The sequence below is a fragment of the Oreochromis niloticus genome, linkage group LG10 (genome assembly GCF_001858045.2).
Source record: "Oreochromis niloticus isolate F11D_XX linkage group LG10, O_niloticus_UMD_NMBU, whole genome shotgun sequence".
Lineage (NCBI taxonomy): Eukaryota > Metazoa > Chordata > Actinopteri > Cichliformes > Cichlidae > Oreochromis > Oreochromis niloticus.
This window is the reverse complement of record NC_031975.2, coordinates 31849287-31964309: the sequence shown is the minus strand read 5'-3', so window position 1 is coordinate 31964309 and position 115023 is coordinate 31849287. Positions and strand designations below refer to the sequence as shown.

At 43.0% G+C, this 115023-nt stretch overlaps 5 protein-coding genes and 1 long non-coding RNA gene across 15 annotated transcripts; 3 read left to right on the top strand and 3 right to left on the bottom strand.

The window, feature by feature from the left end:
* Positions 1-9365: 9365 nt before the first annotated feature.
* taf9 (TAF9 RNA polymerase II, TATA box binding protein (TBP)-associated factor) lies at positions 9366-14433 on the top strand. Its single transcript, XM_003459530.5, has 7 exons — positions 9366-9519; positions 10154-10235; positions 10385-10521; positions 10729-10863; positions 10941-11022; positions 11124-11237; positions 11474-14433. The coding sequence occupies exons 1-7, from the start codon at positions 9484-9486 to the stop codon at positions 11629-11631; spliced, it is 744 nt and encodes a 247-aa protein (XP_003459578.1). The 5' UTR covers positions 9366-9483; the 3' UTR covers positions 11632-14433.
* On the bottom strand, positions 13376-38330 carry LOC100697215 (arrestin red cell). Of its 5 annotated transcripts, XM_019363712.2 has the most exons (18): positions 37918-38330; positions 27006-27036; positions 25497-25557; positions 25313-25357; positions 24261-24358; positions 24076-24174; positions 22918-22977; positions 20482-20549; positions 19954-20089; positions 19798-19882; positions 19640-19712; positions 19283-19420; positions 19108-19191; positions 18421-18444; positions 18107-18183; positions 17953-18007; positions 17307-17437; positions 13376-17270 (listed from the first exon to the last, which is right to left on the bottom strand). In XM_019363712.2, the coding sequence occupies exons 1-17, from the start codon at positions 37938-37940 to the stop codon at positions 17347-17349; spliced, it is 1248 nt and encodes a 415-aa protein (XP_019219257.1). In that variant the 5' UTR covers positions 37941-38330; the 3' UTR covers positions 13376-17270; positions 17307-17346. The 5 variants fall into 5 exon arrangements, with proteins under 5 accessions (XP_019219257.1, XP_003459585.1, XP_005465171.1 ...); XM_003459537.5 differs by having other exon boundaries at positions 13376-17437; positions 37918-38329; XM_005465114.4 differs by having other exon boundaries at positions 13376-17434; positions 37918-38327.
* A 4436-nt stretch (positions 38331-42766) lies between these two features.
* ap4m1 (adaptor related protein complex 4 subunit mu 1) lies at positions 42767-59697 on the bottom strand. Of its 6 annotated transcripts, none has more exons than XM_013267167.3 (16): positions 59215-59543; positions 58450-58511; positions 58162-58247; positions 57626-57732; positions 57389-57485; positions 56857-56967; positions 55531-55608; positions 54941-55003; positions 54647-54713; positions 53464-53517; positions 48383-48489; positions 47927-48018; positions 46981-47025; positions 46291-46341; positions 44671-44788; positions 43084-43275 (listed from the first exon to the last, which is right to left on the bottom strand). In XM_013267167.3, the coding sequence occupies exons 2-16, from the start codon at positions 58505-58507 to the stop codon at positions 43084-43086; spliced, it is 1326 nt and encodes a 441-aa protein (XP_013122621.1). In that variant the 5' UTR covers positions 58508-58511; positions 59215-59543. The 6 variants fall into 6 exon arrangements, with proteins under 6 accessions (XP_005465179.1, XP_025766628.1, XP_013122621.1 ...); XM_005465118.4 differs by having other exon boundaries at positions 58450-58508; XM_005465119.3 differs by lacking the exon at positions 59215-59543 and adding an exon at positions 58717-58855.
* LOC112848033 (uncharacterized) lies at positions 49393-51525 on the top strand. The gene is made up of 2 exons (XR_003221910.1): positions 49393-51230; positions 51303-51525. It is a non-coding gene; the product is annotated as an uncharacterized LOC112848033 (long non-coding RNA).
* A 32-nt stretch (positions 59698-59729) lies between the features above and the next one.
* On the top strand, positions 59730-65566 carry rbmx2 (RNA binding motif protein X-linked 2). Its single transcript, XM_003459538.5, has 6 exons — positions 59730-59879; positions 61100-61215; positions 62266-62317; positions 62406-62535; positions 64426-64609; positions 64697-65566. Exons 1-6 carry the CDS (start codon positions 59875-59877, stop codon positions 65122-65124), a joined length of 915 nt encoding a protein of 304 aa, XP_003459586.1. The 5' UTR covers positions 59730-59874; the 3' UTR covers positions 65125-65566.
* Positions 65567-77819: 12253 nt separating this feature from the next.
* Positions 77820-108233, bottom strand: siah2l (seven in absentia homolog 2 (Drosophila)-like). Its single transcript, XM_003459533.4, is given in 4 exon segments — positions 77820-81255; positions 82951-83130; positions 107157-107493; positions 107495-108233. Coding segments are annotated over 4 exon segments (999 nt in total). The 5' UTR covers positions 107605-108233; the 3' UTR covers positions 77820-80883.
* Between the last annotated feature and the right edge of the window lie 6790 nt (positions 108234-115023).

The window sequence follows — 115023 nt, the reverse complement described above, 5'->3', positions numbered from 1 at the left end:
GCTCTCATTCAGAGTTCGTCTGGTGTCAGATCTGATGTTTGGGGGAAAATGGTATGTTATCATAACTGCAGTTTTCATATTTGAGTCTTTGAAACTTACTGCTGCTCATACTTCCCATCATGCACTTCTTCCTTATTTACTTACTGTTAGCTGCTGTGGGAAAAAGGAAGAAGCTCCTGTCAGAAAGGACAATGCACTGTATTCAGGCCTGAAGTCATAAATATCGAACGTAAAGCAGTCAATAAATTACACGACGACCAAAACGAAGGTCATACAGTCAGGCTCCAGCACGGCTCTTATTTGACTGTTACAGGTACAACCAATTAGGCCACAGGTAGACGCAGCCTGGCATCATCTTCACATGCTCTGTTTGGCTTATCATCTCTGAGTTTCCATTAAAATAATGGTAGCTGCAGCTGTCTGAGCACCTTGCTGTGACTAACCATGTTGATGTTTGGTTTGTATTTTTTTGTTCTCATGAGCAGGAAGTATACAATAATATATGGTTACAGTTTAAACATATTTTTTAATATTTGATATTTCACACTTTTTGAATGTCCGTTATTGTAAAAATATATAGTACTTTGTATCAAGAAGGGGTTTTAAAGTCAACAACAGTTTCCGTGTGGCGAATTAAACATGATGTATCACCAGTGTTGGGAAGGTTACTTTTAAAATGTATTCCATTACAGAATACATGCCCCAAAATGTATTCTGTAACGTATTCCGTTACGTTACTCAATGAGAGTAACGTATTCTGAATACTTTGGATTACTTAATATATTATCATGCTGTTTACAACTACGTGAATGTACTATTGCTGTGATTTATTACTGTTACTGAAGGTCCGCGGCTCCGAACAGTAGTAAAGGGACCTCTGGCTAACACGGTGGGTTCCGTGTCAGGCTGGTAGCCGAAAACTAGCTTTACTTTGTTGTCTGGGTCAACTTTGCTTGCCAGAGACAGAGAGAGGCGTTGAAAGGCTGCTCCAACGGAACTTATTTTTTTCCGGAGGAAAACACGAACACAGTGTACAGTTGAGTCTTAATAGCTTACTTACAGCTGGGCTCGTCAGGCACTCTTCTTGGCTGCAGTGGTTATTATTATATTTACATGCTTCCAGCTCCCGTTTTTGCTCCGTGACAGCTCGGACTTTTCCTTTCTCTCCCTCCCTCGCTCACAGACACATAACGTGTATGGTAGTCCATTCTCCCTGCAGCACGGACTACACTGCCCATGAGGCTACATTCTTTAGAGCTATGCCTGTAGCATTCTGCCTTTTAGCTTAGCACAACAACAACAACAAAAAAGCGCTCTCTCACCCAGGAAACACGCAGAGAGAGAGCGCGTCACCCTGTAACCATGGCAACCGTAACGCTGCCGCCTGGAACAACAGAACGTAGCTGTCAAACAAACCCAAACAGTCCTGACCCGCGATAATATGAAACAGGGAAGTACCGCCGTGTAATCCATTGATTTCAACAAAGTAACTGTATTCTAAATACCACCCTTTTAAACGGTAACTGTAACGGAATACAGTTACTCATATTTTGTATTTTAAATACGTAACGGTGGTACATGTATTCCGTTACTCCCCAACACTGCGTATCACATTACATGTTTTACAGTGTTTCAGACTCTTCAGCAGCGTTGTTGTGTCATATTGTATCCTGTTACATTGTAACAGTGTCACAGATAAAATGGGGTAAAATAAATATGTTAGATAGTATTCAGTGTTAGCATAGTGTGTTACATTGTAACCTGTTGTGTTGTATTAAAATGCTGGATATCCAGTGTTCAATGTAACACATTACAAATGTGTTACATTATATCTTGTATCACATCATAATACGTCTCAAGGCAGTTCTTCCTCCCCACCCTCTCCAAGTGATGCTCATAGGAAATTGATTGTTGGGGTTCTTGCTGATCTTGTATGTGTAATATACAACATGGCTAAATATGAAAGAACTAAATGGCTGTATCTCACATCAGCAGCAAAAGCAAAGATGGACCACAATGAAAAGCACCAACACGTAATGACAATGATGATAATTACTGTAATAGAACCACACACACACACATATTATACGTTAACCCTTTTTTCTGCCATAGTGACTCTCTGAACTCTTTGAGCACCTCTCACCTGCTTTTACCTGCAGTTTATAGATCTTAGTTTAACTGCAGGTTAGTGTGAGTCCCACCCGCCTCACCTTTCCCCCTCATTAACCTTCGTCCCCTTGATAGTGTCGGAGGTTTCAACACGGCTTTGTAGAACCTTGTTCCCGTCCAAGTTCATGTTTGGTAACAGCTGAAGAAACACAGAGTCTTCTTCTTTTTCTCATTCATTTTATTCTGCCTGAAAACTAAAACACATATTTTGACCCACTCGTTAAACATCCAGACAAAAATTTAAAAAAGGAAATAAATATTTTATTCATTTTTAAAGCACAAATGTTAAACACTTCCTCCAGCTTCTCTAATGTCAGGATTCAATGGTTTTCACTGTCTAATCTGTTTGAGGTGTTTGACCATCTGAACAGCAGGAACTGTACCAGTGTCCTTAACTTACACAGGCAAACTCATTAACTGAGACTCATACTGGAAGTTTTCATGTTCTTTCAGGCAAAAATAATCAAATAATTAGTGTTTAGGTTTGATTTTGACTTTTACATTTTTTTCTCTGCACACTTGAGAATGTAAACTTTTTTACTGTCAACAGTTTATCTCATAATTTGTTTGTCATGATTTTGACTTTTTATATCATAATTGAAATTTTGTCAGAATCATTTTTTAGCTCATAATCTTAAAACACTTTGTCATACATCCAGGTTTTTTTTGTTGCTAAGGTTTCATCCAACCAAACCATCACCTGTATTTACCCTGAAACAATTTATATGCTAACACACAGCTCCAATAACAGAAACCAAACATCAGCATCAACACCTGTGAGTTAAATAAGGATGAATTATTTTGATTTCCCTTCTCTAAGAGTTTCAGCTCTCTGTTTCTTCCTCTTTGGCCTCCAGGCTGTTAAACACAGTCAATAGTTAACCAGCAAAAAAAGTAAAAGGAAGTCATGGGCCGTTCGGAGTTCATCGCCCCTTGTATAATTTTATATGACACTCGTGTCCTGATTATATCCCCAATCATCTTAATGTTTTATATGTACGAGGGAGCTGCAATCACAGAGATCATCACATTTCGTTGTTGCTCTGCCTGCAGGTTTCAGTTTTCTGTGAATCATTTCTTCGAGTGTTTGCAGAGCTCATGCTTCCCAGACTTTACTCCTGCACAAACTTTACCCTCACATCAGCAAAAAGAGAAAGACGGACGAGCAAACAGAAAAGCACACATTGAATACCACAGCATCATTCTCAGTTATCTTTTAACAGGCACAAAGTTTGATTCACAGTTTAGATTTTGTGCCTGAAACCAAAGTGCAGTACCTCCGACCGCCACTAGATGCTGGCCAAAGCATACCTCTCTGTGCCATCATTTACAAAATTAGCATCATGTTTTATTCAGTAACATTTGAAACTAGTGCGTGATGCAATAACCTCATCAGGGAGGTGTTTTCTGGGGTCATCGTTCATGTGGTGAGTGGGGTCGTTTTCTCATAGACTTCTATACAATCAGAGTTGGTTTGCCCCCTGCTGGTCATTAGATTGAATGCATGTTTTAGGCATTTCCACACTGGCTTCACTTTCTGGGCCCAGGTGATGTTTGGACCAAATAATATCTTGATACCTTTTGACCCACATATCAGGGTCATGATATCTGCAGTTATGTATGTGGAGCATGTTCATGAGCTTTAAGACACAGCTGGCTCACACCGCATTTACTGGTGCATTAATTTATCCATAACTGCCAACAATAGCTTTCTAACCAGTAACTAAAAGACAATGTAGGTGCAGGAGTCCAGCATTTAGTCCTGACCTCGATCAATGACAAGCCGCCGAAGTGTCGTGGAAATATGGCGACTGAAGTTCAAGAACAAACACGCTCGTTTGCGCCATCAAAGCAGCCCATCCCGCAGCGCGACGACGCCAATTAGTTGATTTATGTGTGTTTTTATATTTGATTAGCTCACTGAGGCCCTCCCTGCATGAGGCTCAATCTGACTTACCCCAGAGGGACAGACACCTGTCGACCTCACTCTGACAGGTGTGTAACTGGGGTCTCTGCTGTCCTTTTAATCAGGTCATATGAGAGCAGGCTGATGAAAGAGGGCTTTAATTTACCCGCGGTGACAGAAACATGAGTCACTGTTTGCTTTGTAATCGTCTCTGCATTTTCTTTAACGGCACTATTAACTCGTGTCCTACTGCACACCCCAGCCTCTGCTCACCTGGGGGAGGTTAAAGGTCATGACCCTGGGATGACCGAGAAGGACTCACACCTCTGCTGCTGCCTGCTGAAAAAGCAAATTCTGCTAAAGCATGCTAACGGCCCGCTCTTCCTGCCCCTCACCCCCCTCCCACACCCACCCCCTCCACCATTGTTTACCCAGACTGCACCTGTGACTGAGTGCGATTTTTAACACCAGGACGAGTCGACAACCAGTGTTGGGAAGGTTACTTTTAAAATGTATTCCATTATAGATTACAGATTACATGCCCCAAAATGTGTTTTGTAACGTATTCCATTACATTACTCAATGAGAGTAACGTATTCTGAATACTTTGGATTACTTAATATATTATCATGCTTTTTAAAACTACATAAATACTATTGCTGTGTGATTTATTACTATTACTGAAGGTAATAGTCAAACCAATACCAACTAGATGTTTAAATCTTAATATAAATGAGTAACAGTAGGTGGACATTAGGTAAGGCTGCACTTTTTGCAGCGATCTCATAGAAAACTATTCCGCGCGTATATAAAACAGGTCCGCGGCTCCGAACCGTAGTAAAGGGACCTCTGGCTGATACGTCGGATTCATGTCGGGCTCGTAGCTGAAAACTAGCTTTACTTTGTTGTCTGGGTCAACTTTGCTAGCGAGAGACAGAGAGAGGCGTTGAAAGGCTGCTCCAACGGAACTTATTGTTTGGGAGGAAAACACGAACACAGTGTACAGTCGAGTCTTAATAGCTTACTTACAACTGGGCGACACTGCCCATCAGGCTACATTCTTTAGGGCGATGCCTGCAACACTCAGCCTGTTGCCTTCATATTAAATAATTGTTTGAACAACAATTTTTAAAAAATATTTCTTCACGTCATTATGCCGGCCACAAGTAGGGGTGACATGGGCCACGAGATTGAGACACAGGTATTAGAGCCTCTTAATGTGTGTTTTGGGTTTCCATCGGCGTGGAATTACCAAAATAAGAGAGGGCATAGCCTAGGGTGACCAACCGTCCTCTTTTCCCCGGACATGTCCACTTTTCACGTTCTGTCCGGGACGTCCGGGGGGATTTTTGAGATTGATAAAAATGTCCGGGTTTTCCTGTAGTCCGACAGAGGACCCATGTGTGTGACGAGGCCAGCAGGTGGATGAGGGAAAGGGGAGGCAGGAGGAGGAGAGACCCGAGGCAGCTGCCGGTCCGAGTGTCAGGTGAACTAAACTTCAGGTAAGAAGTTATGACCTGCAGTCTATCTGGGTCAGATATAAACCAAGTTTAGGTGTAGTTTATTTTCGTTGTGCTGACGTTTTACAGTCAGTTACAATAACTCATACTGCGTACGAGCTAGCATGACAGAGTTTCTATACAGTTGGGTGGGTGCTATGATGTTACTGATATGATATGATATCAGTTTGGATATCTGGTGAGAGGGAAACATGCAGATGAAACCAGGAGATGTCCTTACTGAATCATCAGAGCTGAACAGGTGATGGAGAAACAGGTTTACCTTTTAGGTGACATGAATGAGTTGAAGGGAAGTTATGAACTGTTTCTGAGAGACAAATAACACCAGGATCCTTTTCTACGTAGCTGACAGCTGGTAACTGTGCAGGGGCGTGTCTAGCAAAGTTTTGCCAGGGGGCCAGGTAGGGCATTAACAGGGAAAGGGGGGCACAAAGAAATACTTTTCTTTCTTACTCTCATTTAAAATGTCTCGCTTTTAATAAATAATTATCTGAATCTTGCAACCAAAGTTTCCATCTGATATAAAAGATGTAGAAATCATAAATATACCAACTAGACCGTGTACATCACTGCCACAACAGCATTTGTTTTCATTCAAAGGCTTTATGGCTTTAATACCTGGTGGGCCGGTCTGTAGTCAAAATGCCCTGGTCAATTTTTTGTCCCAGTCCAGCCCTCATACTGACCCAGTACTGGTCATTTTTCTTATGCAGATGAGGCATTATTTCGGTACCATTATTTAATTCCAGAGGTTTTTAAGTTTTTGTTTTTGGTTTTTTTTGCACTTGTTGACTTGTAAAAGCCTATATGACAAATTTTATTTCACAATTCATTAACCGCACAGAGAAGGCATCGATTAAATATGTTAAATATGTTTCTTTAAGCAAGTTCTTCATGACTGAGTTAAGTGTCCTCATTTTTGGAAATCAAAATATGGTCACCCTAGCATAGCCTAACATATGAAACAGGAAAAGACCACCGTGTATTCAACAAAGTAAGTGTATTCTGAATACCACCTTTTTAAATGGTAACTGTAACAGAAAACAGTTACTCATATTTTGTATTTTAAATACGTAACGGTGGTACATGTATTCCGTTACTCCCCAACACTGGCGGTGAGAGCTGGAGGAAGAAGGGAAGCAGGCGACAAACAAACTGCAACAGATGCTAAAAGTCAAAGGAACGCCTGCAGCCTCAGGCTCAAGCAGCAAGGTGTTCTTAATGTTTTGTCCATACTATCATGATTATATTGATTGAACTCACAAAAAATGTTCAGCATTATAATAATATAACTTATATTTCATATATATAACAATGAGAGCAGGTTTGAGGCTTTTTTACACTCAGTGTGGTAACTGTTATGTCACAAATAAAGGTCAAAGGTCACTGTAAAACATGCTCATTACTGGGGGGTTTTCTGTGAGAGCTGTTTTAGTTCTTCGTGGTTCAACACTGTGCTGTAACAGCACTCGGGCAGACGGTGGTGTTTCAGAGATGCTCAGCTGTTCGGCATTTCACACTTAACACAGAGAAAACAGTGAGAAAGCACTTTGAGTACTCAGAGTAAAAGCTCATCGTGTAAGTACACCTCCATTTACCTGTGGAAAGCTGTCACACTGAAGACACCCAGAGACTCATTTATTCGTCAGTGAGATGAAACTAAAATAATGTCTGCAGCAGGATTTCCGCCTCGCTGTGAAGTTTTCTGCAGATATGGGCGCCCTCGTTTACGAGCCTTAGAGACTGTAAAGGTTAATCATTTAAACACACACACACACACACACACTGTCGTGCACACAGAGCAGTGTACAGTCGGCGAGGTGTGGCAGTTCTCATGGCTTTATGGTGAGAATGTGTGTCATAAACGCTGCGGGTAAATACAGGAATGCTGTCAGCGGTGAGCTGATGAATGGTTATTTGAGAAAAGCGTGTTTGATGATGAGCTCAGCGGTGGGAAGAACACAGCATCACTCTGTTTATTAAAATCTGACTCCATATCAAAGCTTTATTTCTCTAATGGCTCCTGGGTGAAGTCCATGACCCAGACCTCTGTGGATGGTGTTGGCGGTGTTTTGGCTCCACGCTGGGACTCTTATCTGCAGAGCTGACGTAGGAGGACAACACCTGCTATGATGAGTCGGATGTTCATCCATCCTCACTGATATCAAGTGATTATCCTCAAATCTATATTTCAGAGTTGTCTTCGATGTGGGAGGCCACAGGTCTACGGTCCTTTAAACCTGTATAATTTGAAATGGCCAGCGGGGGGCGACTCTTCTGGTTATAAATGCTTCAGTAAACACTGTCATGATGCGTTCATGGTCTCCATCACCACCAAACTTCAAGTTATTTTTGTAAACTTTGGTCTCATTGGAGTAAAAAATGGCCGTAAGGATGCACAGAGGTGTGACAGAGGAGGATGCTGGGACAGGGTGAGGTGGAGGCAGATGATTGGCGACCCCAAAAGTGGAGGTCTGGTTACCTTTGATTTCTGCTCCATCAATGGTGTTGGAAATATCCTGGGAAATAATAAAAATTCCTGATTATCATAGATATATATGGGTTATCAGGCATCAGATAAAGTTGTGATTTAATGTTTATCTGTGACTTACTTTTGTGCTCTCTGAGTCGAGTGTTGAAGCTCAATAAATGTTATTTTATTGTACACGTATGTAAACAGAGTCTTACTTCTCGCTCAGCAAACACAGAGTGATGGTGAAATGTGATGAATTCCAAAGTCTCATCAGAACGTTGGTCATGCAGCGGCTCGCTTCATCTTCTTACCGTGAGGCCTTCAGGCTGTAACGTCCACTGCCCTCACGTGTCCGCGTTATTCCTGTCCTCGTGTTTGGATCAAGTCTTTAGGAACACCTGGAAACTGCAGAGACTCCTCTTCAGTCTCAGAGGTGAGAGACAGTGAGCGCTTTTTATCACCTCTCAGAAAACACTTCTTCTTATCTCGTCATCAAGTTTTTCTTCTTTTTTCCTAGTCACTGTGCCACAGTTATTATTATTATTATTATCATTATTATTGTTGTCGTTATTTGTCACTAAAATTAACCTGCAAATGAAAAAGAAGCAGAAGTTTGTGTTTGTGAGATTCAATAAAGAATAGTTTATAGTTTTCAGTTCAGTTTAATTTCATTCAGCAGATTTTTCCTAAAAGAGTGTCATAGAAATATTCAACCATTTAAAAAAAACGTGAGTTTTAATTTACTGAATTTTTGTTTGTTTGTCAAGCAGCCAAAAATAAAATAAAAATGCAGACTGATTGTTTCAGAGGTTCGTCTTGTTTTTATTTCAGTGAATTACATTTGTAGATGTTTTCCACATGTTTGGTTCAGTTCCATAACTTTGGTTTTTAGCTTATTTTTCATGCAGGCTTTAGAGTTCAATATGTCTTCCTGTGGCGCCCCCTGCAGGTACTGTGTAGTTATAAACTCAAAGATACTCAAAAGTTTAAACCATGAATATTTAGAGGTAGAACTTTGTCATATTTAAAAGACATAAAGTAGAAAGAAAACATCAGTTTAAATCAATAATAAACTTATCTCATGATGTAAGCAAAATGATTAAAACGGGAATAAGAGACAAATTAAAATCATTGTACTTTGAAGTTTAAAACGTGTATTAAGTGTTTCTTATTACTTATCTTGTTTTCTTAATTAAATGTGTCTGCCTAATACGAGACATCCGGTTTTAATTGTAAAAAATAAAATAAAATCTTGATTTTTCTGATTTACAAATTTTAGGTTTAATTTGAAAGCTTTTAACTCGGAGCAGTTGCAGTTCCTGTGTTTTATTTCATTTCCGGTTTCGGTCAATGGCTCAGCTGTAAACGGAAACAGTAGAAGAAGAGGAAGCGAAGGCGCAGCGAGGGAAGTTAAAATGTCTGCTCCGAAAACAATCCCGAAAGATGCTCAGGTCAGAAACGAGCTTTTTTTCATTTATTGTACAGTTTGAGTCAACTTTCCTTTTTGCTTTGGTCGATAATCTTTAATGCATCTGCGTTGGTAGTTAGCTAGACTAGCCTGTCTTAGCTAGCGACACTGCAATTCAAAGCAATAGCGGCTAACATGCTAACTTAGCTGCGAGCCTGTCGGCATTTTGGTGCAAATTTGGTTCACATTGGTGAGTTTCTTCTCCCGTTTGTTGTCTGGTGGTGATTTTTGTTGTTGGATTTGCGTTGATTAATTGGTGACCCTGTGCAGTTGTACAATATGATAGCCTGCTTAGCAACGTTGCCGTTCAAAACAATAGCAGCCGCACTTTAGCCTAGCCTAGCCTTTAGCCGCGAACTGTTGGTGCTTCGGTAAAGCCATCAGTCACCCCTATGGTGTGTTTGTAAATACCCTGGTTTGGTGCTGCGAGACAAGACCGGGCACTGTACCTCGCTCCAGCACCACGTTTCCGGGATAATTTCTTTATCCTGCTTCTTTTATCCTGACAGTAAAAATGGTAAAATGGGAGATGCCGTAAAAATCTGTGGAAAAAGTAAAATTGAGAGCATGTCTGAGGTTGTTGCACTGAGATTTTAAGTTATTCGTTTCCTCTGCAGGTGATGATCCAGATTCTGAAGGACATGGGAATCACAGAGTATGAGCCCAGAGTCATCAACCAGATGCTGGAGTTCACCTACAGTAAGTTATTTCTGTTTCAGAGCCGATGGGAACGATGCTCTGATATCCCGACTGAATAATTCTGAGACTCTCGGACAAAGAAAGATTATTCTGAACTGTGAATCATGCTTAGCTGCTCTGAACAACTCAATTGTTGTTTGTGTCCGCAGGATACGTGACCACCATCATCGAAGATGCGAAAACCTACGCCTCACACGCCAACAAGTCCAACGTGGACGCCGACGACATCAGACTGGCCATCCAGTGCCGCATGGATCAGTCGTTCACCTCACCGCCGCCACGAGATGTAAGTCTTCACAGATGGGTGTGACATTCAGCTCTGGATTCGTTCGTCACTGGTCCAGAATGTCAGTTAGGAAAATGGAGACTGCAGATTCTATTCTGAGCGTTAAGACCGTCACTCTGCAGGAAACCAGCTGACTGTGGCGACGGGGCTGATGTGATGGATGTTAAATCTGTGGTAAACGCTGCTTCACCCTCTTTGTGTTTCCAGTTCCTGTTGGAGGTCGCCAGGCAGAAGAACCAGACCCCCCTCCCTCTCATCAAACCCTACACCGGCCCCCGGCTGCCCCCAGACCGCTACTGTCTGACCGCCCCCAACTACAGACTCAAGTCCATACAGAAGAAGGTGAGACACAACCTCTCGTGGTCATCCTCAGCTTTCACATCGTCTTTGTTTGTGGTTAACAACAGTTTCTTTTCCAGGTGTCGTCGTCTGCCGGCAGGATATCGGTGCCTCGCCTCAGTGTCGGCGCCGTCACCAGCAGGCCGACCACGCCTACGCTTGGTGAGTTTCAGCTTTATTATTATTATTATTATGTGATTTATAAATCCAGGTATTGAAGTACGATCTTGGGTGCTGAAAGCGTGGCGTCGTTTCCTCCTCAGGGACGCCGTCTGTGCAGTCGGTCACCACTAAAGTCGGCACTCCAGTGTCTTTGACAGGTCAGAGGTTCACCGTGCAGATCCCGCCGCCCTCTCAGACAACCACCACCAAACCCAGTAAGAACAGACCTGTTTTATTTTTCCGTTTCATGTTTTGATGGAGCAAGAGTCAGACGTATGAATACCTGTGAAAAACACTTTAATGCGGAAGAAATCTTTAAAAATTTCTCCACCAACTCCTGAACACAAGGACAAAAATCTGTCCAGATAAACGGTTTAATGGCCAAACAGAATCATGTTTAAATGAACAGTTTACTTATATAAAAACCTCGATGCTCGCTCTGTCCCCATAGCAACGCCATCCACACCCGCTGTCTCCAACGTCCTCATCAACCCATCTCTGATTGGCTCCAAGAACATCCTCATTACGACCAACATGGTGTCACAGAACTCAGGCGGAGAGTCGCTGAAGAGGAAGCACGAAGACGACGACGACTACGACACTTTATGACGCTGAACGCGACGTCGTCACGCCAATTTTGTACTGACCTTTAAAAAAATAACCTCAGCAGAGACTGTAAGAGGCTCCTGACAGAGTTTGTTTGAGAGGAACACGACACCTGCTCACAGCGGGATTGAAGCTGGACTGTGGATTCAAAGCTGCAGGGGAAAGGAAAAGTGAAGTGATTCTCAATAAAATGAATAAAAGATGTGATCACGTCTGGTTGTTGGAACCCAAAATTTACATTTAGAACAAGAAGACTTTAACTTATAAATCTGAAGGTGTTTCACCTTTGAGTCCTGTAGTGAAAAATGTTAACTTCTGAAAAAAATCCCTAAAACATTTAGGTCAAACGTTTGTGTTTTTTATGAAATCAATGAAAACCAATAATTCCACTAATGTCCAGCAGTTAGTCACTCCTCTTAGATTCACATGTTAGAACTTGACAGCAAAAACAATTATGTTTACAGACGTATACACAAACTGTTTGGTCTGTTTGATAATTTAATCCTCAACAACTGTACATCAAGGTGGTGGTACTTTTTTTTATATATAATACATTTCTTTATATTATGGTGTAAGTACTTTTTAGTAACGGCATCTGGATGTTTTACAGAATCAGTAAGAATGATGGAGGGGTCCTTCACTTTAACACAGACACAGGTATTGTGGTTTAATGAGAATCTGCGTGTTAAAATAGACTGAATACAATTATATAGTTCTGAAAATGGTAGGGGTTACTTTAGTCAGAAAACATGGGTACACATGTTTAAAAAGCCTTTAAAGGCTCAACCTGAACTATTTTACTCCCCCTTGATTTATAAAAATGTAATAAAGAGACCAGAGTGGGGTGTTTGTGTTTTCTTACAGGTGTGGAGTTCCACAGGGCTCTGTCATGGGTCCTCTGCTTTTTGTTCAAACATTGTAGTTGACTTTCATTGTGTTGTTTTAGTTTTTATTGGGTCCTCAATGATGTTTTAAGATGTTGTGTAAGGGGGGAAATAGAGTAATTCAGTTTGGCATGTACTATTCTGCTTTAATGTATTCTGATGAAAAGTATGTTTTATCAGAAAAAATGATCTTCACCCAGTACAAGTCACCTTTAGCATAATTTAGCCTTGGAACAGATACTGAACATTAAAATAACTGAGTTCTGTCCTGTGAGAGATTACGTTCATGCTCTTAAAGGAAAAAAAAACAAAAAAAAAAACTAAACCAGCAGATAAAGTGCAGATTTTCATATGGAAACTTCAGCGCTCTGCTGGATCTTGTTTTTGCTGTCGGGGTATTTTAAATGCACTTATCTGACCAGTAATATTGCTGCTGTGGTAACAGACCAGTTTGGATGTTACTGAGCACGCGCCTTGAGGCGACTGTTGTCTGGTTTAGTTTCCTCCGTCTGAATGTTCACTTAAATGGTCCTCGAGATAAAACCAGTGTTCGGTCTTCATAAACCCATCATCGGTTTTTCTTCACCGTAAAGCCTGATGCTGACCAAGTGTTTTTTGTAGTTCCCATCATCAATACAGAAAAAAAAACATTTTAACCCAAGAATATGTCATAAATTGTTCCAAACACACTTCCAAGAATGTAAATGTAGCCTATTTTGTTGTCTCACCCTCCTTTATTGGTCGAAATCAGACATGTGACTTTACCTAGTTTCTGTTCAGATACAAATGTGATTTTTTTTGCCAACAAATAATTCACAGCTTCATTGTCTGAGATTAAAAAAAACAGAAGCAGAGCCCCGGTGTCTGTTAGTTCTTTTTACCTTTAATAAAAAGAAAACTAAAATAAAAATCTCAACATAAAAAATACATGGCGAAACAATAGACTCTTAAATGATTATGAGAATAATCATGGTCGCAATGATGATACAGTAGAATAATAAGAAGTCACCATAATAATAATAATAATAATAATAATGATCTGAAGCATAATAATCATAGATCTGTTCTGGTGTCCGTTCCACCAGCAGAAATCACTTCCTGTTTTATAGACATTATGGTAAGCATCGCACAGGCCGGGGCGTGGCACTTGTCAAAATATTTTCACACTTAGCAAAGTTACCCCACATATGCACGACAAAATAAGGACAGAATCACAGCTCGTACGATTCACAGCACTGCTTGGAAACAAAATTTCAAACAAAGGAATTCAAATCATGCTCCGAGTCGGCTTCTTCATCGAAGTCTTCTTTTAGGTTCGCAGCTGTAACGTTTGACTGAGTGAAGGAAGGAAGGAGGGAAATTTGGCAGTTTTAAAATTGAACAAAACAGAAAGTTCAAGTCGTGAAACCCCGACAAAAAATTTTAGGGAAAAATAAATGTTAACATTCTTCTTCGTCTTCTGAAATAAAATGTCTGCAGTTCTGCGGGGTTTTCGGCCAATGAAAGTGCAGTGCTCGTGTTCATCTGAAATGTTGATCTGTACGGGGATTTGGGGCCAAAAATCATTAACAAAATAATATTAATAATAACGATAATAAAGCCTAGAATAAAAGCAACAGATTCGGAAAGCTGGCATCTAAACCCTGAAGTCCTTCACATCGTGTCCGAGTTTGGATGGAGGAAAGAAAAGAGATCTCTTAAATGGGTTGATGGTCTTGAGAGGGCGAGGCGGGATGTTGGTTAGGTCGATTTAGAATGGAAACGCTGGTGCTGTTCATTTTGGCTGTCACTTTTCTCATGGCACCTAAAAGCTACTTCCTGTAAGTAAATGTGCTACAAAAACTGTTTAAAACCTTCCAAAATGAGCTAAAGTTTCAAAAGAACGTGAAGAAGAGCAGCATGGCTGCACTTTGGACCACAAGATGAAGCAGAGAGTCAATGTGCAGCTACTTTAAACTGCTCCTTGGTATCCGTCCCACCAGCAGAAATCACTTCCCGTTTTGTAGACATTATGGCAAGCATCACACAGACCGGGTACTCGCCAAAACACCTAAATCCTAACTCTGGACCAGATTTGAAATAGAGGTCCAGCAAAGACTCACAGCACTATCTCGTGGTACTACACAGCACAGCGCTGCCTTTAGTTTCAGTTCATTTCTCTTCAACACGACTGCCTAGTGGTCTTTTTTTGTGTTTGTGCTGATGCTTTGGTTCATTTTGGACTATTTTAAACAACTTCAGCTTCTCAAGTTTATAAATTTCCTTTGGCATCAACCTTCAAAAGAAAAAAAAAAAAAAAAAAAAAAAAAAAAAAAAAGCTTTATCGCTTCATTTTTAGATCATTACGTTTTGTTTCTAAGAAAAAAAAAAAAAAAAAAAAAAAGGCCACATACATAGAATAAAGGTGTGAAAAACATTTAAAAGCGAATCAATACTGCTCATTACCAGCTCTGCAGTTTTATTCTTGGACTCTATGAGAATCTAGCAGAGCAGCTTTGCGTGATTCACAGCTCTAAATAATCCTCATCTTGTACTGAGCTCTCACTTCCACTTTAAGACAACTTTCTTCTGATTGGCTGCCTCTGTTCTGAACATGAGATGGTTTCTGTGTCCTGAGATGACCATATTAGGGACATCTGCTCCGCGTGACATCATACAGATTGAGTAGGAAAAACAAAAAAAACAGAGCATTTGGCTGCAGGATTACGGATCATTCACGTCAACCATGTTTAATATGAACATGAACAGGAAGTCAAATTTGAACAGGTCAACATTAAAGTGAGGAAATCTGTTCACTGTCATCAGCATCTTTCAATGTGTCAAACAAAACAATAGTGGGGTTTAAGTAATCTGTGTTTGATGGTGTAGAAATAACTGTGATACTGCCGAATCCCAGGCAAACCCCCAAATATTTTATCGTCACAGTACAAACTAAACAACAGTAAAGGCCACAGAAATATTTGTTACCAGACTGGAAATAATTCCAGAAAAGAAAACTGTGACAACATTAATTTAAAATGTAGCTTTGCAATCTACACAATAAAATAAAGAAAAGCTCTTAAGGATTAAATTTGAGTCAAAAAGGCATGGATTCGAAATTATAAGAATATGTGGTTGTTTTATTTTATTAAAAAAAGTTTAATATTAATTTTAAAGTTATATTTACTAGAAAATTATTTAATGGTTTATCCCCTGAAACTGAAATGTAAGACCTACATTGAACTTACAGTAACTTAATTAGAGAAAAATAACACCACGCAGTGTTTCTAAACTGAAACATCCCAAGTTTGCCCAAACGTTTTAACCAACAATTTTTCATTTTTAAAAAAGCTGACAGTTCTTGTCAGCCACTAAGGTTCAGAGATCATCGTGTTGGCAACAGTGAAACCCTCAAGGCACAGCACAGCTTCCTGTGATGACTTAACTCTGAGGTGAAGCTTCAAACTAACTTCATCTAAATGCTTGTTCAAAGTGAGTTTGGACCGGTGAGTGAAGACAACAAACCAAACAACAAGCACCAGAGTTTCCCTTCAACGAGCTGACAACGGCGAGTTAAACCGGCCGCACTGAGTCTCAGACCGTTTCTATTTTAACAAGCAACAGGAGAAACAGACTTTAGCATCAGTTTTGTTGACTTTAACTGTAAATCTGGAAGTGAAATAAACAGAAACAGATCAGAGAAAGGTCAAAAACCTATCCAGTGACTCGACGTCCAAATCCAGTCCAAAGTTCAATGGAAAAAAGATTCCAGTGTGACTAAACTCTAGAGTGTTCTTTAGTTCCATAAGAGAAAAATAAAACCACCAAGGATACAAATTAAGAATCGTGACTCTCAGTGATCAGGCCCTCTGTAACATCTCAGATTTATATGCTTTGTTTTTAGCTTCAATTTGTTCGCTGTCACATTGGTGCAATTACACGTCTTCATTCTCTTAACCACCAACAGTATTCAGACAACTGCCAGCTTATTGTTGAGGTTTAACACAGTTTGGATTAAATCCAAACCAAAATAAAGAGTTCAATTAGCTCCACTTAGGGAGAGGGTGAATAAAGTTTTGGTTGTCGTCTTTTCGTGTAATTTCTTAAAAAACAGGATTGCAAAATGATCTCTGGGATTTAAATGAAGTGTCAGCACTGGAATGTTTTTTTTTAATAATTAAAAAAAGCCGACAGAACATGGTGAATGTTTCTGAACATGGACAACAGTTGGAGCAGGAGGAGAGCGGATGCTGGTGAAATCGAACTTCAGTCGCTTGTAAGACTTCTCTGAGTGTGTGTGTGTTTGTGTGCGTCTGTTTCCTCTCGCTGCAGCCACCGCGAGAAAAACTATCTACAGGATTTACTCGAAGAAAAGCGGCGATCACCACCGAACAATTTTTTTTTTTTTTTCAAATATATATTCTGTTTGTACAGGACGGTGATCGTCGGGAAACATTCAAAAACAAAGCGGACGAACGCTGCTGATTCTTTAGCTTCCTGCTTTCTATCTCAAAGCCCCGCCTACGACAAGCAGCAGAGGTTCCTATCCACAGCGCCAACATCTGTTCTGCAGCTGCTTAACATTTAGAATTTCTAGCAAAAAAGAGAAACGAGAGACAACAGATGGAGAAGACGGCAGCAAAAATGGCAGAGGTGGCGTGACGAATGGCTGAAGCAAGAGAGGAAGAACACCACCAAGCCCCTCCGAGGCCTCCGTCCAAATATGCCCTCATCCATCCCCGGGGAATGTGAACATTGTGTGTGTGTGTGTGTGTGTGTGTGTGTGTGTGTGTGTGTGTGTGTGTGTGTGTGTGTTGTGGTTTTGAAGCGAGCATATGAAGGGGTTGGCCAGCTCCTAGCAGTCCTCGTCCTTGTCGTCCACGACACCTTTGAGCCGCAGGCGGGCGAAGTCCTCGAACACGAAGTCATCGTCCTGCGAGATGCTGCTTGAAGGACGAAAAGGAAGAGTTTTATTGTGAAAGGTTCCATACAGCCATGTGTGAATTCAGCACAAACAGCACGTCACATGTGTGAACTGAGCAGCTTTGACGTTTTTCCACCTCACGCCGGGTTTGTGAATCTGCTGCAGCTGTAAACGGCTCCAGATGTTTCTGCTGTCATTTTGGAACTTTCCTGAAACAGACGGCAGCTCCTAACCCTTCAGCATTAATGATGCCTTCAGATTCAAGATCCACTCGTCATGTCCCGTAGCTCTCACAGGAGACGTTGTTCACGTTCATGGATTCATTTTACAGCCGTTTTTGTTTCATTAGGATTTTTAAACTTTCGGGTATTGAACACCGACTGCTGCTCCTCGTAAGGGTCAGTCAGTTCCACGTTATGGCGTGCTGTAGTTCACACATGCTCAGTTTAATCAGTGGCGTTATGTTAATGCTGGTTGTCATGGTTTCTGTTTGTATGTAAGTATGTAAAATAAAACTGAAGAAATCTGGAAACTCACTTTGTGTCAAACTCTATCAAATTGGTGTCGATGGGCGGGTCCGTTTCTGGCACAGCTGAAACACACACACACACACACACGTCACACTGCCGTTTCCATGGAAACTGAGGCTCAGTGCCATGGTGAATCCACATACGAGGATGCAGAGACTCACCTGACTGCGGGCGGGACGCCGGCGGCTCTGGAGGTTTAGGATGCATTAAGATGAAGGGCAGCTCCACCGACACGTCCCTGGAAAACAGGAAGCACGGTGTCATGGCAGCAGGAAACCCCGCCTCCTTTCTTTTTCCACCAACAGGTTAAAAATGTCCCGATAAATCTGCCCGTTAAAGCCCCACAGCTGATAATTAACTCACATCAGAGCAAACTGACTACTGAGTGACAACAACCACCTAGAAACCCATGTTAACATTAAACACCAGGCTGTGGTTCCCCCACATGAACAGCGAGGCTTTCAGTCCCATTTACCTCTCCAATAAGCCTCGCAGCAGCCTGCAGGGAGGGGGGAGGGCACACAGAAGAGGAGGGGGGAGAGGGGGACGGGGGCGGAGCCACACAAAACGCCAAAAAACACAGAGAAGGGAGGTGAAATGAAAAGCAGGAGGCGACAGGTTCACAACAACCTACAGTGGAAGCAAACACAGTGAGGAGCAACGACAGCAACGAGCCAACAGGGCAGAGCAGGAAGCAGGAAGTGGAGGCCGAGCTGCACCTGCGGCTCTTTCTGAATAAAACACTCGAAAAACAAACGAGAAAATAGTCTTCAAACCGACCGTGAAAAAAAACGAAGAGATGCTTAATTTAGCATCACCTCCAGCTGCCCTCACTAATATCACGAGTCATGTGACTTTAACGTCCAATGGTGAGACAGACCGTCTTTAAGCTTCAAACAGCTTCATGTAGTTTTTGTACTTCTTTAAGTCAAATATGATCAGAGACTCGCGTCAGACGTGTGGCGTTTCCATGTGAACGTGGACAAATGTCAGACCGTTACGTAGGAAACGTGCAGGTGCAGCTCGGCCTCAGGCGTTTCACTGAGTGACGTCTGGAAGATTAAAACACCTCCAAACTCCACTGATGACATCTACAGGAAACACTGAGGCGGAGAGGACAGGAAGTGATGTCAGCAGAGTGTGTGTGTGTGTGTTGCTGTACCCTCCACGGGACACCACCAGCTTGACTTTGACTCTATAGGACACCAGGATCCCCAGGACCTCCTTGTTGGTGACGTCCTTCACACTGAAAAACACACAGAGCACTGTGGTCACATGACTATGCAAACACACCTGTGTGTTACACCTGCGTGTGTGTGTGTGTGTGTGTGTTTTACATGGTGGATGAGGCCAGGTTGGTGTCTTCATGTTTGAGCTTCCCGTCCAGAGCGAGTCCTCTCTTCTCTCTGTTCTTGTCCAGTGTCGGGGTCAGAGTGTACACCTTGCAGAAGGTGGAGCTGGACGACACCTGGTCGCTGTGGAGACCAGATGCTGCTGTCAGTCAAATTGTTCAGGTAAACCCCGCCCCTCCACCAATCAGATTAAACAGGTGTGAACATCATCATCATGACCTTTTGTCACTGGTTTTAAAGCAGTTCAGATTGTTTAGCCCAGTTAACTCTAACAATCACATTTTCATCCATTAACATTGGTTTAAACCAGTTTGACCAGCATGCAGGGACAGGGACACTTACTCTGCCTCCAGCTGAGCCACTGGACATTTATACTGGGCAGTGCTGAACAGGCAGATGTCTGCGTACTGACGCACTGCGGGAGACAAACAGAGGAGGTGTTACTTTGATAACATGACGGCGTGCAGAGAAACGCAGAAGAAGAGTTCAGAGCGGCGTACCGGAGATCTTCACCCTCTTGACGGTCTTGGTGGAGTTGTTGGTGACGTGGACGTTGACGCTGATGGGCTCACCGTGATAATACAGCTACACACAGAACACCATTATTAGCATAAAAACAAAGGACTGGTTTCTGGGTATCGGGGCTGTTTGCGCACCTCTTTGTCCAGAGAGGCCTCCAGGTGCAGGGACCTGTCGGACATCAGGAAGCTGCGGGTGGTCTCCACCATCGGCTGAGGACCAGGCTTCTCCGGAGCGTACTGAACCTTCCTGATCACCAGACGCACCGAGTTCCTGCACACAACACACGCTTCAGCACGCTGATTCCTCTAACGTCCACTAGAGGCTGGCTCACAGTATGACACACAGAAGAGCCTCTCTGACCCTCTTGTCCAAAGTAAACAGTGAGTCTGACATTTCACTGCCTCTGGTAGATTACTGTGCTGCAAGTCTACAAAATAAAAGCCCCACACAGAGCACTGCTGGAGTACAGGCTGGCTTTAGACTGAAATTAAAGATAGGAAAAGCTTTAAAATGGACCTTTTATTTCCTGTTCCACTGGTGGATGTTCATGTTTAACACGACCAAAGCTAATCCCCACACTCAGTTTTTTCTACTCTTGGTTTGAACTCCACGCAGCTCCTGAGTGAAGCTCGTAAATCGGCTTCCCGCAGGTCTGAACTCACCTCTTGTGAATCTTCTCTTCCATTGACTTGGCACAGAAAGCTCTGATCTCAAAGTCAACACCACAGGCCTGCAGGGAGAGGAGAGAGGACAGCTCAGCGCCACCGTGTTTATAAAAACGCCTCGCTGTGCTGACACGCTGCGAGCGCAGCCCTGTTTTATCTGTTTTATATACAGACCACTCGCTCGGTTTGGATCTGCGCCGTCTCTCTCTCTGCTGTGAGTGACGCTGGAACAGCTTCAGCTAAAAATCAACGCCGTGTTTATCGGCCTGTCTGAGGCAGTCGTTACGGTAAATCGTACCCTGTCAGCGACGGTCCTCACAGATAACCGACACCATCTGACTCCCCGTTTAAAACCAAACATGTCAACGCTGGAAGGAGCTCCTGAACGTCAGGCTGTTAATCAGGAATAAAATAGGTTTTAGGAGCCAAAATGTGTGAGAAAGAAAAGATCTGCACGTCTTCAGGCCTGAAGGAGACTCTGAGGATCAGAACGCTGCATTTGCAAAAAGAAAAAAAAGCCAGTGATGGGAACTGTTCCCTCACTGACAGGAAACAAGTTGTTTAGTTGACCGAGCGCACACATCCACTGCTACGATGTTGATGACAATGCCTGCCGCTGTTTCAGGGCCTGATCAGTGAAACACTCAGCCGATGCAGAAAATAAACAACAGAAAACCAGGAAGTCTGCAGACGCACGAAAACTCATCGACGCTTCAGAGTCGAACACACAGCTGCAGAACAGAGGAGGGTTTGAATATTCACCTTTGTACAAGCTGAAGTAACCTGAGCGGAGAAGAGCTCAGCCTCACACCTGTCTCACCTTCAGGTTTTTAATCTCACAACAGTAAAAAGCTGCATGATCAGCGGCTCTCGTGCTGCAGGTGGGTCCACCTGTCAGACCATCAACACCAGCAGGACTCGCATCAGCTGCAAAGGTTACTCTGCTGTTATAATAATAAGACACTATTATTATTATTATCATCATTATTATTATTATTGTTATTATTATTGTTCGGGATGTGGATGACTAGCGGACCAATCGCTGTTGTCACTAGTCGTTTAATCTAACTGTTAAAATTTTAATTGATCCCCAGTGCTGGTAAATTATTGTGTCCTAAATGTTATGCAGTCATCTGCCACCAGATGGCGCATAAATCCTTTCATGTTATCCTGATGCTTTTGTGAACTCTTATTAGAATGAGATCACAGATCCCAGCAGCAGAAATTAGCTTTCTGGAGAAGGTGGACAGGCTCTGAGTGGAGCTGCTACTCCTGCACGCTGTCGCCTCCTGGGTCACGCGTTCCCACTGGGCATGTCCTAGTGGGAGGAGGCTCGGCGTAGACCTGAGACACGCCGGCCTGTAACGCCTCGACATCTCCCCGGATAAGCTGGAAGAAGTGGAGAAAGGGAGGTCTGGGCTTTCCCACTTCAGGTAAGCAGAAGAAGAAAAACTGTCTGGACGATTTATGATTTAGATAGATGTCGAACAGCGTGGATCACGTGGAGTTTAACGTGTGATGCTGGTACTCCAGAGTAAACATTCATTAGCAGTTTTAAACGGTTCTCAAATGTAACTTAACATCTGAGTGTTTTAGTTTCAGACTAGTTGGTTAGTCTGATTGTTTTTTTCCTCATTTCGTCAAATAACAAATGAGTCGCCAGGTTTTATAATTCAGTTTAAATTCCATCAAGTCTTTAAAGGAACCTGATCTAATAAACCAGGCTATGGGGTTTAAATCTGACTACTCCAGTTTTAATAGATTTTAAAGACGTTTAACCTCATCTGAACGTGACACGGGCATCCACCCGTCCGCTGACCGGCTGTGGAGGAACCGGATGGGTGCAGCAGTGCAGCAGTTACTGGCTGTGCTGATGTGGCGTACTGGGATGTGCGTGGCTCGCCGTCCGATCCAGAGAGCCCGCTCTGCTCCGACCGTGTGGGTGTGAGCATTGTCCTGCTGAAACAGCTGCAGGGTGGGGCACTGAATGCACCGTGAACAGGGCGGAGACCCTCCGTCAGACTTCCACAGAGAAGAATCACATGATGGTGCTCCAGCTCTGAGATCATTTACTGGACCTGAAAACTTGAACTTTCATTTCTCATCCTTCAGTTTCGGACTGAACTCGTCGTTCATCGTTAAAGCATCGAGTTAACGATCAGGAGCAGGAGGCGGTGCTTTCAGCTGCTCCCTGAACTCTCAGCAGTTGCCACAGTGGATGAATGGCACAGATTTTCCACCGGATGCCCTTCCTGACGTAACCCTCGTGTTTACTATGTGACCCCCTGAGGCCGGCCTGTAAATCCCCTCGGTCAGGCGGATTTGGGCGGACCCAAACAGAGATTTACATTTCAAACTGAGGTGTGATGTTTGGGAACAGATAATTTACGACATCCGTGCTCGGCTGTTTCACAGCTGGGGGGGTTCGGTTACCTTGCCGGTGTCCTCGGGTCCGGGCTGTAGAGTGACTGAACAGGGGAGATTCTGAGGAATCTGGAAAACAAGAAGAACGAGAACGTCTGAATCACAGTTTGTTCCTTCATTGTTTCCACACCACAAACAGACCCGTTTTTATGAAGCTTCCCACAGAGCGCCGACCTTTCAACTCCCAGCAGCCCCTGCTCAGCTCGACTCTCATAAAGAAACTGAGTCTCCCATAAAGCTCAGATATTTTCTCAGAGCCAGACGTGCTTTATCGAGTAAAATAATCTGTGCAGATTAAGACGCCACAGATGACACAGTTTGAGACCTGAAGGACGTCCCCCGTCACACCCCCGCTCCCTCATAAATGCCCTGCTGAGGAAATGTGATAAATTTAACCCTCTTCAACCAAAAAGTTCCAGGAAGGTAAAATTTCCACTGTATGTGGAGGAGGAAGCCAGAGCAAATGAGTGTAATGAGTGACTTCCTGAGTTCCTCAAAAGGTTCTTGATCTTACAGGGAACTGCCCTCCGATGGAAACGCCCTTCAGTGTGTCACTTCTAGTCTAACAGGAAGTCAAAGTCTCATTTCTTCCTCATTTGCATCTCCTTGTTTATTTCAGGAAGCTGGCGATCAGCAAACGTCACGCGACACGTCTGATGCTCGTCCTGATATCGACGCCGGGCTGAAGCAGCCTGAGGAAAGAGCCGACAGACGAGGTCAGCGGGCTATAAATGATCTGCTTTTTTAGGCCACAGCAGACGGCGTTCAGACACTAATGGATGCTGCGTAAACACAGGCTAATGAACTGATGACAAAGATCAATACGCTCATCTTTAAATGTTTACATTGAGGCCCCGAGCTCCTGCCTGGTTAAACAGCTCTGTTCTTCTTCTTCTTACATATTTTATATGTCTTGCACACGTGCGGTGCAGAAAGGTTTGATAGTACATCGTGCAAAACTCCCAACCTACAGCTGCAGTTCCTCTAATGACCAGCAGGGGCTCCAACAGGGAGTCAGTGCCCACAGACTCACATGGAGCATACTTTATTTCAGACACCATATAAAGACGCCGCATCTGAGCTAAAATCAAACCCTGGTGGCGTCTGTGAAGCTTCACCACGAGCTCCACAGACGGAGCCTTTCCCTGAGGAGGAGCAGTGACTCACGGTGAAGTAGAAAGGGTGCGCGTGCTGGCCGAGCTTCTTCAGCAGCCTCTCCTGCAGCCGGCTGTTGGGTTTCCGCTCCTCGGGCACCGGAGGGAAGGCCTGACGCCGAGAGGGAGACGACAGTGAGCACATCCGACCTTTAAAGTACTCAGCTTTCTGCTCAGGTGCAAGCTGATGAAGCTCACCTGGAAGGTGGAGATGTAGAGATCCTTCCGGAAGGATAGACCGAGCACGTCCAGGTCCTCGCGTCCATATCGAAATGCACAGGTCAGCGTGACGAAGACTGTGGGGAGGAAAAAGAGGCTGTTTGCAGTTTATCTAAACGAGTCATTAATGAAAATCTGGTTTAATTCAACAATAAAACATTAAAACTGTTAAAAAATCATCGATACAGGAAAACAGCATCGTTACACCAGTGAAATGAGTCCATGTATCATCAGAACAGGTAAAGTGGACCTTTGCTGCTTTGCATGAGCCACACTTCAAAATAACCCTACAGCTCATACTAAGCATGACACAGGGATGAAGCTCCTCCCACTTTGAGGCATCATGCTTTTGATTGGCTGTCCTTTGCAATTGAACAACAGGACTTCTCCTGTGACATCACGCAGATCCACGGGTGTAAGAGACTGTGATAAACTGGTTGTTTAGAGCTCACAGTGATTATCTGTACACAGCACAAACTGCCACCAGTGGAAGAGCAGATACGACAGGAAACCAGACGCAGGATAAGAGCTGAGCTGCTTTCTGGGTTTTGTTGGCCTGATATTTGTGTAGCAACACTAAAAACAACGTTCAGGCAAACAGTAATTTATCTGTTTTTCCAACTATTGACATACAGTCAGAGGTACAGAAACTGCTTATTATGTAAACAAAGGTAATTTTGTCTATTTTGTATTCAACATTTCTGAAACTGTTGTTTAACAGTAAACAGACAAAAATGAGTGTTTGTGTCCTTAATAAATGAAAGTACTGAGAAATAAACAGGAAGTCATTAATCAAAGGCTTCAGCTCTGAACAGAAAGGTCAGCAGGAAGTTGATGAAACAACAGGAGCACGAGGATTTTACTCTCGTTTATTTACAAACGGTAACAAGTCAAAGACGTTGCACAGTTGGCTTCAGCACATTCTGCCACGCGATTGGCTGATGAGACACTTGCTTTATAGACTTAACGTTTAGATCTTGCAGTAAAGTCTCAGTGTGTTCCTGAACATGTGTGCAGGTGTTCTCGCTTACCTTTCCTGTCCTTCAGGTACTCTGGGTCAACCAGGATCACGCCATCTGTTGGCAGGAAGGAAGACAAACAAAGGGTCACTGGTTTACCTGATCAGGACCTCCGACTCCTGTAAATATAGGACTGCACCGCAGCAGCCGTGCTCGCTAAAAACTCCAGAACAAACACAAACGAGTCCAGACTCACCGACTGGGTCCACGTGGTCCAGGTGGTCCACAAAGTCTCGCTTTCCCAAGTAAACTGTCAACTGCACAGACCAATCACAGGATTAGTTTATTTAATCCAGATGTGACACAGCGTGACCAATCACAACAGCTCAGTGAAAACTGGATAAATCCCACTGGAATAACTTTGACCTCTTCTCTTCCTGATCCCAACACAAAGATCAACAGTTCTGTGCACACGTTTGCAGACGATGGGCTGTTATATGTTTTAATAATTTATTAATAAGCTGGTGGTCGCTGTATTGTTTCCCCAAGCACAACAATGGAAGTGTTTTGGTTTGGAGTATGAAGGCGGTCACTGGCTACAGCATCCGACCTTCCAGAGAGCTGCTGCAGGACGTTAAAGGATCAGGCTGCTGATCCCTCAGCTCGGAGCGCTGTAAAAGCTCCTCACACAGGTGGAGCTTTGAGGACACACTGGAGACCACTTTCAGGAGTGTTTAACATGCATCTCACCAGATTTTTAAACAGGTGATGCGGTTTATATTTTTATTGTTTATTTAACCTGGAAGTTAGCAATCCCTAAGCAAGAAGTCCGGGAGAAGGGACGCTCTCTAATCTAAGTCATAGATTAGTCAAAGAACAGAACCTGCTCCGTTTTGCTTTTGTGTTTTCCTTAATTGTATTAGACCTCTGTGTTCAGCTGGTCTGAGAAAAGATCAAAGACAATTCAGAAGTTTGTAACCATTTAGCCTAAAAAACTGAAAAAAAAAAAAAAACACTAAAATCATTTAAATCAGTTAAAACAAGTGAGAAAATTCATTGAAATTCCAATTTCATTTTTTCTATTTACTGTTGTTTTGCAGTAAATAGGAGCTTCACATTTTCTAAACAATAATAACACTGTTCTGCTCTGGGATATAATTTACAGTCTGTAAAAAGCTAACAGCATGCAGTGTGTGAGCTCATGTTAAACTTCCCCATCCACACTCATTTCAGAGAAGGAAGTTTAAAAAAAAAAAAGAAAAGACAAATGTAACTATATAAAAAGAATACAGGACAATCTGACCGAGTGTTTAACCACACTGAACCAAAACATTCTTACAGGGAGTGAATTTGCTGGCAACAGTAAATGAACGACTGCATAACACTGAATATTAATCTTTATGTCGATTCTCTTCTTAAGAAATATTTAAATTAAAACTGGATTAACTGGCCACACTGGTGATGTCACAGTTTACTATCTGACTTCACTGTGGAGCTGCTCTGCCTGCTTCATCTTCTATCACATAATCAGTAGTTTGAATTATTCCCTTTGGCAGCTCATTTTTCGGATACATACGTCTGTATGTTTGCTTTTAATCCCACTGATTCTATGATTCTTTTTTCACTCTGGTGTTTGAGTGAAATGCTGTGATCTGAAGGGTCGGTATGAACAAAGCATCATGTTTTAGATGGCAGAGGGAGGAGAGTGGTTTCTAATGTTTCCTCACGCAGCGTCAGATGTTGCAGAACAAACTCGTGGACTCACCTTACAGTTGGGGCTCGACTTCTTGAAAACTCTGAGAGGTTTGGGAAGAGGAGACAGAGAGGAGGAAAGAAAGAGAAGGTTAGCTTGTTTTTTCTGGCTGAATCCTGTCGCTAACCGAAGAGCGCTGCGGTCGATTCGAACAGGTTTTCAGACCTGCTGCAGCTCATCGAGAGCGTGTGGGTGAGACAATTCTGTGAAAAATAACCCGAGGAAGTGTGGCAGCTTCCTGCTGTGTCGAAATAAACAGTGGCCTTGTTTGAAACCGATGGTTGGGGGTGGGGGGGAAGTGGTTTCAATGAAAAACAGCGTACATGACCTAGGGTTATTATGGGATGTCACCGCACTGCTTTACCAGGGGAACAGGTGGATGTTAACCAACACGATCACTTAAACTACTCCAGTCTAAGCCCAAGTCTGAGCGATGCCACTGAAACTTCTACAAACTCGCTTTTCATTCGGACCGCAAGCAAAACCTTTCAACCGCCAGAAACACGCCGCAGGATCGCAACAATCATTACAAGAACATCTGGACACACCGACACCAGGACTGAGTCTAGACCTTTCTATATGAGCTGCAGCTCAAATCAATGCATTGCAACAGAGTGAGGCTTTAGCATGGCTGCAGTTTCACTGCCAAAACACAAGGTGGCAGTGGACTGTCTATTTCCCAACTGATATGAAAAAGAGGTGGAAGAGAGAGAGAGAGGGAGAAACATCAAAGAAAAACTAATCTCCCAAAATGTGTCCCAGGCGCAGCTTGGACCCACGATTTTGTAAATATGTCAATAAACCAAAGTAAACATTATCCCCTCTTTGATCAGCGCCGACTCGGATCGCTTACAGTCCAGTAATACTGGGTGTGTCTGGTTGCCGTCACGGCGTTGCTGGGTTTCAAAGATGGTGGTTTTGATTTTCGTGAACGAGATGCTTTCATGACTCATTGAGTGACACTACTGACCAGCCAATCGGTGGCATGCAGTCTGATGACATCACATTTTAGCACCTGCTCAGATCGCTAAAAAAGTAGCTGGTGCTATGACCTAATGGAAAACCCTGAAAAGCGTGGCAAACCGTGGCTTTTTTGACAATAACCTGCAGAGAGAGCACAGATAGACTAAACCTTCAGTTTGTGACCGCGGCGTTCGTTCTGCTCTGCAAACCCAAACCGCAGCAGGACCAAAGTTTAACCTTGGACAATGATGAATGTGCCAAAAGCATCCTGCTCACAGTAATGAAGCTCCACCCATTCTGGTTTCCTCCCACAGTGCAAACCAGAAATGCCACATCCTGCGTGTTATGCTGATGCTTTTCATGCTGCTGAATTTTATCAGTCAGCTGAAAAAGGACGCCGCTGCAGTTCCTTTAATGTCCACTTGAGGCTTAAGGACTGAGTCAGACCCCACAACGTCTTAAAATCTCTAACTTTTAATTTTCTCCATCATAACAACTGCAAGTAGAGCTGGGCGATATAAGATTTTTTCATATCACGATATGTTTTTTTCATTTCAGGCGATAACGATATATATCACGATATAAGCCAAATAACTACATTTGTAAGATTTAAATGTGCCGTTGCTCACAAGTAAAATGTGAAATAATCAGCAGCTTGTTTTAATTAAAATATTTATTTCCCATAATAAGTTCAACAGGGTAGATGTACTTAAGGAACATGAGACTTCAGTTTCAGATAAATAAAGGCAAATATTGCAAACTACACAAAAGGCAGCCGCTAAAGCGTTTAAGTTTCAAAATAGAACAAACAAAACAGACTAAATTGTCAATTCCACTTAGAAACAAAATATTAATTCTAAAAATAAATCTTAGTTTGTTTTACAGAAGAACAGACAAAATTGACTAACTTTTGTCAATATCAAATAAACTGAGAACTAAAAGGAAATTCTCAATCTCTCCTTGTTGTATAGCTTAGCTTTTCAAACACTACTACACTACAGTGCTACTTAATTTGGATTGGCTGTTCTTTTTTTCTTTTCTTTTTTTTTTAAGAGGACAAGAGAGATGAGGCCTATCGCAATAGTTTAATTTTTCTATCAAGAAAAAGTTATTTCGCAATACATATCGTTATCGTTCTATCGCCCAGCTCTAACTGCAAGTAAATGTTTTTAGAACTCATCAGTTTGAACTGCATCAAGTTTGCAAATTAGGGGCGTGGCCTTTGTGGCTGACAGCAGATGGCCATTTGGAGCCTTTTCAGTCCAGTTATGTGATGAAAAACCACCACAGGTGCCAACACACCTTGAAAAGCTGAACTCATTTTAAGGCCTGGAAAACCAAACATGACCACAGTCCAGCAGCTGTGTGAGGAAGCACCGAGGCTCTCAGCATCTGTGTGAAACGGCCACTTCCTCCAGGCCCTCGCCTCCTCAGACATCGTCCTCTGCCGGGACGAGGCGCTGCTGTCCTGCTTCAGCGACGCTTCACAGCAGCTCCTGCTTCCTGTCACAGCCGCTGATGCTTTCCACACTCGGGTTAAATTTAGATCACTTCAAAGCATGAATTAAAACTGATTTACAGGTTTCTGCGGCTCCGGTTTTTGGCACTCGAGGCGTATTTACGGCTGTGGTGTTTTTTAATCTGCAGCTTTGACTCCAAAAAGAACAAAAACACGTCGTAATGAGCTGCAGATATGAACCGCACGCACACACAGCTCAGCTCCACGCCTCTTCAGGCCACGCAGTTCCAGATCTGCTTCCCAATTAGGGCCGATAACAGCAATCATTTTCTTTATTGATTACCCTCAAACACCACAGCAGAGGATGGTCACAGCTTCTCAGAGCCAGAGGCGACTGATGTCAGACTAATAATCCAGAAACTGTTTTATTTAACAGAGTTGAAGAAAAAGCTTAAAATGTTACCATTTATGAATAAATTAGAGGCTGAACAGAGTCACTGTGGTCATTTTGTTCATTCATGCACAGAAAGTTATCCCAGGTCAGAGAGATCAGCTGTTTCTGATTTTATTTTCACTTACTGACATTTTACAAGAGCGAGATTCACTAATTGAGACCGTTTACTAATCGTAGTCTAAACCTGGTGATCAATGCATTTCTTTCTGATATTTACACAAACCTGCTGAAAATGAAGCGACTGCTCAGAACAAAACGGTCCAAGTGACTTTTTAGGCCAGAATCAACTAATTATTCTGACTTCAAATAGGAACCAGGTAGAACCAAGGCAAACAACACGGCTCCACGGTGCAGCGGTTCACACGTCCACCTGTGTCGGCACCTCTGCACATCCAGCCCAAAGAAATATGATTTAATTTTCAGGAACGATGACACGATGAAACCCAAACGCTCCAAAGGAGGAAGAGGGCAGAGACGGCGGGGCGTGACGACTATAATGGACCCGTGTCTCCTGCTCCCATTGGTGAATGTTGGTGGCCACAGTCCTCAATAATGAGGTCAGTGTGTAGAAGTGGTCCCAGGAAAGGACAACAAAGAAAGGCTAAAGTTTGTGTTTGTCCTGTTTAAAGACACGAATGGTTTTTGGACTGCTGACGAGTCTAAATTGTATTTGTCTGCTGCTTCTTATTAATAGTCATTTTGTTCATTGAGGTTTCAGATATGAATACATGAATACATTTTGCTTCTTTTCAGGAGTGTTTCTGCGACTTCACCATCAGAAAACAAACTAAAAGCAGGAGGAGGAACAAGCTGGAGCTAAGTGGGTCACCCTCCACCCCAATTATCTGAGAGCACGTTTTTCAAACTTTGTGCCAATATCAGTTATCAGCACCTTCCAGAGAGGCCCACAGGGCTGCCAGATCACACCACAGTGATGGCAGCAGCCTGCCATCGCCTCTCAAACCATTACAAATCACTGCAGTGTGGCTGGAGCTCATTGACTTATTTTAGCTGCTGCCAATTTCAGCTCCTCAGCTCGCTGCCTTTACCTTTAATTCCACCTTAAACTCAGAGTTTATGTGTCAGCTGGACCACACGTGGAGCTCTGGGACCACGGCACCTTTTAGCGTCATGGCCGCTCATTGCTCGCCCATCAGCTGGTTACTGCCGGGCTGCTGTAGGAATTGGATAACTTGTAAGGCCCTGCATCATTCCTTTCTTCTGATTGGTCAGCTTCTGGAACCCTGTTAAGGAGGAGTTTGGAGTACAGACGGTGGGCTTGTGGTCTGAGTGTGTTATGGACCAGTATTTTAACTCTGAGCTCTGCAGGCAGAGATAAAACTGGGAGGAGTAACTTGCTCGTGTCCTCGCGCTGATGAACGCCGCAGGATGAAGTCGTAAACGTCCCTCTGAGCTGCTAACCTTAACGAACAGCAGGCCTGTTTTGTTCTCGACTCCAACGTTAAATCTGAGGTGATGAAGGGCCCTGCTGTGCAGATATAAACACGTCTGGTCCTGAAATGCTTCCTGGACTGACGAAGTTACAGCGACAGTGTTTGTGTCCCGGCTGAGCAGAAACACTCCTCCATCATGGAGTCAGGCTGTAGTGCTTCAGCTGAGCGTCGCTGCAGTTCCTGCAATTCATTCAGCGATCGCTGCATTTTTATTCTGTGGTCTTTATAATTCAAGCACCTTCATATTATTTTTATTATTTTTGCAGTCAGTGGGTAGAAATGGCTATATTCTGAAAGACATGTTGGTTTCATTTAAAACTGCTGGTTCTTATTGTGGCAGAACGAGGTAAAGGGAACCTCTGTGGCTCGTTTCCATGTTTTTATTCTGGGACTTCAGCGGAGCCGTTTTACATGAGTCACAGTTCAGAAATAATCCTTCCTCTTTACTCTGAGCCTTGTGCAGTCCCTTTAGTTCACCCTCCAACAAGCTTGCATCTGACTGCATAACTTCTGGAAGCCAGCTGAGGGGCAAACAACCCCCTTTATCCTGGCTCCAAACATAAACAGATGCTTTGGACAGTGGGTGGGGCTTCTGTGCTTCTCTGTGACATTATACAGATCCCAGAGTAGGAAAAAAAACTGTGTTTAGCGCGCTGCAGACACCGAGCTCATGTTTAATATGAACAGGAAACAAAAAAGCTCACTGTTAGGTGTGATTAATAAATCGGGAGGATAAGGGGCATTTATGAGTTGGTTAAAATGAATACACTCAGATGTTTCAGCAAAGCTTCAAACCCATCAGTGAGTTAGCGTGGCCCCAAAACTCAAATATTCTCATTTGTATTTGTGTCAGAAACAAAGAGAAGCAGCAGCGGATGATAAGACGACGTGAGGCTGAAGCTGGCGTCGAGGGAAAGAGCTCCCGTAAACACGAGAACGTCGCAGCGAGCGCTTCCACCTGCAGGGGGGAGGTCTGCAGGGACGGCGGCGGCTCAGACAAACAGAGCGCTGACGTGAAGCTTCATGTCTGAACATGAACTGTTGTCATGTGATGACAGGATCGTGTTACCCAGCTGCTGGTGTTCAAAACATTTCAGATGATTTGAAGAGTCTGAGTGCAGATCTTCTCTTCTCAATTGTTTGTAACCAGAGAACACTCGGAGCTTCAGCTGCTGAAACGGGAGAGCGATGGGCTTAGAACGGTTCCATGCACCGCTCTGAGAGCTGGGAGTCTGCAGCCATGAATCCCAAATCTTCATCTGATGATCTCTAACATGGTGCTGCACCGTGCTGGACAAGGCTCAGTATCACCAGAGAGCTCCTGGGATGGGAAAGGACTGCAAACTAACTTGAGCAGCTTTAAAAAGCTCCAAATGACACAAATTCTGTGTTTCATGCTCCATAATTTAGGCGACTGTTTTTTAAAATCACGAGCATGAACTCCCAACATGAACAACCTAACGGGTGACCACAGCCGCTGCAGTACCTGTACGAGCAGGTGGAGGACAGGAAGCAGGTCGGACCGCAACATGAGGAAACCAGGTTTCCTTTCGGTCACAGTTCAGCGAGCGGCGGCGTCTCGTGCAGTGCTGTTTATTAGCCAAACACTCAGCGCAGCAGGACCGTGACGCTCGCTGCGTTTCACAGTCTGACAAAACTTCCTCATGTTTGCCGGACGCCGTCGTCGCTGCACTTCCTCTGCAGCGCCTGCCGCCCACGGACGCTCGTGTTTCAGGGCCATCTGCCTTCACACGCACGCCAGCTTCAGTTACACCTTCCTCTGGATTTACACCCAACAAATGCAGATTAATGGCAGCAGAAATAATCCCAGGAACAAAGGGCACGAGTGGGCTCTTATTGTGGCAGTTCAGCCCGCCCTTCCTGTCAGGCCGATGGCTTCAGCTGAGTCTGTAACGATGAAGCTGCAGATAAGTAGGAGTCAGACTGGTCTGACCACCAGAGCAACGAAACAGGGTGAAAGTTAAATTCTGAACTCTGCAGCTGAGCGAGGAACCAGGAAGTCATTTTGCAAGATTCAAACTAGACGTTCATCTTCAGGCTGTTTTCTTCCTCTTTCAAACTGCTGATTCAGATTAAATGATTAAACTGTGGGTGGTTTCGCAACTGTTTTCATTAGTAATCAGCCAATTAGTCGAATGACTGCTCCTGGAAAAACAAAACTGAGTGCAGAATGAGGGGAGAAAAGTGATGAAAGGGAGGGATTTCTGAGGCGGGTATTAAACTACAGACATGTAACTGAGCTTCAGACACACGAACGCCAACAAAACAAACCGTCTGTGTCATTCTGTGAGAGTCATATGTGACAATTTGATGTTTTTGACAACAAATATTCAACAATAAACTTTGTGTTGAGGGTTATTTTCCTTTAAATGTCCTGATCCAGGATCAGTTACTCCTGTTACTACAGCAGGAAAAAGTACTGCAGGATCTGCTGTTTCCATCCTCTCAGCGTTCAATCACGTCTGCAGCTAACAGTTATTTTATCATCAAATTCATGTTTATGTTATTATAAGAATCATTTTATTGTTTATAAAATGACTCCTTTCCTTTATAATTTGGACACTTTATGGAGACGCTAAAGCCTGAAACAGTCACGGCTTATTTTTCTTCATTACTTCTAAAAAAAAAAAAAAACAACTTATTCTGATTAATCTGAAATTGATCAGCGTGGCTCCAATGTTGGAGCTTTGGGCCACAGGAAGTCCCTCAAAATGAATAAATAAATATTGTAATTATGTCTCCCATTAAATATTTACACCTGGAGAAAGAAGCGGAGCTTTAAAAAGCCATATGGGATGTAAGCATTACAGCTATTCTTCATTTCCTGATATTTCTGATCAGCTTTTGTCGTTGGCAGGTCAAAAATGGAGCTGTTTCTTTCAGCTGTTTGGTCATTTTTAACATTTACCCTGAAAAAACCCGACGTTAGAAACATTTGTGTATTTAGTGGTAGGGCTGTTCGATATAACGATATATATCGGATGACGATATAAAAACGTCTATCATTTCATTTTACGCTATCGTTTGTTTCGTGGTGTCGCAAAATAAACTGTTTACGGCAATATTTTTTTCATTATTTTGATGGTCACTGTAGCGGCTATATTAATTTCCTAAAGTTCTCTCTTTCTCTTATATTTAATATAACCACACTACAGACGGACAAGCGCTTGTTTTTATGCGTTTTCGTTAGCAACAACGACGGTAAAACCACCTCGTGTCCGCTTGTTTATTTTCCACATAAACCTTTCACAATAAAGCTCAAAATCCTGTTGAGACTTTTCAAAATAAACTGAATCATGTGAAAGATGCAGAGTATTTACGGATGAGAAGCAAAAAAGAGCCGTCAGGTGCTAAAAAATAAACCTTAGACTCAAACGTTAGAACAGGCTTTTCCCCGCAGCACGCTGTGTAATAAATACTCAAAGAAAACGGCGGCCGTTACAACCTGTGTCTAAAAATGTATCGTTTCATGCATCAGTTAAAACACTCGACTCCAGGTACGCCACGCCCAGCTGGAAACACTTCACGCAAGTCGAGCTGCCCGACATTCACAGAATTGACAGAAAATGTTACATTTTTGTGATTTATATCGTTATCGGACGATAGATGTCTTAATATCGGGATATGAGATTTTGGTCATATCGCACAGCCCTATTTAGTGGCGCTGTGAACGAACCAACTTTGAGGTCACATGTTAAAGCTTCATGCAGGCCATCGAGTCGGACTCTGCCTTTGAGCAGAGTCTGATGCCCTGAGTAAGAACTCTGCGGCTCGTGTATATTTGCTTTAGTTGATTTTGAAAAGTTAGTTTTATTTAAACTGCGTTTCACTGCAGACAGCGTCTGCTCTCACAGACTGATTTAAGCCTTTAACACCAATTAAAAGCTCGATTTCTGGGCGTATTAACTTCTCCGGCCGATGTACGACATTTCACACCTGGTCTGTGTTTCGTACGTTTGTACAAATTAAAAGCAGGCTGAAGAACAGGAAGTGCATCACTGTTTGTTTCCAGCTAAAAATAACACCACCACTTTTTTTTTCTTTTTTTTTTTTGCAAAAAGAAATGATTTGCCTGCATTTGCATGCAGAGCAAATACACACTGCTACTTTCCCTCTGCACTTTCATCTCGGTCTCTGCAGCATGAAGAGGGTCAGGGCTGGGTCAGCCATTTTTGATAATAATAAAAACAACAACCAGACATGAATAATAATAATTAGAAGTTTGAGCTGTAACAATAATTCCAGATATCTAAACTTCACGCTGACCACAGAAACAGCTGGAGCTTTGAGAGCAGCCAACTTTGTGTTTACACGAAAAATGTGGCAACAAGGGACAAAGTCAGTGTCATTTGTTGATCTGTGGGAGTCGCTGAGAACCACCACCAGACTTCTCTTACAAAACCAGCAACTCTTACATGAAAACAGGGTCGAGTTTATGCAACGCACCATTTCCGATATGACTAAATACATTAAGAACACCAAAGTCATGCAGCAGCAAGAACTAAGCAGCTGAGCGAGCTGTAAACAAGCAGCTCACGTGTTTTGTGACATAAAATTGCTGTTTTGTGAATGAGTCTGGTAAAGCGTAACGGCTTCACGTCCTTGACACAGGTGTTGAAGATGATCTCAATACAACAGCCAATTAAAACGGATTCTTTTAGCCATGCAAAATCTGACACACTGCGGTAAACAACTGGAAGCAAAGCGTGAAATAACAGTTTTCCTGAGCCGTCGCCTCTGAAGGAGAGGCTTTTTTGTCTATAATGTAACACACAGACAAAATATCAGGATGTGATCGGTTCTAGCTGGCTCATCGCTACACCTCACAGCCACACTTACTAATCTACTCATACAAAACTCAAGGAGAAGAGCTTCACGGCTGTCAGTACAAAAGGTGAAAGGTCAAAGAGAGAAAAACTTTCCACTGCTGGCTGGTGTTTTGCAAAGAGTCAAAGTGCCACAGAGCCACTCGACATGCAGCTTCGATGTATAATCTGTTAACAGCGGCTCGAGCGTGAATGTCAGAGAGACCCATTTCTTCAACAGCTATGACGTTGGTCTTTCCTCCTGCCCGTTTCCTCTCCTCCCAGTTTTCCACCTGCTTCCTAACAGGAAGTAACTGGCAGGAAAGTTAAGCTGCAAGTGGAATGGGCTGGGCTGACTCGCAACCCCCCGGTTAGAGGAAAATCCATCAAAAACAGCAGCGATGATCAGCATTTTATAGTGAAAAGCTGCTAACACATGAGGAAACGGATCATTTTTGTGTGCATGAAAGCTGTACATCCAACAAACCTTCACCTCACAGAGGAGAAACATGCAGGATGTGGATGTAAACAGCCTGAAGCAGTCAGCACTTTAACCTCATTTTCAGCAGATGGAGTAAAGGAAAGAGCTGAACCTGACTTTAAAGGCCCTGTATTCCTATCACATTACGACAGGACGGGATCTGATGAGCATAACAGTCATTCCTCATCATTAGTCTTATTTTTGTGTGTTGGATTAATGCAGTTAAGCCCTCTGGGTCTCTTCTGTTAATCGGGATCTGCAGAAGAAGGAATAAAGGAGAAAACATGGGAAGGAAAGCTGATCCACAGCAGTGCTAACCCAATTAACTGAGGGTGTAAACACACAAAAAAGGGAAGGGGGGGCATCCTGAGCTTTAAAGAAACCACAATCACTTTGTGTCGATGTGCTGTGCCTACAAACCGAGTGTATCGGCCCGAAACAGGAACCAGAACTCACAGATGCCCGAAAACGAAAGCTCCATTCTCTTTAAAATACATTTACAGCTAACTGGCATGAACCTGCGGTACCAGAAACCCGAAATAAGCCCGTGATGGAGGCAAGTGAACCTAAATAGCCCACCAATACGCTCCTTCGTACCAAATTCCATTCAAAAACACTTCATTTTAACATTTCGCCCCTGGTTAACGAGAATACACAACACTCTAATATTTTACGTTACATAAAAGCTGACTGTAAACATTGGAACTGAATCGAACAAGAATAAGCTCCATAATTTAAACAAATCTCAAGTTAAAATGCTGTTTTTCAGGTTACATGTCGATACCGCCCACTAACGTTTCAGCGGTATTTTACTGGACAAACACCGTGGGAATTCCTCTTTAAAACACCCAAATGTGGTGTAAAATCACCCGAATATCGTGCCGTTTTTTTTCTTTGTGTTAGAGTAAGCGGTGGGCGTTAACAGTTGATCATTTTTCGTGTGCTTTTCAGTCAGACGGAAACGTTAGCGTAATGTTGAAAATTGACAGATTTCTGAGCGGACGCTGGAACGCCGTCCCGTCCACCACAGCCGCGGATAGCTAACCCCACCCTGCTGTGCTAACTTCGCCTCCTGCGAACGAGGTCATCGCTCTGAGAGTTCTGGACCAGAACCAGAGGGCTCGCTCGCTGGTCCCGGCCCGGGTCTAGCTAATTAAGCGGGTAAATCTCTGATGCTCGGGCTGAGAGCAGAAACTCCTCCGCCTGGGCCACTAGCACGGCTGCTAGCAAAGTGCGTGAGAACCGACGCTAAACCGCAGCTAGCCGTTCATAGCCTAGCCGTCCTACCTGGTGCCCGCCTTGTCCCCCATCTCCTCTGCAGGCGGACGGCAGGAAGATCCCAACAAAATGAGGCCGGACTCGTAGGTGTCTTGACTTTAAAAACGGAGGCTTTTCTTCAGCCTGCTCCCCTCACATCGGCGCACAGAGAACTAGTTAGTATGGTAATTTGATTTAGCGCCGCCTCGGCTCTCCGCTGGCTTCCGCAAAGGCAGCAGCTCCCCCTCCCCTCTGCTTGTTTGTGCGCGCTCTGCTGTCTCTGTGAGGACCCGCTGCGAAATAAAACAGCAGCGAGCTAATCCAGCTGCTTTACAGGCTGACCGAGGGTTTACTGCTGCTTCAAAGTCCATTCATAGTTTGGCATAAATGATTCTTAAACCTGCGGTGCAGCGCAGACTCTGTGCTAACACCGGCCATTCAATGTTAAACAGAGCAGGAGATGATTCACATTAAACAGCCTGACATGTTTAAGGTTCACCGCAATCCAGGGCCGTGTTACCTACAAGGCTTCGGATTTCCCGGACCCTCAGGGGCCCCCAGGAGTCCTCCACATGAAGCAATACAGAAATCAGGGAGTTGCTTATCTTTACTGTAGCTGATGTTTTTTTCCCAATAACACACCAGAAAACACAGTATGACCAAAATTTACAAAACAGACTCCTATTTTTTTTTTTTTTTAAAAGACACAAAACAAGTAGCAGAGCCCAAAAACTCTGAATGACTTATTCCCAAGTCGTCTATTGAGGTCTTGCAGTCACATGATCACCAACCACATGGTTTTAACTTGTCCATCATCTGAGACATGATGTCCTTACAGACTGGTCTGCAACTGTTTGGCCACCACTGCTCAGTCGTGAGAGAAAAGTGTATTCCCCAACTGGTCAGTGATTGCTTTGGTTGCTATCGAGTTGCTGCAATCATCCGTGGTTTGCATGCAACACGCCAATGTGTCTGCAAAGCTGTGAAAAAAAGCAACACAAAGAGAAATGTCGAACATTTACCTTCAAAGTGAAATTTGTGCCTTCTGACACATATCGGCATGGTTCTGAGCCATCGCTTGTACTTTGAAGGCGACCCTTCTCTGGTTTGCACCAGATTATTTCAGGTTTCACCAACCATTCAGGGAATACATACTTTGCCCTAATGTGTATCACCTCAAATATTGCAGACCACTCTGGAGGAATGTAGACTGACATCATGTGACAAGCCTCTATGGGACTGGAGGTCTTTTTATGCAACCACAGTTATTGCCATCTGGTGGCCTTCAGGTAGAACACGGGTTTAAGACACGTGCTTCATTTTTCCAACCTGTTCTGCTGGGCTTCACCTCACCTTATCCAAGTCCCTGACCAATAAACTACACGGTTTCAGGCTTTACGGAGCAGAGCCCACAGACTAAAGCAGTGAAGTCACAGTGACTATGTTCAACCTTCATCCAGAGGCCACGGTCGGAGAAAAGCCTTCAGGGCTGCTCTTGAAGGAAGCCCTTTTTCACCACTGCAAAAAATGCCACTCTGCCACTAGAAAAAATAAAAACATGACATCTGTAAATCACAATTTTGGGCTATTGTCTTCAAATTTGGACTTATTAAAACAACATTTCTTGAGTTACTGAGTGTCAGACTAACCCTAACCCTAGTTTTGAGTTATTAGGTTGAAATTTAAATGAAGTGTTAAAGACGAGCTTCCATAGTTCCTCCATAGATGTTAATGTTCTTCTGAGCTGCTGTTGGAACAGTCTGTGCGCTGTAAAAGTACATGCAGGCTTTTGCCCTATGACGTCACTGCAGGACATTTGCAAGTTAAGCCTGCAGCTTGTGCAGTTAAAGATTAGATGTTGTCACCTCCTTCCAGACTTAACACGCATTTCACAACTTGAAACTATTTTGCAACTAATTTCTGATATTATCAGCTGCAGCATCAGAAGACCGAGCATCAACTGGGATGTTTCATCATTTAAGTTTTTAAACACGAATGCAGTGGTACAATAAAAAAAACAACTTATTTCTTATCACACAGGAATTTGTTCATGTGCCACTTTTAGAACATTTAATCCCAAAATAAATTAAAAAACGGTCTCGATGAAGTCACCTGGTCAGTCACCTGGATGACTTCTTCAGTCTCAGCTGACTGCAGGTTTGTTCAGTCACCTGTGTAACAATCAAAACCACAGCATCACATAACATGAGATATGTTTTATGATCATGCAGACTGCCGTGACCTATTGGAAGGAGACCCGTGGTCAGCACAGACTTAAGAAAGTCACCTGGATGAATGAAAAATAGATTTTGCTGTTTATTCTGTTGAATTTCTTGACATATCAAAAGTATACCCACTGTTAGCTGGATGGCTGCCCAGAGTCCCCCCTGTACAAACCTTAGATAGAATAAGAAGATACCTCAGTAGCAAACATGTTTATACCATATTTCTATTAACCTCATTAACACACTCATATTAGTTAGTTTGATGCTTAAGGCTGCGTACTTTCACTCTAGGCTGAGTCTGTTGGTTTATTGGCTTTGGTGCATTTTAGGAAACTTTCATTCATCAGATAAACTCTCTGCTCTCAGACTAAAGGCGTTGCCACAGCAAGAGGAATGGGAAAACCCCACTCCCTTCTTCTGGGAAAGTATAATAAAATTATAGTTGTTTGAACTAATTGCATTACTTGATAAATTGTGTCCTTAGATACACCAACAAAATTTCCATTTTCCTGAAAGTTCTTATTAATTACCGAGGGGTCCCTGTGGAATAACAGGATGCTGCTCATATCTGGAGGTTTGTTTCCTTTGACACTGAACAGGCGGCGCACTCGAGAGGAGTGGAGTCACAGAGCACGCATCGCCACACACTCACTCAGTTTTCGAGGGCTTCATAACCCACTTAACACTAATTGGGTTGGAATGGCACTCCATGTGGTGGACCCTCCACATGAACACGAGACGGTAGCTTAAAGGTAGCTCTTGTGCTGCCTACATGTGCTAACAACATCTGCTTTCAAAGGTCTGTCCTTCTAGTTTCTGCACAACACAAGGTTTGGATCAGAACGTTCCTCATTGGAGTGTAAGGACTAACACGTTTATTTGAAGCTAGACAAAAACAAAGACACTTTACTCGATTCATCTAGAGCTAACAGTTGGTTCTTTTTGAACAGAAATATTTTATCCTGAATAAGCCCCAAAAGTTGGTTTTCCAACAGTGAAACCAATACAGAAGTGCCTTAAACCTGTATTCTTTTTAATGGCCACCAGGGGGCCAATGAATTCTGGTCCTGTGGACTGTTATCCAACCTAGTGAGCCGGGATGGTACTGCAGGTGTAATAGAAATTCAGTTTTAATTTACTTACAAAGTACAATTACATATTTATATGAATTTATGTGAACTTGAACTGGTACGAGAAGTTTGTGTCCTAGTGACAGATGGGTCACGTTAGCCTTAACATTTTGCATATAAACTGCCAATTCTAATGGGTAGCATTAGCAGTTTATAGCCAACAGACTGATTTTGAATAAAATTGTCATGTTAATGCATCACTCTCTCACGCTTTGATCAGAGTGGAGCTTTGAGATTGGGATTTTCTGGTTTTGCAGCACTCCTGACTTTGGGAATCGCTGCTCTAACTCATCGACTTCTGCAAGGTAAGAATGGTGACCTAAACAGAGGCTTCATCACATGTGCCAAGGTGGTTTCGCCCTTAACCCCCACTGATGGTAATGACCCATGCCAGCGACTGTCAGGATCAACTCCAAACAGGTTAAATACCTGGGACTCTCCAGCTTTTGTTTTAGAACTTTAGAAGCTCCTTGGATGAGACGTGACATGTCTTTACAAACATAAAGAAGTCACGCTGCTGTTTTTTCCCCAAACTTTAGGACGAGCAAAGACAAACAATGTCAGATTAAACCAGTTACATCAGCATAAACAGCAGCTGGAGGAATTGACCAGATTAAACTTTAGTTTGAACTTCAGTAAAAAGAACACAAGAACTAAAAACATCCATCTTCATCCGCTTTATCCGAGGCCGGGTCGCGGGGGCAGCAGCCTAAGCAGAGAAGCCCAGACCTCCCTCTCCCCAGCCACCTCCTCCAGCTTATCCGGGGGAACACCAAGGCGTTCCCAGGCCAGCCGAGAGATATAATCTCTCCAGCGTGTCCTGGGTCTGCCCCGGGGCCTCCTCCCGGTGGGACATGCCCGGAACACCTCACCCAGGAGGCGCCCAGGAGGCATCCTTGTCAGATGCCCGAACCACCTCAACTGGCTCCTTTCGATGTGGAGGAGCAGCGGCTCTACTCTGAGCCCCTCCCGGATGGCCAAACTTCTCACCCTATCTCTAAGGGAGAGGCCAGCCACCCTTCGGAGGAAGCTCATTTCTGCCGCTTGTATCCGCGATCTCGTTCTTTCGGTCACTACCCACAGCTCGTGGCCATAGGTGAGGGTCGGGACGTAGATCGACCGGTAAATTGAGAGCTTCGCTTTTACACTCAGCTCCCTCTTCACCACGACGGACCGGTGCAGCGTCCGCATCACTGCAGCCGCAGCACCAATCCGTCTGTCGATCTCCGGCTCCCTTCTCCCATCACTCGCGAACAAGACCCCGAGATACTTGAACTCCTCCACTTGGGGCAGGAACTCATCCCCGACCCGGAGTGGGCACTCCACCCTTTTCCGGCTGAGAACCATGGCCTCAGATTTGGAGGTGCTGATCCTCATTCCCGCTGCTTCACTAAAAACAGGGATGTTTATAAAGGCCTGAATGGAAATGTAACTGCTGGCTCTTCAGTTCCAGGATGCTTACATCCTCATCATCAGCACCACCATCCATCCATCCTGTGAGGCTGCTCAGAGGAAACAAAGAGCTACACAGTGTCCTAAAGGTCAACTTTAATTTAAACTTCATGTCATGCCTAGAAGGTTAAATGCAAGGAGAACAAAGAGAAGTGGAACTGGTCACTGAGCAGAAATGATTCAACTGAATCGGCACAAAGAAGAAACTTCTCACCAGAGTTTTTCAAGCTTGAACAAAAGCAGGTCCGATTCTGCACAAACCACCAAACACAGAGTCACAAAAGGATGAAACAGCGAGAATCACATTTGCATTGCTGATGTCACGTGTCTCGTCTCCAGTCCTGTGATCGGTCAGTAAGATCATCTTCTCGCTGAGGTAATCCAAATGTTCAGATCCGGATCGTGTAGGAGTCCGAGTGGGTGACATATCGGACCCAGCGCTGCGACGGGCCGGGCTGGACGGGCGACAGGCGCAGGAAGCGGATCTGCAGCCCTGTGGCAGTGATCTTCGGCAGCTCAAAGCTCAGGCCGACCGGACCGACCTCCAACATGGAGGCCGAGCTGAGGCTGGGGACCTCCAGCTGAAAACGGGGGAGGGGGGGGAGACAAAGGTGAGGGGTGGGGGTGCTCGTTAGTTGATAATCTATATGTTCATGTGATAAGTTGTTATCTTTCACTCAAACTACAGGCAGCAGAGGTTTTCGATATCACCTCACACCTGTCAGGAACTTTTGCAAACTGCTCGGTCAATTCATATTTTCCCTAGCGACCGATGGTTGCCGGGCAGTCACTACCAGCCTTTAGGCCTGTGTGAGCGTCCTCCTTTGAAGCCTAGAACGTGTAGTTGGCCTTAAAGGCAAAGTACTTTCATGGTTCAAATCATATTTATCTGAGAGGACTTTATCTCTATGGGGAATTATTCTTCCTCCTCCGCACCCCTCTGCTGTGGTGTGCCCCAGGGGTCCGTGTTAAGTCCTACGGTGTTCTCTGTGTATCTGTTACCCCTGGGACAAATTTTCAGAAATCATAATATTTCCTTCCATTGCTATGCAGATGATATCCAAATCTATTTCCCCCTGAATTTGGATCTCCAGTCCCCTCTATTGCCTTTGCTCATCTGCCTGTGTGATGTTAAAGACTGGCTACTGCACAACTCTCTCACCCTTAATGAAAACAAAACAGAAATGATCATCTTTGACAGACACATCCCCGTGGAACAGCTTCACACTTCGATGTACCTGGGTCTTTTAAATGTGCTATAGAAATGAAAGTGAAAATGAAGTAAAACTAAAAGTTAATATTTATTTAAGTTAATATTTCTGTTTTCTAGGACTTTTTAATCACATTGATGGTAATTTATCAGCGCGTTTTCACGGGACTGTGCAGTCATGCGAAAACACGCCATACTTGTTCAAGCTTCTGCTAATTAGACTGTCATGAACTTTAACCTTTAGCGTGCTGACTGAGAGCTGCAGAGTCTGAGACAAGCTCTTGTTGCATGGTGATTTTTTATATCAGTGATCAAGAAAACAGAGAGGAATTTTCCTTAATCAAAGCACAAATCTACAACCTGAACTGTTTCTGAGGATTAGAGACATCACAGCACCATCCTCCATCTTGATTTCAGTGATCACATGACCATTTTGCCTCTCGTTTGGAGGCAGGTGCCACTGAGGGAGGATGTCCTTTACAAAATCTTTAACAGACCAATCAGCACGCTGTAGCAGATGGCGTGAAGCATGAAGAATAACGTGTAATTCGACCTCCCGATGATTTTTGTCACTCTAAACGTTTACAGCCGTGATGGCGGCCATGTTTGCGCTTCGCTTTTCTGAAGCTTGAGGAAGCGGTTCAGTGTCACCCGTCTCTAATTACATTTATGTGTTTGAAAATTAAATTTTGACCTTCATCAAGAGTTTGTGTATTTGATTGTTAGTATGAACAAATTTCCAGATATTTCAGGCATGTGCGGTCACCTTAAACAGCGCCGAGAGCTGCGTCCCTCCGGCGAAGCGAGCGATCTGCCAGACGACGGCTCTGCTCTGCGGCTTCAGCTCGGCGCTCTGATCCGGGCTGCTCAGCTCCTGCGACAAACTGATCAAACAAACAAACGTGAGCGGCTTCATTCACACCTGACAACCTGCTGCAAACCACACACGACCCCTGCCGGAGGTCAGAGGTCACCTGGCTGCTGTTACAGAGATGATCTCGGCGTGCGGCTTTCAGACATGATTTGATTGGTAATCCTAACGGCAGCTATCAGCTGATGTAACCGTCATTTTCCACAATGCTGCTCCGTCCATAACTGAACTCTGTGGTCGTTAAACTGACCTCAGCTCTTCAGTCATGGTGAGCCAGTGTAACGTCTGCTGCGACGCAACTGACGCCAACAGGAAGGACACAACGTTCATCAATCACTCGCAGCTCTCAGCAGCTGATCAAGCAGCTCAAAGCCGTCTGGAGACATTTGAGGAAACATTAGACTTTAAAGCCTTAAACTTTTGAAACATTTTTCTTAAAACTTTGTGATGAAAACTTCATCGCTGTGAGTTTGTCACATTAATACAAGCTGTACAGAAACCACCTCAGCTCACACTTGCTGCCAAGAAGCTGGAAGATTTAGGCCTGGATGGAGCGAGAAACCACGACCCCTCTGCCCCCCGGCCTGAATGCTGGGCGGACTCTTCTGTGTGGAGCTTCTGTGTATTCTATGGTATTCAATGCAAGTCGGGCTCCACGGTGCTGGGCAGTGAGCACCAGAGGACGTCGAGCCCTAGGGCCACCCTCATGGAGCCTGTTTCTGAGTGTTTGCTCAGATACGTTCACATCAGCGACCTGCTGGGATGTGTCACTCTGGCAGCACTCGCCCAGTTCCTCCTGACACAAAGCAGAAGATGCCCACCCTGCTGATGGGTTAAGGACCTGAGACTGTGCTGGGAGACACAGCAAAGAGCTGGACTACCTGTGCACCCTCCACAGGGTCCAGGTATCACCTCCTGCTAGCAGCAGTGACACTGAGACTAGCCAAATGCCCCTCAGATCAGTATCCCAGAGGTTTTATTGTAATGAATGATTAAAAAGCATCCCTGTAATCTTTCTGATCAGTGGATTACAGGGAGCTGATCATGTGATCAGTGCTGCGGTGTGTTTGAGAGCTTTTAAATAAATTGATGTCTTTATGATTTTACTGGGTTGGACTTCACATGTCGTGAGAACCTAGACCAACACCATCACTGCTGCCTGTACGTCACTGGAGGAGTTTTCACCTGTGACTTTGCAGCAGGACTCGAGGCCCTCCACACATCACTGACTTCGATTTCCATGACTTTCCTTAACAAATAAGAACCGCCCCTCCTACTTTGCTAATGTTGTTTTCCATTTAAAACACTTATGAGAAGAGCCGCGGCCTTCGAAAGCGATTTCCTCACAGACTCGAGGAACTCCCGTCTGGCCTTAAGCTTCCTGTTCGGGCAGGTGTCAGCGACGCGCAGAAGAACAACAACTGAGTCACATTCAAATCGAAGAGCCGGCGCTGCGTTTACATACAGACTGATTTCCATGAGAAGCAGCAGCTGGTTTGAATGGCAGCGCCTCACCTCACAGAGCCTTTGGGGACGGGGATGGTGGCACACACGTTGATGGCAGCGCTGCAAAACAAAACAATGACGTCATCATCATCCTGATCTGTCATTATCACGAGTGCTCTCTGCTGTGCTCTTCACTCGAGTGCTGCACTGACGCCTCAGCTCGATCCTCGCTTTGTTCATCGTTACCTAAAGTCACACCTGTGATGTTTCCTGAGCTCAAACCTGATCAAATGTCGATGTTTTTGGAGGCATCGTTTCAAAGGATCGCTGAGATTTACAGTGATCGTAGAAAGCTTTTTCTGCAAAAGCAGCGATTCACTCAAAGTAACATTATTCTGCTCGTTTCCCTCCTAAGGTCAGAATAAACCTTCTTTGTCTCAAACAGCTGAGAGGAAAGAAAGGAGACTCAGATATCCTCAAACTCTAAAAAGACTGGATCCTACACTTCCCATCATGCCTCTGGATTGTGTGAGCCCCTGCTGACTGCTTCCCCAGATTGAACTGTCCTTTTTAATTTGGTGCGCTGGCCCTTTAAAGCGGCGGCTGGCCAACAGCAGTTCGTGTCGTTTCCAACACGGAGGCCGTGAATCATTCAAACACACCTGCTGCACCTGCAGACGGCCTCAAGCAAACATGTCTGCTGCTTCCATCGCAGCACCTGAAGCGCTTTCTGTGTAAATATGTGGGATGCAAACAGACCTCTTTGGTGGCAGATCGCAGCGAAGCTTCATGTACATCAGCAGCCTGCAGAGAGGAGAAACTCGTTTACACAGAACGTCCCAGAGCTAATAAAACCAGCTAGAACGAAACCATGATGGTACTGAGTAAAGCTGTGAGCTCCTGTGTGATGTTAGTGAACAAGCTCATCTCCCCAAGGTCAAAACTAAAGAAATAAAATAAATAGAGAAGCTGAAACACAAAGACTGCCAGTAAACTGTGGTGTGACAGTCAGCCCTGCACAGCCCTGTTGGGTAAATCTGCTGTCAGCCTGATGCTGGACTGAGTTTTGTGCTCACAGCTCTCACACTGAGGCTGCAGCTGTTACTATAAAGGATGAAGCTGGCGGCTGCAGCTACAGGAATAGAAGGCGAGCTGCACTAAAGCAGCAGGAAACGATGGAAGAAAGCCTGTTAACAGGGCGTAGGCTGAAAACTGCTGGAGCAGCCTGCTTCCTGTTTTCCAGCACATTTTTCCCTTTATGGCCGTTAAATGTCAGTTTGAGTTCAGGGAAGCCTGGAGTGTACAAACAGGTGAAGAATCAGGCAGTTATACCTGAGAGGGGGCGCAAGAGCTCACCCTTTAACAGATCAAACCTCACCTGCCTGCAGGAGGTGAAACACCTGCTCAGACTGTCTGCCCTCTGCTGGCACAACTGTCCAACAACAACCATCACCCTGTTCTCAGAGCGGGACCTGGAACCAGCTGCTGAGTAAGCGATGTGTGCGTCACTCAGCATTCACCTGTTTCATGTTTGCGTTATATTTGTTTAACTTAGCGACTTTATGAAAATCGTTTAAAGAGGCCACGCCACATTTTAACAAGGGAGTCTGAGGAGACAGTGCACCACTGGATCCTCTGCTGGACGTTAGAGGAACTGCAGGTTTCTGAACCTCGTGGTTTGTGTCGATGTGTCTGAAGGTCTTACCTTCCTCCGTTGTCTCTCTCGATGGTCGGGAAGAGTCGGAAAGGAAGCGCAGACGGCAGGTCGTCGCTGAGCTGGTATTGCATTACAGTTTGCTGCAAGAGGAGTAGATGAAGAGGATGAGGAGCAGTCAAGGAGGAGGAAACAAACTGCACACGCTCAGAGTTCAGTCTGATTTGATGATGTGAGCTAAACGTTTCGGTGTTGCTCGTGTGTTACAGAGAGGGCACAGAAACCAGAGCGCGCTGCTGACGTAACCCTGAAACTACAACAGGTGAGCACTCGGGCAGCTCCGCCCTTTAAGCTCCTCTGTGAGCAAGCTCGTTTTCTGCAGGCAGGGCTGTCGCTTCCTGTTAAAAGGGAGTTTTTCCTTCCCACTGTCGCCAAAGTGCTTGCTCATAGGGGGTCATATGATTGTTGGGTTTTTCTCTGTATGTATTACTGTAGGATTAGGATCACCTCTCCCTGGCTGGGACACAGTCGGAGGATCCGATGGCTGTCAAACTCGTCCAGCCGCACCGCCTGGTGGAAGCTGCACTCGTCGACCCGAACAGCGGCTCCATAACCTGAACAGGAACAAACACAGCAGGTCACACCCACCCCCTCATTTTAACCTGCATATCCTCTCGCCTTAGTGATGGTGGAGTCCATCCAGATGTGGATCCAATATCATGACCCACAAAAAAAACTGGGTCATGACGTTGTCTGAAAAACATCATTGACTCATCTGAATCCAGACTTTTCAGAATTCGGGGACTCCCAGAGTAGTCCCGACTTCCTGCTCATATCCGCTCCAACATTTTCGGTCATAACCATAAACTGACGGCAGCCCTAGTCCGGACTCTTTAACCAGCCCTGCTCAGTACGTGCCGACTTTCAAACCTTTAAATCCACCATGAAGCTAATAAGCAAATAAATATCAAAATAAAGACGCACGTCTGTGAAAAGCAACAACACAAACAGCAGCAGGAAATGAAATCTCTGAGGAAATGAAGCTGTGCTGTTTTTAATAACGCAGACAGGATGAAGCACGTTTAACGCTGCTCTGTGTTTATGAGGACGGACATCGTGCACGGCTCAGTTTGTCTTTCTACTCACATTTCACTTTGATTTGATCACTGAACAAAAACACGGCTGCAACGTTTCAGCACGAAAAAACTCTGAATAACCTGTATTACAGTTCGTGTGAATCAGGTCACAAACACGTCACAAATGTGAGTGAAGTTGGCCCCCCCACATTAATTAAATCCAACAAAAGTGGTATCAAACGTTTGTGCTACGTTTGTGCTGGTTTGTCCTGCAAAATTTTTTGTTTGTGCTGCTTTCATTTTAAAAATTTTAATAAAATAACGTCTTGATGCGTGCTTAATCATCCAGGTAAGTAAATCCCAAAAGGTTGATTCTGTTCATCTGGACATTTTCAGTTGGAGAAACGTTTCGTCACTCATCCAAGTGACTTCTTCAGTCTCAGCTGACTGCAGGTTTCCCCAACCTTATAAACAGTACATTTGCATAGTGAAGGAAACTAGCACCACTGAATGAACACTGTGCTGGGGGGTTAGTTCCATGATTGTTAGTATGCAAACTCTTATGACCATTGATCAGTGACAACTAATCAAAGCCTACTGATCAATAGCCATGAGTACCATTCACAGAAAGTGGGGAATGGCTACAATCACAGCATTGTAGGATGGCGAAAGATGTACCCTTGGGCCCCCCTTCTCGATTCAGAGATGGTCAGCATCCTGACAGCCTGATGGACGAAGCTGTCTCTCACTCTGTGTGTTCTGGCCCGGAGGCTCTTCAGTATCCTTCGTGATGGCAGCAAACTGAAGACGCTGCTGAAGGGATGAGTGGAGTCACCTGTAATGGAGAGGACCTTCTGGATGAGGCAGGTGCAGCTGCTCTCACTACCCGTTGTCATTTTTTCCTGCAGAACTCAGTGCAGGAGTCATACCACACAGTGATGCAGCTGGTGAGGATACTCTCAACTGTGCCTCTGTAGAAGGTGCTCATAATGGGGGTAGAATCTCTTGTGCTTCTCAGTTTGCAGAGGAAGCAGAGTCGCTGTTGGTCTTCTCCACATTCAGGGACAGGTTGTTGTTGCTGTACCACTCTGCCAGATGGTTAACTTCACCCCTGTAGTAGATCTCATCGTGGGTCAGCAGAGTGAAGAGAAGGGGGCTCAACACACATCCTTGGGGAGCCCCCGTATTCAGTGTTCTTGGGCTGGAGGTGTTGCTGTCGAGCGTACTATCTGCTGTCTTCCTGTCAAGAAATCTAGCAGCCAGTTATACAGCAAGGTGCTGATCCCCAGCAGATCCAGTTTGTGAATGAGTTGCTGGGGAATGATGATGCTGAAGGCTGAACTGAAGTCTATGAACAGCACTCTGACATATGAGTCTCTAGTGTTCAGATGTGTGAGGGCTGAGTAAGGAGCAGTTGAAATTCCATCATCGGTTGAGTGTTTTGACCGGTATGCGAACTCAAATGGATCCAGGTTGGGGGAAAGCAATAATTTGATTTGATGCATGACTAACCGTTCAAAGCACTTCATAATGATGGAGGTGAGTTTGACAGGACGGTAGTCCTTAAAGCAGGAGGTAGATGACTTCTTGGGCACAGTAATGATGGTGGAGGCTTTGAGGCATGTGGGAACGGCGGCCTGACCCTAGTGATGTGTTAAAGATGTCTGTGAAGACATTTGTGAGTTCCACAGCATAGTCCGTCAGTGCTCGTCCAAGGATGTTATCAGGACCTGGAGCTTTGCGTGTACTGATTTTGGCAAGGGATCTCCACACACTGTCTGGGGATTTGTTCCCCACGGTCTGCAGAGTGGGCTTGTAGTCTGTGATGGTTTGTATTCCTTGCCACTGCCTCCAAGTATCTCTGCTGTCGCTGAAGCTTTGCTGTAGCTGATGCCACGTGACAGGTTTGCCCTTGCTGTTCTTAGGCTCACCTAATTCCCGGCTCTGAAGGCTTGCATTTTTCAACCTTAGGAGCATTTAAACCTGACCTGTGAGCCATGGTTTCTGATTGGCCCGGACAGTGATAGTCCTGGTGTCACGACCTGCAGGATCGGCAAGGTGCTGATCAGAATCTCTCCACTCCTAGCCCTCCTTCTCTTCTCTTTTTCCCTCTCTCTCCCCCTCTCTCCTTCTCTCCCCTGTTTTGCCGGAACTCATGGCGGCTTCACGCCCTCGGTCCACGCCTTCCTGGATTGGGAACACCTGGGCCTCATCAGACCAGCTGGTATATTAGAAGGAGGAGATCAGCTGTTCAACGCTGGATTGTTGTGAAGACTCTAGTCAGTACACGTCTAGCTCAAGTTTCCTGTGCCTCCGTCTCAGAGACTTAACGAGTGTTTCTTTGTTCCTAGATTCCCCGGACCCGTCCCCGTGTTTCCCTGTGTGGAGTGTGGAAGGAGTGACTGGTCGCTAGCGGAGAAGAGGGAGGTTGAACTGAGCGCGTGTGTGATTTCCCCGTTTTCCCTGGAGCCCTGGACCCCTGCCCCTCACGTCTTATATATAGCACTAACCCCGCACTGTCTGTACATACACTTGGTGAAGATCTGTAAATAAACCGTCTCTGTTTAAACGCTACTCAGGAGTCCTGCGAGTGGATCCTCTAAGCAACCCGTGACACCTGGTCTCTGTGACATCATCGATGCTTTTTGGGATGTAGGCAATGACAGTTTCTGTATATTCCTGAAAGTCTGTGGTGTTGTCGTGTGTGGCAGCCTGTGGTGGAAAAGCAGTCTTGCAGTGCCTCTGAGGACCCTTCTGGCCACACCTGTACCTGCTTACGAACTGGTTTGGTGACTTTGACCAGGGGCCTGTGGGAACCAATGGCACACCTAGGTTTCTGCCTGTAGTACTGACCCTTGTGCAAAATAGGTGGAATTAAGACACAGTTCCAAAAGCAAACACAGCTGATCAGTGCTGAGAGTGGTCCTGTTGCTGAGGTTGGGGTGATCCTGTAATCTCTTATGAACTACCTCCAACGCTTCCGTGACTGGGATGCAAGTGAAGACAGATGTAACATCTCTCTCTCACTGTACATGTACTGTTTATAAAATTAGGGAAACATAACCTGCACAAACAAAATAATTTGCAGGACAAACGTTTGACATCAATTTTGTTTGATTTGGGTAATGTGGGGGGGCTGGTTGACCTTTACATTTTCATTAATATCTTTAAAACAGAAGCAGCACAAACAACAATTTTAGCAGCACAAACCAGCACAAACGTAGCACAGTTGATTGACACCCATTTTGTTTGATTTAATTAATGTGGGGGGGCTGGTTGACCTCTGATGACCTCTAGAAATTTTTATTAATATCTTTAAAATGATAGTAGCACAAACGAAAGTTTTTGCAGCACAAACCAGCACAAACGTTTGATACCACATTTGTTGGATTTGAAGAAGGTGGGGGGCAACTTCACTCACATACGTCACAAACACAAATAACTGTATGAAAGTGAGTAACAGAAAACTTCACCTGCAGTCTGATAATCACTGATCACACCACTAAGTGTGATCACCTCTATAAGGTCAGTTTGCTGGTCTGCAGCATTAGACAGTCCTGTCAGGACGTCCCAGCAACTTCACCCCAAGCTCAGAAAAACTGCTCAGGCCTCAGTTAGCATGCTAACAGTCAACGATCATGACAGATGTGTAAGGGCTGTAGGCGAAAGCCTCTTCTCTGTAAAAAGAACACAGCACCATAGATTAGATGAACTCTGTATACCAGAGTATACAGGTGGGACAGATGGCCTAACATGTGAGGCCATCTGTCCCACAGATAAAGCTTGGACCAAACTGGGTCGTCAACAGGACAATGATCCCAAGTACAGCAGCAAATCTCCAACAGAACAGCTGAAAAATAAACCAATCGAGCTGCAATGGTCCAGTCAAAGTGCAGACCTCAGAGAGCTTTGCATGAACGAACAACTTGAAGTGACGCTATCATATGGACAGAAATTCCCTCCACAGTGATGTGAGAGCCTGATAAAGTCACACAGAAAACAGTCACTGCAAATTCATGCTGCTTAAGGAGGTTGTACATGCTGCATCCTGGTATGGACTCAATTCTTACAGAACTGCAAAGAATTGTGAAAAACTTTGTTTTCCAATTTCTTGTCACTTAGAAGTGTGGCCATGTTACTGGTTGTTCTTCCTCTTTTCTCTCAGTATCCAAAGGAGCTCCTCAGGGCTCTGTATTGGCACCACTGCTCTTCTTAATATACAATATCAGTCAAATTCTGTATCTTGTTTCTATGCAGACAACACGGTTATCTATTATTTATCCCCTTCACTGGTACAAACTCACAGATTCCTGCACTCCAGCTTTGTCTGGTTCATTTTTCTTCTTCGAAGGTTAGAATAGTTTTAATGTAAAATCTGTAGGCCAGGCTACAGATCACTCCCTACTGAACACAGATTGTGGACTTCATATGTGCTGCATTTCCTCTGTGATGACAACATAAATTAAATACAATAAACTGATGAAAGTCTGCGATGTGATTGTGTGTTTTTACCTCTGAGCTGCGACTTGCCGATGCTGAACTCTTCGTTCAGTCCGATTCGCATCTCTGTTAAAGAGACAGAACAGATACACCAAACTGAGACGAGAAGATGACATCGCTTCAGATTTAGAGACAAAGAAACAAATCACAAGTATTATTGTATAAAAAGTTATTTTTTATATTGTAATGCACATTTTTGTCATACTGGTACACTCAGTGCTGGATTAGTTTCATGCAGATATGAGGAGAGCCAAACAAGAAAAAAAACCCCAAAACCTCTCTTTGAGGATATTTGGGGGGAAAGAGTCGAACTTCTGAATCGTAGGTTAAGTATGGGGATCTAACAGCAGTCCAACATATGTGACATGTAAAACGTGCCTAAAAGTTGCGTGCTTTAATTTTAGCATCAGATTTCGTGTCGGTCAAAACAACCAAAACCATCAAAGAGTTAAACCTGCAGCAGGAAGATGGTTCCTGACTGGGTCGCTGTTCTCCTGGACGAGAACATGAACCTGAGACTGTTCACGTTCACGCTCAGCTTGTTAAGTTAGCAGTGTTGTTGTTGCTGTCAGGCTGTGATGTTTTTACTGTTGCTGAGTGTGAAGATTAGCTGTGACTGAGGAAACCTGTGCTCAAAGTTCAAAGGTTTATCTTTATTGACTCACTATGAGACGTTTGTTCACATTATAACAATAAACACAACAACAACAACAAAAAGTGCATCAACGCCACTCAGAATAAACGAGACCCAGCCTTTTAAAGGCTCGCCTTTTCTCATTGGACTGGCTGCTGCGTGTTTCACCTGTGACATCATCAACCTTAATGACAGCTGTTGATTGTCTGTGCGTTTCTCTGTGTGACTGGAAGTTGCTGGTACAACTCCACATCTCAGCAAAACTGAAGACTGATCTGATTTTTTTCCTCTCATTTAAACGAGTAAAATCAGTCGCCAGGAAGTGAGACGGCGGCGAGCATCAACTGACTTTAAATCCTCCAACTCAGTGGAGAACATACGAAGCTTCATCTTTTCTTTACTACCGCTGATCCTTGGAAAGTCCACAGCAGTGTTTCAGTGCATCCACTCAGACACATCCATTGTCAGATGTGTCTGAGTTGACGGGACCGGCTGATTGAACACAGACACCACCTGTGTGGTAGCTCGCTGAACCTCTTTTCGGTTAGTTCTGAGTCTCACCTGAGCAGCTCGGCATGTAGCACTTCACTCTGATCTCGCCCTCCACATCTGCCTTCATCAGAACTCCCTGCAGCACAAACCAACGTTCACCACTGTGGGGGAATTCTGCACAGAGTTCTTTGTTTGGGTTGATTCATTTCAGAAATCTTTTGTAATTAAGTGTTTTTTGACACTACCACATTCCTCAGATTATTCAGTCTTATTTGTTGCGAGTCTGAAACTGCACCACAAACACTTTTGTCCATTTTTAAGCTTTTCGGGTGTGACTGTTCCTCTCACACTGATGTTACTCACGTTGGAGCCGATGACGACCGTCATCCTCTCAATCACGTCCACAAATATCTCGCTCTTCCCTCCCTGGAAAACACACGCGCCCACACACACACACACACACACACACACACACACACACACACACACACACAAGTTTTCAGTCCAGCTGGGACCAGACTATTTACTGAAATGTGACAGTCAGTTTCAAATCTCCAAACCTGGTTATAAAACAGAGCGAATGGCTCAAAGTTCCCATAAAAACTGACCTAACTGAACTTTTACTAACTCATATCTCAGTAAACGACGACTGCCTCAACCTCAGCTTTAGGTTTTCTGAATGTTGATTTTTTAAGCTTTGTCTTAAACTAATCAGCTCATCTTCTTGGGAAAATTAAAATTTTTACACCAGAAACAAAAACATGTATATAAATATAGATCGACTTCATTTTTTGAGGTTTGTTTATCTAAAAGATAAAAGCACACTCCAGGGAAACAAGCCCACAGATCATCCACAGATTTGAAACGAGAGCAGCTTGTTTTTCACTCGTCTGTCAGGCTGTCGGCGTCTTCTCGCTCAGGTGTTTCCCTCCCACAGGTGTTTGGGGGTTTACCTGCTCTCTGCTGGACTGGATTGGCCTGGTGGCTGCAGAGCTTGGAGCCACTTTGCTCTGCTGCGTTTCTGCTCCAAACTGCAACGTGAATAAACAAATAAAAACAAGGTAAACAACGCGGTGAATGCAGACTGTCAGCTGACTGCAGAATGAACACTTTCAACTAAAAATAAAATCCATTAAAGCTCCTCGAAGGCTCTGAAGTCTCTGTTCCAGTACAGTTAGCTCTGAAAATCAAAAACATACAGAGAAGTGTTTCAGCTAAAACAGTAAACTTTACACCGGGCCCGTCTGCCTGCTGCTTTGCACCCCACCTCCACCACGAATACCCTCAGTTTCTCCTGGTGTCTGATCATCGCTGTTGTCACTGCTCAGTAAATCTTGTTAATGTGGTGCTCCTGTTCTCAAATAAACTCTCTTTTCTTACTACAAAACAAAGGTGAGGATGATAAATCAAACTTGCCTTCTTGCGGCAGATGAGCACAACCTTACTAACTCACAGAGCTGCTTACAGTCAAACAGACTGAAGACGAGACATAATTAACTTTTACAGCCAAGTTTGACCAGCCAAACATTTCTCCTGGGGATCTTTACTATCGGCACAGCACAGACACGTTCCCTGGATGTTTAACAAAAACCAGACACAGGGGCTGATGGGAAACCAGGAGCGCTCAGAAACAGAAGACGACACGGAGGAGGAGAAAAACTTGTATTGAGCAGCAGAGCTGATAACAGTGGTGCACTGAGGAGGTCAAACCCGTTTTCCCGTAACTTCCAGCCCTGGGTGCACCGACTTAAGGTCACAGATTTAAGGAGGAGCCCAGCGCTGACAGAGTAATCCGTCCTTAAACCCTCAAATTTGGAGGAAGAAAACAAAACAGGCAGTTGTCTCGAGTCATTATGGACTCAAGAAGCCTGACCTTAAAAACATAGCTCAGATTATTTTCTTTGACAGGTTAGACGACTCTAACATCGTCTGCAGCTCATCCAGAGCCTCACTAAGACCAGACAGTGTCTAAAGGCAGATTTACAAAGCACTGAATGGACCTCGGCTCACATATTTGTTTTCTGCTGCCTTAGAAAAAGGCCCAAAGCTTCTGGCTGTGAAGCAAACGTCCTGAACACCTGATTCAGCCGAAACTCCTGTTTTTAATCCTGTTGTTATGACAGTACTTATTTTTCTGGGCCAAATCACCTTGAATGATCTGAAAAAGAAAAATGTGACTGTGATGCCTCCTGAGGACAGATGGCTGCGGTTCCCCTTGAAGTTATTAAATGTCAAGAAAACAAACCAAGAACAGGTGGAGTGAGGTGGAGCTACCGTACCAGGCCGACGTTGCTGAGGTCAAACAGGCTGAACGGCCTGGAGGTGACAGCTTCGGTCTGGATGAAGTTCTTCAGGACGTCAGAGGACATCGTCTGGATGTAACCGTAGTCCTGACAGACAGAAGGAGAGGAGGGTGTTTACATGAGCAGAGGTTCATCAAAAGAAAATGTGACTAAATGCTTGTTTCCCTCTAAGAGAGATGGAACAGGAGGTGCTAAATTTGCACTACAGACGAAGAGGAAAACACGCTGATCCACCCACAGCTCATGTTTTTATTTCTTCACTGTAAACCTGAGAGATAACGAGCTCCACACTGCTTCCACTTCCACACCAACAGGAAAACTTTCATATACGTTTGTCCGATGTGAAAAACGACAGACCTCACTGTCAGATGCTTATATTCACATAGACTTCTTCACAATCAGACCAGAGGAGTTGCCCCCTGGGGGATATCTGAAAGAGTGCAGGTTTGAGGCTAGGTCCATCTTTACGTATATTAAAGGCAAAATAGGTGGCAGCACAGAGACTCACCACGATCTCGTCCAGCAGCTCGTAGATGAGGGCGAAGTTCATCTGCACCGACTTCTCTGATAGGCTGCCGCAGTAATCTTTAACCAGAGCTGCTAACCTGCAACACAGAGCATGCTCAGTCAGCTCAGGTGTGCATAGACAGCAGGAGCTGTAACACCATCAGGTGTAGAGCCTCAAACTGTCTGAGGTCACAGCCATCCTCAAATAAAAGCACTCAGCTTACGGATGACCTCACACCTGTTGAGAAACTCGATGATGGCGAATGGCGAGGAGCCCACCGTGGTCGTGGCGACCCAGTACAGTCCTCCCTGCCTGATGTGGAGGAAGTAAAGATCCTTATGATTCTGCAGGAAAACAAAAGATGTTTAACCAGACATGAGGAGAAAGTAATTGTTAAATCAAACATAATGATTCCTTCTTCTGAAATCTGAGAACAAGCTGCTCATTGTTGGTTTAAATGTTTTTAATTATGAGCTGACTGGACAGAGTCAGGACAGAGTGCAGATGTTGCTGCATTGCAACAGCTTTTGCAGCTGGAAAGCTGACCACGTCACGGAAACATTGGGATCTAAATAAAATGAACCAAAACAGCCACCAGAACGCCGTGTGGGGTCCGAGTCATTCACACGGACCAATAATCTAACTGCTGTGAGGTTAACTGTTCAATCAAACCCTTCAAAAAGTCTGAGCTCCACTTTGTGTGTTTGGATGTTCCTGAGCATTAATCAGCAGGTATGCGTGTCTCAATAAAAAAGAAGCCATAATTTATTTACCATGACGACCGGAGGCTGGTCCTCGGTCAGCGCCGTGACCTTCTCGTAGAAAATACTGACAATGTCGTTACCAGCTTGTCCACGGACTGGTGGGTCAGGTCAAGGTCGATGTTTACACACAAAATAAATAAAGCGCATTTTGAGATTCAGATTTGTCCCCATATAACCGACTGTATGGAGGACTGGCACTGCCAAAATAAATTTACAATTAAAGTTTATTTAATGGGGGACTAATACATCCATTCATACAGCTTTCATTTGTCCTCAGCTGTGGGAACAGAAGGATACAGTCTTTATAAATGAGATGGTCCCCCTTCGAGGACAAGATGAAGACCTGAGAGATCATCCTGCTGAAGACACACAGGAGAAATGAGAAAATAATAATCGTCTTTATTTACTTATATGAATTTATCATGTTGCAAACAAAAAAGGCATAAAGTGACAGAAAGTGGTAACTAAATAAAAACACTGAAAAGTTAAAAAGAAAGAGTTAAAAATCAAGTACAATGAGGAAAAAGTTATTCTGTTTTTTTAGAGGAGACTTAAAGTAAGTACCCGAGGTCCACGATTTGATTTCCTCACGGCTCCTCATGCTCCTCACGGCTCCTCATGCTCCTCACATATATGTATACATATATATTGCTTTTAATTTTTTCTTTTCTCAATTTTTCCCTCGTTGTATATTATTTTCTCTTCTTACTTTTGCAACTTTGTGGTCCAGCTACCCAACTTCGCTGTGCAAGAAACTGCAGAATGACAATAAAAAGTCAAGTCTCATGCAAACACCCAGGTGATAATTGAGGTTACAATAAAATCTTTCGTCCTTAGTCAGATCTAATGATTCTTATGCCGAATATGATTTTAGCACCAAAGTAATCCGAGAAACCCTTAAATGTGATTTTAATGTGTACATGCGCTAGAGGAAGTGGAAAAAATATTTTAAAATGACGGAAACTGTAAGCGACCTCAGTCTAAAGCGATTAGCATGCGCAAATTAGCTTTTCACGCTCATTTTGTAAAGCTTAGGTTAATAACAGTTACTGATTCACTCACCCACAGATGGCCTCCGGGGAAACAGATGTAAAAAATAAATAAATAAATAAAAAAGTAAAACTTCAGGTTTCTTTTAACCCTTTTGTATTCCTAGGAAGCCATGACTGGCAGGGAAAGCTAATTTACTGATCCCAACTGGGAATTCGAGTGAGCTAACCCAGCATATTTTAACTCCTACGAATTCCCATGACAACCATTCATAATTAACGGATGAATGTTGACAAAACAGCAAAAATAAGATGTTAAAAGGTTAAATTAAAAAAAAAATGCGTTTGTAAGCTAGCTCCCGGCTATCCGGGTAGTTGATAGGTTAGTGTTTACAAACCGGGTCATCAGCTCGCAGTTAGCGCACAGCGCCACCAGCAGTGCAGGAGGATAATTTACAAGGAATTCCAGTTAAAATATTTAACTGGAATATTTAATATTTAATATTTAATATTTATATACAGCTACATAATCTTTCTATCAATATACAGTCGTATCTACACTTTCACTAATAACAGTTTAGATTATTTAGCCGTGTAAATGTAGCTTGTCTTAAAGACATCCTAACAGCAGGGGGCAGCACCAGCAGGGGCGGGAATTCAAACGGAAGTTGTTCCTGTCAGTGAGATTAGCCATTTTCAGCACAACGTTAATTTACAAACCGTGTTGTTGGTCATGAAGTAAGTAATTATTTTCTTATTAAACGTTTAATCTAAGTTTTTATTGTTTACTGATCAATGATAACTATTCGGTAATGATTGTAGCCATTCGAAAATGACTATTTGCTAGCCAAAGCGCACGCTTGAAGATCGTTTGAGTACTTCTTTATGTACATTCTCGTCTCCCAGATTCCATACAGAAAACCTGGCATTTGATGTGTATTTTTCACCAGCTTTCCCCATAAAATAATCAGACACACTCTCTGCGGTTATTATAAACATATAAGAGCCTTATTTCAATTCGGCATAGTGTAAAAAAGCATAAAATTAAGCTTGGACGAGAGTTTGACGAGGTGATCATCGCCTCCTGTTTTGGCCATAGGAGTATTTTTCTTTACCGTTGCGGGATGTGTGTTAGCTCACTAAAATAAAAATGAATCAGAGCTTCACAGAGCACAACGTGAAAACACCCGTGTTGCGTTCCTGTATGGTCAGCGTGTTCACGGGGCTTTAAATCAGTCTTAATCTGAATGGAGTTTGGTTTGTAGAAACAGACGTCATTACGCTCCACATATCTTGAAACAGTGGTGTAAAAATCACTTCTGTTTGTACCTTATGTTTAGTTTTAAATGACATTTCTTTTATATTTTACTGTTTATGGCTGATGTCTTTTTATTTTTTTGCCTTGTTATTTTAAGTTCATAGATGATTAAGCTCATGTTTCTTCTCCAAATCCTAAAATTTAGCCTTGCAGAAATAAAAACTTAAACGCTGGGTTGTCAGAGATGAAAGCCTGACTACCATGGGACTCAGAGCCTTTAGTTGTTCTGCCCCGAGACTTTGGATGCACTTCCACTTGCTCTGCGGACCACACACTGTCTCACCTCTTTTAAATCACTACTCAAAACCCATCTGTTCAGAATTGCATACACCTGATCTGTCTTAGGCCATTTTTACATTGCTCAGTTTTTATATTTGCTTTTATGATTGTTTATGTCTAAATTTTATCTACCATGTTTGCTATATATACATCTTTTTTAATGTTTTTTATGGTATTGTTTATGTGCTACTGTAAGGTAACCTTGAGGGTCTGAAAGGCGCCTATAAATAAAATGTATTATTATTATTATTATTAAAGCAGATGACTGTCACACATTAATCACAGATTATGAACCAGGATTCTGAAGAGGAAACACTTTTCTTTCCCAGTGAAACACTTTCTTTTCTCTCTGTGTTTTCAGTCCTCTAACGAAGGTAAAGCTGATAAACGAGCTGAATGAGCGCGAAGCCAGCCTCGGGGTCAACGAGTCTGTTTCCTGGCATAGCGAGTACAAAGACAGCGCCTGGATCTTTGTTGGTGAGACTGCGTGACAAACTGAATAATCAACAGATTAGCAGATAATGAAAATAATCATTAGTTGAAAGCTGAGGAAAAATGTAAACTCAGAGGAAGTAAAGGATTTTCTGTAAAGCTAGATCCTCACATGACTGACTGATTCCCCGTCCTTTGCTTCTTAGCTGACAGGTGGTCACCAGTCTGCCAAGGTCATTGGTCAGTCAGGGATTTCCTGTGCTCCCATTGGTTGTCATTTCTACTTCAAAGTTGCTGTCACTGCAGCACAAACTCTTTGACTCTTCCTGATTGGCTTAAGCTCCACATGTCAAGTATTAGTAAGCTCAAGAGGTTTTTCATCGATTGATATTTCTCATGTTCCAGATAAATGATCGACAGGTATCAAATCGGTCCCTACGGACCAATCAGATCTCTGGAAAATGACTTCACTCAATCTGGAAGATCCATGAGACATCTCGGATCGTGTACTCTGTGTTGAAAATTCCCACTTAAAATGTAATACAATAACCCTCATACCGCCTTAAAATCTGTACTCTGAGTGATTCCAGCAATGGTGAAGCTATTGTTCAGAGATTTAATTGGTCAGGTGATCGTGAGTTCCTACCTGCTGATCTAAAATCTTGAACATCACATGCTCTGGAGCAGGTTAGCTGTGCATCATAAGCATAAGTTACTAAGGTAGTAATACATGAACCACTGTTGTAACACCAAAGTGAAGCTAGTTTAAAAACCACAAATCCTGTTTCATAGTACACACAGAGTGTACAGGGTTTGATGAACTTCTACCCAAAAATAGGATAGAGTTGGCTTTTTGGAAATATTCATTTTACATCAAATAACGTGAATCATTACATTACCTTTACTTCAGCTTTAATAAAGACATTTTTACTGGAAATAGCAGTGTTGTTGTGTGCATCTACTGGATGCACACAACAACACAAAACTAAATGTTTTGTGTTGTTGCAGTGTTAATGTTACTGACATTAGTGATGAAGTAATGAAGGGTTTTTGGAGAATAAATAAACAGCGTTTTGGATGTTTTGTTTCCTGCAGGAGGGTTTCCATACGAGCTGACTGAAGGAGACCTGATCTGTGTCTTCTCTCAGTATGTATCTCATCATTTCTTAACTACACTACTCACAGAGTAGAGGGAGCACCGTGATTCACTTTGCTTTTCTCCTTGAACCTGTCAGGTATGGAGAAATCGTCAACATCAACCTGGTGCGTGACAAGAAGACTGGAAAGTCCAAAGGTTTCTGTTTTATCTGCTATGAGGACCAGAGGAGCACCATCTTGGCTGTGGACAACTTCAATGGCATTAAGGTGACACGACAGACTCTGCTGTCTGCTGCACTGATCTAAATCTCATCTGTCTCATAGATTACAGTTTGTTGCTGTTAACACAAACATCAGTCATGGATGTCCACAGGGTCCTGTGCTTCAAATAATACTGTTTGTGTTATATGGGAAAACACTACATCTGTTTTCATTGATATGCAGATGATACCCAGCAATATTTATCCAGCCACCAGATGACACAAATAAAGTTAAACTACAGTGTAATTATTTAAGAAATCTTGGAGTCATTTTTGACCAGGACATGTCCTTCAATGCACATATTAAACAAATATGTAAGACTGCTTTCTTCCATTTGCGCAACATCTCTAAAATGAGAGATATCCTGTCTCAGAGTGATGCTGAAAAACTAGTTCATGCATTTATTACTTCCAGGCTGGACTACTGTAATTCTTTATTATCAGGATGTCCTAAAAACTCACTGAAAAGCCTTCAGTTAATCCAAAATGCTGCAGCAAGGGTACTGACAGGGACTAGAAAGAGAGAGCAGATTTCTCCTGTTTTGGCTTCACTTCATTGGCTTCCTGTTAAATCCAGAATTCAAAATCCTGCTCCTCACATACAAGGTCTTAAATAATCAGGCCCCATCTTATCTTAATGACCTTGTAGTACCATATCACCCTATTAGAGCACTTCGCTCTCACACTGACTGAACAACTTTAGGTCCTGAAGAAGGTTTTTATAGGGTATCGGGCACGCGGGGCCTTGTTCTGCTTGTGATAAGATGCTTCATCCCTTTTAGTCACTTTACTAAAGTTTTACAGGGAACATCGCTGCAGAGACTCGTGATCCAGGTTTGTTAAGAAATTGGAAAATGTAGGATATAAAGTTGTTTGATCACTGTGGTGTGTCCAAACTGTGATGGGGAACATGTGAACACGAATGTTGTTTCAATGCAAAAAAAATAAAATGACAACATTAGAAAATGATTTTGAGGCCGAAGGAGTCATGGCTCGAAGATGAGCCACGTGACTCGTGTAGATTAAAAGGTGACCTTTCATGTCCTCGAGCTTGTGAGCAGACATCTATCCCACATGGTCACATGACCCAGAATGCACTTTTTTTCAGTTTTTTCCAGAAAATTGTCAGAAAACTAAAACATCCAGAGGGTTCGATGTCCTGTGTTGACAGAAAACCTTTTTTCTGGGAGTGTTTCTACTTTAAATATGATTTTATATTAAAAGAAGCCAAATCATTACACTTCATAACGTCAGACTAGAGAAACAACATTGAACCTGATTTTCCTTCATGGATGTGAGGCAGATGATGGATTTATTTAAATACTTAAACAAAGGCATATTCTATAAGACCAGTGGATGTGTTAGTAAAGGCTAATCTCAACTCTGGCTCAGAGACTGAAAGATGAATTTTAATCCCTGTTTGTTAATGTTGTTGTCAAGTGTAAGTCTGAAAATATTCAACATGTGACGGTAAAGTTAATGTATGTAAACTATCAGCTGACTGTGACGCGGCCACTGCTTCTGGGATTAAGAGCTCGCTGGTAGTTTGATTGTAAATGGTCTGATTCTTATATAGCGCTTTTCTACTCTCCCAGACTACTCAAAGTGCTGCATATAACATTCCTCAACCACCCATTCATACAAGCACTTCTAAAGTCAAGTGCAAACTAAAACACATTCACACTCCGAGGAACGGAGGGCAACTTGGGGTTAGTATCTTGCTCAAGGATATTTGGCATGCAGACTGGGGAAACCAAGGATCGAACCACCAACCTTCCAATCAGTAGCTGATCTGCTCTACCACCTGAGCCACAGCCCCCCAAACTCCTGATTGACTTCAGGAGTTTCAAGATTCCAGTGAGAGTATTGATCTCTGACTGTTGGTTTGTGCTGTCAGATCAAAGGTCGGACGATTCGCGTTGACCACGTCAAAGACTACCGACCCCCCAAAGATGGCGAGGACATCGACGACGTGACCAAGCATCTGAGGGAGGAGGGCTGTGCTCCCAAAGTCGCCGAGTCCTCCCCCTCCTCTGAGGATGACGAGCAGTACGCCGTACCTGTGAAGAAGCCCAAGAAAGGTGAGGTCACATCCTGTCATCTGAAACCCGCCTGACACAAGATGAGGTGGATTTTTATTTATCTTCATTCTGCGCTCTCTGTTTCAGACAAGAAAGAGAAGAAGAAAAAGAAGAAAGAGAAGAAAAAGGAGAGGAAGAGCAAGGCATCTTCTTCATCACCACCTCCTGTTTCAATTAGAGTCAAAGAGGAGAAAGAGGACGCCAGCTATGACAAATACAACCAGAGAGGGCCGCCACCAAAGCCAGGAGGACAGCCCAATGGACAAACAGCGAGACACAACGAGAGACTGAGAGGGGAGGAAGAGGAGGAGAGGAGGAGGAGAGACGCAGACCGGCAGAGAGAGGAAGAAAGGAGGTGGAGTCACGAGAGGGAGAATGACAGAAGCAGAGATAATGATAGAAGAAGAGAGACGGAAAGAGACAGAAGAAGAGCCGATGATAGAAGAAGAGAGACAGATCGGGACAGAGATGACAGGCGAAGGGAGAGAGACAGAGACCACGACAGGAGGAGATAGACAGGACGGACAGAGTGCAGCAGCAGAAGGACAGACACACTGGACAGAGTAAAAACATGGCTAAATACTGGAAGAAAATCACAGCTGAAATCAGCACAAATTAATATATTTTAGTCCAGCTCCATTCTTAGATATTAATTTGGTATTTCTTTTCATTTCAGCTTTTATTTTTATGCATTATTCCAGCATTATTTATGAATAAAAATCCTTCTGTCTCCTGTGTAAGCTGTGGAAACATTCAGACCAGCACTGGTGTCACTGGTGTCCCCCTGTCACTGCTGGGCTCATTGCACCACACTGAGTCCTCCTTAAGTTCAGGTTTTGTTTAAACTTTAAGTGAAAAAATTGAAGTGCACACGTCTGTCTGACAAAACGTCGATGTTTGTTTTACTGGAATGAGTTTTATAATGAATAAATATTTCTAGTTTTTGTCAGGAACTCATTTTAAGCCCATCCTGGTGACATAAGTTTGTTTACATTTGGAAGAAGAGTCACATAAATGAAAATGACTTTATCTGATTTCGTGCTCCGCTCAGAAAAAATAATTATAATGGGAGATTTAAACATTCATGTAAATGCAGAAAACAACATCAACAGTACATTTAATCTGTTTGTAGGTCAGTTAGCTTATTGATATAGCACCAAAGCACCAACCGTCACCTCAAGACACATTTTATTTTAATGTACAGACACTACAGTAATGAGGTCTAGTCTCACTCTGGATCTTGTTCTGGCATTTATGCCATAGAAACTGAACATTTAATAATAATCCCTGAGAGCCCTCTTTTATTTCTTAATAACATTTAAGTTGGATTCCACAGCAGTGGGGAGTATACATCATCACAGTAGACGACTTTCTGAAAGTGCTGTCACCAAGTTTAAGGATTTAATTCCTTGTTGTCGTGTACCACCACAGTCCAGAGCAGCTACCTGAACTCACAGAGGTTGATAATCTCAATAATTTTACATCTTTACTGCAAAGACTCTGGATACTGGATCCTCTGAAAACAAATGCTTCAAATCACAAATACTTGAGTCCCTGGTATAAATCTTGCTCTTTAAAAAAAGGCCTCTGTAAAGTTAAAATATCTTACTATTCATCAGTGATTGATGCAAAGAAGAACGACATTAGGTTTGTTTCCAGCCTAACAAAAAGTTGGAGTGCTGTTGAGCCAAGCATTCCTTTAACATTAACCAGTAATGACTTCATTTACTTCTTCACAGAAAAAATTTTAACCATTAGAGAAAATAGGAAATCCAATACCACTGATATTACACTACTTTCATAACAATCCATCTTTCTGAGTTAACTTCAATAATTAATTCCTCCAAACCATCAACGTGTCTTTTAGACCCCATTCCTACAAAACTGCTCAAAGAAGTCCTGCCATTAATTAATGCTTCAATCTTAAATCTGATCAACCTATCTCTAATAATCGGCTATGTACCACAGGCCTTCAAGCTGGCTGTAGTTAAACCTTTACTTAAAAAGCAACTCTAGACCCAGCTGTCTTAGCTAATTATAGGCCAATCTCCAACCTTCCTTTCATATCAAAAATCCTTGAAAGAGTAGTTGTCAAACAGCTAACAGATCATCTGCAGAGGAATGGCTTATTTGAAGAGTTTCAGTCAGGTTTCAGAGCTCATCACAGCACAGAAACAGCTTTAGTGAAGGTTACAAATGATCTTCTTATGGCCTCTGACAGTGGACTCATCTCTGTGCTTGTCCTGCTAGACCTCAGTGCTGCGTTTGATACTGTTGACCATAATATCCTATTAGAGCGATTAGAACATGCTGTAGGTATTACAGGTACTGCACTGCAGTGGTTTGTATCATATCTATCTAATAGACTCCAATTTGTACATGTAAATGGAGAGTCCTCTTCACACACTAAGGTCAATTATGGTGTTCCACAGGGTTCAGTGCTAGGACCAATTCTATTTACATTATACATGCTTCCCTTAGGCAGCATCATTAGAAGACATAGCATAAATTTTCACTGCTATGCAGATGACACACAGCTCTATCTATCCATGAAGCCAGGTAACACACACCAATTAGTTAAACTGCAGGAATGTCTTAAAGACATAAAGACCTGGATGGCCGCTAACTTTCTGCTTCTTAATTCAGATCAAACTGAGGTTATTGTACTCGGCCCTGAAAATCTTAGAAATATGGTATCTAAGCAGATTCTTACTCTGGATGGCATTACCTTGGCCTCCAGTAACACTGTGAGGAACCTTGGAGTCATTTTTGACCAGGACATGTCCTTCAACGCACATATTAAACAAATATGTAAGACTGCTTTCTTCCATTTGCGCAATATATTGATTTGTAAGTAATGAAATTTGAAATAAGGGGGTAGGAACAGGAAAAGTGTAAACTTCATCCTACTCCATTTCAAGCACACACATTGTGTAGACCAGGGGTTAACTGATGGCACGCACGACCATAGCTGGACTGGCCATCGGGCATAAGGGCATTTGCTTGGTGGCCCGATTATTATTATTTTTTTTTGGTGGTGGATTGGCCAGACACTGGTCGCTGTGTAAAAATAACTCAGTTGTTTGGTGGTAGCTATGGCGGAGCTTCCACAGATTCGTCTGTGAAGGTTCTCAGTCATCCAGGTCATCGTAGTCAAAGGAGTTTGCAAAGAAAGGCGTCTGGACTTCTTTAAGTTGCTTGAAGACGTTTCACCTCTCATCCGAGAAGCTGCTTCAGTTCTAAGGTCAAATGGGCGAGAGTCCCAGATTTAAACCCAGTGGGAGTATCCCCCCAAGGAGGGACAAAGGACCCCCTGGTGATCCTCTAATCACATGCGCCAAGGTGTGAAAGTGAGTGTGGGACCTAATCAGCCAGGGTTTCGGGTGAGCTCATTGTGAAACCTGGCCCCACCCTATCATGTGATTTCCTGAGGTCAGATGGCCCAGGATGTGAGTGGGCATTAAGGCGTCTGGGGAGGGAACTCAAAACTGGATTATAGATGGCAGACAGTTGGTGTCGTAAACCACCGCCTCTGTTCAAAGATGGTCGCTCACAGTGGACATAGATGGCCTCTTTCACTCCTCTTTCAAACCATCTGTCCTCTCTGTCCAATATGTGAACATTGGCATCCTCGAAAGAGTGACCTTTATCCTTAAGATGCAGGTGGACTGCTGAGTCTTGTCCTGTGGAGGTGGCTCTTCTATGTTGTGCCATGCGCTTGTGAAGTGGCTGTTTGGTCTCTCCAATGTAGAGGTCTGGGCATTCCTCGCTGCACTGTACAGCATACACCACGTTGTTCAGTCTGTGTTTTGGAGTTTTGTCTTTCGGGTGAACCAGTTTCTGTCTGAGTGTGTTGCTGGGTCTGAAGTACACTGGGATGTCGTGCTTGGAGAAAACTCTCCTGAGTTTCTCTGATACACCGGCTACATAGGGGATCACAACGTTGTTGCGTCTGTCTTTCTTATCCTCCCTCGCTGGTGTCTGATCTTCTTTTCTGTGCCTCTTTGCTGACTTTATAAACGCCCAGTTAGGATAACCACATGTTTTCAGTGCTTCCTTTACATGTGTGTGTTCCTTCTTTTTCCCTTCAGGCTTAGAGGGAACAAGTTCTGCCCGGTGGTGTAGGGTCCTAATTACACCATTACACCACTCTTTCGAGGATGCCAATGTTCACATATTGGACAGAGAGGACAGATGGTTTGAAAGAGGAGTGAAAGAGGCCATCTATGTCCACTGTGAGCGACCATCTTTGAACAGAGGCGGTGGTTTACGACACCAACTGTCTGCCATCTATAATCCAGTTTTGAGTTCCCTCCCCAGACGCCTTAACGCCCACTCACATCCTGGGCCATCTGACCTCAGGAAATCACATGATAGGGTGGGGCCAGGTTTCACAATGAGCTCACCCGAAACCCTGGCTGATTAGGTCCCACACCCACTTTCACACCTTGGCGCATGTGATTAGAGGATCACCAGGGGGTCCTTTGTCCCTCCTTGGGGGGATACTCCCACTGGGTTTAAATCTGGGACTCTTGGCCATTTGACCTTAGAACTGAAGAAGCTTCTCGGATGAGAGGTGAAACGTCTTCAAGCAACTCAAAGAAGTCCAGACGCTTTTCTTTGCAAACTCCTTTGACTTCCACAGATTCAGTAAAATTAACAAGTGGTGGAGGCCAGCAGGTGGATGAGGGAAGGGGGGGCAGGAGGAAGAGAGACCCGAGGCAGCCGCCGGTCCGAGTGTCAGGTGAACTGAACTTCAGGTAAGAAGTTATGACCTGCAGTCTATCTGGGTCAGATATAAACCAAGTTTAGGTGGAGTTTATTTTCATTGTGCTGACTTTTTACAGTCAGTTACAATAACTCGTACTGCGTACTAGCTAGCATGACGGAGTTTATATACTGCTGGGCGGGTGCTATGAAGTTACTGATAGTGAACTTTATTTTATTCATAAGGTTAGTTAGTAGAGTTGCCAACCGTCCCGTACAAATGGAATCGTCCTGCATTCAGAGAAAATATTACGCGTTTTGTGTTGAGCTGAGAAGGAACACAGTTTGTCCCGTACTTCAGCCAGGATGGAAAAAGACACAAAGCTGGAGTTATTGTGTCTTTGCTGCACAGCTGCTTCTTCTCCTCTCATTCTCTCCCCCCTCCCTCTCCTGTTTCTACTTCAATCATGAAACTGATCAATGATCAGCTGATCAGCTTTTCTCTCTTGTTTATTTATCGCCCACTTTGCACCAGAAAGAGGAAACTGCCGGATGTCGCACTAAACAACAGCAGCACGTTTAAGCTTGATCAGCTGTTGTTAGAATTTATTTAATATTAATTTCTAGTATCAGCTGATGTTTGCTGGAGCCACAGCTGTAAAGCTGCTGGTCATGATGTCGGTTTGGATATGTGGTGAGAGGGAAACATGAAGATGAAACCAGGAGATGTCCTTACTGAATCATCAGAGCTGAACAGGTGATGGAGAAACAGGTTTACCTTTTAGGTGACATGGATGAGTTGAAGTTATGAGCTGTTTCTGAGAGACAAATAACACCAGGATCCTTTTTTTTATGTAGCTGACAGCTGGTAACTGTGCAGGGGCGGGTCTAGCAAAGTGTTGCCAGGGGGCCAGGTAGGGCATTAACAGGGAAAGGGGGGCACAAAGAAATACTTTCTTATTCTCATTTAAAATGTCTGGCTGTTATTAAATAATTATCTGAATCTTACAAGCAAAGTTTTTATCTGACGTAAAATGAATAGAAATCATACATTTACCAACAAGACAGTGTACATCACTGTCACAACAGCGTTTGTTTTCATTCAAAGGCTTTATGGCTTTAATATCTGGGGGGCCGGTCTTTCGTCAAAATGCATCCATAGACTCGAGACACAATGCATTTTTGGGACTTTCAGGTGTATGGACCAATGTTTTATTTTCTGATCAAACCAGAAATCTTTAATGAGCAGCTGGATTTGTCTGGCATTAACTGGCTGAGTTGATACCAGTTAATGCGACATCGAAGCAGCTGGAATCCACAGCTGTGGTGTTCATGGAGCTGCATTGTCACCTGCTGGACATCACTACCTGACAAGTTTAACTGTCTTCAGAACACTGCAGAGGCCTTATTGACAGTATTTGGCTCTACATATCTGTGTGAGCAGATTTTCTCTCACATGAGTGTCCTCAGGTAGCCGTCTGAATGCTGGACACTCGGAGACCAGAGATCACATTAACATGTGTGTCTCTGTATTAACAAACATGCCATATTGGCCCAGTTTATTTTTCTTATCATTGTTGTGAGGAGACCATAAATAGCATTTGTATTTTCTGTTGTACAGTTCATTTGCTGTTATGGATAAAAAGTCTTTTTTTGTTTCAAAATAGCTGATAACTATTCACTGATAGCTGCCAACATCTGCAAACAAATATAATTCTATAAAGTTGTTCTATATAATGTGTAAGTGTTCATGTAGAGCGTTATTAAATTTATTGCTAATGCAATCATATGGCACACTGACTTCTGAGGAAATTTTAAATGGCACTCGCCATCAGAAAGGTTGCCTACGCCTGGTGTAGACATAGAGATATAAACTTGATGTTTTTGTTTGTTTTTTTCTTCTCTTGTTGTTTCAGTTATATTTGCATGTTTGAAATAAAATTCTATCTATCCATCTAATACAGGGGTGTCAAACTCATTTTGGTCTGGGGGCCGCATACAGCTTAATCTGATCTCAAGGGGGCCAGACCAGTAAACTCATTCCAAAATTACATAGAACTAACAGTAAGTCCACTTTTTTTCTTTGTATTAGTGCAAAGAAGAAATAAATTATAAAAATCTTTACATTAAATAAATTGTCCTTTTACACTTTTACTCAGTTTAACATTTATTTAAGTGCATTATACATAAAAATCTGATCACAGTGATTGTACAATGTTTTAAAACATTTAGTCAACAAACAGTTTTGTGGAACTTAAAAACACTGCCCTGCATTTAAAATACATCAAACACATCTAAATTTAGAAATGAATGAATTTAAAATCCATTTTCCACATCTAGGAAGCAATTCTGAACACATAAATTGAGGCCACACACTTGAAATCTTAAGTGGTAGCTGTTTTAAACAGACATTTGATGAAGTAAATTTGGCCCCTTCCTTGTTAATGCATAAAATGTAAACAAAAAAAACCTCACATAGATAACATATGTGGCATGCATAAGACATAATATTTTACTTAACAATAGTCTTCTCTTGTAAATCTGTTTCTGACTACCACTGACTTTCACAGCAATTACTAGAGCAAATATTCACATTTGTTTATTTTATAGTGCAACGTTCAAAGCAGCATTCCATAGAATTTAGTCTTGCTCAGTATTTGCCCCTGAAACTTGGCATCTTTTAGCCTGCACAAGTGCATCAATATCAGGCATCATATCCTGAGTAGCAGCCAGTTTCAGAATCTCATTTAAGTGCTTATGTGTGAGCTTTGAGCGTAGCTTTGTTTTATTAATAGTCATGAGTGAGAAAACTTGCTCACAAAGGTAGGTAGTCCCAAACATGGACAACATTTTTGCAGCCAGTGCTGTCAATTTAGGATAGCGTGGTAGGAGATACTTGTAAAATGTGTCCAAGCCCACAGAGGCAAATTTGTCCTTCAATCACACTGCAAATCAATGATTTCAAGTTGCATGTCAACAGGCACATCAGAAGCTCTGACTGTGAATGGTGAGCGAAAAACTGCGAATTCTGTCTCGAGTTCGCTAAAGACCCGAAATCGTTTCTCAAAGTCCCTCAGCAACCCTGAAATCTTGTCTTTGTACTGTTTCACGTCAGGATTAACACTTGCTGCGCACACATCTCGGAGACGGGGAGAATGAGCAGGGTCTCCGCTTGCTATCTGCGTCTCCCATAACGTGAGCTTTAACTTGAATGCATGTATGCTGTCATAATACTGTGTTACAATTTTTTTGCGTCCCTGCAACATTCTGTTGAGATTATTCAAGTGCTCTGTAATATCAACCATAAATGCAAGGTCCTGCAGCCAAAGTGGGCACTGTAATTCCTTAGCAGGTTTTCCTTTTTTCTCCGTAAATTGTCCGATTTCCCCACGTAGATCAAAGAAGCGCTTCAGCACAGCACCTCTGCTTAACCATCTTACCTCAGTGTGGTATGACAGACCATGGGTAATGTTACAGTCACTGAGAAGGCTGTCAAACTGACGATGATTGAGACCTCTGGCTCGGATGAAATTAACAGTTCGGACAACCACCTCCATGACGTGATCCATTTTTAAGGACTTGCAGCATAATGCCTGCTGATGCAAAATGCAATGAAATGTCCAAAAATCACCCCCTCTATTTGCGGCTTGTACTTTCTCTCTGAACTTGGTCACAACACCTGCTTTTTTCCCGATCATTGACGGCGCACCATCAGTGGCCAGGCTTACGGCGCGGGACCAGTCCACCCCGACCCTGTCCAGTGCTCCAACTACGGAGCGGAAAATGTCCTCAGCTGTTGTGGTGTCGGTCATAGGCACCAACTCGAGAAACTCCTCTGTGACAGTCAAAGTATCATCAACTCCACGAATGAATATGGCCAGTTGAGCGACGTCTGTAATATCAGTACTCTCATCAATTGCAACAGAAAATGCCAGAAATGACTCCACTTTGCGTTTCAGTTGGCTGTCCAAATCTGCCGATTGTTCCGAAATCCTGTCTGCCACGGTATTTCTCGTCAAGCTAATATTGGCAAAAGCTTGTCGCTTCTCAGGACACACAATTTCAGCAGCCTTCAGCATGCAGTTTTTGACGAACCCCCCCTCAGAGTACGGCTTTGATGCTAATGCTACTTGGCTAGCAATTACGTAGCTGGCTTTCACCGCAGCATCACTGACCTCTCGGCTCCGGGTGAAAACAGATTGCTGTTTCCTCAGACCAACCAACATTTCATTTACCTTCTGTTTTCTCAGTTCTCCGTGCAAGCTGTTGTATTTTTCACCATGTTGAGTTTCATAGTGGCGCCGAATATTGCACTCCTTAAGCACCGAAACTTGCCGCATGCACACTAGGCACACGGGTTTCCCATTCACCTCCGTGAACATATAGGAAGAAGTCCATTTTTCTTGAAAAATCCGACACTCTGTGTCCACTTTTCTCTTTTTTGACAAAGACATTTCGCTGATGAGGGTGCCCGTTCCAAGAGAAAAAGCGGGTAAAGCGATTGAACTGACTACAACACAGCGCCCCTAGCGAACAACATAGGAACTGCAGATTTTAAAGAAAATGAAGTTTATTCTTTTTTTTTAATAATGCAAATTTATCCCCGGGCCGGACTAAACCCTCTGGCGGGCCGGTTCCGGCCCGCGGGCCGTACGTTTGACACCCCTGATCTAATATCTCTAAAATTAGAAATATCCTGTCTCAGAGTGCTGAAAAACTAGTTCATGCATTTATTACTTCCAGGCTGGACTACTGTAATTCTTTAATATCAGGATGTCCTAAAAACTCGCTGAAAAGCCTTCAGCTGATCCAAAATGCTGCAGCAAGAGTCCTGACAGAGACTAGAAAGAGAGAGCAGATTTCTCCTGTTTTGGCTTCCCTTCATTGGCTTCCTGTTAAATCCAGAATTCAAAAAAACTGTCACAAGCTAGCACTTTAAGACAGACAACACACTGCGGCCTCTCCTCATTACTCACCATTGTGCAGGTGAAGCCAAGCGTAAGATGTGCTTCATCATGTTTTCTGCTTTTTGGCTTGGAAGGAAGTGGGTTTGTACGCATATTTGGTGATGCTTCATCTTCTGCTTTTCGTTTGTGTGCGAGCCCGGTCAAAAACCTGTCCATTATGTTAGCAGAGTTCTTTTTTTTTTCTTTTTTTTTTGTGTAATGCATACCGCGGCCCCCCTGCAATTGTTCAACTTTGATTGTTGCATGCGCGAGTAGGGCAGGGCAATGTGGCCAAAAATATTTTTCACGATATATATTTGAGAATTTGCGATATAACGATATAACTAATGATATAACTGACGCGAGAACTCCACAACTTTATTAGTGCACAAAACCCCATCAATGTATTTTTTTATTTAAACAAACAGCTGTTTTTGTTTCTTGCTGACAGTTTAACCAAAAGGCATTTCCAGTGGAAACTGGCCAACATATCCTGAGCATATCCATGTATAATATCCACTAAACTTAAAAAGAGGTTATACACACACAATACGGTAATATTATGTTGAAGCACGCATGCGCGTTTTACCCATATTGGCTTCCTGTTAGAATCCAGAATTCAAAATCCTGCTCCTCACATACAAGGTCTTAAATAATCAGGCCCCATCTTATCTTAATGACCTTGTAGTACCATATCACTCTATTAGAGCACTTCGCTCTCACACTGCAGGCCTACTTGTTGTTCCTAGAGTATTTAAAAGTAGAATGGGAGGGAGAGCCTTCAGTTTTCAGGCCCCTCTTCTGTGGAACCAGCTTCCAGTTTGGATTCAGGAAACAGACACTATGGCTGTATCTCAATTCAGGGTCTGCAGCCTTAAAATGACTGTTCAGTACAGAAATGAAGCCCAACAATCATGTTTTACAGTCCCGTGGTCTCAGCCTCTGATACTCATTAAATCACACAAAGCTCGTGTAGAAACAAATGAACAAAATATGTTCTCCTTCATTTCTGTCAAACAAAGCTGTATGACACGTTTCCAGCTGTTAGTGTCATGGTTGCTAGGCAACCTGGGCAGCGCGACGGAGGCTAGACCGTCCCATTTTATTTATTTATTTATTGATTGATTGATTTTGTTTCACACATGGTACAGCAGTAATTCATTTCCCATACACAACCTTCCTTTCAATTAAACTAACACTGTTTCCATGCATGAAAAGGAGCAGGAAGAAGAATAAATTCTTATTGACACCTGCCCCCTATCTGTGACAATACAAGTAGGCAACCAAAATTACACTCTGACAATATTCTGCACATAACAAAACAAACCAAACCAAACAGAACAATATACTCAACAATGAGCAATACCACTAAATATCAAACTAAAAGGATAATTTTTCTACAATTAAATTCTGTTATTTTCAACTTCTTCGTATTGGTTTATCATTTAATTCTTATAGCAGATTTTAAATTGAGAAACATTTGTACAACACTTAAGATGATCATTGAGACAGTTCCAGTTTCTTATGCCTATGACTGTTGGACACATTTGCTTTTGTGTGGTTCGAGCAAACTGATGTTTGAAATAAAACTTCCTTCTGCCGTCCCCATTTTCTGAACACAATACAAATAAACTTTGTAACTTAAGAGGTAATGTTTTATTTTTTGCCCTAAACATAATATTTAATGTCTGTAATTTCACTATATCTTCTAGTTTTAGTAATTTCGATTTTTATAAACAAACTATTAGTGTGTTCTCTATATTTAACATTATGCATAATTCGAAGCACTCTCTTCTGTAATAAATATAATGGTTTCATATTCACATATGTATTCCCCCATACTTTAACACAATAACTCAGATAGGGGAGAAACATTGAAAAATATAATATTCTCATTGTCTTATAATCTAATATATATCTTACATTACCCAGGATATAAATACTTTTAGCCAACTTTTTTTTTTAACATGTTCAATATGAGGTTTCCATGTTAACTTGTCATCCACTATTACACCCAGAAAACGCAATTCTGTCACTCTTTCAATGAATACTCCCTCTATAGATAATACTATCTCTTCCTCCTTTACACGGTTAACGAATATCATAAACTTTGTTTTTTTCAAATTCAGCAATAACTTATTTACATCAAACCATTTTTAAATTTTTTTCATTTCAATAACCATAATTTTAGCCAATTCTTTCAAGTTTTCTCCGGAACAATAAAAATTTGTATCGTCTGCAAACAAAACAAAATTTAACATTTTTGACACATCACAAATGTCGTTTATATATAAATTAAAAAGTTTTGGTCCACAAGCCTACAAGCCTCGCACTTCTGGCCTTGAGTACGCGGCCCTTGAGGACCGTTGAGGCTGCGTACTTTAAGGCTGCAGAACCTGAACTGGGATACAGCCTTTCTCTACTTTCAAGATTAGGCTTCAAACTTTCCTTTTTGCTAAAGCATATAGTTAGGGCTGGACCAGGTGACCCTGAATCCTCCCTTAGTTATGCTGCAATAGTTGTAGACAGCTGGGGGATTCCCATGATGCACTGGGTGTTTCTTCTTCACTAACTATGTTAATAGACCTCTTTGCACTGAATCATATTTGTTATTAATCTCTGTCTCTCTCCCACAGCATGTCTTTATCCTGTCTTCCTCCTCTAACTCCAACCGGTCGCAGCGCCTGTTAAAGATGCCCCAAAAACTGTCAGATTGTAACAAGCTCTAAAATGTGTGACTGTTTGTGCAGCTTTTCATTCTAAATTGGTTTAGATAAACTGAACTTGGGAAAATCCACTTCTGGTAGGAACTCCACATCAGATGGTTTCAGTTCTACTGATCCAGTCAAAGAAACCCTCACTGACATCATTTTAGTCAGTCAGAAACCACCCTTAAGTGCGATCTCCCAGTTAGAATGATTAATTCAAATTAATTTAAATGTACAAACTGAAAATAACTGCCAACATTACAATCAGCTGTCAGTTGAGCTTTAGTCCTCAGCACTGTTGCTATGACAACATCTCCACTCACTGTCACTCTTGAGCAAATATTATGAAATTTGGACTGTGACCAACTCCTTCCAAATTCAAGATCGTAACTTTTGCTACTGTGTCATAAATATGGTCACAGGAGGGATTCAGAGAAAACCTGTCCTGTTCCTGAGGGAAAATCCTCAAACTACACTGTCCCTCTCTCTCTGGCACTTAGCAGGTACTTACTAAAATCTTTTAAAAAGCCTAAAATGTGACTGAGCAAAAGCAGTGAAAGATGTGAAAAAGATGAAAACAACTTTAATATTTCAGTGTCCTGGTGTTCTCTTAAAGACTGAATTGAGTCTCGAGCTCAAAGTACGCAGAATCAGCCCAAGTTCAAAGTGAAGCCAGTTTAATGAAGAAGAGTTAGCACTCTACCTTATCTTCCAAATACAGTTAAAAATGTGGTCATTTTTTAACCGATGGTTTAGAAATGAAATGTTAAACTATTGAATTGTGCGCCACACGATGAGCTGAAGTTCGGTTCATTAGTAAAAGAAGAAAAACCAGCATGAAGGTCAGCGTAAAGAAACCCGTTTATTACAGAAACATCACAAACTGAGCTTTACAACAGAAACATCACTGTGAGCATAGAAAACGTACTCTGAAAATCTCAAACAGCAGCACAAATACATGTCAAAAAAACAGCGGGAGGAAAAAATCTTTAGAAAATAGACTGTCACTTTAGCTTCATGTACAATATCTCAAAACATTTCATGGAAAGTCGGCGGGCTGCGGCGTGAAAGTGATTATTGGTCAGTGTGTGTCTGTGGACACGGGCGTCCCGGCTTGTGTTAATGTGGTTGTGTACCTCCCTGTACGTCCTCATGCTTCGTTTCCAAGGCTTTTAAAACTCAATCGGAGTCGTCGTTGGCATTCAGAGGCTGGAAAACCTTCATTCAGATATGAAAAAATGAGGGTTGGCTCAAGACTTTTGGACTCGTGTGTGTGTGTGTGTGTGTGTGTGTGTGTGTGTGTGTGTGTGTGTGTGTGTGTGTGTGTGTGTGTGTGTGTGTGTGTGTCTCACTAGCTAACAACATTTTTCTTATGGTGCCATAAAACTTATTTGTTTTGTGGAAGTAAACGTACGTTCAGCTGAAGAGTAAAAAGTGTTTCTTCGTCCAACAGCGAGAGGATGTTTCCTGCTCTCGTTGTTTGTGATCAAAGGTTCCCATGAAACTGCAGCGAGCACTTTCAGATTTCTAAAATCACAAAATGATCCACAAATGGAAAAAATGGACCCTGAAACTGGGACACTGGTGTCCAGGTAAACACACCTGGAGAAAGCAGTGTTTGCTCTATGTTTCTACTGTCTTTATATTAGAATAAGCCTTTTTCCTCCCCACACGACTCCTGGGATTATGACCTTTTAAACTCTGTAAATGTGGGATGTGACAAGTTTTATGTTAAAGTTTGACAAATTAGCTCAAATTTGTGGTTTTCTGTTAACACGCCACAGAAACACGATAATCACCACACAGGTATGAAAGATGTTGAGCTGGGTGTGTTTCTATGAGAACAAAAAAATCTAATACCTACAGCTCAAAAGCCTCAACAGGCTTCCAGAAGTCAGCCAATCAGAATCAGACGTAACTCTGAATCATACAAAGCTACTCTCTAAAGAAAAATCCAGAGCTGGATGAGACACTCAGATGAATGACGGGAAGAAATTGGCTTATTTTGGACTTTTCTTTATCTTCATGAACACAGCAGAAACGCCGCCGAGCTCTGAGGGCTTTGCGGTTCAGTTACAGACATGTCTGTGGTCAGAGGTATCTTCCTGGTCAGTTGCTACAACGGTTTCATGAGAAGGGCAGCTCGTCATCCTTCTGAACATATCGCTGCGTTTTCCTGTGTGAAGGTTTCCCAGAAACAGCACATCAGCATCAAGACTCCCTCAGAAAGCGGGTGAATGGGAGGAGATGGTTAGCGGTAGAAAAGTAAGGCGCTGGCGGCTAAACGGACTGCAGGAGGAGGGACGGGAGGATTATTCCTCCATTTTACTGCTTTTATCAGAGATTACAGAAAGTCTGAGGGTTAACTGAGCTCAGCTCAGGTCAAAGGCCGACCTCCAGTCAGAGAGCCCATCACCATCCGCAGCTGCAGGGATCTGAACCGGCAACCTCTCAGACGATGAGCTGAATGTTGGTGTTCACATTATTCTGCTATACCTGAACTGCTGGCAGCCTTCTTCCACCAGCTGACTCGAGGTCTGTGGAGCTTTTTTACAGTATTTGTTTCATTTTCAAACCATCTGCTGGTTTTTTATGAAGACAGACGGATTAACCTGCAGATTATTTTCTATAACATATTAAAAACACATGTCACATGGCTGAGAGCGGCCGGCCCGGGTTAGAGCCCGACCCGCGGCCCTTTGCCGCATGTCTTCCCCCTTCTCTCTCTGCCCCTGCTCCTTTCTTTATCGAGTCTATCAAATAAAGATGAAAAAGGTCAAAAAAATGTGTGAGAAAACAGCTAATGATAATGAGAATGACAGTTTTTAATTCACTGACACGTGACAAAGAAAACCAACAAGTCAGACAAACATTTTCCGCGTATTAAAAGTGTCTAATTTCTTATTTTTGCTTTAAATTCCAGTTTTAAAATGACATTTATCCTCTTTCATAGTAAAATTTCACAGCAGAAATAAACCTGTTTACACTGTTTCTATGGACATGTGGATTTTTTAAAATAACTCCTTCAGTGCACAGAGATGTAATAAGTCAAATTCACCTTAAATAATATTTCCTGAATATTTTTGGTATGTTGGCAACAAGGTTAGACTCAGAATTTAAGTGAAATTTCCATTTTCCAAAACATTAACACTGTCCCATAAACACTGGATGATTTCTTTGTTATATGTGATATTAAAGCAAATATCTTTACATTCTCTATTTCCTTTCAGCAAAAAACTCAAAAACAATAAATAATCTGCACATTAACCAATAAAGAAGCCACGGCTGAACTACGGAGGCCGACGTTTATTGATGAACCAAACTACATGTTCAGAATCTCTCTGTAATACAACTATAATGAGACGTGACTGCAAACGTTATCAGAACGTTTCCTGAACCATTAACTGAACCATTAACTATATTGTATATTGTATATACAATATTGTAACAGTCGGGGTGTATTTGGCCTCTGCTGGTGAAGAACATAAACTCGGACTGATAGCACCAGAACTTCAGAGCAGAATATTGTGAACACGCCGGCCTGACAGGAAGCCGATTAACCTGACGCAGGAAGAGGGAGCTGCTTTGGTGGAGAGAAGCGTTTGTTTCCACCAATGAGGACCGAGTCCTCGGGAGTTCAATCTCTAACCATCCCGGACGTCCTGGCTGCGGTCGAACCTTTTCTCCATTGAGGAGTGTGTTGGAGGCCCCGTGCTCGAGGTGACGCCCTCTTTTCCAGACAGGTAACCAAAGGACAGTCTGCCCCACGTCCATCGTTAGCTGACCAAAGAGGTCAAAGGGCTGCTGCTGACTGTTTGAGTCAACTCCTCAAACGACTCCAACTGAGGCTGTCAGAAGGTGTAATCTGCAACACCTTAACTCCTCCCTCGACAGGAAGCGCCACTCGGCTCAGTCAGCACATGGAGATGGTGACATTGATCCCCAGGTTACCATTGTCAGCGAACAGATGGGCGATGGAGGTGTCGAAAACCAGGCAGTCACTGTTCATGATGGCGGCTGCCACCCCATCGTGGATGGAGCGCGGCGTGGCCTCCCAGGTGAGTCGGCGCCGGTTGCCGTTTAGCTCCAGGCGATAAGCGAAGTTTTCGGCCTGCTTGCGGGTGCCGATGAGCAGCACGACAGCAAAGAACTGCTGGTGACCTTCATACTTCTCCTGCTTCTCCAGCACCAGCATGAAGTGGTGGCTGAAACATGACTGCATCATCACCCAGTCGACAGCGCCCGGCAGGTTGATGTCCGTCGCCAGGAAAACGATGTCCTCCCCCTGCAGCATGGAAGAAACAAGTACACATTAGGAAGACATCAACGTTTATCTCTCGCATCCTTTTCACACCTGAAATCACGAGGAAAACAAAGCTGAAGAGCCAAGAACTGCTGCGGTATCAGAGACATGAGCAGAAAAGGTAAAATCCTCACTTTTACTTACAGAAACCTCACAGATTTAAGAACACTTGGATTTTGATCCCGTTTCTACACAGTGTAGTGTTGTTTATCTGTTACTTTGCTGATGATTCCTTAATAATTTACATTATTTGTCTCAGCAGCAGAACTGATCTATATGATGTTCTGAAATCTCTCCTAGCTGCATTCGAACTATCCAGAACTACATTCTACATGTTCAGTGGGTAAGTAGTTAAATCTGCTGGTTACTTCAAATGCTGATTTTGTTTGATTCAGAGGTCACACTGACACTGAATGCAGGGCAGCCTGTGGTGTTCATAGTAAATTCAACCTTTATATGTAGGGATGGGTATCGAAACCCGGTTCTTGTTGAGAACCGGTTCCCACTGTTTCAATTCCTTGGAATCGTTTGCCATTTTTACAAACGATTCCCTTATCGATTCCAGTCGCCCCGAATGACGTCACCACTTTGTAGAGCGTCATTTACCTGGCAGGGCGCCTAGGCGGCTCAAACGCTCAAAAGTTTGGTTATACTTTACGAGAACGGATGACAACAGGGCAACTTGCAATACTTGCAAAGTAGATATTTCATTTAAGGGAGGAAACACTACGAATATGCAAAAGCATTTGCTCACAAACACGCGATGAACTTAAATGAATGTCGTGTTTTTAATTCCGCTCCGGACTCGTGAATCTCAACCCAGCAGCAGCGGTTTGCACGTCCTCTCCCGTTAATGCGGCAGGTAAATAATCAGCTAACAGTGCATATTATGTTAGCGCGATCTGCCTTATTACAAAACCTGCCGTTACTGTGCATTTAGGTGACCATGATGAGACAGACAGAGTCTGGCTGGCAGTTCTCGCTGCGTCTCCTTTCAGGCCAGGATAGACGAATGTCACCGAGCAGTGACTAAGTTTGTGGTCAAAGGCTTGCACCCATTTGCCCCGATTTTCGGTAAGTGAATGTGTTTAATTGTAGGCAGGGACATTACTGGATATTCTTGTGTAATTGCTACAGAATAATTTATGTTATACTTTGTTATTGCTACAGAAGAATATTTATTTTATTATTTTACATTTACAATTTTTTTTCCTGGGGACCCTGTGACACCCCATTGAAGAGCCGTAGGCTGTGGATCTCTTAAGATCTCACTGTTGGGTTTGTAAGGCCATGTTACTCCTAAATTTCTATCTTGTTCAAAGAGAAGATATAAAACAAAGTTCTAAGCTAATCGACCTTAGTGTTCTCCTTTTTTAAAAATAAGAATCGATAAAGAATCGAATCGTTAAACAGAATCGAAAATGGAATCGGAATCGTGAAAATCTTATCAATACCCATCCCTATTTATATGAGCTTTACACTGCCTAAAGTTTGGAACGCTGACATGACAGCTCAACATTCATTGTGGATACATTGTGTTAAATCCCCAAAGTGCAGAAACAGTCAGAAGGACAGGCTACAAAAAAAAGATTGGCTACCGTTGATTTTGGGGTTCCCACTTTCCCCATGTTTCTACCCCATACTGTGTGTCTGTAGAGTGAGAGTTTGGATCTTGACCTGCAGCGTGGTGATGGACTTGTGAGCGTGCATGAGGTGAGGCATGACAGCCTCCAGCGAGCCATGCCACTTGCAGGTGGCTCCTGGGCACGGGCAGGTGTACGGCCTGAACTCGCACACCTCCTCGTGATCGGGCTTCTCGCTGTGGTGAAGAGACAGCAGGCAGCCGGCTGACGAATACTGCAGGGAGGACACAAGACAGTTAGAGGCACGCTCGACCTCAAACATCAGCTGCTGAAGGAAAGTCGCATCAAATATGGCATGCATCTCACATGAATATTACATCAACTAAATTTACCTTTTCCCCTCACTGAGAATCTACTTGAACTAATGTGGAAGTGCCTTAAACTTGCATTCTTTTTAATGGCTGTGGTTGTAACATGACTTTAGCTCCTGTGGGAGTGTACGGGGAAAATGACCCTTGGCCATGCCCAGTGTTACCACTTTGATGAGTTCGTAGGCTACCTCAGATCATATTTAATATAAGTCCATTAAGAGTCACAAAGGATGGTTATGCTCACTGGCTGACTGACAAGTTTTCTGCCAGCGTACGGTTTCTTGGTGAGATCCGGCCGTCGCCATCTGCTTTCAGCATAAAAACTCATCTCGAGGAAGTTTATACTTACAGTTAAAACTATACTGTGTTTTCTAAAACTGAAAAAATACAGAAAAGTTTTTAGTCAATTTTTTAGTTTTTATTTTTAGTCAATGTTAGTTTGGTTCATTTTAAAAATTAAACTGAAACTAAAAAAAAAACAACTTAAAATTAAAACGACAAGAAAGTGAAAATCCAAAACCACAGTCAGGTTACTTTCTTTTAGTCCAGGTCCAACGTTTTTATTTCAATGGTTCATTGATGCTTCTGTATTGACATTTTTGCCATTTCCACATTTTTACTCCTGATAAATGTGGAAATGTCTGAACTGTTGCCTCGGCTCAGAGGACAGTTGGGATATTAAATGAGTGGTGATTTCAATTTTGCGGATGAATTGAGAAGCTGCGATATAAATACAGCCGATGGCTGCTGCCTTTATGCAGACAGGAGCGGTGCATTACAGTAATGGCTGCAGCTTTCTCCTTAATTTTCTGAAACGCTGAAGGTCACAGCGATGAGACTCTCGCTCCCTCCCTCATCCCATTTCATCTTGAACAACAGACTGGCTACAGACAGACGGAGCTTATAGCAGGGCATGAAGGTAGGGGGAAGGGGTGATGAGGAAGGCAGTAAATGAGGTATGAAAATAGTGAGGCGGCGAGGAGCTCAGGGAGACGGGAAGGTTCTCGGGGGAGGCGGCGATGTCGTTAGCGATGCCGTTTGAACATCGCCCCCTGGTTTCAGCGTGCTGGGGGAGCATCCATAAACATGAGGGCAGAGACATCCAGAAAGGAACGGCGTGTTCAGAAGATGACTGCTGATTGGGTGGTTTGACCTCAGAACACCAGACAGCACACACTCTGCAACCAGCTGTCACAGCACATCATCGAGATATGGATCTATTATTTATAGATCAAATATATGCATGAGAGTAGCTTTGAACAGAAAACAGGATCCCTGATGCAGAACTGAGATCTTGTCCATGTCTCTGATGTTGAATCTCATCTTTCCCCGTCTCACTAACGTGGTGATGGAATGGGGCAGACATGTACCCCGAAGATTTTAAAACTGATGGGCAAAGTCAGACTTCAGGAAGCACTTCTCGGGTCTGATTGGCCAGTTTGTTCAGCTAAAGCATGATCTCATTTTAAGACTCTTAAAACTTTGAGACCTTTTCCATAGTTTTTACAAGTCTTGGAGATAGTCCACTCTTCTTAAGCTCAACTTCTACGTCAATGTAGCCTACACAGGGTTCAATGCCACTGTAGCACTTACATTACATTCATAGTATACATTAGTCAGTTCAAACTGATCCATTCTGTGCCAATCAAGGTGAAAATGGTGACAGAAGAAGTAGCTGGAAATGTGTGGCAGGAAATAATCACAGTAGTTGTGGGCTGTGCCAATGTGACATGTAACTGCGTTACTAAGAGTGCAGATCAGGTTATGGAGTAAGTTCTGTATAAGGGTTTCAGGATACTCTATAGACTCAACACAAAACTACAAAGTAAAGTATGACTTAGTGTTCTCTAGGACCAAGAACCATCAGATTTCTTATAGTAAATTCACACCAAACACAAAGTTTTTCTTGTGAACTTCCTGTTCTGCTCCTCCTCTTCCCATTGGCTGGGCAATTTTTGGGTGTCCATCATGAATGATTAAGTCTCACACAAGCAAGAACCGGGTAAACCTCTATTTTGCCTCTGGTGCAATCACACCATTAGGCCACGTTCTTCAGAGACTTTTGTTTTTAGTTCCTTCCTGAGCGCAGATACTCTCTAGAGTTGATTTAGACTTCTGCAGCAAATCTACATCCAACTCACACAGTAACCACAAAATCCTTTCAACTCCTACACAGCAACGTTCCATGCCATCCAAGCTGCTTTGGTATGTGTCGGCCCGATGTGTAGTCACATGTAAAAAGTTTCAGGTTAGGGTTAAAATGGGGTTCTGGTTATGGTGTAAGCCGTAAATCTGACGCAGAAGTATAATTCAAGTTTAAGAGTAACTGACATTTAGTGTCGGAGTCCATCCATCCATTTTCTTCCGCTTACCTGGGGCCGGGTCGCAGGGGCCACAGTCTAAGCAGGGAAGCCTCCTCTTGTCTGGAGGCCAGCTGGGAGGTATAATCTGTCCAGCGAGTCCTGGGTCTGCCTCACAGTCAATTTAGAAATTAGCTAATTTTTCTAACAGTCCATAAAACTCTTGTTAAGTTATGATTCACGCACAGCTCAGAGCTGGAGGTGAAGGAGGAATGCAGAGCAACCAGTAAATTGACAGCTTCACATTCACACTTTGCTACATTGGGAATGAGGTGGGTTGTTTCAAGTTTGTTTTGGATCTCTTGTCCCCGAGTGGAGCAGGTCTGCTGTGGCTGAGAGAGCTGGGAAAATGAAGAAACTGAAACGGGATTAAGAACATCGGCTGAAACCTCTGATCATGTTTGCTTCAGTGTCAGTGACACGCCAAACACCAGCATTCCCACTGATTCAATGCAACTGGTGTAAGTGCAAAAGAAAAAAAGCTTCTGAAGTTATGCTGTTCTTGAAGGAGGTCGTAGCAGGTAGTTACCCTCAGGAAGTTCAGAGAACTCTTTGGTCCTAAAGTGGAAAATCTCTGACCTCCTGAGTTTCAGCAGCTACAGTCTCCGCCCACCGAACCATTCAAGATTCTTTATTTGTCACGTTGTGACGGAGTTACACCGTCCCGGGCCGCAGACAGCTGATCTGGGCACATACACGCACCACCACCATTAGTTTCTACAATTACCGTGGCTGCGCGTCTTTTCGTCGACCGGGCGGATAAACAAAAAGGGGTGAGAGGTATATTTTGAGCGGCACAGAGAGTGGCCAACATATTTTTCCCGCTTACCTTTAATAAAGTCGGTTGCGTAGACTCTCTGTGATCGCCGATTATACGAGTGGTTATGAAAGCCGATGGTATGGTGTTCCAGGGTTCAAATAGTGGGTTCGCGCGCGCGCTTGAAAGGTCACGTGAACTGCATTATTTTTGTTTGGTTTTTTTTTTGTTATTGTGAAACACTGTAGGCTGCCTGGAATTGGCCATAAATGTCTGTATATACATATATATGTATTGTAGGAATACAGCTGGAAATAAGCTGAGGGGAAAAAGAGTGTTTGGGAAAAGAAATAATAAAGAGATGACTGTTATGCCTAGTGGGAGGGGCAATGGGGTATAAAAGAGGCTGTCAGGGCCTACCTGGGCATTCTGTGAGATGTGACAGAGAGGGTAACATACAGACTGCGTTTTGTATATAGATGTTTGCTTTGTGTTGAATTAAGTTAGTTTTCCATTTTCTTTGTAAATAATCTTTTGTGCACCTGGGAGGCCGGCGGAATAAACTGTCCACACTGAATGCTTCCTGACTACGCCTGCATTTGTTCGGGAGAAGTTTAGGAGAGGACCCCGCGACACACGTGCATACAGGGAGTGCAGAATTATTAGGCAAGTTGTAATTTTGAGGAATAATTTCATTATTGAACAACAACCATGTTCTCAATGACCCCAAAAAACTCATTAATATCAAAGCTGAATGTTTTTGGAAGTAGTTTGTAGTTTGTTTTTAGTTTTAGCTATTTTAGGGGGATATCTGTGTGTGCAGGTGACTATTACTGTGCATAATTATTAGGCAACTTAACAAAAAACAAATATATACCCATTTCAATGATTTATTTTTACCAGTGAAACCAATATAACATCTCCACATTCACAAATATACATTTCTGACATTCAAAAACAAAACAAAAACAAATCAGCGACCAATATAGCCACCTTTCTTTGCAAGGACACTCAAAAGCCTGCCATCCATGGATTCTGTCAGTGTTTTGATCTGTTCACCATCAACATTGCGTGCAGCAGCAAGCACAGCCTCCCAGACACTGTTCAGAGAGGTGTACTGTTTTCCCTCCTTGTAAATCTCACATGTGATGATGGACCACAGGTTCTCAATGGGGTTCAGATCAGGTGAACAAGGAGGCCATGTCATTAGTTTTTCTTCTTTTATACCCTTTCTTGCCAGCCACGCTGTGGAGTACTTGGACGCGTGTGATGGAGCATTGTCCTGCATGAAAATCATGTTTTTCTTGAAGGATGCAGACTTCTTCCTGTACCACTGCTTGAAGAAGGTGTCTTCCAGAAACTGGCAGTAGGACTGGGAGTTGAGCTTGACTCCATCCTCAACCCGAAAAGGCCCCACAAGCTCATCTTTGATGATACCAGCCCAAACCAGTACTCCACCTCCACCTTGCTGGCGTCTGAGTCGGACTGGAGCTCTCTGCCCTTTACCAATCCAGCCACGGGCCCATCCATCTGGCCCATCAAGACTCACTCTCATTTCATCAGTCCATAAAACCTTAGAAAAATCAGTCTTGAGATATTTCTTGGCCCAGTCTTGACGTTTCAGCTTGTGTGTCTTGTTCAGTGGTGGTCGTCTTTCAGCCTTTCTTACCTTGGCCATGTCTCTGAGTATTGCACACCTTGTGCTTTTGGGCACTCCAGTGATGTTGCAGCTCTGAAATATGGCCAAACTGGTGGCAAGTGGCATCTTGGCAGCTGCATGCTTGACTTTTCTCAGTTCATGGGCAGTTATTTTGCGCCTTGGTTTTTCCACATGCTTCTTGCGACCCTGTTGACTATTTTGAATGAAACGCTTGATTGTTCGATGATCACGCTTCAGAAGCTTTGCAATTTTAAGACTGCTGCATCCCTCTGCAAGATATCTCACTATTTTTGACTTTTCTGAGCCTGTCAAGTCCTTCTTTTGACCCATTTTGCCAAAGGAAAGGAAGTTGCCTAATAATTATGCACACCTGATATAGGGTGTTGATGTCATTAGACCACACCCCTTCTCATTACAGAGATGCACATCACCTAATATGCTTAATTGGTAGTAGGCTTTCGAGCCTATACAGCTTGGAGTAAGACAACATGCATGAAGAGGATGATGTGGACAAAATACTCATTTGCCTAATAATTCTGCACTCCCTGTATAGTTACACAAGTACAACACACAGTGAAATGTGACCATTAATCTCATGCCAAACAAGACGCTGATGCCTAAGTGATTTCTGCTGATGTGTGCTTATAAAAGAGTGAAGATAAAATGTCTGACAGCAGGTCTGCCTTTGCTGAAGCTTATTATTGAGGCATTTTGGCCAGTGTAGTAATCATTTAAGTTGTAAAGCATCACTCTGCTGCCTAAACACAATAAATAAACCTCAAACATGCTCTGTTAATTAAATAGGATATAACCAATTTTCCTGCGGCTAAGCCTGAAGAACTGCTGTCAAAGACAGAGTTATCTCAGTCGGCAGCATGATAAGTGGATTAACGTCTGGAAGGTGACTGCTGGAGAGGATCTGGCTGTCAGGATGGATAAGGAGCACATCTACACATGTGCAGGAGGAGAAAACAGGGTGAGTCAGGACAGGAGACAGGAGTCCAAAGAGTTCAAGCCTCTGACGACTAGAGCTCCTCATTCAAGTAATTGATGACTAACCAACAAACTGACCGTTTCACTCAGTTTCTCAACTAAGTCCAGTCAAGCTTTAGACAAAAGTTCTCAATGAAATGAGACTTTTCAGACAAATTCAACCAGATCTGGCTCCTCAGCTTACTTCAGACTCCCATTTCTAAGAGACGATCTGCGTATCATAGTTTGAGCTTTCCCCCCGCTGAAGGTAATGCTGAAGCCTCCTATGGATGTTTCTGGGGTATATGGATTACCTGGATCTAGACTGAGAGCAGATGATAAATTAACCAATGACAAACTTTTAAATATGCTATGATGGGTTGACCAGTTGGCGAAGAATACTCAGACTAGCCACTTCCTGTGGGTAACACTATTACAGCACCCCATTTGTTCATAAAGCTTTTAGTAACTTGAGAGTTTGGGTGTATGGAAGTCACCTCAGTGCAACCCCACCAAAGAGACAGTTCAACTCTAGAGACATAAATCGATAACCAAGGGACACAAAATAGCCTCGGCAGTATTAATGATCAGAATAATGTATTAGCAGGCATGAAGCCACTGCAGGCGAAGTCCTAGATCACTCCCCAGCAGGAGCTTTACTCAGTGATTAAATATTTACGATCTGCGGGTCAAAACGCAGCAGCGGCTTCCTGGAAAGGGCAGCAGACACAAATAACGCCCACATTAACCGACTTCTATTCATTAAACCAAACTGCTGGTTCAGATTTAACAAATGCAGCTCTCTGAATTATTAACCTGTAAAGCTAATTTATAAACTGACATGAGTTGATCTTCGTGTTTTCTGTGTTTAGATTATTTATTTGGAATAATTACTTTATTTAAATTTTGATTTATTAACTACAAACTACAAAAAAAGGAAATGTTGTTATGAATATTCATCTGTTGTCCAAAAGCCAGAAAACATTTTCACCACCTCCTGAAGCCAAAACACAGACATCAGCAGAACTAAAAACAATGACCTCATTTCCAGGATCAATTTTCAGGGTTCGATTTAGAACAGGTCAGAACATTTTGTCACTTTGTCCCAAATACACAGCAGGCAGGAATCCTCTTATCCAGATTGTTTTAGCAGAGGATTTAGAACAAACCTGTCCAGCGTCTCATCAGGACTCAGAGGGGCACAACCTGCTGTCAGAAAACACCTCCCAGTCCTGACCAACACACGGTGAAGATCTCTCTATTAATCTGCTGTGAATCTGATGAATCAACATCTGTATATTACATAACAACCAAAACTGTAGAGTAAATTGTTGGGTTTAAAGAAGCGGCTTCTCTGAAATTAAAAGTATGACAGTACTGGGTATTACGGGCAAACCAAATGTATGCAGTCAAAGGAGTTTGCAAAGAAAGGCGTCTGGACTTCTTTAAGTTGCTTGAAGACGTTTCACCTCTCATCCGAGAAGCTTCTTCAGTTCTAAGGTCAAATGGCCAAGAGTCCCAGATTTAAACCCAGTGGGAGTATCCCCCCAAGGAGGGACAAAGGACCCCCTGGTGATCCTCTAATCACATGCGCCAAGGTGTGAAAGTGGGTGTGGGACCTAATCAGCCAGGGTTTCGGGTGTGCTCATTGTGAAACCTGGCCCCACCTTGTCATGTGGATTCCTGAGGTCAGATGGCCCAGGATGTGAGTGGGCGTTAAGGCGTCTGGGGAGGGAACTCAAAACTGGATTATAGATGGCAGACAGTTGGTGTCGTAAACCACCGCCTCTGTTCAAAGATGGTCGCTCACAGTGGACATAGATGGCCTCTTTCACTCCTCTTTCAAACCATCTGTCCTCTCTGTCCAAAATGTGAACATTGGCATCCTCGAAAGAGTGACCTTTATCCTTAAGATGCAGATGGACTGCTGAGTCTTGTCCTGTGGAGGTGGCTCTTCTATGTTGTGCCATGCGCTTGTGAAGTGGCTGTTTGGTCTCTCCAATGTAGAGGTCTGGGCATTCCTCGCTGCACTGCACAGAAAACACCACGTTGTTCAGTCTGTGTTTTGGAGTTTTGTCTTTCGGGTGAACCAGTTTGTGTCTGAGTGTGTTGCTGGGTCTGAAGTACACTGGGATGTCGTGCTTGGAGAAAACTCTCCTGAGTTTCTCTGATACACCGGCTACATAGGGGATGACAACGTTGTTGCGTCTGTCTTTCTTATCCTCCCTCGCTGGTGTCTGATCTTCTTTTCTGTGCCTCTTTGCTGACTTTATGAACGCCCAGTTAGGATAACCGCATGTTTTCATTGCTTCCTTTACATGTGTGTGTTCCTTCTTTTTCCCTTCAGGCTTAGAGGGAACATGTTCTGCCCGGTGGTGTAGGGTCCTAATTACTCCAAGTTTGTGTTCCAGAGGGTGATGGGAGTCAAAGAGGAGATACTGGTCCGTGTGTGTGGGCTTCCGGTAAACTTCAATGTTGAGGTTGCCATTCTCTTCAATGTGCACAGCGCAGTCCAGGAAAGGCAAACAGTTGTCCTTTGTGTCTTCCCTGGTGAACTTGATGTTTTTATCCACGGCGTTAATGTGCGCAGTGAAGGATTCCACTTCTTGTGTCTTGATTTTGACCCAGGTGTCGTCTACATATCTGTACCAGTGGCTGGGTACTCTCCCTTTAATAGAGCCAAGAGCCTTTCTTTCCACTTCCTCCATGTAAAGGTTGGCTACAATAGGTGACACAGGGGAGCCCATGGCACAGCCATGTTTTTGTCTGTAGAAGCCTTCGTTGTATTTGAAGTATGTTGTGGTAAGGCAGAGGTCTAACAGTGTGCAGATCTGATCGGGTGTGAAGTTGGTCCTGTCTTCCAAGGAGCTGTCTTCTTGTAGTCGTTTTCTGACAGTCTCCACTGCTTCCGTGGTGGGTATGCACGTAGTCAAACTCCTTTGACTACGATGACCTGGATGACTGAGAACCTTCACAGACAAATGTATGCAGTGTTTTCTAACAGGGGAAGCATGGATGATGAAAAACCTGTTGGTCTAAGCACAAAACCCTGTGGAACACCACGACCAACTTGTGTGTGAAGCAGATAAATAGATGCGATTCGAACCAGCACATTTCCTTTAAAGCCAACATGCGCTCAGGTAGCTGTAGTAAAATAATGCACTGTAAACATTTTTACAGTACAAGCACAGAGGCCATACGAAGATCATCGGTAACCTTCACTAACACGGTTTCTGTGCTAATCATTTCTCTGCAGATGATCACAGAGCTGATTTATAACAACTCTTTGGAGAACATCTGAAATAACAGAACGATAGAAATCAGTCAGGCTGAAATAGAGACAATCCAAGCCTGTGGTCCATAACCCGCTAATAAATAATCAAAAAGTGTTTTGTTACACCCAGTTCAGTTTAAATAAGTGTCTCATTATGTTTGATTAATTTCATCTTTGAGGTCTTAAAAAAGGCTTTTATCATTTGCTGAGTCATTTTTTGATTATCAGTAAGCCTTAAAACAGAAAACCAGCTCTGCTGTGTAGCCGAGGTATCAAACTCCACCCTAAACCATCAAAGCTGGGTTTTTTTGAAAGAGGAGCTAAATCTTCACATCCATTAGCCTCATTTCATCATCGATCTCAGTCAAACTTACTGGACTCATTTGTTCCTAACTGACTGCAGAGGAGGGAGGCTTCTTTACCTCTAACTCGTTTAGCAGCGTGTCTCGCTCACCCTCTCCCGATCCTCTCAGCCTGATTGGTATTGATCGTGTTGGGGCTCAGCTGAGTGCTTTCCTGGCTGTGCTGCTGCTTCAGCTCAGCCTGTGCAGGTCTGATGAATCTGCTCTGTGTGGGATTGGTGAGACGATGACATCTCAAACTGGTTTAATGGTTTTGGTATTCCTCTCTCCTGCCAGCTGTTCACCATCTGCCTGAGGATGCTGCTTGTGATTACAGGCACATTATATGAGCACAGTGAACGGCATCTGAATACGAGATGTTCCTTTCCCCAACTCTCGATTTGTAATTCGCCAAAAAAAGGTGGCTTTTTTTGTGTCTCCATTTCAACAAAGCCTATTTTTAGACCCTTAGTTTATTTTTAGTCATCTCTTCAAGCTTATCAAACTCTGCACATATCTTAGAAGTTATGAAAATGCATATACCTCAGTGAATATCTGAGAGATGCAGGCACATCCTAAGATGTTGATAAAGCCTCCTAAAGCAGTCATGCTCAAACATTGTAAACCCTCAGCACACCTACAGTTAGAGCTGGGCGATATGACCCAAAATTCATATCTCGATATTTTTTAAAGCCATAAAGTAAGAACAAAAAGAGAGTTCTTAGTCAAAGCTGTGTCCCAGATGTCACACAGGCACTTTTATTAACATACAGCATAGATGTACATGAAAAAACTACTCAAAAATAAATTATGAGCATTTATTAAATAATGATGCTCTAAAAATAAAACTATGTTGTTTTTGTGCATAACAAAGAGCTCACAATTGTGCAGTCAAAATATAAACTAACAGACGCTGAGCATAATAACAAAGACAGATTTCACAGCTGCTCTGTTCCCAACTTCTACTGCGTGACTGACAGCCTGGAGTTTGAAATCCGCTTCGTAACCATGTCTCTGAACAAGAGCCATTTATGGTCCTTATACACACACAGTACGGTAATATTACGTTGAAGCACAGTACGTATCACTCCGCGAGGCTCCTCGGTAGGGATGGGTATCGAAAACCGGTTCTTGTTGAGAACCGGTTCCCACTGTTTCAATTCCTTGGAATCATTTGCCATTTTTGCAAACGATTCCCTTATCGATTCCAGTCGCCCCGAATGACGTCACCACGTTGCGGAGCGTCGGAGCGTACCTGGCAGGAAACACGGCGCCTAAGCGGCTCAAACGCTCAAAAGTTTGGTCATACTTTACCAGAACGGATGACAACAGGGCAACTTGCAATACTTGCAAAGTAGATATTTCATTTAAGGGAGGAAACACTACGAATATGCAAAAGCATTTGCTCACAAACACGCGATGAACTTAAATGAATGTCGTGTTTTTAATTCCGCTCTGGACTCGTGAATCTCAACCCAGCAGCAGCGGTAACGTTTGCACGTCCTCTCCCGTTAATGCGGCAGGTAAATAATCAACTAACAGTGAATATTATGTTAGCGCGATCTGCCTTATTACAAAACCTGCCATTACTGTGCATTTAGGTGACCATGATGAGACAGACAGAGTCTGGCTGGCGCTCGCTGGCAGTTGTCGCTGCAGTCTACCGGTAGCGTCTCCTTTCAGGCCCGAATGTCACCGAGCAGTGATTAAGTTTGTGGTCAAAACCTTGCACCCGTTTGCCACAGCAGATGGTAAGTGAATGTGTTTAATTGTAGGCAGGGACATTACTGGATATTCTTGTGTAATTGCTACAGAATAATTTATGTTATACTTTGTTATTGCTACAGAAGAATATTTATTTTATTATTTTACATTTACAATTTTCCCCGGGGACCCTGTGACACCCCATTGAAGAGCCGTAGGCTGTGGATCTCTTAAGATCCCACTGTTGGGTTTATAAGGCCATGTTACTCCTAAATTTCTATCTTGTTCAGAGAGAAGATATAAAACAAAATTCTAAGCTAATCGACCTTAGTGTTCTCCTTTTTAAAAATAAGAATCGATAAGAGAATCGAATCGTTAAACAGAATCGAAAATGGAATCGGAATCGTTAAAATCTTATCAATACCCATCCCTACTCCTCGGTAGCCGTAATGCTCCGACAATCCATCAAGCGGTGCAGCTCCGTAGCTTAGCAAAGTCGAACTAAAACATTTATTGACAGATAGCTGAGCGCTGTGTATCACATAAAATCGGTTCGCGGTCATCAAGCACAACCAGAATTCATACAAAAGGCGCGCAGTCAACTTTTGAGAAAATGAAAGCTCGTTAACACGTTGACGCCGTCCAGCCCCACGCACGGGGCGATGCGCAGTAACTCATTAACGGAGATTTGCCGTGTCCAACTTGTCGCTGCCTGCAGGTGAAGCGATGGGGGAGGAGGGGGAGTTGTGTTCAGTGAAGGAGAGGCGAGGTCGAGTAACGTTGCGTAAAGACAAAAGAGAGGCAAACTTGCGGCTCCGCAACTATAATTATAACGTAACATAGACTATATCGATATAAAGGATATTGTCACATCTTATATCTCGTATAAAAATATATCGATATTTTTAAAAAACTCGATATATCGCCCAGCTCTACCTGCAGTCATATTTAAGAAGAGACCCCTTTCACCTTATTATTAAACTAAGACATACGCGATAGCCCCTTTGCTCTACCACCACTTCTGACAACCACATTTTTTTTTAACCTCAACTTTGCAGTAAGCTAATACATATCAACTAACCCCCACTGCCTTATCAGATACTTTCAAACAGTCTTACTGCCTCTGGTTGAAGGAAGTGTCTCTTTAGTTCACTTGCAGTTTATATTTAGTCGAATGAAGCAGTCGGTCTGTAGGCCGATGTAACCTTCAGTACACTGCAGTATCAGGTGATGCTCGTGGTCTTTTTAAGACCTTGTGAGGAAAAACCGATACGACTGGTTTGGTATTAGCTCTGACATGAAAAGGTGGACCTCTGCAGATACTTTACTTGCCAAAGACATAATTCAGCTGCTGCTGCAGCGAGGCCCCAGTCCCTCAGATGAACACCTGCTTCACCCTTTGCATTGCAGCTGGTATTTCCTGCTTTACTCTGCGACCATGATCAGTGAAGCAACACATGAACTGGAGCTCACAGTTCAAGGCGAAAAGAAGCAAGACTGCAACAAAAAGGACGACCAACGCCACAGGATCCAACCACAGAGCGAGGAAATCTGTGCAGACGCAGCTCAGTGATACAGAGAACTGTGTTTACGACGTGGGAGACACATGGAAACGGAGGCAGCTGGAAGCTAACAAACATCACTGCAACTTGTAGATCGAGCTTCTCTTTCAGCCATGTTGGCTCAAACTGAACTAAGTGAGGTGCGTTTGATTCGTAACAAGACTCGACAAAAGCTTCACGGCAGTGTAAAGTTTTCGTGCTCTTTAAAACACGAGACATGTTATGTTATGTCTGGGCCTCTGTAAACAAAATGTATTGACATGTTCTAAAATAAAAATAAACTGAAAATCTGTTTTGATGCAGTCATACGTTAAAATTCGCCAGCATCATTCAGGACTCACCTGACTGCCCGGCAGGGGTTTGGTGCGTCCCACAGGTCGACGGGCTCTGTCCCTGACCTCTGACCCATGCTGCTGCTGCTGTACGGTGTTAGCAGTTAGCCCTGCGGCACTAGCTGAACCAACCCCATGGCGGTGATGCCAGCCCAGAAGGCAGCGCCACTGAGCCAACTCTCTGAGCAGCGGTAGGCAGGAGGCCGGGCACAGCATCGACACAGGCTAGAGCTGCAACAATTTTACTGATTAGTCGACTCTAGTAACTGTTGACTTGTTGTTGATCAGTTCAGCTCATATTTTAAGGTTTCTTTGGGCTTCTGTGAGAGAAAACTGAATATTTTCTGGTTCAGTCTTGAAAACAAACCAAACACAATGAGTTTGTGTTTCAATGCATGCTTACAGGACAGGAGCACCTTCATATTCACACTAAGTATCCAAAGCCAGAGAAAAGCTATGAATCAGTACATTTTCTAACAGAATGGTGCGTTTAGAAAAAAAACGAGCATGAAATAAAATTAACCTGATGGGTTCAAACATCTTGCTTTTTCTTCTCAGTGAAAGATTTCAAAGTATAAAACAAAAAAAACCCCATTAATTATTAGGGCTGTTCGATATAACGATATATATCGGATGACGATAGAAAAACGTCTATCGTTTCATTTTACGCTATCGTTTGTTTCGTGGTGTCGCAAAATAAACTGTTTACGGCAATATTTTTTCATTATTTTGATGGTCACTGTAGTGGCTATATTAATTTCTTAATTTCTCTCTCTCTCTTATATTTAATATAACCACATTACGGACGGACAAGTGCTTGTTTTTATGCGTTGTCATTAGCAACAACGACGGTAACACCATCGCGTGTCCGCTTGTTTATGTTCCACATAAACACTTCACAATAAAGCTCAAGATCCTGTTGAGACTTTTCAAAATAAACCCAATCACGTGAAAGATGCAGAGTGTTTACGGATGAGAAGCAAAAAAGAGCCGTCAGGTGTTAAAAAACAAACCTTAGACTCAAACGTTAGAACAGGCTTTTCCCCGCAGCACGCCATGTAATAAATACTCAAAGAAAACGGCGGCCGTTACAACTTATGTCTAAAAATGTATCGTTTCATGCATCAGTTAAAACACTCGACTCCAGCTACATGACGCCCAGCTGGAAACACTTTCCGCAAGTCGAGCTGCCCGAGATTCACAGAATTTACAGAAAATGTTACATTTTTGTGATTTATATCGTTATCGGGACGACAGAATTCTTATATCGGGATATGCACTAATGTGCAATAATCTTTTCTGGCATCGTTGTATTTTTACTCAGTTGTATAAAGCATTTGTATTCTATTTTTATCTTATTGTATATTTTATTCTATTTTATTCTACTCTATATAGTATTTTATTTTATTCTATTCTGTACAGTTGTGTACTGTATTTATTCTTATTTTATTTTTTATTTTATTGTAATTTTTGCTTCATAACTTTTGCACTGTCCACTTCCTGCTGTGACAAAACAAATTTCCCACCTGTGGGACTAATAAAGGTTATCTTATCTTATCTTATGAGATTTTGGTCATATCGCACAGCCCTATTAATTATCAACAAAGTTGATAAATGAAACCACCTCATGTTAGTTGGATTCAATGATGGGGACATTTTTTTCATACAAATATTTTTCTGATTGTCCACAAATCTCATGTTCAGACTCAAACCCCCATCTGTGACTGTAAAGTGGGCTTCAGTATCCTTTGGTTTGGGTATGGGCTCAAAATGTGGTCATAAATATTTTGTACTTGTAAATCAGGATTTGTATGTGTAAAAAGAATTTGCAGTTCAAAAAAGCGCCCCTCCGACAGCCAAACCCATCTGTTCTCTGATTGGATTGTTACATTTGTGATTGACATGACATTGACCAATCAGATGAAAGGAAGAAAAATAGGGTCAAAATTCATACTTGTAACTTGCAGGTGTTTTTTTTGGCTAAGTCCACACACAAATCTTTTTTACACACACACAAATTCTTTTTACACATACAAATCCTGATTTACAAGTACAAAATATTTATGACCACATTTTGGGCCCATATTTGGGAAGCTGCTTCCACGGTTTAGTTCTCACTGTGAGGAATCTGTGTGGAAACCTGAGCCTGAGCAGGGTTAGCCTTCACTGCATGCACCATGTGTGAGTTTATGGCCCCATATTGCTATTTAAAATAAAAATTTGAGTGATTTTCATGATGATGTTGATGACAGTTTGGGCTGTTTTTGTTGTGATTTACCAAAGAACAAAAAGAAATAACTTGGTCTGTGAATATCTACCATTTACTGCCAGCAGTAAATTAGCAAAAATCACAGTGACAGGCCGACTACAGCGATGCTGCCGATCTCGATAGACTCCAACTTTACAGCAGAAATAAACATATACAAACAGCCTGCTGCAGAAACACTTCAGGTCTTTATCGCTAACTGTATTCAGACTTCAAGTTGTCTGACAGGTGGACAATGAGACAGGTGCTAGCTGCTGCTAGGCTTCACCTCAGCTAATTGCAGAATCCATGGACTGGACCTCTGGTGCATGTCTGTGCTGTGTGAGTGTATTTGAGCATTTTTAATGCAACAATAGGCCTGTGTGAGGCCAGTTCTACTAGATTTGGTGAGTGAAATTCTACAGTATCCGAGCATTAATTAGCAGGTATCCATGCGTCTGAGAGGCACCTTTACAGTCAGGCTAGCTAACGTTAGTTGCTAACTTAACAATCCACCCTGTTGTCCAAATACAGATTAACATGGCAGGGGCCAAAACAACAACACTGAGACGTCAGGATGTAACAAACCAACATTTTTTCTTTTTATTAGAGTCAGTTAGGCACCGTTTTCGTTTACTGTTGTTGTTTTTGTGTTGAAATCGTAGCACAGCCATGACTCAAAACACAGGTTTAGTCTCCAAGTTTGAGAGGGTCTGAACATGAGCTTTGTTGATTCTGAAACTTGTAAATATTTTAAAATAAAAATGTTTGATGTCCAACGTCACACGTCAGCTACTCCACAATTTGGCTACGTTCACACTGCAGGTCTTAATGCTCAATTCCGATTTTTTGATCAAATCCGATTTTTTTGTCTGCTTGTTCACACTACAAATAAAATGCAACAGCAAACGCGCTCTAGTGTGAACGGTCAAAGCGGCCCGCATGCGCAAAAGAAGACGTCACACACAACTCGCTCTGTTTAGACCCAGAGCAAACAGTATTGTTTGACTGATGGTCCTTAATATAAAGACTTCGGACTTTACGTTTCCCAATTTTTGCTTTAAGTTATTTTGTCATTTACATAATAATGTAAATAACCTAAAAATGATCCTTACTGCTGTTTTAGAGGAGCGGTGCTTTAAAGGATAATCTGCAGATTTCTGTCAGAATCTGCAGATTACACAGTACAAATAAAATGTTCACGTTGTCTTCCCAACAGTTTCACTGACATCTACACTGGATGGCCAGGAAGCGTTCGCGATGTCTTCTCCGGTGCTGATAATTGGCGTCTGTCTTGTGTCAGTGACGTAAAAGACTGATTTAATGCGACATGACCGTTCAAACAGCAGTCGCTTTCTAAAACATCGGATATGTATCGGATTCAGTACCACATACGAAAGTGACCCAGATCGGATTTGAAAATATCGGATTTGTGCCGTTCACACTGTCAGACCATGATCGGATATGGGTCGCATAGGGGCAAAAAAATCGGATTTGATGCGCTTTCGCCTGCAGTGTGAACGTAGCCTTTGTTTAAGCAGCGCCACCCTCTGGTTCAGTGTGAATGTTTGTTAATTAATCTGCCAAATATTTTCACGTTTCATCGTCTGGGTTTAAACTTCAAACTGCCCAAAGACACTCAGTGATTTCACAGCATTTTTGAATGAAGCTGTTTTATTTGCTACAAATTTCCAACGTGTGGGAATAATAAAAGGTTATCTTATCTTATAGTGATTAACACATTCACTGTGCATGCCAACGCTCCCCAGTTTGAGACCGGGACACAAATACAAGATCAGGGTCACGAGACTACTCCGAGTGCCGGTCCCAAGTCCAGATAAAGTGGAGAACGATCCAAACCAAAACATGTGGGGACCCATTAGGAAACACACTGTTTTTCCATCTAATGTAGATGAACTTTATTCAGTTTAGTTTTATTTATATGTTTCATTTATTTATTATATGCCAATTCACACTAACAGCCTTCTCAGTGTGCTTCATCTGTGTTCATAATTTAACTGTTGGCTGTAAATTTGGCAGTTTTTTTCCTATCGTTTGTGGAAACACTGAGCGTCCGAGTCGAACCACAAATGCTTTACAAATAATGTTTGACTGAAAAAACAACATAAAACAGTGAAAAGTCTCTAACATGGGAGAAAGAAGTAGAAATATTCTCTATTGGCTCTTTTTGGCTTGAAGAGCAACAAGCAGTAATACAGTCGACAATCAAATACTTATAGTTGCTGCTCCACTGTGGACATTTTTATTATCATTTGAATTAATCAGGAAAATAACTGGCAGATTAATCAATCAGATCAGACCCACAGCTGCTGCACCAACAACATGAATCAGGTAATCGATTATTTGACAAACAAAAACATTTTTCTGATCAGCTGAAAGCATTCGTCTCCAGGTCAGGCTTTAAAACATCGACATCAGTTCAAGCAAACCTGACGACTCATCAAATCAATCGATAATCGATTGGTAAACGTACCAGAACCTGTTGGATCAAACAGACGCAGCCGTAATGCAGCTGAACCTCGCTCACCCGCTCTCCCTCTCCTACTGCAGCAGCAGCAGAAAACAACAACAGGCAGCTGTTTTCTTCTTCTGTGGTGACGAAAAAACAAAACACGCAGGGCCTAACACACACACTGAGTGTGAGCTGTGTGGCGTCCGTCTGACCGACCAGCAGTGAATAACACCGACACACACTCGCTCACCGTTTCTGGTTTTCAGTGAATGTCTCTCGACCGAGCTCTCCCTCTGACTGTCTGAGCAGCAGAAAAACGTGTCCTCCAACCGACACCGACACACCGCAGCGTGTGCGCACACTCTCACACACACACAGTGGGGGCGGGGAAACAGAAACATGATAGAGAGAGAATAAAAGGGGAGTATGGCTTAACCGAGTGCCATCCTCCTCCTCCAAGCATCTGTCAGCACTGCTCTGCATGCACACTGTGTCTGTGTGTGTGTGTGTGTGTGTGTGTGTGTGTGTGTGCGCACGTGTCTGTGTGTGTCTGCGTGTGAGACCAAACACAGGACCTCTGTGTCTTCACTCTTTTGTTTTGTTGTGAATTTAGAAATAAAATCATTTATATTCAATTTTATTTATATAGCAACGGATGACAAAAGCAGTTTCCTCAAGGAGCTTTATATTCTAAGATTCTAACAGGAAGCCAATATGGGTAAAACGCGCATGCGTGCTTCAACATAATATTACCGTATTGTGTGTGTATAACCTCTTTTTAAGTTTAGTGGATATTATACATGGATATGCTCAGGATATGTCGGCCAGTTTCCACTGGAAATGCCTTTTGGTTAAACTGTCAGCAAGAAACAAAAACAGCTGTTTGTTTAAATAAAAAAATACATTGATGGGGTTTTGTGCACTAATAAAGTTGTGGAGTTCTCGCGTCAGTTATATCATTAGTTATATCGCAAATTCTCAAATATATATCGTGAAAAATATTTTTGGCCACATTGCCCTGCCCTACTCGCGCATGCAACAATCAAAGTTGAACAATTGCAGGGGGGCCGCGGTATGCATTACACAAAAAAAAAAGAAAAAAAAAAAGAACTCTGCTAACATAATGGACAGGTTTTTGACCGGGCTCGCACACAAACGAAAAGCAGAAGATGAAGCATCACCAAATATGCGTACAAACCCACTTCCTTCCAAGCCAAAAAGCAGAAAACATGATGAAGCACATCTTGCGCTTGGCTTCACCTGCACAATGGTGAGTAATGAGGAGAGGCCGCAGTGTGTTGTCTGTCTTAAAGTGCTAGCTTGTGACAGTTTAAAGCCTAACAAGCTAAGACGCCACTTAGAGACAAAACATCCAGAGCACAAAGACAAATCAGTGGACCTTTTCAGACAAAAACTTCTAAATTGTCGTGGTCAACAGTGTCTCTTTACTAAAGCTGCATCTGTTTCGGCCAATGCTCTCCTCAGCTCCTATAAAGTTGCCTACCGAGTGGCTCAGTGTAAAAAGCCGCACACAATTGCAGAGGAATTAATACTTCCCTGTGCTATGGATCTGGTTTCAACTATGACTGACGACACAGCAGCCAGCAAACTACGGGCTATTCCTCTGTCCAATAATACCATTGAGAGGCGCATTTATGATATGTCAAAGGACATAGAGGAGCAGCTTAATGATAAGGTGCGTGACAGCAGCTTTTCTCTGCAGATGGATGAAGACACTGATAGTAACAAAGACTGCTTACTGATAACGTATGTCAGATGCATTGATGGAGATGAGACGAGGGAGGAATTACTTTCCTGCAAACAAGTTCCTGCCAGAGCCACCGCAGAGGAACTGTTTAAAATCACTGACTCCTACTTGAAAGAGGCCGACCTGAAATGGGAGGACTGTGTGGGGATCTGCACAGATGGGGCGCAGGCTATGGCTGGGGAACGAGGAGGACTGCAAGCGCTCATCAAGCGTGTCTCCCCCAATGTGCAGTGGACGCACTGTATGATACACCGCGAAGCACTGGCGTCTAAACAGCTGAGTGACGTAATAACTGATGTCATTGGCACATTCAACTACATCAAAACACGACCTGTGAAAGCCTGGATTTTTTTGGCACACAGCCGTTTTGTATCACAGCGAGTCCCGATGGCTGTCACGTGGCAGGGCATCCAACCCATCAGGGATTACAAAGCCCCACCGTGTATGTGTGTTAAAGACACCTCTCTGCCAGGCGCACTTAACACATTCGATGCCAGGTTTGGGACCCAAAACAATGAGCAAGCATGGAAAACCACCCCCTCGACAGACAACCAAGTGCTGTCCACGGCCAGAGTGAGAAGGACTCTTGCTTAAGCCAACCCACACAAAGCTGCTGAACCAGATAATATAACTGGACGTCTGCTCAGAGCCTGTGTTGACCAGTTGACTGATGTCCTAGTGGACATCATCAACATACTTCCTGAGCCAGGCTGTTGTGCCACAGTGCCTTAAAACCCCCACCATCAGACCTGTACCAAAGACAGCTACAGCCTCGGAGCTCAAAGACTAGCCCCCAGTAGCACTTATTCCAATCATCATGAAGTGCTTCGAGCAACTAGTCCTGAGTTACATCAAGATCCAGCCCGCTACTCTTCACGCTGCTGATCCACGACTGCACCTCCAGCTCCAACACAACCCACATTATCAAGTCTGCAGATGACACCACAGTGGTGGGACTCATCAGGGACGATGATGCTGCTTACAGACACGATGTGCAACCGCTGGCACTTTGGTGCAAGGACAATAATCTCAATGTTTGTTTTGTCAAGTCTCAATGTTGACAAAACAAAAGAGCTGATAGAATAGAATAGAATAGAATAGAATAGAATAGAATAGAATTCAACTTTATTGTCATTGCACATGCACAGGTACAGGGCAACGAAATGCAGTTTGCATCCATCCAGAAGTGCTTTAGCCGTGATATAGATATATTACAATATATATTAGCAATAATATAGATATGTAAGTATATTACAGAAATGGGTCTATTATGGTATGTTATAATGTACACGGTATGAAATATGTTATGAATATGCTATAACTATAAGTATGTACAGGCTATGAACAGGATATAAATATGAAAAACTATACAGAAATATGAGTTATACAGTTATACAGAAATGTGAACTATGCAAGTTATAAACAGTTGTAGGATTAACAATTATTGTATGTACAGAATGATTATTTACACAGAACTACACAGTAGTGCAGTTACGATAAGTGAGATATGTGGATAATTTCTACAGAGGCTATATAAAGTGCTAGTGGTTGTGAGTGGTGGTTCAGTCCATGTTATTATTGTGTGTTTGAGGGTACAGAGGGTACAGATAGTTGACTTTAGGAAGACCAAGGCTGTTCATCTCCCGCTCAGCATTGCTGGTGTCACAGTAGAGCGAGTGAAGAGCACCAGATTCCTCAGTGTTCACATCACAGAGGACCAGCAACACCAAAACAGTAACAAAAAGAGGTCAGCAGCGACTGCACTTCCTGAGAAAGGTTTCGCCTCCCCAAACCCATCCTTAACACCTTCCACAGAGGCAACATAGAGCGCATCACAGTCTGGTATGGAAACTGCCACGGTCCGACTGCAGAGCCCTCCAGAGGATTGTGCGGACCGCTGAGCGCATTACTGGCAGTTCTCTACCCAGACTACAGGATGTTTACGCCTCATGCTGCATTCAGAAAGCCAATAGCATCTTCGCTGACCCGCATCACCCCTCCTACCAGCTGTTTACTCCTCTTCAATCCAGAAGACGACTCTGCAGCATCAGGAGCAGTCCTGCTCCCGAGCACCATGCTGCCCCCCCATCCACGCTGCACTCTCTTCTCCACAAACTTCTTGGACCACACTCTCCTCTCACTCCCAATACTTATACAGACAGAGTCAAACAGAATAGCGCATGCTATTTATTTAATGCTATTTATTTATTCTCATTCTTTTCTATTCTTACTCTGTTTCCATTCAAGTACAACACTGTTGTACTTATTCTTAGTTTATCTTATTTCTGTATATTTGAGTTGATTTTTTCATTTTATTTTTACACTTTGCACCTCTGATCCACGACGACGATATTTCGTCCCACTGTACACCTGAGTGTATTTTGTTGGGTTGACAATAAAACTCGACTTGACTTAAACTGATGTTTAGTTTCAGCGTCCCTATTTTTTTCTCAGAGTTATCGATTCTGTCACTAGCTAACATAAACTAATGTTAGTCTATTAGCCACAACCATTCAGCCAACCACATGACGTCACGTTCTGCACGGACAGAAGACGGCACCAAACATGTTTTAAAAACTTTAAGCACTTATTTCTTAAATCCGGCTTCACAGACAGTGTAACATGTCAGTCTGTGAGAGCAGGACTCAGTGGTGTAAATCAGCCTTTAGATGTAGTTTCATGTCCTCTCTGCCTCATAAAGGCTGCAGTTTTTCCTCCTACTGTGGAGTACAGCTCAGTAAATACTGGGTCCTACGTAGAATTTTTGTCCTTTTCAAAACACAAACCTCTCCTGAAAAAAACCCCAAAATTTGTGACCAAATGATTTGTATGGCTGACATCTACACCAGCCTGAAAATCCAGTCAGTCAGAACTGCAGACACTTACCAAGAAGCAGTAGATGAGGAAGATCATCACAACAGAAACTCATATTTTAACAGCGATAGTGAAACGAACGAGCATGAACCTGCTGTCTGCAGGAGGTATAACGACAACATGATTACAGGGCAGGAGGACGAAGCGTGTACGAACACTGAGGAGATTCTCCTGGGTTGAAATCTAAATAATGACGAAACGCTGGTCAACCAGCCAAATTTTATGCATGATATTCACCTACAGCTTCAATAAGCTCAAATTAAACTGAACTTAATTTTTCTCCTCTAAACTGTTGGGGACATACTCTGTTGAGGTCACGTGCACTGCATGAAAACACCACCAGAGGGTCCTGTCTGTCCTGTCACCAGTCGCTTTACTTTCAGTTTGTATCAAGTCTTTCTGTAATATGCAGGTTGGAAACTGTGTCCCTATTAGACCTCCTCTTCCTCCTCAGGGTTAGAGTTCTCAGCTGCCGAGGCACGATTCAACTTTAATGTGCGTGTAATGGAACCAGAGCCACCGCTCCTATCAGTCGACATGCTGCGAGGCCAAAGGTATGTGGACAGCTGCACACTTGTTGGACATGTTATTTAAAACCTGGTCACAATTCTCATTCTACAGTCACCTTGGATTATTACACCAGTCGTCCATTTTTATCTGCAGGTTTTAGACAAACCGAGGAAACAATCAGCAGAGTGACGAGTCCTGATTAATCAGTGGACTCATAACTGAACTGTGTTTATTACACTTGTTACTGAACTAAACACAGACTCTGGACTTTCCTCACTGTATTACTCTGAAATAGTATTAGGGCCACTTTAACAAAAAAATGATCTTTTTGAAAATAAAGCCAGATGAGTTTGCAAATTTGTACTTTAAAATGTGTTTTAGTTCCTTTAGCACATGAACACAGTGCAGTGATGAACATAAGGGTGGTGAAAACATGGTGCAGACAGCTGCCTAAGGAAAAAACAATCAAACAAAAGAACAAACACACAATCATGGAAGAGTTGGCCGAATTTGTAAAGAATGAAATGGCAATGAACTGATGCCAGGATATTGATGATTACACCCTCCTGCAACAAAGAGGATGTATGTTATCACAAGATAGGATATGAAGCTATTTTTTAGAGGATTTGTCAGTTTGCTTTGAAACAACTAATTTGACTTTTTTCTTGAGATTTTAGTTTTATTCTCAAATTGATCAATCATATGTTTTCTTAATGTCGCCCTAATACTCCTTCTATATTACAGACAATAAACTCTGTAATATGGTTTCCTTCGCTAACTGCAAACAGTAAACTAAGCACTGATGCTTCAACGTCCGATTATTACTACAGACAGTGAACTCAGCAAGTTAAAAAAAAAAAAAAAAAAATCACCATTTTCTGGAGTAACCTTTGACCTTTAAATCCATTGACCGTGTTTTCACGTGTCAGACGTTTTCTTGGAAAAATAAATCGAAATTCTATGGCTGAGTTTGGCTCTGGTGACGTCACATGGCAGGACAGGTGTGCGGTGGAGGAAGTTGTGCGCAAACTGAAGTGAAGACAGTTGTGAAGTAGTGTGTGAGCACCGGCTGAGCCGGTGTGTGTCTGTGGGTCTACCTTGCAGGGGAACGGCAGTGTGGAGGCCACCTTCTCCATGGCCAGGTTCCGGATGCTCGGGGTGAGCGGGCCTCGGCAGGTCGGGCAGCAGCTCAGCTTCTGACGACACTGGTTACAGACCAGGTGACCCGCCTGGCACTGCAGGATAGGCGGCAGGACGTAGTCGAAGCATACCGGGCACTCGAATAGCGCTGTGAGCTCCGAGGACTGTCCGGCGAGGCCGGTAGCCGGCATGGACACGGTGGAGGAAGGGGGAACAGACCCCGACCCGGCCACGGAGCTCACGCCGGCGGCTGCTGCTACGGCAGCAGAGGCGCCTCCCGCTCCCCCGTGCTTCCCCCGCCTGCTTTTCCGGCCCGAGTCCCCCACCTCCGGCTGAAGACGGACGACTCATAGCTTCCAGCTGCGGTCCCGTTCCTGAGAGCTGCCGAACAGGCGGTACCGTCATCTACTGTTTACTACCGGACGTCCCTCGAGGCCCCCGGAGACACAACATGGCGGCTGCTAGTTTGTATCGCCTGCCGGCTCCTGCCATTGGCCGCTACGTCAAAGATTGACAGGCCGCTCGGCCAATCAGAGAGTAGAGTCATGTTCGGCTTGAAAGCAAAAGAAAAACAAACAGACGTCGCATAAAAGAACAAATATGTAATAGAATAGAATATTGGTAACTTATGTAATTTTAAATATTAAAAAAATGAATGGTTTAGAAAGTGATAATTTAATGTTTTCTTTGCTTTGCTTTTTGTTGTTTTATTCTTTTTGCAACTGAACAAAACAATTTTTTGTGGGATTTTCTCCCCCTAAAACAATGAATCATGATGGTGAGTAGTAGACTAAAAATAATTAAGCACCTTAGCCTGGTGGCCTAAACATGCTTTTGTGACCTGATGTAGCTGCTCTGGGCTGCTCCTGCTTGTTGGCCAAAGTGAAACACAAGCTGAAAACAGAGGAAACTGCTGCAGTCACTCTGTGACTTCCTGCTGATTTCTTGGTCTTCAATGTTTGTTTTGTTTTGTTTTCACAAATAGGAGCCCTATTTGCTGCAAACTTTTGTAAGTTTCATAATCTTCTACAAAGTTAAACAATTACAGAAACAGTTGTAATAAATTAAGAAATAACAAATCAAGGACGAGCAGTTTCCTTCATCCCTGAAAACACACCACAGAAATATTTACGCTTGTTTTTTGTAAATGAATTACTAAATGACACCAAATACATTTTTCCTCTCAAAATATTTTATTGCCAACTGTTACGCTAAAAGGGTCCAGGCGATGAGAAAAAGTAACAAAAAGTGTCCAGGTCAGAAAAAGGAGTCAGAGGCAAAATGGTTAAAATAAAGAGTTTTATTAAGTTTCTATTAATAACTCAACTAAAAGAGACGGACAAGCCGCTATCACCATTTAAAGAAACAAAACAAAACTTAAGTGTTGGTCAGTAAACTGAAAAGTAAGCCAGAAAAGGGTTAGTAACCAAACACACTCCTCTCCACCAAGCAGGAGCAAACAATCACAAAATACAGCTCACTAGCTGCAACCACTCACATGGCACTCTGGCACCAGAGCTTCTTCTTCGTCTTCTTCTTAAATGTTATTGGCGGTTGGCAAACAACTGATTGGTGCATTACCGCCAAGGTTATTATCGTTAACGAAAACTAACGAAATAACGAAAACTAAAAGTGAAAAAACATTTTCGTTAACGGAAATAAAAATAAAAACAAAAAAAGGAAAACTAACTAAAACTGTCATGAGTGTTCACAAAACTAACTAAAATTAACTGAATTTATAGCAAAAATGTGTTTAGTTTTCGTTGATGTGTGCGTGTCATACAATAGTCAAGGGTGAAAATGAAGTTTAGTTTCCAGGTTTTTTTCTTGCTGTGTCTCATTATGCCAGCAGGTGGCAGTACGTTAGTCGAGTCGTCTGTGTCGCTGCTCCGTCCACACGCAGAATCATGTCAGGAAAAGTCTGGAGAAAGCGCCAGAGTCCAATCTGGGATTACTTTGAATATGACTGTGTTTTGGATAAAGCAAGTGTCTTGTAGTGGAAAGAGACAAATTATGAGGGACATTTCTAAAGGGAAAAAAAATCCCACAAACCTTAAAGTGCACTTGAAAAGCTCACACAAGAAGGCTAACCTAGCTTACCTGGAGAAGGTAAGGGAGCACGCCCAACCCTCATCCCCAGAAACAGAAGCTAACCCCAGGCAAGGCAGCGTGATGCATCCCGCGACTACAGGACTGGGATATCTACATAACTGTGTGAGTCAATTGCCTTAACACCCGGTGCTGCAAGAGTTAATAGTCTCATTGGGGCCAAGATATACATTTTATAGTTGCCTGGTATCAATGGTTGTTCATCTGCCTTTATTTATTTATTTAAAGAACCCATAGGTGGCAACGTGAGTTGTCTGTCTCTGCGTGTTAGCCCTGCGACAGACAGGCGACCTGTGCAGGGTGCAGGGTATGGTAGCTGGAATAGCAACATACCCAAGGATAAGCAGAAGAGAATGACTGATATGATGAAACTGGGATTTTGTTACACTTTATTGCAAACACAACTAAAACTATAACTGAAACTAATCAAAACTAAACTGAAACTAAGGATTTTCCAAAAAATAAAAACTAAACTAAACTAGCAAACAATTGGTAAAAACTAATTAAAACTAATATAAAATAGAAAATCTGAAGTCAAAACGAAATAAAAATAAAAACTAATGAAAATTGCAAAACTATTAAAACCCTGATTACCACCACCACTAGTATGGAGTGTGGACTGGAATGACGCCCCAAAGAACAACAAAAACAACAACAACAACAAAAAAAAAAACCTCAAATCCTTTCAAACACTCTTCCCGCTTTAAAAAACTGAAATAAAGCCTGGTAACTTTTACTCCACAGAAGGCACATTTCCCCATATTATTATTATTAATGAGAGTGTGGGGAGTGAGTTGGAGGGGGGGCGGGGGGGGCTGCTTTTAACCATGTAAAGCACTTTGTGCTACATTTCTGTATGAAAAGTGCTTTATAAATAAAGATTGATTGATTATGTTTCCCAATCAAGAATAGTGTTGCATTCAACCCAGTATGACCAAATCTCAACCTCGATATGACCACCTCCTCTCTCCTGCTCCTTCCAGTGGTCCTCATTTCTCCCACCCCCCTTTGTATTGTATACAACCACCGTCCTCTCCTTTCCTTCTCCCACTGCTGTTGCCATCTACTCCTCATTTCTTGCCGTATGATACTCTTTATTTCAGCTTGACCAAAACAAACAGCCAGGTCAACCGTCCCATGTTTCGTTGCTTCCTTCGCTGCTTTGTCTGCCATTTCATTCCCCTTTATTCCATAATGGGCTGGAATCCATAGAAACACAACTGTAAGACCCATCATGTTTACCCTGAAAAGTGTTTGCTGAATCTCTGCTAGAATATCTGCTCTTGCATCTGAGTGACTACACTGTAAACTAAGCAATGATGCTCTTGAGTCTGAACAAATGATAGCTTTTAATGGCCTCATATCTTCCACCCACTGAACAGCCAACAGAATTGCAAGCAGTTCTCCAGTGAATACTGACAGTCTGTGATCCTTTTTCCTATTTTAACCATGAACTCCGGGACCACAACTGCTACACCAATTTGACCGGCTGAATTATTTGATGCATCTGTATATAATTGAACATAACCATAAAACTGGTCAATGTAAGCCTGCTCGGTATAGGAGTTTAACATAAATGCCCCATTCTTATTCATCTTATCCAGTAGAGTGAAATCTACTATGGCTTCAGGAAGTATCCATGGATGTATTGCTGGTAACAAAACTCTTTGACAAATGTATAACTGATCCAGTTTAAATTCTCTTGCTCTTCCACCCACAATCCACCCAAAGCTCTTTGATTTCCGCCTTTCTTTCTCCCAGCAAGGGTTGAGAACTGCTTGTGTTGGGTGATCCTGTCCATGGCCCTGAAGATTTGCCCAATAATTAAGCATAAGCTGTGTTCTTCTCAGTCCTAGTGGCATTTCCCCCATCTCCACCTGCAAAGCTGCAGTAGGAGTTGTTTTAAAAGCACCTGTACAGAGTCTTAGCGCCTGATGTTGAACGTCTAACTTAACTAGAGTTGTGTCTGCAGCTGAATAGTATGCTACACACCCATAATCTAACACAGATCTGACCAACCCCACATGTCAGCCTTTCATCCAACCACATTCCCAGAAACTTAAATTGCCTAACTCTTTCTAACTCTAAACCATACAACTTTAGCTTAACTTCCTCACTAACCCTTTTCCTTGTAAAGAACATTGTCTTTTGTCTTATCCAGTGAAAATTTAAAATCCCACTTATACGACCACTCTTCAACTTTCCCAATTGCTCCCTGCAGTTTCTTCACAATAAAGTCAACATTTTTCCCTCTCTTCCATATTGCCCCATCATCAGCAAAAAGCGAACACCCCAATCCACCCTCTATGTCATCATCATTAAAGAAAACAACAAAGGGCTCACTATGCTCCCTTGAGGTGTACCGTTTTCTACCAAAAACCTTTCAGAATAAACCTCCCCAATCCTCACTTGAATTTGTCTTCCCTTTAAAAAAATCCATTATTCACCTGTACATCCTCCCCCTAATACCCAATTTACAGATTTTAATTAGTAGGCCTTCTCTCCACATTATATCATAGGCTTTCTCTATATCAAAAAACACTGCAACTACACTTTCTTTGTTTATTTGTGCTTTTCTAACTTCATGTTCCAAACACAATACTGGATCCATGGTATTCCTCCCCCTCCTAAACCCACTTTGATGTTTAGAGATAAATCCTCTAGTTTCTAGATAGTACGTTAATCTGGCATTTATCATACACTCCATTACTTTACAAATATGCGAAGTTAAAGCTATAGGTCTAAAATTTCCTGGATTTGTGTCATCCTTTCCTGGTTTCCGTATGGGTACAACCACAGCTTCCTTCCAGCTTTTCGGCAGCTTCCCACCCTCCCAAACCCTATTATACAATTCTAACAAAAGCTCTTTACCCGACTCACTAAGATGGTTTAACATGATATAACACACCTGATCTTTTCCTGGTCCTGATACTTTTGATTTCTGGAGCACTCGATGCAGTTCTGACTTCGTAAAAGGAATATTCAATAGATCATCTGTATCTTCTACCATAGCCAATAAATCTCTATTCTCTGTGACTGTCAGTTCTCTTCCTCTTCGCCCTTCTTCACTAACATTGCCTGAATTATGGATTTTGACAAACGCTTTTGCCAACATGTTAACCTTTTCCCTCATCCTTAACCGCTGTTACTCCTCCATCCCTCAGAATTGGATACCCATACTCCCTTTTTATGCCATTCATCCTTCTAATCATTGACCAAACACTGTGTATTTTAGTCTCCCTCCCAACTGAGTTACAAAAACCTCTCCAGAAATCCCTCTTTGCTTTCTTAACAGTTTGTCTTACTTTAGCTTGCAACTTTCTGTATCCAACAAGATTCTGAAAATTGTGATTCCTCTTTAAAATCTTAAAAGCCCTATTTCGATGTTTAATCACTTCCTCACACTCCTTTGTCCACCAAGGTACAATCCTCTTTTCCCTTTTCCCTTCCTTCTTCTTTATTGCCTTACCTGCCACCTCTAATACTGCCTTACAAATAGAATCATTTAAATTATCCACCTCAACATTCATATTGATCCTTTGCAGTTCTTGATCACTAATTAATCTAAATGTATCCCAATCAGCACCACTGAAACACCACTTCTTGACACCTCTTATATCCTGTTTCTCAACACCCAGTTCTACCTCAATCATAATAGGATAATGGTCACTCCCTACAGTAGTCTCTTTCAATATCTCCCATGAACAAATGCCTGCCAATGAGTCCGACACTAATGTAAGATCAATGGCTAATTCGACCCCTGTTCTAACATTTACCCTAGTGCCCCCTCCATCATTCAAACATACATAATTCTTTACCTCCATCAATTCCTCAATCACCACCCCATTCCGATCATTACTCTTACCCCACAACGTGCTGTGTGCATTAAAGTCCCCACACCAGATTACTCTCCCCCGTAAATATGCATCAAGTTCCTCCACTGCTAATAGTTTGTTAGCTGGATTATAAAAGTTTACCACTCTAATGCTGCCAGTTCCTCCCCATATTTCAAGAATGATAAATTCTAACTGCCTTCCTGTAGCTACAACTCTATATTGGATCCCTTGTTTCACGAATGTTACACATCCTCCTCCATTACCCTCCTTCCTATCCCTCCGGACACTATCATAACCTTTAATAACAAAATCCAAAGTCGGTTTAAGCCATGACTCCTGTACATAGATTATTTCTGGTTTCTTTTTACATTGTCTAATGAATCCCTTAAACTCTTGACCATTAGCTATCAAACTTCTGGCGTTCCACTGTAAAATAATGATGTGTCCCCTGAACCTTCCGCTTTCCCCTCCCCTCCAAGTCTTTTATTGATATGTTCCCAAGAAACATCTTTAATGCCAAAAAACCTCTCCGCTCCTTTAACAATGATCTTAATTTTCTCCGTTTTGTATTTGACTTGATCGGTGCAATTTATAACATAGGCAATGAACAAAATCATCTTCTCAACTGTCAGTCCTGGGTTAGTTCCATGCGGCTGCACCAGTTCCGATGACTGGACTCTTCCTGTTCCGTCCTGCACTTTCTGAACCCTCCTGACAGCCTCTGCATAACTTATGTTATGAGTTACTTTAATCTGCTCGACTTCCATGGCTTTCTTCCTTACCTCACACCCCCCATAACTTACCCTGTGCTGCCCCCCACAGTTACTGCATTTCTCCTGTACATTATCCCCACATTCCTCAAATCTGTGCCCAGCCCCACACTTGGGGCACCTCTATTTCCCTTTACAAACTGCAGCAATGTGACCGTACCTTTGGCATTTATAGCACCTGAGGGGCGGCGGCACATAGGCTCTAACAGGAAAACTCATGCATCTTATTTTAACCCTATCCGGCAGAACAGCTTCCTGAAAGTCCAGTAAGACTGACAAGCTACTAACCCTCTCCCCATTAATTGTTTTCAACAGTCTTTTTACGTTACTGACCTCACCACCATTAATACACCGCTTAAGTTTGTCCAGATCCTCGTCCACCGGAATACCTGTAATCCCCCCTCGTGTCACTTTATTTCCTCCCAATATCCTTCTCTCCGCTACAGACTTCTTACAAATGCTTTCGGCACCCAACACCTTATTTTTCTGTTCTTCTGTCTTAACCACTATCAATAAGTTACCATCCCTGAGAATTTTGGCCAGCTGGACTTCTCCAAACTTCTTTTTCAACTCTCTGGACACCGCTATTGGGCTCAATCGCACATCCTCATCTTCCGACCTGAATTTCAAGATTACTTTAAATTCCTCCCTCACTGTCTTTCTCCGCACCACCCTAGACCCTTCATCCGAACTGCACTCTTCAAGACTCCGTTTACTGGACTGCGCCCCCAACAAACAAGCATCCTCTTTCCTGCTTCTCCCTCTTCCTGATCTTCCCCCACTAGAAACCAGGGTCCATTCACCAAAGTCCATATCATCATCCTCACCCACCTGAGACGCCATTCCAGCCAGTCACACACCTGGCACCAGAGCTCACCTTCCTCTAGCCTTAAATACCTTTAATTGCTGATGGGAGGCAGCTGTACAAAAGAAAAAGGTGGCACCTAAGGCAGGAGAGATGGTAGGACACGCCCACACAGGCAACTTCAGGAGGAGGACCCGCTAGGGCCGTAACACCAACAAATTTGTGAGAATCAAAAAACAGAGATGTAGCTGATGTTCAAAGTAGAAGAGGAGCTGCCGTCACCAGAGAGCCAGACTGGAAGGAA

Bases quoted from the DNA above. Each gene is read 5' to 3' on its own strand.
- taf9 (XM_003459530.5), top strand. From the start codon at position 9,484: ATGTCTGCTCCGAAAACAATCCCGAAAGATGCTCAG. The intron at 10,522-10,728 runs GTAAGTCTTCAC...TTGTGTTTCCAG, and splicing joins CCTCACCGCCGCCACGAGAT to TTCCTGTTGGAGGTCGCCAG. The intron at 11,238-11,473 runs GTAAGAACAGAC...CTGTCCCCATAG, and splicing joins GACAACCACCACCAAACCCA to CAACGCCATCCACACCCGCT.
- LOC100697215 (XM_019363712.2), bottom strand. From the start codon at position 37,940: ATGGGGGACAAGGCGGGCACCAG. The intron at 25,358-25,496 runs GTGAGTCTGGAC...TCCTGCCAACAG, and splicing joins GGACCACGTGGACCCAGTCG to ATGGCGTGATCCTGGTTGAC. The intron at 24,359-25,312 runs GTAAGCGAGAAC...TCCTCCCCACAG, and splicing joins GTACCTGAAGGACAGGAAAG to TCTTCGTCACGCTGACCTGT.
- ap4m1 (XM_013267167.3), bottom strand. From the start codon at position 58,507: ATGATCTCTCAGGTCTTCATCTTGTCCTCGAAGGGGGACCATCTCATT. The intron at 54,714-54,940 runs GTGAGTAACATC...TTTGTGCTGCAG, and splicing joins CGGTCGTCATCGGCTCCAAC to GGAGTTCTGATGAAGGCAGA. The intron at 47,026-47,926 runs GTAAGACCTTCA...TCCTCTCTGCAG, and splicing joins GAGAGAGACAACGGAGGAAG to GCTGCTGATGTACATGAAGC.
- rbmx2 (XM_003459538.5), top strand. The intron at 62,536-64,425 runs GTGACACGACAG...TTGTGCTGTCAG, and splicing joins ACAACTTCAATGGCATTAAG to ATCAAAGGTCGGACGATTCG. The intron at 64,610-64,696 runs GTGAGGTCACAT...TCTCTGTTTCAG, and splicing joins TGTGAAGAAGCCCAAGAAAG to ACAAGAAAGAGAAGAAGAAA.